Here is a 112,966-nt window from a genome sequence, read left to right as displayed (position 1 = left end):
GAGTAGAGAGGTAGGCTCGGCTCTTCTGGGCTCGACTCAGCTCTGAAGAGCCCAGAAAATCCAGTCCCTCCCGTATGTGTCTGGGTCCCCCAGATGCCAGACAATCCCGTTTCTCCCCATATGTGTGTCTGGGTCCCCCAGAGCCACCCAGTGCTGGAGCTCAGAAGAAGCGAGATGGTGTAAGTTTGTGCTCGGGCCCTTTAAGAGGAACACTGGGATTCCAGCAGCCTCCATGTCACTCAGACACATCCCTGCTGGTTTTTGAGCCCGAAGTTACAGGGACTTCTCTTCCCAGCTCTGGAACCCTGGGCTGGAGGGCTGGTGTGGGCCTGGGACCCCTTGTTCCTCACAGACGGCATTTGCAAGGACAGGGATGATCTCCCTTCTGATTTAAAAAAACACCACAGCCCTAGCCGGTTTGGCTCAGTGGATGAGCGTCGGCCTGCAGACTGAAGGGTCCCAGGTTTGATTCTGGCCAGGGGCACATGCCTGGGTTGCAGGCTTGACCCCAGTGGGGGGCATGCAGGAGGCAGCCGATCAGTGATTCTCTCTCATCATTGATGTTTCTGTCTCTCTATCCCTCTCTCTTCCTCTCTGAAATCAATAAAAATATTTTTAGAAAAAACAACAAAAAACGCCACACGCGGGTGCCAGACCAGCCCATTCCGCGCCTCCGCCCATCCTATCAGTCTCGCTGTGCTTTCTTCTTTACTTCTCTAGTTGTAGGACTTCCATTCGGCCAGCTTTCAGGCGGTTCTGAATGATGGCTCTGTATTTTAGTTGTAATTTTGATGTGGTTGTGGGAGGCATTTACCTTTGCCACCATCTTGGTTCTCCGATAGCTTATTTCTTTTTAGCAAAAAGAAATAATTCTGCCGAAACTGGTTTGGCTCAGTGGATAGAGTGTCAGCCTGCAGACTGAGAGGTCCCAGGTTCGATTCCGGTCAGGGGCATGTACCTGGGTTGCGGGCACATCCCCAGTAGGAGATGTGCAGGAGGCAGCTGATCGATGATTCTCTCTCATCGATGTTTCTAACTATCTCTCTCCCTTCCTCTCTGTAAAAAATCAATAAAATATATTTAAAAAAAAAGAAATAATTCCTATTCCATTGTCTTGATACCAGTTTACTATCCATTCACCTACTGAAGGACATCTTGGTTCCCTCCAGTGGGTTTTTTTAAAATATATTTTTACTGATTTCAGAGAGGAAGGGAGGGGGAGAGAGAGATAGAAACATCAATGATGAGAGAGAATCATTGATTGGCTACCTCCTGCACGCCCCCTACTGGGGGGTCGAGCCCGCAACTTTCGCATGTGCCCTTGACTGTAATTGAACCTGGGAGCCTTTGGTCCGCAGGTGATGCTCTAGCCATTGCGCCAAACCAGCCAGGGCTCCAGTGGTCTTTTTTGTTGTTTTTTTTAAAAAAATATATATTTTATTGATTTTTCACAGAGAGGAAGGGAGATAGAGAGTCAGAAACATAGATGAGAGAGAAACATCGATCAGCTGCCTCCTGCACATCTCCCACTGGGGATGTGCCCGCAACCCAGGTACATGCCCTTGACCGGAATCAAACCTGGGACCCCTCAGTCCGCAGGCCGACGCTCTATCCACTGAGCCAAACCGGCTTCGGCTCCAGTGGTTTTTGATTAATGGTCTGACATGCATTTTGAGAGGAGAGGTGCAAGCATAGGTCAAGAGACCTTACAATGGACATTCCTGATACATGTGCTGCCTTCTGTGGGCTGGCCTCCCGGAGTCTATTTAGAACAGCCAATAGGACTGCCTCCCAACACTGTAGAACCGGTTGCCCACCAGGTGGAAATGGAACAACGGTGCCATCTAGCGGTTGGCCGTGGCAGCACAGTGAAGAGCCCAAAGAAAAAAGCCTGGTGACAGGACCGCTGTGATACAGCTCTCCTGCTGTCAGAGGGGGCCCCCATCTGACATGGTGTAGTGTGGACCAGTTGCTATGTAAGCATCTCACTGAGGCACAGAGCCCTGTACCTCACCATAGCCCATCGCCTCTCCATGCTCTGTGCAGAAGTGACCGCTGAATCTCCCCAGGAATGTGCTACCTGTGGGCAGTCAGGTAATGAGTGTTGTGCCCCTTCTGGTCCCAGCATCACAAATGCATGTGGTCGGCCACCGGAGGGGAGGAAACTCAGCCACAGGCTACAACGTCAGTGAGCCCAGAGGCCCACACTAAGCTGGGAGCAGGGGTCACCTTTAGCAGAATCGCTGAACTTTGGTTCGTTTTTACGGTGATTCCCATCATCAGGCCCTTTAGGAAGGCCCCAAGGGAAAACACTTAGGTCAAAGTTGTTGTTGTGTGTGTTTTTTAAAAAATATAATTTATTTCTTTAGAGCAGTTTTAGATTCACAGAAAAGTTGAACAAGTAGAGGTTCCTATAGCCTCCCCCACTATCTCTACCTACAGAGTGAGACATTTGTTACAACTGATGAATCTACAGTGACACATCATTATCACTAAAGTACAGAGTTAACATTAGGGCTCACTTTTTTAAAAAATATATGTTTTTATTGGTTTCAGAGAGGAAGGGAGAGGGAGAGAGATAAAAACATCAATGATGAGAGAGAATCATTGATTGGCTGCCTCCTGCACGCCCCCTACTGGGGATCGAGCCCATAACCCCAGGCATGTGCCCTTGACCAGAACTGAACCCAGGACCCACGAGTCCACAGGCCGACGCTCTATCCACTGAGCCAAACTGTCCAGGGCAGGGCTCACTTTTGATGGTGTCCATTCTATGGGTTTGGACAAATGTATAATGACAAGCCCACCATTACAGTATCATACTATGTTGACCCTATCTTTTAACTGCCCTAAAAACCCTCTGTGCTTTTCCTACTCATCCCTTCCTCACCGCTAACCCCTGGCAACCACTGATCTTTTCACTTTCTTCATAGTTTTGCTTCATGCATTCACGTTTCCTCCATGTCTGTCTCTGGCTTGAGAGCCCATTTCTTTTTAGGGCTAAATACGATTGCAGGTCTGGGTAGCGGTGGTCACAGCTCTACCGCAATTCGTGTTTCTGGTGAGAGAGCAGTGATGTCTTTCTATCGTAGATTCCTTTCACTGCGATACCCCCTCACCAGACAGCACCTGGTGAAGGTTGGGGGAGTTGCGGGTTTATTTAAAAATTGGCCTGAAGGTAACAGGACCGCTCACCTGGAAATGTTACTGAGGGAAATGATAGCACTCTGCTGCTGAACTTTCCAGGGGGGACCGCCTCTCATTTCACTACACAACTTTCAGCTGTGACTCTCCACATACCACGTCCGTGGGCATTTGGAAATCACTAAAAAGCCAAAAGAAGAACACGACAATCTTTGTATTCCCTCCACCAAAAGTTTTTTTTTTTTTTCTTTTTGAAAGGAAGGTCTCCTGGTTATACCACCTGGGGCACATCATTTTATTATTTTTTATTATTTTAAATACATTTTTCTTGATTTCAGAGAGAAGAAGAGAGAGGGAGAGAGAGAGAAACATCATGATGAGAGAGAATCATCCATCAGCTGCCTCCTGCACGCCCCCCACTGGGGACCAAGCCTGCCACAGGGGCATGTGCCCCTGACCAGAATCAAACCTGGGACCCTTCAGTGTGCAGGCCAATGTCCTATTCACTGAGCCAAACTGGCTAGGGCCCAAAAGTTTTTTTAAAAAAAAGATTTTATGATCTCTTAATGGAAGGCAGCTGTAACAAAGCAGTCGCTAGCCCAGCTCTAGAGCAAGCTTCCTTTTGTGGAATAATGACGGAAGGTGTTTCAGTTTTTAAATACCTGGGTTTGCTATCTGTTGAAAAGTATGTTTCTGGCCCCAGCATCCAGATTTACAGTAATCAAGGTACTCAGTCTTTTCTGAAAATAAATGTGTAGTCTTGTATAAAAATAATAATAAAAATAAATAAATACTCCTGCATTGTCTGGATGTACCACAGTTTATCCATTCACCTACTGACAGGCCTCTGGGCAGCTTCCAAGTTTTTGCAATTATGAATAAAGCTGCTCTAAATATCCACATGCAGGTTTTTTTTATGGACATGAGTTTTCAACTCCTTTGGGTAAATACCAAGGAACAGGATTGTTGGGTTGTAGAGTAAGAAAGAATGTTTCGTTTTGTAAGAAACTGTCAAATTGTCTTCCAAAGTGGCTGAACAATTTTGCAAACAGCAATAAATGAGAATTCTTTTTTTCTTTTAATCCTCACCCAAAGATATGTTTATTGATTTCAGAGAGAGCAAGGGGGGAAGGAAGAGGGAGTGAGAGGGAGTGGGGGAGAGAAAAAGAGAGAGAGAGCCCTAACCGGTTTGGCTCAGTGGATAGAGCATCAGCCTGCAGACTCAAGGGTCCCAGGTTCGATTCCTGTCAAGGGCATGTACCTTGGTTGCGGGCACATCCCCAGTGGGGGGTGTGCAGGAGGCAGCTGATCGATGTTTCTAACTCTCTATCCCTCTCCCTTCCTCTCTGAAAAAATCAATAAAATATATTAAAAAGAGAGAGAGAGAGAGAGAGAGAGAGATTGTTTCCTTCCCACCTTATCACTTAGCAAATTGCAAATTTCAGGGGTTTTAGGAGCTCTTTGCCAGAAAGAGAGCAAAGACCAAATATATACTTCTTATTAAAAATCACAGTGTCACAATCAGGGGTGAAATGAAATAAAGTCAGATTTTGTTTTTTGTGTGTTTGCTGCAAAAAGCTGTATTGTTTCCATGCGGTCCAATGCATGGGAGTGGGCTTCAGGGCGGTTAAAAGAACGGCTAGGGGTTTTCAGGGTGAGGCTCAGGCAAAAGCCAGGCACCAGGGGATGCAGAGGGGCCCCTCAAAGGCCTCTGGGCTCCACAGGCTCCTGGTGGTGCTTGGGGGTGAAACTTTCGAAGAGACACTCGCCCAGCCCAGCCTGGGGGCCGCCTGCGGAGGTGAGCCAGGTGTTGCCCATCTTCTTGCTGAGCTTCACCTGCTCACCCAGGAAGTGGTTCTCCCGGAGTCACAGAGCTGAGGGTTGTGCGGGCAGAACCAGGGCCCGCAGCTCCACAAGGGCCTGGTTCAGGTTCCTCTGCGAGGCCACGGCGTCCTGAGTTTTGGCCACTCGTCCTGGGAAGGCCTCAGCACGTCCTGGAAGAGAATGCAGCCACCTCGCTGGTTTTGCAAATTCAAGAGACGCTCAGTGCCCTCACGCCTCTTCTCCGCCATCTCTCGGAAGCAGTGGCCCACGCCCTCGAGAGCTACATCTTTGCGGTGGAAATAGCAGCCCCCAGAGAGGTAGGTGTGGGGGCCGCAGAGGCAGGCTGGCCAGGCGGTTGACCGCAGCCTCCCCCTCGGTGGAATAACTCTGACAAATTTGGGAGCTCGTGGTTGTTGGGCAAGGAGTTAAGGTAGATAAAAACCCGGTGTGTTGGCTGGTCTTGAAGGTGGTTCTGAAGGTGGTGACTGGATGAGACGCTGGAGGGTGGTCGGAGGCTGGAAGGAGGGGTGTCCCTGGGTCTGTTCCGTCCAAACACTGTTGAAGAAGAGACAGAGCCGGGACCGCCGAGGGCACTGCCAGATTTTGTTTTTGATGTTTGACCGCTAACAGTGGTCAAGTCCTCCTTTCCTTCTGCCCCACAGGCACTCCCATGGCTCCTGTGGAGCTGCAGACCGGGGACCCCGGCCCCCACCCAGAACTTGCCCTCATCCCACCCAGGCCGGGCTGAAGGCTGACGCACACTTGGCAGGAGCCGCTTGTGCCCACCTGCTCTCCAATGAGTCCGTTGCGTGATTAAGAAGCTTCTTTCGGCCATAGCCCCGTGGTCAGCAAACCTCAGCTCGCGAGCCACATGCGGCTCTTTGGCCCCTTGACTGTGGCTCTTCCACAAAATACCGACTGAAACTTCATGGCCCATGCGCAGAAGTCAGTATTTTGTGGAAGAGCTACAGTCGAGGGGCCAAAGAGCCGCATGTGGCTCGCGAGCCGCGGTTTGCCGACCACTGCGCTAGCCAGTTTGGCTCAGTGGATAGAGTGTTGGCCTGAGAACTGAAAGGTCCCAGGTTCAATTCCGGTCAAGGGCACATGCCTGGGTTGTGGGCTTGATCCCCAGTGGGGGACTTGTAGGAGGCAGCTGATCCATGATTCTCTCTCATCATGGATGTTTCTATCTCTCCCTATTCCTCTCTGAAATAAATAAAAATATATTTTTTTAAAAAAGAAGCAGCAGCTTCTTACGCCCTAACCGGTTTGGCTCAGTGGATAGAGCGTCGGCCTGCAGACTGAAGGGTCCCAGGTTCGATTCCAGCCAAGGGCATGTACCTTGGTTGTGGCCTAATCCCCAGTGGGAGGTGTGCAGGAGGCAGCTGATCGATGTTTCTCTCTCATTGATGTTTCTATCCCTCTCCATTCCTCTCTGTAAAAAATCAATAAAACATATTAAAAAATAAAAATAATTAAAAGAAGCTTCTTTCAGATATTCCTGTTGTGTGAAATGTCATCAGCCTCGACAGCTGACCTATTAATTGGAAGCGAGTCCATCGCATTTTCATGGAGTGACCACAAAATAACTGCTGAACACTTGGCATGGTCCAGGCTGGGCCTGCCAACTTCTGAGATCTTTTTTTTTTTTTTTTTAATATATTTTTATTGATCTCCAAGAGGAATGGAGAGGGGGAGAGAGAGAGAAACATCAATGATGAGAGAGAATCATTGATCAGCTGCCTCCTGTATGCCTCTACTGCGGTTCGAGCCCACACCTGGGCATGTGCCCTGGTTCATAGGTCGATGCTCAACCACTGACCACACCATCCGGGTCTGAGGTCTTTCTTCTCTTGCTCTTGGTCACGGAGTTAATTGGTTCCCCACTTCCTGGATGAGCTTGTGGTGAGTGAATTGGTTCCCCACTTCCTGGATGAGCTTGCCTGTTGCACTGAGCTGTGTTCTACTTGCTGGTCCCTCCTGAGCCTGTTATGTATTTACTAGAGGCCCAGTGCACAAAATTTGTTCAAGATTAGGCCTTCCTTTCCCCAGCTTCCCTCTGGCGCCCGGGACCTGGGCTTCCCTCGCAGCCCTGGCTTCGTCCGGAAGGTCGTCTGGAAGGACATCCAGCCCAATTAGCATATTATGCTTTTATTATTATAGATGACCTGAGTCGCTCTGGGGTAAGAGTACAAGATTAGGGCCCCCTTCTCAGCATAAGGGGTCAGGGAAAGTCTCTTACTCTGTGTTGGTTGTGTGTCTCAACCAGGAGTGACCCCCATTCTATAGGGCACTCAGGAAAACTGGTACCCTGTGCAACTCGGGACCCCTGGGTGGTGGCTGTGTAGTGTGAAGACCACCAGTAACCAGGTGACATGCTGGTCCATACTCTTTTTAAAAATATATATTTTTTGCCGAAACCGGTTTGGCTCAGTGGATAGAGCATCGGCCTGCGGACTGAAGGGTCCCGGGTTCGATTCCGGTCGAGGGCATGTACCTTGGTTGCGGGCACATCCCCAGTGGGGAGTGTGCAGGAGGCAGCTGATTTTTTACAGAGAGGAAGGGAGAGAGATAGAGAGATAGAAACATCAATGATGAGAGAGAAACATCGATCAGCTGCCTCCTGCACATCTCCTACTGGGGATGTGCCCGCAACCAAGGTACACGCCCTTGACCGGAATCGAACCTGGGACCTCTCAGTCCACAGGCCGACGCTCTATCCACTGAGCCAAACTGGTCAGGGCCCATACTCTTTTTAAAAAAATATATTTCTATTGATTTCAGAGAGGAAGAGAGAGGGAGAGAGAGAGAAACATCAATGATGAGAGAGAATCATTCATCGGCCACCTCCTGCACACCCCCTATTGGGGACCAAGCCCACAACCCAGGCATGTGCCCTTGACCGGAATCAAACCCGGGACCCTTCAGTCTGCAGGCCGACGCTCTATCCACTGAGCCAAACGGACCAGGGCTCTGGTCCATACTCTTAAGAACAGATGGCTCATTGGGACCCTACTCGGCCTACATGCCTTTGCAGCTGCTGCCCCCGCCCATACCTCTGCTATTTCCAGGTCCTAATTCTCAGCATAAGTGAAAATGTGCGAGGTGTCCGGGGGCACCAATACTTATAAAATGGCCCAAATGTTTCCCACTGGGCCCTCCTAGAGGGCAGAGGACACGTGGGCAGGAAATGACTCCGCAGTCCTGGGTTGCTCAAACCCACACATTCCCTAGACTGGCCTGTTTTCAAGTTGCCACTGAGCCTCTGAACTATTTATTCTACAGCGTCTGTGTGCCTGAGGCCTTTGCAGATTGGAATCTGTATCCTTTCATGGTAACAAACTGTAGCTGTTTCCGAGTCCTGTGAGTCCTAGTGAATCATCAAGCCTGAGGTGGTTTGGGGACCCTGACACACTATAAGCGATGAGATCACTATAAAACATTCCAACGGTGACTATGGGTCCTCTTCGGTGCTGCTGCAGATAAACATGCTACAGGGAGTCTCTGCTCCCAGCTTCAGTCCAGGGCCCCTAAAGCCATCTCTAATAATAAAAGCGTAATATGCTAATTAGACTGAAAGTCCTTCCGGACAACGTTCCGGACGAAGCCGGGGCTGCCAGGGAAGCCGGGTCCTGGGTACCTGCCGGCGGCCAGAGGGAAGCCCGGGTCCCAGGTGCTGGAGGGATGCCTGGGTCCCGGGTGCCGGAGGGAAGTTGGTCCCGGCAGCCGGGGGAAGGAAGGCCTATTTTGCACGAATTTCGTGCATCGGGCCTCTAGTCTATATAATAAGAACCTAAGTGACCATTACGGCTATGATGAGCATGGACCACCAGGGGGCAGACGCTCAATGCAGGAGCTGCCCCCTAGTGGTCAGTGCGCTCCCACAGGAGGGAGTGCCGCTCAGCCAGAAGCTGGGCTCACAGCTGGCCAGTGCAGCCGCAGTGATGGGAGCAGCAAGCCAAGTGGTAAGGAGCAGTGAGCAGGCAGGCGGTAAGGAGCGAGGGGTCCCAGACTGCGAGAGGGATGTCCAACTGCCAGCTTATGCCCGCTCCCTGCAGGCAGACATCTGCGGAGGGCTCCCAGACTGTCAGAAGGCTCAGGCCGGGCTGAGGGATTCCCGCCCCCTCCCCCCCCCCCCAGTGCATGAATTTTGTGCACCAGACTTCTAGTAGTAGTAATAATCCCCATGAGGTGTGTGTGACCTAATCCCGATGGTATTGACCGGACTCCCTGCAGGAAGATGCGTGCTACTGTGAGCAGTGGGAGAGGACGCCCCGGAGCCAACTCCAAAACCACCTCCAAAAGAGTTCCACAAGGGGAGGAAACCAAACCAGAAACAGACTTCTCTGACTCAATTGGAAAGTCAAAATTTTATTGGGAGAACTGATGCAATTAGACCATGAAAAGGGTGCTAGTAGGTTTTGTGCCTAAGTGATCTTGGCTCTGAATTAGCTTGAACTTCTGTTGAGAGGTGCAGTTTGGTCTATATATCTGTGATCCTCAAGTAATCCCAGGGCCGCTGGACGTAGGGAAGTGGATGAGCAGTGTCCGCCTGCCCCCGCACTCACAGGAGTGATGCCTGTGTTTATTCTCGCTCCAGCAGGTGCTCAAGACATGAAAAGTAGCCCACCTGCCTGGCCAGCGTGGCTCAGTGGTTGATCCAATTCCCAGTCAGGGCACATGCCCGGGTTGCAGGCTCGATCCCCAGTGTGGGGTGTGCAGGAGGCAGCCGATCAATGATTCTCTCTCATCATTGATGTTTCTCGCTCTCTCCCTTCCTCTCTGAAACACATACAAATATATTTTAAAAAGCCCACCCTCTTCTAACCCTAACTCCTACCCCACCCACCCTCTAAACACCCTAGGCAGCGTCCTCTTTCCTATCCCCCCAAAACCCCACCCCCAACCCTAGCCCTCATCCTAACAAGCACACGGACGCTTTGACCTCCGGACAAGGCAAAGCGCCTCTGGTGCCAGGAAGGCCCCTGTGCTGCTTGGAGAAGGGAAGCCTGAGAGGCAGCCAGTGGCAGTCTGTCTGTGGCTGCCCCTGGCACCTGGAGGCAAACTGGCAAGAAACGTGGTTTGTTGCCAAACCCCAGAATCATGGGGGGCCTGGCTGGGACAGTACGTGTGCTCTCCCTCCTGCTTGTCAGGACAGGACAGCTTTGGTCAGGACAGGCAAGTGTCATTCTGGAGCAGATTCCTAGGGAGAGTGGTGGACCTGTATGTTACTGTTCAAAGTGGAAACTGTTCATTGTACTGATTGCAAGAGAGAAGTACAGTGGGGCCTTGACTTACGAGTTTAATTCGTTCTGAGACCGAGCTCGTTAAGGAGCTCATTAACTCAAATTACTCTGTCACCTCAATGCAAGAAATCGGCGGAGAGACAGCTGGTATATCAAAAAACTCGGTAGTCGAGACACTCGTAAGTCAAGGCCCCACTGTACTTACTTGTCGTTTCAATGATTCAGAGATGACAAGTCCGTTCTAACCCACCACCTAGAAAGCGACAGCGCCTGGTGCATCTCCTTGCTGATGCCCATATCAGGCAGTCTTCCCAGCCACCATGCCATGGTCTGGGGGAGGCCCCCACCCCACCCCCACATTTATTTTTATTTACCTATTTATTTATACTGTTTAATCCTCACCTGAGGATATATATATATATTAATATATTTTATTGATTTTATATAGAGAGGAAGGGAGAGGGATAGTTAGAAACATTGATCAGCTGCCTCCTGCACACCCCCTACTGGGGATATGGCCACAACCAAGGTACATGACCTTGACCAGAATCGAACCTGGGACCCTTCAGTCTGCAGGCCGATGCTCTATCCACTGAGCCAAACTAGTTAGGGCATGAGGCTATTTTTTCCACTTCTTTTTTGAGAGTGGAAGGGAGAGGGGAGGAGAGAGAAAAAGGGCAACATCTATGTGAGGGAAACACATCCATTGGTTGCCTCCTGCAAGCACCCCAACCAGGGGCAGGAAGCGAACCCACAACCCAGGTATGTGCCCTTGACCAGGAATCAAACGTGTGACCCTTTGGTCTGTTGGCCGACGCTCTAACCACTGAGAACACTGGCCTGGGCTATTTATTTTTTTAACAAGGGGGAGGACAAATCCCATGCATGAAGCCACTGAGGAGCTGGCGTGACCCCTCCTCCTGGGAACGGTCACAGGTGGTTTATTTCCAGGCCAAACGTGGAGTGAAATATTGGGCTCACTGTTGGGCAATTCTGCTTGTTGCACCCCAAGTTCTAGAAAAGCGAGTCCACACGTAGTGAACAATGCACCGTTGCTAAGTGGGGTTTATTCCAATAATACGAAGATGGTAAGTTAGAAAATCTCTATAAATTCAACTGTGTCTCCATAACAAGGAAGGAAACCCCTATCATCATTTCTGAGAAACGCCAAGAAAGTTTGGTCAAATTCAGCATCGAATGCTGATTTCTCAAAGGCTTAACAGCCCTGGCCAGGTAGCTCAGTGGGTTAGAGCATCGTCCTGATACGCCAAGGCTTGCAGGTTCAATGTCTGGTCAGGGAACCATGAAAGTATAAATGGAACAACAAATCAATGTTTCTCTTTCTCTCCCTCTCTTTCAAATCAATAATTAAAAATCATTTTAGCCCTAGCCGATTTGGCTCAGTGGATAGAGCGTCAGCCTGTGGACTGAAGGGTCTCAGGTTCAATTCTGGCCAAGGGCACATGCCCGGGTTGTGGGCTCAATCCCCAGTAGGGGGCGTGCAGGAGGCAGCCAATCAATGATTCTCTCTCATCATTGATGTTTCTATCTCTCCATCTCCCTTCCTCTCTGAAATCAATACAGAAATATATATATATATTTTAAAATATATTTTATTGATCTTTTAGAGAGGAAGGGAGAGGGATAGAGAGTTAGAAACATCGATGAGAGAGAAACATCGATCAGCTGCCTCCTGCACACCCCCCACTGGGGATGTGCCTGCAACCAAGGTACATGCCCTTGACCGGAACCGAACACGGGATCCCTCAGTCCACAGGCCGACGCTCTATTCACTGAGCCAAACCAGTCAGGGCTGGAAATATATATATATATATTTTAAAATGGTTTTAGCAAATGGGGTCTATAAAGGTAATTCACTAATGTAAACAGTCAGGGCCAGGGGCTGGCATTCTCTGAATAGTGAAATACTAGCTCTGTTTCCCTCAAGTCAGAATGAACACCCGGGTGCTGTGCCAGTGAGGAGGGCAGCAGCTGTGCGGACTGAGGCCGTTTTTTTGTGTGTTTTTTTATGCAGCAAGAACTCAGGGAGCTGAATGTCGGTGCTGAAACAGTTGCTCAAAAATTTTATCCAAGGCCTAGGATCCTGTGGTTTTCCATTTCACCAGGTGTGGCTTCTGTCAATCGTCTCATGGTTGCAAAATGACTACCACACCTCTGGGCGCTGCATCCAAGTTCCAGGCAGGAGGGAGGAAGGAATAATATTTCTATCAGGAAAGCAGAGGCTTTTTCTTCGTCTCTGGCCGACCTCCACTGGAGCCTCATGGGACAGAACGGGGCCATGCGACCACCCCAGCTACAACTGCGTCTTAGAGGCCAAATGTTCTGAGATGGACGCACATCTACCTCAGATGACCACTGTCCCCAACACAGTGGTGCTCTGGAAGTGCTGGCCAATGTGCGTGTGTTTTTTCTTAAAGTTTTTTAAAAATATATTTTATTGATTTTTTTACAGAGAGGAAGGGAGAGGGAAAGTTAGAAACATCGATGAGAGAGAAACATCGATCAGCTGCCTCCTGCACACCCCCTACTGGGGATGTGCCCGCAACCAAGGTACATGCCCTTGACCGGAATCGAACCCGGGACTCTTCAGTCTGCAGGCCGACGCTCTATCCACTGAGCCAAACCGGTTAGGGCAGTTTTTTTGGTGTGTGTGTGTGTGTTTTTAAATTGATCTGAGAGAGAAACAGCATTTGTTGTTCCACTTTTTTATGCATTTATTGTTCGATTCTTGTATGTGCCCTGACCAGGGATGGAACCCACAACCTTGGTGTGTAGGGACGATGCTCTGACCAACTGAGCCAGCCAGCCCCAGCCCAATGTGGGTTTTAAGAAAAAATGAAATAAAAGGCTGCCTATATGGAAAGGGGGGGCAAGCTTTTTATTTCCAACTGATACGACTGTTTACCTAGAAAACCTAATAAACTGAGAAGCTGTTAGAGACCTTAGAGCAGTGGTTCTCAACCTTCTGGCCCTTTAAATACAGTTCCTCATGTTGTGACCCAACAATAAAATTATTTTCGTTGCTACTTCATAACTGCATGTTGCTACTGTTATGGATCATAATGTAAATATCTGATATGCAGGATGGTCTTAGGCAACCCCTGTGAAAGGGTCGTTCGACTGCCAAAGGGGTCGCGACCCACAGGTTGAGAACCGCTGCCTTAGAGTAACTCAGTAAAGTTGTTAGGCATGAAATAAATACACAAGAAGATATATATATATATATATATATATATATATATATATATATATATATATATATATATATATATAAAATCAACAGTGGTCCTATATATCTTAAAACAAAAATACCTAATTTACAAACCCCACAAAATCAGAATGAACTTAAGAATAAATGTGAGAACACTTATGTAGAAAACTGTAAAATTTCTCTGATGGTTAGAGGTAGATTTGAATGACGTTATCTACCACATTCTTTTATGTGAAGACCGTATTACATGGAACTTCATTTTTCACAAACTAGTCAATTCTAATCAAAATCCCAATGACATATGCAGGGGCGTGAAGAAGTTAAGTTCTGAGAAAATGATACCTGGCTCACCTGGAGGAACAGATAAAACAAGATCTTTTCAAAGCTGCTGAAGATGTGGATGGTAAAGTGAAGTATGGAGCTTCAATCAAAGGAAAGACAGGCCTATGAACGGTGAGGAATGCAATTCAACAACGATGCAGGGACCTTAAATTTTATATACCAAATAGAGGGAGGGTGAAAAGATAAATATAAAATATTGAACCAAAAATAGACTTAAGAGGCTTTCTAAGCGCCAAAGAGAAACAGAAAGGAAAAAAATCTAATAGGCCTTATCACACAGAATTTTAAAACCTCTGTACATAGCCGAAACCGGTTTGGCTCAGTGGATGGAGCGTCGGCCTGCGGACTGAAGGGTCCCAGGTTCGATTCCGGTCAAGGGCATGTACCTGGGTTGCGGGCATATCCCCAGTGGGAGATGTGCAGGAGGCAGCTGATCGATTCTCTCTCATCGATGTTTCTAACTCTCTATCTCTCTCCCTTCCTCTCTGTAAAAAATCAATAAAATGTATAAAAAAAAAAACAAAAAAAAAACCTCTGTACATAAAAAATGCAGTAACAAAGGTAGAAAATGTATGTGCTAAGGCGATATATATGAGTGTGTATATATTTATATGTGTGTATATATATTAAAAAACAAAGAGCGGAATAGTGGACAAAAGATAGGAATAAACAATTTCATATGAAAGGGGGAGAAGGTAGAAAAAAATGAATAACATTGTAAGGTATCAAAATGCCAAATATGACAAGTGAAGCGATCGTGTGCTTGCTATGGTGCCCATATACTAAACAACTGGCACTTCAGGGCACCCAGCGGACAAAGGGCCCAGGACCCATGAAGAAGGTTTTGTTTCTTTTAAAAAGAAAGAGAAAAATTGGGATGATAACCATGAATCAAGCCTAGACTGTTATTTGTGTTTTCCCGGCGCAGATGTGATGTAGAACTTTTCTTATTTGTCACAGAGAAGGGCCTCTGACTGCCAGGTGTCCCCGGGGACCGCACGACACCAGGCCAGCTCACAGACATTCGGAGGCAGGCGATGGAGGTGCCCAGGCTCATCGCTGTGTCGTCACCGTGCCCTGAACAAAGACCGTCTGATGTCCACTCTGAACAGTGCCTGCGTCCAGATGACGTGCAAGGACGTTCCTACTGGTTGGTTCCTTGGTAAGGAAACGTATTACTTTGCAAACACACAACCAAAAACATCCTGAGATGATTCCTTAAGCTACTCATTTCCTTTATCTAAAAAATTTCATTTCTAGAAATCTACTCTACGAAAATGCTAAAGTATAACCCAAAAATGCTCCATGAAGAATGATTTATAATAGTGAAAAAAATAGAAATAACCTCAACAGCCAACAAAAGACTAATAGAATACTATGCTTCCACTTAGAATTATGACTCCACAGACAGTGCAGTCACTTGGAAAAAAATTCTATGCAGCTAAGCGGGGGTGGATTAAAATGACATATCTACTATGTTTAAAGTGATGAAAACAGAAATAATGTATCAAAGTGCGAAATGCAGCTTTATTAAGAATTATGGGTGTTTTCTCTCATTTATTCCACATTCTCTGAAATGTGGTTATCTTGCCTCCATAATTTAGAAAGTATAAGAAAAAGCATTTCATAAACTAGAGTGCTCTATACAAATGTCAAGTATTATCACGGAGAAGGCCTCTTATACTTGCTGAGAACTGAGTAGAAAGAACATTAATTCCAGATGAACACGGGTCCTCCTGTCCCTGCAGGGAACGTGGGGATGGTCTGGGGGCTTCTCCCTCGGGGTGGCACTGCTGAGCTGAGCCTCATGGTGTGAGGGGAGGCCCGGCAGGCAGCCCCAGCCTGGGGGGAAGGTGCACTTCTAGGCCCATCTATCCGGACACTGCACCCACCCTCCCCGACCCACCGGGCTCCGCCTGCCACCGTGGGGCCGGCACGTCTGATGCTGACTGTGCTTCGGGGACGTGGGTGCGGCCTCTAGCGAAGGACTCTGGGTGGAGCCACTTGTGAGGTGAGTCCAGGAAACCCGCTTGTCCCCAGACTCCCGCCTCTAACAGCATCCTCCTCGCCAGCAATAATGTTTGCTTGGAGGCACTACTGTTCATAATTCTGATTTAAAAAATTCTTCCTGTTATTCTAAATATCAGTCCACAGATGAAATTCTTGACCTAAGTCATGCCAGGAGCCTGAGGACATGATTGACAGACCTTTTATCTGCAGGAAAGACCTAATCCCCTGGTGGACTCCCAAACCCACCAGAGGAAGCAGGACCCTGGGACATCAACCCCACTCCCCACAGGGCATCCCTTCTCCGGGAGGGCGGGACGCTCCTGGGAGGGGTCTGCTGCGGCACATACAGGAGTCCCTGTGCTCCCCGTTCCCCAGGGAAGCGGCCAGGTGACAAGCACACCAGGCTACTTCCCAGGTTTGCTGCCCAGGGGCAAGTTCCTGCTGGCGGAGGGCTGAACCACACACAGGAGCTCTGCCACGTCCAGGGAGTTTACGGGGTCCAAGCCGCCGGCACCCAGCAGACCGCTGGGAACACAGTATGTGCTCAGCAGATGCTTGTTGAGCTGGATGGCAAAGGGCTTCTCTTCGCGGTGTGTCCTCTGGTGCTCAGCGAGGTGGGTGCTCCAGCTGAACGCTTCGCCACACTCGTTACATTTAAACGGCTTCTCCCCAGAGTGGGTTTTCTGATGTTTAATGAGACAGTGGTTCTGGCTGAACGCCCGGCCGCACTGGCCGCACTTATAGGGCTTCTCGCCCGTGTGGATCCGCTGGTGCACGATGAGGGACGACTGGCAGCTGAAGGCCTTCCAGCAGCGACTACAGTCGAACGGCTTCTCCCCCGTGTGTACCCGCTGGTGCACGATGAGGTAGGAGTGGGAGCTGAAGGCTTTCCCACACTCGTTGCACTTGAAGGGCTTCTCCCCGCTGTGGATCCGCTGGTGCACGACCAGGTAGGAGTGGCAGATGAAGCCCTTTCCGCAGTCCCCGCACGTGAAGGGCTTCTCGCCCGTGTGGATCCTCTGGTGGAGGGTGAGGCGCGACCGGTTGTTGAAGGCCTTCGCGCAGTCGCTGCATTTGAAGGGCTTGTCGCCGTTGTGGATCTTCTCGTGCACGGTCAGGGACGAGTGGCAGGTGAAGGCCTTCCCGCACTCGCCGCACTTGTAGGGCTTCTCCCCCGTGTGGATGCGGTGGTGCCGGGTCAGGTGCGTCCTCTGGTTGAAGGCCTTCCCGCACTCGCCGCACTTGTAGGGCTTCTCCCCGGTGTGCACCCTGCGGTGCATGCTGAGCAGCGAGCTGCAGCTGAAGGCCTTCTCGCAGCCCGTGCACTTGTAGGGCCGCTCGCCGGTGTGCGTCCGGTGGTGCACGTTCAGCGACGAGTGGCAGCTGAAGGCCTTCCCGCACTCGCCGCAGAGGAAGGGCTTCTCCCCGGTGTGGCTCCTCTGGTGCTCCAGGAGGTTGGTCCTCCAGGTGAAGGCCTTGCCGCACTCGCTACACCGGTAGGCCTTCTCCCGGGCGTGCCAGCGCTGGTGCAGGCTGAGGGCCGAGCGCTGGTGGAAGGCCTTCCCGCACTGGCCACACGCGAAGAGCCCCTCCCCGGCCCCCGCGCTCGGATGCCTGTGGGCGGGCGGCGTCCCGTGTTCACTGGCCTGGCAGCCGTTTCTCCCCGGGCCGGGGGACAGCCTCGGGTGCTGGGAGGCAGCCTCCGGGGACTGGCGGTTCTCGGTGCGTCCGTGAGGAGGCCCTCGCTCTGTCGGAATGAGAGTCCCTGTGCTCTGCTGGGTGGAGAGGGGGCACCCGAGGGGCAAAGCCTCCACAGACGCCCCGTGTCCCGGCCGCTGCTCCACTGTGGAACTCTCCCCACAGCCGGGGGGCCCGCACCTCCAGAGCACAGCCTCCCCTCTCGACAGAGCGGCCGCCGGGCCCTCCCAGGCCCACCCGGCGCCTGGACCGAGGCCGTGGAGACAGGACCTCGGCGGCCCCTCCACCACCGACTCCGGTGCTGGCTCTTCCTTGCGGCTGCCCTGCTGCTGACACAGCTCCTTCCCCTCAGGCCGGGGCTCCCGCTCTGCAAGAAGTGGAGATGCAGTTTTCTCTAAGCAGGCGAGGGGGGGCACGGGCACTGGCACTGGCACAGAGAAGAGAGCAGAGGCCGACAGAGGGCGCTCAAGAGCAGAGGTGGGAGGGGCACACGCAGGGCGAGACAGGCAAACAGGCTGGTAAGAAGGGCAGAGGAGAAACAGGGAAAGGAGACCCCGAAGGGTCTCCAAAAAGAGCCAGGGGGTCAAGGGTCATGGATATGATTCACTTTTTAAAAAATATATTTTTTTGTTGACTTCAGAGAGGAAGGGAGAGGGGGAGCGAGATAGAAACATCAGTGATGAGAGAGAATCATGGATCAGCTGCCCCCTGCACACCCACCACAGGGGATCAAGCCCGCAACCCGGGCATGTGCCCTTGACCGGAATCGAACCGGAGACCCTTCAGTCCACAGGCTGATGCTCCATCCACTGAGCCAACCAGCTAGGGCTACAATTCCCTTATTGAAACATCTACTGAGAGACTGTTGTGTGTCAGAACCAGGTCAGTGCTGGCTGGGGTAAATACAAGTCCAAAAACCATAAATTTAAAATGTCCGTCCCTGGCTGGTTGGTTAGAGTCTCGTCCCAATATGCCAAGGTTGTGGGTTTGATTCCGGTCAGGCACCTACAAGAAGCAACCAATGAATCCAATAAGTGGAACAACAGCCTGGCTGGTGTGGCTCAGTGGTTGAGTGTTGACCTATGAACCAGGGGTCATGGTTCAATTCCCGGTCAGGGCACATGCCCAGGTTGCAGGCTCAATCCCAAGTGTGGGGTGTACAGGGAGCAGCCGATCCATAATTCTCTCTCATCATTGATATTTCTCTCTCCCTCTCCCTTCCTCTCTGAAATCAATAAAAATACATATATTAAAAAAATTGGTGGAATAAATTGATGTTTCTCAAGTTAATAAATTAAAAAAAGAGACTCATTTACTTCATACCCTAAAAAAAAAGAAAAATTTAAATGTCCCTTGTTTCAGAGGGGAAAAAGAACTCCCCCACCACTCCCTCTCTGAAATCAATACAAATATATTTTTTTTTAAAAAAAGAAAAAAATTACTGCCTAACCGGTTTGGCTCAGTGGATAGAGCGTCGGCCTGAGGACTCAAGGATCCCAGGTTCGATTCCGGTCAAGGGCATGTACCTGGGTTGCGGGCACATCCCCAGTAGGGAGTGTGCAGGAGGCAGCTGATGGATGTTTCTCTCTCATCGATGTTTCTGACTCTCTGTCCCTCTCCCTTCCTCTCTGTAAGAAATCAATAAAATATATTAAAAAAAAAAATTACTGCTGTTTCCTGCCAACAGAAGGTAGACGTCTTTGCCCGTTTTCTTGCTATATTCCCAGCACCGTGTCTGGCACACAGCCAGTGCTCAAGGAATGAAGGAAGGGAAGGAAGAGGGAGGGTTCTAGAAGGGGCACTGAGCAGGTGCAGGTGGAGCTGGGGCAGTGGACTGTGGAAGGAAAAGGGCTGTGGAAGGAAAAGGGCTGTGATGGGAGGGCCACATCCCTCCATTGCACCCCCCTCTCACCTGGACGAGCCCCTCCCGGGACTTCTCTGGGCACCTGCCATGGCTCTTCGCCTCGTTCCAGATGGGAGATCACTTCTGGCTTACAGACCGGAGGCCCTGCTTGGGGGGGGGAGGGGGGAAGCGGCATGGCTGTGGGCTGCAGCTCTCTCTCCAGAACCAGCGATAGGACAGGAGAGCCCCCGAACAGCACGAGCTGGCACTGAGAGGTGTGGCCATCCCCGAGGATGGGGGTCGCAGAATGCGAACCCAAGTTGAGGCATGCATTCTGAGGAACCCATGGGTATCTCCACCCCCACCCCCGCCCCCATCTCCCTTGGAAAGCTCCAGGGCAGGTTGGGCTTCCAGGACCCTATCCTCCCTCTCCCTCTCGTTCTGGCTCGCCTGTGTCCAGCCACACCTCCAGGCACGGATGCCAGTCGCACCACAGAGCCCACCCCCCACGCCAGGCCGGTGTGGAAGGGGACTCAGTAGTACCTGAGGACTGTGCCCAGACCACAGGCTCCGAGCCTTGGGAGCCTCTTACCCAGGGAGAGAAGGTTCTGGTAGTTCTCCAGCATCACGTCCCGGTACAGGGCCCTCTGAGGAGAGTCCAGCTGCCCCCACTCCTCCTGGGTGAAGTCTACGGCCACATCCCTGAAAGTCACTGATTCCTGGGATGACACACATTCTCAGTCACCCAGGGCGGGAGGGATTCCGACTGGGTTCCTGCTTCCAAGGGAATTAAGGGTTAACCTTGGTGACCTTCTCCCAAGCCTGGAAGGTTGTGCTTAGACGCCATCTGTCATACAGTCCCACGTACACACCACAGCTGGGCCAGGAATCGCCATCTGGACCTGGCTTTCCGGACCCAAAGGGCCCGGCTAACTGGGCAGCCCCTGTGCCTGCCACGCGGACAGAAAGCTGCTGTGAGGAGTTCTGGGTAAGAATGTCAAACTTAGAGAACTTGAAAGAATAACACAAAGAACCCAGAAACCCCATGCAAATCTCACCACTGCCAAAGGCTGACCCCAAGGAAGCAAACCCTGTGCTTATCAGCAAGTTCCGAGCCTAAGAGACCAAAGGAGCCATTCCATGTCCTTCCTGCCTGCCCCTCCCTCCTTCCTACTGACCTCTGCTCCCTGCCCTCCCAGGCCTGAGTCCTGGCCCATCCCGCCTCCAAAGCCGGTCACTCTGGTTCCAAGTGTCACAAATGCCCCTAATGACTCCACCAGTACTCAGCCCTCAAATCCTAGGCTTCTACCACCCGGGGCTCCGCCCTGAGCCTCCAGCTGTGGCTCCTAACAGTCGCCACACTCATGCTCCCGCCCCCACCCCACCCTGTCAGATAATAAGCTCTCCGCCGCCACAGCTCTGCCCTCAGGCAGCAGACTAACTGCTCTTTTTCAAGATGCTGGTGCCACGGCCGCCTGGCTTTCCCGTAGCTGGGGTGTAGTTACGTAGCTGGGGTGCAGTGACGTAGCTGGGGTGTAGTGACGTAGCTGGGGTGTAGTGACGTAGCTGGGGTGCAGTGACGTAGCTGGGGTGTAGTGACGTAGCTGGGGTGTAGTGACGTAGCTGGGGTGCAGTGACGTAGCTGGGGTGCAGTGACGTAGCTGGGGTGCAGTGACGTAGCTGGGGTGCAGTGACGTAGCTGGGTGCAGTGACGTAGCTGGGGTGCAGTGACGTAGCTGGGGTGCAGTGACGTAGCTGGGGTGCAGTGACGTAGCTGGGGTGCAGTTACGTAGCTGGGGTGCAGTTACGTAGCTGGGGTGTAGTTACGTAGCTGGGGTGTAGTTACGTTAAACATAAGAGCGAAGAATAAACCAAGGAGGGAAGTCTGGTTCCCACCTTTAAGCATTTGCTGGGGAGTGTCTGGCGTGGGGCCAAGCTCCCGGGGCCACCAGGCTCCTCGAGAAGCTCTGGATCCACATCAGCACCCAAGTCAGGCGAGGGGCGCAGACTGTCAGCCTTGAGAAGAGGCCTCACGCCTACCAGGAGCTTACCAGGTAGTCAGCAAAAGTAGGGACCCCTCTGGGGTCACAGGGGTTTGACCTTTAGTTCCAAAAATGCTTAAAGCCCTGGCCTGTTTGGCTCAGCGGATAGAGTGTTGGCCTGTGGACTGAAGGGTCCCAGGTTCGATTCCCGGTCAGGGCACATGCCTGGGTTGCAGGCTCACTCCCATGTGGGGCGTGCAGGAGGCAGCTGATCCATGATTCTCTCTCATCATTGATGTTTCTCTCTCTCTCTCCCTCTCCCTTCCTCTCTGAAATCAATAAAAATATATTTAAAAAATAAAAGTAAAAAAATAAAAGTGGCTTATACTTTTTTATTTGTTGATTTTATTTTTTTGTTTATTTATTTATTTTTTAAAGGGAAGTTTTTTTTTGTTTGTTTTTTATATATATTTCATTGATTTTCTACAGAGAGGAAGGGAGAGAGACAGAGAGCTAGAAACATCGATGAGAGAGAAACATCGATCAGCTGCCTCCCGCACATCTCCCACTGGGGATATGCCCGCAACCCAGGTACATGCCCTTGACCGGAATCGAACCCGGGACCCTTCAGTCCGCAGGCCGACGCTCTATCCACTGAGCCAAACCGGTTTCGGCTATTTGTTGATTTTAGAGAGAGGTGATGCGGGGGGGGGGGGGGGGGGGGGGGGGGGGGGGGGAGGGGTAGAAATATTGGTTTGTTGTTCCAGTTATTTTCACATTCGTTGGTTGCTTTCTTGTAGGTGCCCTGACAGGGATTGAACCCACAACCTTGACAGATCAGGATGATGCTCTAACCAATGAGCTTCACGGCCAGGCCAGAATACATATTCAAGTGCACACAGAACATTTACCAAGATAAACCACATTCTGGGCAATAAAATAGGTCTTAGTACATTTGAAAGAATTCAAATTATGCAAAGTTCCTTTTCTGACTACCACAGAATGAAACGAGAAATCCATCACAGAAAGACATCGGAAAATCCCCCAAATGTTTGGAAACTAAACAACACGCTACTAAAAAATGCACCGCTGAAGAAGAAATCACAACTATTTTGAACTAAAAATAAAAATGCAACATAAAATTTGTGGGATGTACCTAAGGCAGTGCTTAGAGGGAAATTTCTAGCAATGAATGCTGTATGCAGAGAGAAGAGTGTCAAATCAATATCCAAGATTCAACCTTAAGAAATCAGCATACTGCCCTAACCAGTAACTTCTCTTAAAAAAAAAATTTCCCCCTTTATTGATTTTTAGAGAGGAAAAGAGAGGGATGGAGAGAGAGAGAAACATCAATGAGAGAGAAACATCATCAATTCGCCACCTCCTGTACAACCCCCCGCCCAATGGGACTGAGCCTGCAACCCAGGCATGTGCCCTGACCCAGAACTGAACCAGTGACCTCTTAGTTCATGGGTTAACGCTTAACCACTGAGCCACATCAGCCTGGCAACTCCTAAGGATATTCTATTACACAATCACAGTGCCAGCATCACACCCCACAAAATTAATATTAACCCTTTGCGGTCATTTGTCTACTCTCAGCCACCAAAGCTTTTTTACCGTTCCGGTCGGATGTCTGCTCTCAGCCACCACAGCAAGGAACCGTACGAATCTTAACTCTATTCATTCATGTATCAGTTCATAATTTCTCTGAAAGCTCTTAAGCGTCTAAGCGACCTTGTCACGAACCAAAACATTGCCCCGACAAATCGGAGATATCGAAACTCAATATAAACAAACGCGGTCGTTCCACACTCGCCATGCAAAACACCGTGGCGAGTCAGTCGCCTTTTTTTTTTTTTTTTTTTTAAATATATTTTATTGATTTTTTACAGAGAGGAAGGGAGAGAGATAGAGAGTTAGAAACATCGATGAGAGAGAAACATCAATCAGCTGCCTCCTGCACATCTCCCATTGGGGATGTGCCCACAACCCAGGTACATGCCCCTGACCGGAATTGAACCCGGGACCTTTCAGTCCGCAGGCCGAGGCTCTATTCACTGAGCCAAACCGGTTCCGGCGAGTCAGTCGCCTTTTGAGAGTGACGAAATCGACAAGCTTCGGAGATACTTCGCAGAATTTCAAATAAAGCTTTACAAATTACGTTTAACTGTAATTAGGCATTCTCGCTTGTTAAGATATTTCAAAATAATACTCCAAAATGGCAAAAAGAAAGTTACCAAAAGAAGTGTACTGTGGCCGAAACCGGTTTGGCTCAGTGGATAGAGCGTCGGCCTGCGGACTGAAGGGTCCCGGGTTCGATTCCGGTCAAGGGCATGTACTTGGGTTGCGGGCACATCCCCAGTAGGAGATGTGCAGGAGGCAGCTGATCGATGTTTCTCTCTCATCGATGTTTCTAACTCTCTATCTCTCTCCCTTCCTCTCTGTAAAAAATCAATAAAATATATATATAAAAAAAAAAAAAAAAAAGAAGAAGTGTACTGTGAATCTGAAAGTAACGATGAAGAGTTTTATTTTGGCACCTTGAACACTGACTCTGACGTAGAAAGTGATAACGTCTGTAGTGATTCTACTAGTAGTGACGTAGTTCCAAAAAAGAATTAATAAATCTTGTTTATCCTTCATAATCTTGTGTTATGTATCTCTGCTCTTTCAATGGAAATTAATTCTGACCAGTACGACACCCATGTCCAAATTTAATACGACCGCAAAGGGTTAATACAATATGACCTAAGATACAATCAATCCATTTTCAAATTTCCTCAACTGTCCCAAACTGCCTTTGATGGAATTTTTGGATCTGTGAGGCATTGAGAATCATGTATTGCATTTGATTGTCATGTCTCTTGAGTATTTTACAGAATTACAGAACATTCTAACACATTACAGAAGCTGGGCACATCTCACAATACGTGTTTGATAGCTATTTCTACCTGTCTGTAATCAGACCTCACCTCTTTCAAGTGGGAGGTTAACAGAATCACAAAATCCTAAAAAAGTCAATCCTCGCCCTGACCGGTTTGGCTCAGAGCGTCGGCCTGCGGACCGAAGGGTCCCGGGTTCGATTCCGGTCAAGGGCATGTACCTTGGTTGCGGGCACATCCCCAGTGGGGGGCGTGCAGGAGGCAGCTGGTCGATGTTTCTCTCTATCCCTCTCCCTTCCTCCCAGTAAAAAAATCAATAAAATATATTAAAAAAAAAAAAAAAAGTCAATCCTCTAGCCCAGTGGTCGGCAAACCGCGGCTCGCGAGCCACATGCGGCTCTTTGGCCCCTTGAGCGTGGCTCTTCCACAAAATACCGACTTCTGCACGTGGGCCACGAAGTTTCAATCGCACTGTACATGCGCGCCCGCACGTGGTATTTTGTGGAAGAGCCACACTCAAGGGGCCAAAGAGCCGCAGTTTGCTGACCACTGCTCTAGAGCAGCGGTTCTCAACCTTGGCTGCACATTAGAATCACCTGGGAATCTTTTTAAAATCCTGATTTCTGGGACTCATCCCAGGTGATTCTAATGTGCAGCCAAGGCTGAGAACCACTGCTCTAGACCTTTTCACTCCCCCACACTCTCCTTATCAACCGTATCCTTCTAAATACTATGATGGGTAGGGGTAGTGTAGGTGGTAGAACAAAACCCGAAGTCTCTAAAGAAGGATTTGGGTCTTGCTTACCTGCAGAAGTGGCCCCAGAGCCAAATCCTTGCTGAGCCCCCAGATCCTCTAAAACTCCAGGTTTTACATGAGGCCCCATGTCAAGGGCCCAGTACAGAGGAAAAGCACACAGGGACACACCCCCGACCATCACTCTTACCCCAGCACTGCAACACAGCCCTTCCTTTAGCTGTCCCACACCAGATTTCACACCAGAAAACTCCCCCAAGCAGGTCCAGCCGCCACCACCATCGCCTGGGTCTTCATGTGGAGATGAGCAAAGTGATCTCAATGTGACCTGCTTGCTGGAGCTCTGCTCAAACCACTCTTTGGAGCTCCTGGCACAGTGTGGGTCCTGGGCAACTGACCCCGCCCCCCCTCCCGCCCCCATTGGACACCCCCGGGGCATCACCTGGAACTGTTCCCAAGCCCAGAGCTTCCTGAAGAAGCCTGCCAACCCTCTCCATAAAGAACAAGACGTTAAAAAGCAAAAACAAAAACAAAACCACCAGCCTTAGTTTGGCTCAATGGATAGAGCATGGGCCTGCGGACTGAACGGTCCCGGGTTCAATTACAGTCAAGGGCACATGCCTGGATTGTGGGCTCGATCCCCAGTGTAGAGCATGCAGGAGGCAGCCAATCAATGATTCTCATCATTACTGTTTCTATCTCTCCTGCTCTCTTCCTCTCTGAGATCAATAAAAATATATTTAAAAACAAAAAAATATATTAAAAACCCAAGATGTTCAGAAATAAGAAAAGATAGCCACTCACCTCAGACCTGGCTTCCAGGAGACCCTGACCCCATTTATCCTCTGGATTATCTTTGAGAAGAGCAAGGTCCCGAGAGGACAGAGCTGGGAAGGAGAAATGAATAACGGGCTGGTCAGTCACAGCCCCCAGGTGCGCTGACGGAGCTGAAAACCACTCCACACCTGGCACCCAGGGCAATCAGAGGCGTCAGGAGCCACCCGCGCAGGTGGGGTGGGGATCGAGCCCCGGTACGTGGCATAACCTGATACAGAATCGGGGGTTAATTCTGCCACTCGGCGTCAGACACTGCAGTTTAGAAGGAAAACACTGCCATTTCCTTCCACTCATCAGCACGCTCGACAGTGGGAACAAATGGCTGGGCACGGTGGAGGCAGCACCCCGACTCGGCTGGTGCTCCGGGGAACCAGCCTGACTTGTCAGTCAGTCTCCTCAATGCAAACCCACAGGCCCACTGCCTGAAACAGCCGATTGTACCTGTCTCCGGGGGCTTCGGGGCAGGGGTCTCCATGGCGGCCCTTGGCAGCGTCCCCCGGAGGCGTGAGCAGCTCTGCAGCCACCTGGGCCCCCGGCCAGGCCCAGAGGAGCGGGTCCTGCTTCTGGGGCTCAGGGACAGCGGCCCGTGGGGGAGCCCCGCGGGGTCGCGCACGCACTCCCGGCTGCACGGTCACACAGGCCCTGCGCTCCGCCGCGGTCGGGGCCAGGCAGGCTTAGCAGGAGCCCCGCACCCCAGGCTGCGCTCACACCCCATCGCCGCGCCGCACTCCTCCCGGCACCGCGCGCGGGGCCAGGTAGGCCGGGGGCTCAGCCACCTGGAGACAGTGGGCGCGGAGCGGGGCCGGCAGACGGACCCCGGGGCAGATGGACAGACTAACCGACGGACGGACGGACACGGGAGAGAACCAACCGGCCTCCCACAAAAGGACAAGAACCATCACAAAGGAGCAGCCTGGCGTCCGCCGTGGGAAAGTGCGCCTGCGCGGACCCGACGCGAACTACAGTTCCCCGGAACCTTTGTACCACGCAGATAGCGCACTCCATTTCCCAGAGGGCGTCGGGGCACCAGAGTAGCCCTGACGTCCGCCCTCCGTGTGTAGCACAGCCTTCTGGGCAATGTAGTTCCGGGGCCTGAAACCATGCGCCCCAGCCCCGCCCCCGCCCCACTCACCGCCCTCCATTGCTGTGGCCTTTTTTTGTGTTCCCCGGAGGCATAGGCAGATCTGTAACCACCTGGGCCCCAGGCCAGACCCAGAGGAGCGGGTCCTGCTCCTGGGGCTCAGGAACAGCACCCTGCAGGGAAAGCCCGCGGGGTCGCACACGCACTCCCGGCTGCACAGTCACACTGGCCCTGAGCTCCGCCGAGGTGCGGGCCAGGCAGCTCGGCAGGAGCCCCGCACCCCACACACACTGTGCTCACATCCCGCCGCCACGCCCCACGCAGTTCGTCGCACACTCCTCTTGTGCACCAAGCGCCGGGCCTGTGGTTCAGCCACCTGGAGCCAGCGGGCGTGGAGAGCGGCCAGCAGCGAGGCCCCGGGGCAGATGAACAGACCAAATGACTGCTTCCCACAACAGCAACAGCCACAAAGGAGCAGGGCGGCGGTCGCCACGGGAAAATGTGCCGGCACAGACCCGACGCAAACTACTGCCCCCGGGAGCCTTTGCGCTTCGCTCTCGGCCGACTCCATTTCCCAGAGGGCGTTGGAGTACCGGAGCTGCTCTGACGTCTCGACCCCGTAGAGCCTTCTGGGAAATGTAGTTTCGGTATCGGAAACTGTGATCTCTGGTCCCGCCCCCAATTGGAGTCGTTCCTAGAGAAAGGTGCCCTGAACGTGGAATTGTCCTTTAGGTGTGTGGCTTTCCTATCCGTGTTGGCCCTGGCCCACCTCCATCTCTGCAGGAAAGTCTCAGGTCCCCGCTTAGGACACTAGAGGTGGTGATGAGTGGGGCCATCAGTGGTGTTTTCCAGGGGCCTGCCTAGGGACCCTGCCCATTCTGGAGAGGTATTTTGGGACCCCCTATAGGGGGAGGTGCAGGGGGAGGAGGAGTTAAAGCTCCAGCTCTTCTCTCAGACCAGGTGCCTCCGAGCTCTCTCTCTCTCTCTCAAATCAATACATAACCATTTAAAAGACAGGCCATCTGCAGCTCAGGGTCCAGACAGCAGAGCATTCCAGAATAGATAGACCTGCTCGTTAGGTCATAGGCCTCCCCCTGCCACTGCATGTCCTCTCAGGCTCTGTCACCTCTACTGCCCTTACCATCTCCTGGCCAGCAGTCTCATTCTGGGATCTGGGGGGGGGGGGGGGGGGGAACACAGTCGAGGCAACAGGGGTTGCAAGAGGTGAGATAGGAAGGGACTAACCCAGAACTATATCCTGAGTTATGGCTCAAGTCAAACCTTCTGGCTTAGTCAGCTGAGGCCCTGCTATATGGCCTGTACTTTGGGAACCCAAAGGACACAGTAGCCTTCCCTTCTTCTTTTTTTTTTTTTTTGTTCAAATATATTTTTATTGATTTCAGAGAGGAAAGGGAGGGAGAGAGAGATAGAAACATCCGTAATGAATCATTGATCAGTTGCCTCCTGCACACCCACTACTGGGGATCAAGCCCACAACCCGATCATGTGCCGTTGACCAGAATCGAACCCGGGACTCTTTAGTCCACAGGCAGAGGCTCTATCCACTAAGCAAAACCAGCTAGGGCGCCTTCCCTTCCTTAGAGTCCAATGCCCAGGGTCCAGACCCTAGCCACGCAGGCCTCATCCGCTCACCCTCCAAAGGCCCAGCCAGCCTAACACAACCTAACAGGTGTAATGGAGGAAATGGAGTTCTTTGGGTTCCTTGGGGAAATAAGTTTCTTGAGGCTCCCATGGAGGATGGGGTTTCATGGAAAGCTTTATTGATGATGTAACATTAAAGGGGTCTGCTGGAAGCCAATTCCAGCATGACAGCAGGGCTGAATCTGGGAATGGCTGATGGCATTTCCCCAAACCTGAACAGGATACATTAAATTGTTTGCTGCCAGACAGCTCAGGGCATCTTAATCTACATGTTATTGCCTCCTACTGGCCAAACACCTGAACAGCCATAGGCTAATTCTCCCCAGTCTGACAATGGACTCTGTATAGGAAACACTGACCCTTTGAAGTGTATATCTCTGCCTCACCTCAGGACAATTTGTGTTAATAAAAAGCATGGGGTCCTGAGCCGAGGAGATCTTAGTTTCCTTTAAACTAGGCTCTTCTGACCCCCAAATGCCTTTCAAAATTATATTTTGTCTCTGGACGAGTTAATCTACGCACAGCCTTCTCCAGACTGCTGAACCCTTCTAGATGCTGGAACAAGAGCCCCGGTAGAGCCGTAACCGGTTTGGCTCGGTGGATAGAGCGTCAGCCTGCGGACTGAAGGGTCCCGGGTTCGATCCCGGTCAAGGGCATGTACCTTGGTTGCGGGCACATCTCCAGTGGGGAGTGTGCAGGAGGCAGCTGATTGATGTTTCTCTCTCATCGATGTTTCTAACTCTCTCTCTCTCTCCCTTCCTCTCTGTAAAATCAATAAAATATATATATTAAAAAAAAAAAGAGCCCCGGTAGGGGTTCCCCTGCAAGGTCCCATCTATGTCCACCCTTGCCTCTCCTGGCTCTCAAAGCCACGCCTGTTGTCTCCCACAGCCACATCTGTCAGCAAATCCGGAGTCTCTACCGAGCCCTCTCCCCACACTCCTGGCCTCCTTGTCGGTCCCTCCTGGGGACCTGAGGGGTCTCCGTCATTTCACAGAACAGAACTTAATTTGAGCTCAGAGAGGGCAGAGCCTACAGGTCGCACAGCCTGGATCTCACAGGCTCAGGAGGGAATCCAGGACTTTTGTCAGCAGTATTTTAATTACTGGGACAGAGGGCAAGGGATGGTTAATGAGGCTCGAGGGATCAGCTGAGCCAGATGCTGGAGGGCCCAGCAGGCCAGGTGACTCGGGAGGAATGGGGCCACCTGAGGGGTTGACAGCCAAGTTCTCACCTCCTCTGCACCTTCCAGAGAGACAGGCTGCAATGAACAAATGAGTGAATGAATGAATTAATAAACAGGGGACGCAGGCATCTTGGTTGGGGCCAGGCAGGTCTGCCAATGAATAGGATCCACAGCACATCCCCCCACCCTACCGACACACACACACACACACACACACACACACACACACACAGAGCTGCATAGAGGCTAGGCCCCTGTAGGCGCTGAGATCCCAGTCCAGCCTGGATCTACGCCAGGCCCTTCCCATGGCACCCGAAGTCCTAACTAGCCCCTAGGGTGCAGTGAGAACAACATACTGGGTGGGGATACTGCCCACCAGGGGGGCCCACAGTGCACTGTCCATGGCCCTGCAATCGGCAGCATTGCACGTGTGAAGGCACCAGGCACCGGGGTGAGAAAGTGGTACAGGGTGCAGTGGTGAAGGGCTCCCATAGAAGATGCCAGAGACAGGAAGGGCAGCAGGGATGGCCATAAGGGCCTCAAGTGCCAGGTAGAGGAGGTACACTGGCTGCCCTGGGTGGGTGAGGGAAGGGGGGAAGAAGTCCATCCCATAGAGGACCCTCAGCCCTAGGCTCCTTCTCCCAGCTACTCCTCCATCCAACATTCAGCATGATTAGCATCACTGAGTACCACGTGATTCAGACCTGTGCTCAGGGACGCTTCTGTGGCTCCAGGTGGACCGAGAACAGAAAGCCAGTTAAACTGACTGTGAGAGATGCTGTGGGGGAGGGGCCTGAACTACCTGGTTGGTGTGAGGTGGTCAAGGAAGGCTGCTCAAGTGAGATGAATGAGATTGGCCAGGCACTTGGGGGTGGGGAGGACATTCCTGCCAGGAGAACTGGCCTAAGCAAAGGCCCAGAGGGGTGAAGGTTATTGGGTTAGAGGAGGTTTAAAAAGTGTGGCTGAGCCCTGACTGGTTTGGCTCAGTGGATAGATCTTTGGCCTGTGGACTGAAAGGTCCCAGGTTCGATTCCGGTCAAGGGCATGTACCTTGGTTGGGGGCACATCCCCAGTAGGGGGTGTGCAGGAGGCAGCTGATTGATGTTTCTCTCTCATCAGTGTTTCTAGCTCTCTATCCCTCTCCCTTCCTCTCTGTAAAAAATCAATAAAACATAAAAAAAAAAAAAATGTGGCCTAACATAAACAGTGTGAGATGGGCTGGGACCTCCAGCGCCTCCTGGAGTTGGACTGGAAGTGTCCATGACAAGGATGGATTGCTGCAGCTGTGTGTGGGCTGTGGGGGGCAGAGTAGGGAGACATAGTGGCCTGGACTATGCTATGGAAGGAGGTGGCTCGAGCCAGTGAGGAGGGCTGCTGGGTCCATGACCACACCTGCTCTCCCCTGACTGTGATGTAGAGGTTGTGAGCTCCGATCCTGACTCTGGTCTCAGCACCTGGGCTTCTGCAGCTCTTGCTCCAAGCCCTGTCACCCTGCCCAGAGGCTGGGCCAAGGCCTTGGTTGGGACCCAGGGACAGCGCGTGGGGGGGAGGGGGGGTTTGCACAATTACAACACCCGAAGCCGGCGCTCTGCGCCCCCCGCCCCCAAAGCCCCCTGGGGCTCTGCCACACCACACGGCCTTGCCGGGGTTCTCCCGGCCCCAGGCAGGATCCCTCGAGGCCTCGGATGTCCCCACAGCAGTCCCGGGGGTCCTCTCCACCGTGTGTTGCTCGGGCCCCACGGTTGCTAGGCTGCGCACTGGGGCTCCGGCGAAGCTGAGCGCTGGTGTCGCTGGCGCTGGCGGCTACAGTGCGGATGGCGGCGGAATCGGGGCGCTCGTGGGCCCAGGCTCGCAGAGCGTACGGTGCAAGCGAGGCCCTGCGGCGCGGCGTGGACCGCCGGCGGGCCCCCGGCCCCCAGCCCAATGGGCCGGTCCCTGAAGAAGCCCGCGCCCCAGGCCGCCTGGCTCGCCTGCGCGGCCAGCTCCGGGCTGAGACGGAGGCGCGGGCCAACGCCCCCCGGCTGCTGCGGCTGGTGGAGCGCGCGGGGGCGGCGGCAGGGGCCAGAGACGAGGCTGCCGGGGTGCAGGCGGACGCGCGCAGCCGAGGCTCTGTGTGCTCGGTGTGCGGGGAACCACGCGGCGGGGCCACCTACCCGGCCGGCGTCCTGGAGGTGAGCGAGCGGCGGCTGCAGGAGGGCCTGGCGGCCGTGCGTGCGGAGCTGGGAGCGGGGCTCGAGGCGCTGCGCGTGGAGCTCCGGGCGGAACTGGAAGCCCTGCGCGCGCTGCTGCCGCCACCGCCACCCGCCCGCCGCGAGCCCCGCATCGCGCCCCGCGGCCCGGCCCTGCTGCGGGCGCTCGGCACCGTGAACGCCCTGGCCGCGGCCACCAGGCCCACGGACGACGCCTCGGACGGCCCCGCGAACGGCCCCGCGAACCAGGCCCTTGCCCGGAAGAACCTCAAGAAGACGCCGGTGCCCCCCGGGGCCCCGCCGGGTGGTGGGGATTGAGGGTGGCCGCACGGAGGGGGAGCTAGGCGCAGTGCTGGAGGCCCCACTGGCAGAGGGGTGAATGGACAGATCTGTCCCCTCGTGGACCTGGCTCAGTGCAGCCAGCGATAACTTCTGGAGACCGAGTCCGGGCTGGAGGAGGCCTGGAGCCCCTTTTGGCCTCTGAGCTGGGGAATATTTGGTCCTGGGGCATGTCAGCCTCCAGGGAGAGCCGAGGGCTTGCGGCAGGTGGGACCCCTCGGGCTAGGAGAAGGGGGTTGCAGGGTTTTTTTCCTTTTCTTTAAGGGTTTGGGAAAAGGCCGGGCCTCCATGCACTGGGACATGGAGTGTGACCACACACCAAGCAGCAGACACTGGGGACACATGGGCTGCTGGAACAGTGTCCCCTGGACACAGTGCCACTCAGATCAGTGTCACCTAGATATACAGCCACATTCCACAGGCACCAACTGCACAGCAGCCTGACTGGCCAGCTTCGCTCTACTGACCACCAAACCCGCCTCCCACAGGACAGCGCGGCTCTCAGAGGCAGCTGGTCAGCAGCCACACGGCAGTCTCAGCTTTGCTTTGGACAGCGACACCTAGGACCCTTACCCCTTCATTAGCCTCCCACAGGCAGTCACCTGGACGCCGGTGTCTCTTCAGAAAGTGTCATGTACACGCAGACTCCACAGGCTAAGCTCCCAGTGTCCTCTGGGTGGAGCCGTCCCTGTCACCAGGACCCACCCACCCAGGGCAGCCCTGCAGTAGAACATGGAACCAGCGCTTCTCCCCTCCTGGCCTCCAGGGAACGTTACCTGGAGTCTTCCTTGAACCGCTCACAGTGGCCTGGGGTCAGTGCCTGCTCATTTTTGAAATAAAATGCATAATCTTAGGCTTTAGCAGGTGTTGGTGTTTTAATCTATTTTACTCATTCATTCATTCCTTACCTGAAGACATGTTTTTATTGATGTTTAGAGAAAGGAGGAGAGGGAGAGAGAAACATCGATCTGGCTGCTTTCTGTATGTGCCCCAACTGGGGATAGAACCCACAACCTAGGTATGTGCCCTGACAGGGAATTGAACCCACAACCTTTTGGTGCACAGGATGATGCTCCAGTCAGCCGAGCCACCTGGCTAGGGCAGCTGGTATGTTTGGAACCTGCTAACGTTTCTCCTTTCATCTGACCAGGGATTCAGACAGCGTGTAGGTTGGGAGTGGGGGTGCTTCTCCCTCTGGGAGATCTGGGGGTTCTGGATGGGGCTCTGAAGCTGGCTGTAGTGGGGTAGTGGAGGGTCGCTTAGGGGTCTCTCTTTCTGAATAGCATGAAGGGACGGTCAGCCCACATGTGAGCCGGTGGTGGAAGTCCCCACTGTAGGTATGTGGCCATGTGCCACGAGATCTTTCGCCCTCTTTCCCTGTGGGGCAGTCTGCCTGCAGGTGACTATGTGGGGATGTGTGGCCCAGGTCAGGGGGTGGGGATCGGGGATTCAGAGTCCTGGTGCCCACCCTCCGAGTTCGCACACACCACCTGCAACACCGTGAGGAAGGTGGGCGTGAAGACAGGGGCCATGGTGTGGCTGCTATAGCGACTTGGCAGGAGGCTGGTGCAGCCAGGCGGCCGGCCGTGTATGTGTTGGCCAGGTGGGCGTGGCTACATTCTGTAGGCTTCCGATGTGGGTCAGATGTGGGTCAGAGGGGCAGTGCCCGGGTGGGGCCAACAGCAGGGAAGAGGGAATCTGGGCTCACCAGGCTCTGATACTAGGGATGCATGCCAGTAACAGTTGCCATTTCCTGAAGCTAAAAGCTTTATGCAACTCTCCCTTGCCCCCCATTAACCCTCCTAGGCGTGAGAGCTATAAAGATGCCCATTTACAGGGACCAGGAGTGACAAGGCAAGGCCACCAAGATGGAAATCCAAGGGAGAAGGCACCTGGATCCTAGTGGCCTTGACTTGAGGGGCTGGGATGGGGAGGGCATAGGAGGGTCTCCTACACTGGAGCAGCCTAGGATACCCCAAGACCAGATGTCCTCTGACCAGCTCCCTCCACTGACCCATGTGATGGAGCTCAGCTTCACTCTGCCTCCTTCGGAGGACCACCCCCAAAACAGGTCTCCAGGAAGCCACAGCTGGCCCCCTTTGACCAGCCCAGGTCAATGAGGGGACTGGGTTTCCTCAGCGGTTGTGGAGAGAACCCCAGGCTGGGGCCCGAGCCAGTTCACTCTCCTGGAAAGGGAGGCTCTGATTTCTCCTTTCAGGGTGGCCAGGAGAGAAGGCAACACTTTCTGGAAAGGGCTCGGTGTGCCCACAGGTGTGACCATGACTGTGTGTGTGTGTGTGTGTGTGTGAGGTGGGGGATAGGTCTGTACCCTGCGCCTCTTTCCAATCCCCAGAGGGCTGGGCTCATCCCACTTTGGGGTACCCAGTGGAGCTGTCCTCGGCGCTGACAGCACCCAGGGTGCCCGGGACAGCCTGCCATCCCACTGATGTGTTCAGGAACGAGGGGCCACCTCCTTGAAGCTCCTATCCCCTCCAAGGGACTCACTGGTCTGTCCAGGAAGCTGGGTTAGGAAGATGAGCACGAAGACCTGCCAAAGGTTGAGTGCCCTGGGTGCCCTCTTGTCCCACGTCACGTACTAGGAAATTATTGAAAGGACCACTGAGAAAAGAAGGGACAGAGGGGTCTCAGAGCCCCAAGCCTGCCCCTTCCCCCATCTCCGCACCCGTGCCTTGGCTCCATCTTGGCCAGAGCCTCTCCCAACATGAGTCACACCAAGGACTGACTATGCCTCTTCCAGAACACAAATTTATTTGGCATTTGGATGAAATGGTTCTCACAGCATCTTAAGGATTAGTGCCAACATAACCAAAAATAAACCCAAACTAAAAACCCTTAGTGAAAGGAAAACATAAAAAACAGGCATTGAGACAATGTACAGATTCAACTCCCACCTCCATAGGCAGGTCAGGTCCTTGGGGAGGAGGCCCTCCCGAGACCTTAGCCTGTCCCTCTGGAGGCCCAGTGTGCATCAGGTGGGGAGTCCTCTCACAGGAACACAACAGTCTCAGCCAGGGTTGGACCTAGAGCACAATCAGATCTTACAAAGGGTGGTGACTGGACAGGAGGCCAAGGTCAGCCAGACAGACCACAGCTTTCCCCGATGCCCTCACAACCACCTTCAAGCAGAGCTCAGCTCTGGGAGACTCAGTGGGCAGCCTTCTGCCCAGACCAAGAATGCCAGTAGGCTGAACACTCTGGGCCCACCCTCTGCAGCCCCATGATCTGATTCAGGGCCCTCCCCTTAGTACCTCCTGCATGCCAGTCCCCAGCAATCTTTCAGTCCGCAAGTTCCCCAGTCCCACACATCTAGTGCCAGCCACTGCCCTGTACACACAGCTGAAGCCTGGGCCAGAGACACTGGAATAAGGGGACCGGTGTTGTGGGGGCCAGACCCTACAGGATTCCATTGGGGTGGTCATTTCAAAGTAGGCCCACTCAGGACCCTAACCCACAAGGCTGTGACTGCTGCTCTGGAAATTGGAAGCCCTGTGTCCAGCACACGTTGGAGGCACCACCCACTTCCTGCTTTGTTTTCAGGAGCCAGCATGGGCACATGTGCCCAGGATGCCCTTCTCCAAGTAGCAGCCCTCTGGCAAGGGGAGCACCCACTCTGGCTTCTGCGGGCCGAGCCCAAGGACAGGCAGTTCAGTGACAAAACTCACATCTCTGGTCAGCCCTGTGGGACAACTCAAGAACAAAACTGGTTTCCAACCAAAGTATGAAAATGTGCCTAGAACTGGGCTGAGCCTGTGAGGTCTGTCGTCAGACCACCATGGAAGCTCCCACTGAAAGCCAGCTCTCCCTGCTGCAGGCTGGTACAGAAAGGCTTAGGGGAGGACCAGGAGCTGGATGGCTGGGTTAGGAAGATGAGCATGAGAACCTGCCTCGGAAGAGGCACAGACCTGGCCATGCCTCAGTGCCACCCAAGGGGCCATGTTGGCCCAGGAAATTGAAGATGGAGTTCCTGTGTACCATCATCACCTGCAAACACTTGGACATATACGTACACACACACACACACACACACACACACACACACACACACACACAAAAGATCTAGACATTCAACGTAGAAAAGATATGGATGTGCTAAAAAATCGCACAGAACCCGCTTAATCTCCAAACCTCAGAAATGCTAAAAGCCTGGTGTCAGGAGACAAGACCACTGCTCAGGAGTAGGCAACAGGGTCCCTCAGTCAAAAGGCCCCTGAGCAGGGCACCCAGCACCCTGTGCTAAGGACAGGAAGGTGGCATGCAGCCACCAGGCACTCAGCTCTAGTGGTGGTGGTGATGTGCAAGAAGTGGACTGACTTTCAGGAGGTGGACACAGCCCAGGATGTTAATTTCAGCCACCCCTCCCCCCAAATAAACCTTTATGGCACAAAAGAGGGGAGTGGGGCAGGCCAGGTCCAGGGGCAAATTCAATAGGAGGGGGCTCCAAAGGGTAACAGGAGCTGGCTTAGCCCTCAAGCCCAGTGAAGGGTCCAGGGCCAGGACACTCATACATGGCTAAGGGCCTCAGCCCAGCTCCAGAGCTGCCTCCTGGGGGGCCATGCACGGTAATGTTAGGGAGAAATCCAACAGACTAGGGATAGGGATTTCTGGCACAGAACTGGGCTTTGCAGAGCCCTGCTGGAAAGACAGAGTGGAGTTCAACCTCCTTCCAAGCTCCCCTTCTTAGGGTTTGGGCACCAGAGCTAAGACAGGGTCACCCTCGATGTTCAAGCTAGACCTGTGAGGGGCCATCATCAGAGCAGCCATTGGAGCAACTCTCAAGGCTGTCTGCCCGGAAGCAGACTCACTGCCCAGACAATCCTGACAGTCCACAAACACTGGTGCCGGAAGTGCTTCCTGGGCAGCGGCCAGCGAGGCACACTGTGGCAGCTCTGGGGCTTGGTGGCTGGGCAGCATGCTCCTCTGAACAACGTGCTGCCACGAGCAAGCCCACCAGTCTGGTGTGGTCTGGCCTCCACCCAGGCCCGCAGTACCTTCTTTGTTCCCTACTTCTGAAACGTGTGGCATGAACAAACTGCCATTCTTCTGTCATTTGAAAAGAAAAAGACAGTGACCCAAAGCTATGCATGTGTTTGAAGCCCTCAAGGAGACTCGGTGCAGGTGCTCGCTCCCTTGGGAGGCTGGCGCAGTCTCTACAAGCACGGGCACACCTACAGGGGAGTGTGTGCAGCAGTGCAGCCGAGTCCAGGCTCACATAGGGCCCTTCAAGTCTCCACGGGAATCAGAGTTTCCTTGACAGCAAACAGGTGCTCCATGCCCCTTGGGGCCATGGGCTGGGCATCCGCTACACCACGGTATTGAGGGAACTGCGGCTGTGGCGGCCAACTCCTGGCAGTGCCTCTGTGGCTGGGGGCGTCCCACTCCGGGCAGGGTCGGGGGGTACGAGCAGAATGCTGCTGCTGTCAGCTGAGTCTTCCAGGTCTGCCAGGGTGACCCCTGCAGAGGGTAGAGGCTGCTCCAGGCACCGGGGTGACGCACCTTCACTGTCACCATCCCCTGGGGTTGGCGGGCTGGCCTCTGCTGGCTCGAAAGCATCGTCATCTATAGGAGGAGACAGAGGGGTGTCAGCAGGATGGTGGATGGGCCTGGCACGAGGCAAGAGGGGAGGGAGACAGAACTGGGGGACACTTCTCTTGCCTGAATGTTCCCACTGAAGCTGTGGCTCTGCTGTGCTCACCCCTCACCCCTGCCACAGTCGCAGCTGTCATGGTGCAAGGTGCAGGCGGACAGTTATGAGCAAGCCCCAGTGTGTGGCTGGTACACACTTTGACAGAGTTAGGAGAATAAAGGTAGGGGACGAGGAACCCCTTTCAGATTCAGTGGGGGTTGAACCAGGACCCACGTGACATTAGGGCATTACTGGGCTGTAGGTGGGCAGGTGGAACAGTGCTCACAGTCCCGACCAGAAGCTGCAGCTGGAATATGGGAACAAGAGCACGAGAGCATGAGATGGGGCCCGGGCAGGCAGCCCCGTAAACTGTGCGGGGGCCTGCAGACACCTCTGGTCTGACAGCGCTCTACAGCAGCCCATTCTTTTTGGCGTGCCTGCTCCTTATCACCAGACTCTCTCTTTCAGCTCAGGCATGGCACAGGGCCCAGTCTGTGTCCCTTGCCTGGCCAACTCCCCATGGGCCCAACAGTCCTGCTGCCCTGCCCTGGGACCATTTGCTCCCCTGCAGCCTGGTCCATGGAGGCGCTGGGTCCCCAGCAGCATTCCTGGTAGGAAGCTTGCTCTACCCTGGTCCCCTGACAGTAGATGGCGACAACCCGTCCCGAGGGGTTAAATCCAAGTTTCTCCTGCCCACACAGACCGGGTAGTAGCCGACCAAATGAACCAACAGCACACAGATCACAGCAGTGCTGGCCTCACGCCATCCTGCTGTGCTGTGTGGGTATGCAAAGAGCCAGCAGCCCTGGGGTGGGACACTGCTTGCAATGTATGGTGGGGGTATGTGTGTGTTACAGGGTAACACACAGGGAAAAGAGTGGGACATCTGCACTACACACCAGGGACAGGGGCAGGCCAGGCAATGGGCAAGGCTCCTGCAATCCCTTCTTTGTTGCACAGCCCTGGGAGGAACACACTCAGGTAACTGGCCCAACATCACCAAGCCAATGCTTGCGTCCCACGCCACAAAACTGCCTCAGAACATGAGAGAATGCCACGGCGGTGTCTCTTTGCTTACCACATGTGCACGTCTTTACAGCCCAGCCGTTGGCTCTGTGCCAGCCCCATCCCCACGACTGCCAATGCCCGGTCCCCAGCTCTCCACAGAGCTAGGACTGGGTGTCCGAGGGCTGCTTGCTGACGTGTGCTCCCAGGTGGAGGTAAGAGGCAGGGTGACCAGTGACCACTGTCAGCAGTCACCTGCACCTGCTCCCCTGGGAAGAGCCTGACAACCACTTAAAGGGAAAACCAGAGACAGCAGCAGAAGGCTGGGAGGGAGCAGAGTTCACGGCCCTGTGCGCTGGGGAGGACCCGAGACTCTGGCCCTGCAGGCCAGGTGGTTGGCGACAGGCTGCTCCCTCTCCCTGTGGGGAAGCACCTGCAGGGTCGTAGAACACGCTGTCAGGGTTGATGGAGGCCTCATAGGGTGGCGGTGGGTCATCAGGCTGGTCAATGTCTGGGTACTTGTACGCAGTGTAGGGGGGCGGAGGATCATGGAAGTGGAAAGTCCCTCCTTCTCCATCATCAGAAAGATGTAGCGGCGTGAGGCCTGTGCCGAACCCGTCTGGGCCATAATCAAAGCCGGGGATCCTCCGGCCAAGGTTGAAGTGGTGTACTGGGCAATGGAAGTGAGAAACAAGCAACAGGGTCATGTCACTGGAAGATGCACCACTCAGCTCCTGAGCCCTGCCTCCCCCAGGCCCAGGCCCTGCCCCCGCCCAGACCAGACATTCCGACTGTCACTTTTGTGCCTAACTGCCCACCAGTCCCGACACTCGCCCAGTGCCTCCTTCCCCAGCCGGTACATCCCTGCTCATCACTCACGTGCAAGAGGTTTGCCTGCTGTGCTCCAGCCCTCACCACACCCCTCCAGCTCTAAAATGTTTCTGGGTGTCTAACCCATGATTGCCTTGAAGTTTTGCCCACCCTGCAACTCAGTGAGAACTGAGGCAGGTGGAAAACTTGGTTGGTCCACACTTCAGACCTGACCTGGGCTCCCCAGGGACATCAAGGCCCCTAATGGAAGCTAGTGAGGGCCTTCAGCATTCTTGCCACCTTGATTCTGAATCCTCTCCTGCCTGCCTGCACCTGTCTTGTCCTGCCCCACCCAGGACTGGGGAGCCCTGGCTTGTTCGCTGACACAAGGGATGATTTCAGCTCTACTGGGGGCACAGGCCACTGCAGGCAAATTGGACTGAGGGTGAGCCGCACTCTCTAAGTTGCCTTATGTCCATGGGCATTTGCTGATTCCTTCTCCTCGCAGGAGGCCCGCACTCATGGTCTAGGCCAGACTGCTTCAGAGAGCAAGGGCAGGGAAGCGCAGAGTCAGCGGGCACTGGAGGTATGCCCTTCTTCCATGTGCCTATGGACTCTGATTTCGGGTCCTGCAAAGAGCTCCTCTAGTGCCCCAGGTGTGCACTAAGCCCAGGAGCGGGTGGGTGGGTGGGACAGGAATGCCTTTCGGCACCCTCCATCATGGCCTCCACTTCCTCCCTGCACCTTCCTGCTTCCTGTGTCCCCATTCTCCTTGGGGACACAGCCAAGGGCAGGCCTGCACTGTAGTCATCATAGGCAGGGGCTGGGGCACTCACGGTTTGCTCCAATCAGGGACTCAATGCGCTCCCGGCGCCTCTGGCGTAGCCGGTGGACCATGAAAAGCAGCAGGGACAGGATGAGAAAGGAGGAGATACAGCTAACAATGAGACGCATCCCACTGGCCATGGAGTCGAACAGGCTATTCCCATCTGTTAGAGGAGAAGGGAAAAACCCCGCTGCTTCAGAAAAGGAGGTGCTGATCCCCGGAGCTCAGTGCTATGAGAGGCCACGGCCCTCCACCACACAACTATGTGGACAAGGCAACTTACTTCCCGATACAGTCTTATGATGACAGAAACAAGAAAGCTGAAAATCAAGACTCTATATACATACTAGAAAAGGCTAATATGCTAAGTGTCCGACCATCCAACCCGTTGCTATGACACACAATGACCACCAGGGGGCAGACACTCAACACAGGAGCTGCCAAGCTGCAGTTACTTGGCAGCGACGGTTCTTGGGTGACGCACCCCGAAACCAGAAAGGAGGGAACCCGATTCCTCGCGGGGCCGTGTGATTCCACCTTCGGCCGTGGGTTATGTTGTTGCTGAGGCACTGTTGGCCCCGAATCTGGTTTACTGCACACTTGTGTTTGCGTTCGCGTTCCACACCCTGTACGACAGCAACTTTGCAGAGTGCCCTCTCGCACTCTGGAACCCCTTGGGGGATGTCGGAGAGCCGGTTTCAGCCCGATCCCCACAGACCAGGCCGAGGGAGCCCACCTGCCAGAGGGACCCCACTTACTCCGCAGACGCTGGGGACGGACCGCAGGAGGTTGGCTCCAGGGCGTGTCCAGCCTGTCTCACCCAGTCCCACCCCACCAGCCACCTTCTAATTAATAGCATTTCAATGTGCATGAATCCGTGCACTGGGTCACTAGTACTATAACACTACCACAGGAGAGAAGCAGCTCGTGGCCAAGAAAAGTTTTTTAATATGAGATGGGCGATGCAACCCCCCGGACCTCCCCCCCCCCCCCCCCCCGCCTGCTTGCATCAGGTGTCATGGGAGCCCATCTCCCTGGTCAGGAGAGGGGGCTTGTGCCTCCCTCAGTCTTCCACAGAGGCCCGCGTACCCACTCATCTGTACTTCTGGGTGTGAGCTCCTGGAAGCCACACAGAAGCTTGATAGGAGGTGCCAAACAGAACAGGACTGCAGGCAAATTGGACTGAGGGTGAGCCGCACTAAGTTGCCTTATGTCCACGGGCATTTGCTGATTCCTTCTCCTAGCAGGAGGCCCGCACTCATGGTCTGAGCCAGACTGCTTCAGAGAGCAAGGGCAGGAAACCGCGCATCCAGCACCTCCCTGATTTCTCACAACCCTACAGAGGAGGAGAAATGTCCCTATACAGAGGGAACTGAGGCTCAGTGGGGCAGTGTGCCTGGCCCCAGTTCAGACCTGGGCTCCAGCCCCATCAGGGTGCTCCCAGATTTCTTTGTTCCTCCCCAGTAACCAGCAGTGCTCGACGTGGAGGCTGGTGATCAGGGAGGAGAGTGAGGATGTGGCCTCTACTGGGCCCTCAGAGTCCCTGTTTACAGCCCCTCCCCTTCTCTTGTCCATCAGTAGCTGTTCTAATTCTTGACCTCCCCATGCCCTACTTCTACTAACCCTCTCTGTTGGTGGGGAACCCTGGATATATCGAAGTGTATTCAGCAGTGCCAAAGGCTCGATTTTGGCACTCATGATCTAGAGCAGCAGTCGCCAACCTTTCGGACCTCATGGACCACCAGTGGTCGGTGGACCATCAGTTGGCAACCGCTGCTCCAAAGGTTTCCTTAAAGCAGTGGTTGCCAATCTTTCGGACCTCACGGACCACCAGTTGGCGACCACTGATCTAGAGGACAGGGAGGGGAGACACACTGAGAGCAAGTCCTCACACAGGGATAAACCTGAGATGAGCGGCTGATCTGCTCACCCTGCTCATCTCTACCCTGGGCCATAGTCCCTGCTTAAACGAGGCTGAGGTCATGTCCCTGCTGTTCACCAGCTCCACGATGGAGGACCTGGTGTTCCACAACAGTTTCAGCAGAGCTGGAGTCTGGACTGTACCCAAAATCTTTGGGCAGAGGCAGTGGGGTCTCAGGGCACAGGCAGCATCTCAGTGGAAGGCGCTGGCCTCACCCTCCATCCTAGCATTCTTTTTTAAAAATTTGTTTTTACTAACTTCAGAGAGAGAGGGAAGGAGAGTGAGAGTGACACAGAAACATCATTTGGCTGTCTCCTGCACCTCCCTTATTGGGGATCGAGTCAGCAATCCAGGTATGTGCCCTGAATGGGAACTGAACCAGTGACTCCTGGGTGCATGGTACGACAATCAACTAAGCCACACTGACCAGGCCAGCCTAGCATCATCATCATCATCATCATCATTATTATTTTATGTATTTATTTTATTTAAAAATATATTTTTAAATTGTTTTTAGAGAGGAAGGGAGAGATAGAGAAAGAAACATCAGTGATGAGAGAGAATCACTGATCGGCTGCCTCCTACACATCCCCTACTAGGGATCAAGCGCGCAACTGGGCATGTGCCCTGATATCCTATACAACCCTGAACAGAGTAGTGAGAGCAGATACTCTTGCCTTGTTAAAAGGGACACTTTCCAAGCATCTCCAGTTTTGGTGGCAGTACCTCTATCCTTGGGGAAGTGTGGACACTTCCCAGGAGAAGGCACTTGACCTGGAAGGCTGTCAGGAGCCTGCAGAAGCAAGGCTGAGGCCAGGGGCAGGGAAAGGCCCTGGCGATGCTGTTCTGGCTACACAGGAGTGGCCTGCAGTAGCTCTGGGACTACCCAGATGTCCTGAGGGCCCTGGTCTCCTGAGAAGTCTTCAGGGCTGGGCGGGCTTCACAAGCCACTCAGCCCACAGACTGGTCATTCTTGTATACCTACATCTGGTCATACATGGTGTCTGCACTCTCCACAGCCAACTGTGCACCTTTGATGGGATACGGGCCACAGTAGCCCCTTTTGCTGAGCCTTAAGTAGCTTCTGACACTGATCTGCCCTCTTGCCAGCAGCCTTCCTGACAACTCTCTGGAACACTTGCTGTTGTGGCTCTCAGCTCCAGTTCCCACTAGCACTAGGCAAACCAGCCTTTCATCCATGGGGCCCTAGGGGTGGAGAGAGCTACCACGCCCACCAAGCTGCTTTCCTGCAGGGCCTCTGAGTCCAGGGCCTTTCACAAGTCTCTGCCCACATCACTCTCGTACTGTGGCAGCCAAGACAGAAAACAAATTTATGCTTTTTGTTTACATTTCTCTTGAGATTGTGAATTCATACAGAGATGTCAGATGCACTGGTGTGGTGAACCACCCAGTATATTATATGAACTTTAATGTATGTCTTCATGGTCTTACAGAGCAGGAGCCCCACCTGCTGGTCGTTTTTTTAAAGTGGAAGAAATATCACCCAGAGATCACATGGTTGCATAGTGTCCACCTGCAAAGCGCCACCTAGTGAGGAGTTTTATATTTAATCTTTTTCTTAAAGATTCTAACAGCAAAAATTGATTACTGTTACGTAATGAAAACTGTCACTACCCACCACATCACCTCAGAGAACAGGAAGAGCTCAAATTGGGATATAAGTTGGAAGTCTTGCTCTTAGTCTTAAAAGGAGAGAAGAAAGATAGTTCTGAAGTCATCAATTACAGTTGATTTGTGAACATACAGCCACACTCAAGTTCAAGTTCTTCAGTGAATACTTGTAACCCAAGAGCTAAAATGAGCCAACCTGAGAGACAGCAGTTAGAGGAGGCCAGGTTGTGTGAGACACACGTTTATTAGAGTATTTGCCAATCAAAGCCTGTGAGACAGCTCTGTGGGCAAATGCTGCCATCGCTGCTATGCCATGTGTTGTGGACTCTCACCTCTCACAAGCCCCTGCCACTGAGGAAGCAATGGGCCATGTAGCCTCTGGCCTTGAATGGGGAAGCTGACTTGTGACCCATCATCAGTCTTACCTGGGTCCAGACACATGAACTTGCAGCACTCCTTGGGGTCCTTGCGGTACTGCTGACAGCCCTGGGGCCGTTCGCAGAGGGCAGCCACGCACATCTCTGGCTCCCCTCCATGGCAGGTGCAGCTCAGGCACGGGTCATCTCCTTTGGGGGTGAAGTAGAGCCCTTCATCCACCACATTGTCCTTGATGTCAACACATGTCTGACCTGCAACAGACACACACAAACACAAATGTATGTTACCAGCAGAACCAGCTCCGAGTCTCCCCAAAAACAACAGAGGAGTTGGCAAGATCAACCTGAGAACCACCTCCTGTGAGTGCTGTTTAAGAGAGGTCACTACAGCTCTGACTGGTTTGGCTCAGTGGATAGAGCGTTGGCCTGCAGACTGAAGGGTCTCAGGTTCGATTCTGGTCAAGGGCATGTACCTTGGTTGAGGGCACATCCCCAGTAGGGGGTGTGCAGGAGGCAGCCGATCGATGTTTCTCTCTCATCGATGTTTCTAACTCTCTATCCCTCTCCCTTCCTCTCTGTAAAAAATCAATAAACTATATTAAAAAATAAAAAAAAGAGGTCACTACAGGACTCTGTTAGGACAAAGCACACCTGGCCAGGGCACACCTAGCTGCAAACCTAGACAGCTAGAACAGAGGAGAGTGCCAGATTCCAGGGGAAAGCCCATGGAAGTGTCTGCTTTTACGATACCTAAGCCCTAGCTGGTTTGGCTCAGTGGATAAAGCGTCACCCTGCGGATTGAAGGGTCCAAGGTTCGATTCTGGTCAAGGGCACATGCCAGGTTGCAGGCTCAATCCCCAGTAGGGGGTGTGCAGAAGGCAGCCAATCAATGACTCTCTTTCATCATTGATGTTTCTATCTTTCTCTCCCTCTCTGAAATCAATAATAATAATAAAAAGATGCCTAAACAGTTTAGTTTTCCTCAATTCTAAGATGTACCTGCTGCACGTATTAACCATTTTAAAATCAGAATGTGTTTTGAATGAGTCTCCCAAGAAGCTGCTGCTACTGCTTGGGAAGACAGTCCATTCAGTCCATTACTGAGGCACACACAGTAAACTCTGTGCAGAGATAACCTGGGATGAGAAGAAGAAGAATGCCCATGGTTAGAGTAAGGAGGAAGCTGAGAACTCAGAGCCTTAAGCTGGCAGATATTACGGATGCTTGGGAAAGGAACTAGGGATGAGGCAGAGGTGGTGTCCAAAGGGATGCATGCTCACTGAAAAACAAAGGGACATGAAAAGGAAGTTAGCATCTGTCTCTAAATAGGTAGGAATGTCTACAAAAACTTCAGAAATTCAACCACCATTGGTTGATGCCTCACTTAAGACTGGAGTCAAATCTACAATTCAAGTGCTCAAGAACTTTCAGGGCAAGAAACTCAGATAAAATTGTTTTCTGCTTGAATAGAAAAGAAAAGAATGAGGAGAAATGAGAGCACACTGACAGCAAAATGGGACACATCAAATGAACCACTATACACAAATCAGAAGGACCAACAGGAGAAGGTAGGAGAAGGAGCAGGAAAAAATATCTGAAGAGACAATGGCTGAAGATTTCTTAAATTCATTGAAAATCTAAATCCTGTACATCTGAGAAGAGCAACAAACTTCAATAGGATCATTGCAAAGAGCTAATAGAGCAAAACAAACCCAAATCAAGACCACAAAATAAATTCTAACAAAGAAAAAAACCACATAATGTTATCTGACCACAGTATGATTAAGCCACAACATTAGAGACTACTAGTAAATACAGTGTATAATCTGTGATTAACCTATGACAGCATGGCTTCCTAGAAGGGGGTAAACATAATGACTAGGTAGGGGCATCAGGAGGCTCCTTCTGGAGTGCCGACAACACTCCACATCCTGATCTGGGAAGTGGTTCCGTATGTGTACATAAAACTTGCACTTAATATTTATGCACTTTGTTTGTATATCTGCATGTATAGAAAAAACTGAGCCTCTTATTAGAGGAACTAAAAATTAAGAATCTAACTCTAGAACTCAGAAAAAGAAAATAATACCAAATGATAGTAACAGGATGAAAATTTGCAGCAGAGACGAATGGCACAGAAAACAGATGCAAAGCACCGAGAATCAATGACCATCCAAAGCTGGTTCTTTATCCTGTAGATGAATCAAAGAGGCAAGCAAGACTGAGCAATACGGCCCTAACCGGTTTGGCTCAGTGGATAGAGCATCAGCCTGTGGACTCAAGGGTCCCAGGTTCGACTCCGGTCAGGAGAATATGCCTTGGTTGCGGGCACATCCCCAGTAGGGAGTGTGCAGGAGGCAGCTGATCGATGTTCTCTCGCATCGATGTTTCTAACTCTCTATCCCTCATCCTTCCTCTCTGTAAAAATTCAATAAAATATATTAAAAAAAAAAAAAAGACTTAGCAATACAGAAGGAAGTATAAATAATATTATAAGTCAAAAGGAGGTCATAATGACATGCCTCAAAAATGCAAAGAGAATGCTAACAGAAGTTTGTAGCAATGAGTTAGAAATTTTATATTGCATGGGCAATACCCTAGATCAGCGGTTCTCAACCTGTGGGTCGCGATCCCTTTGGCGGTCCAACGACCCTTTCACAGGGGCCGCCTAAGACCATTCTGCATATCAGATATTTACATTACGATTCATAACAGTAGCAACATGACAGTTATGAAGTAGCAACGAAAATAATTTTATGGTTGGGTCACAACATGAGGAACTGTATTTAAAGGGCCAGAAGGTTGAGAACCACTGCCCTAGATGAATATGATTTACCAAAACAAACTAAAATATAACTAGAACACTTGAATACATTTAAATGATTTCTTTAATCATTAAAGGAACTAAATCAATATGAAAAATCTGTACCCAAGACATACGTATACACACACGTGCACACGCATGCATGCACACACACACATCTTAGCTCTGTCCACTGAGATGTTGTAAAAGCAATGAGCATAATTAGTGCATAGTCCTCCCTTGGAGAAAAGGCTAATTCCACAGAGTACAAAATTAACCTGAATGATAGGAACAAGTCAAAAGGACAGCTTGTGAAATAAAAACCAATAGAACTCAAAGGAGAAATAGACAATTTCACAATTCTACTTGTGGACTTCAACACCTCCCTCTCAACAACTGATAGAACGCCTAGACAGAACGTTGGCAAAGATATAGAATATTTGAACACCACAGTCAATCAATAGAATCTAATACACACACACACACACACACACACACACACACACACACTTGCTTTCACTCCCCACCCAACAGCGGAAGCCACATTTTTCTGAAGCATCCATGGAACATTCACCAAGACAGAGAGTCACCTGGAGGCATAAAATACATCTCAACAAATTTAAATAACTTATCACATAGAAGTTATTCTCTGACCATAATGGAATCAAACCAGAAATCAGTAACAGGAAAATCTCTAAGCAGACGGAAACTGAATGATGACCTGCCCTTGCCTCCCAGGTTGCATCTGGGCACGATTCCATCCTCCACTCATGGCGGAGGGGACTGGGTGAGGCAAGGGAGCCCTCCCTTCGGTCAGCACAACCACACTGCTAGCCCCCAAAGCTGGAAAAGACCTTGATGTGGAATGTGGGTGAGAGACCACAGGGACCAGCTGACGAGGGTAAGCGGTCCAGACAGGACAGAGAAGCAGAGTGAGGGGTCTCACAAAGACCCCAGGAGAGGAGGGGGAGGTGAGCAAAGGAGTCAGAGGCACCTAGACACCACAGTATCTGGCAAGTCCTGTCACCATTCTCATTTAGTTTACTAACATCCAGGTAGGGAGGGAAGGATTTATCACCTCTATCCTGGGAAAAGAGAAACGAGGGCCAGAAATGGCCATTGCTGTCTAGGTCACAGAACTAAGTAGCAGGCCAGTCAGGCTCATACCAGCCCTGGGTCCCAGGCTAGGCTCTAGCCCTCACCCCCAAGGCACCTGTGCACCTTCAGAGTAAGGTGTGAGCCAGGCACAGCGTGCCTGCTGCCTACTATAAAATGGGTAAGTCCACTCAAAGTTGACATCAATCAAGGTCCAGAAATTAGAAAGCCACATTCTCACAAGAAGCATCATTCCTTCCAGCTCACTAAAGGAGTCAAGTTCAAGGTGGCTTACTTCTTTTACAGAGAAACGAAGACTTCTCATAGCAGTTCTCCGCATGCCAGCTGTGCAGGTCATGGTTGCGGAGAGTGGGGAAGTGGAAGCATTGCAGCTGGGCGCAGAACACATTGTCACTTTCAGACATGGCCGAGGCGAAGATGGGGTCTGGGGGCAGGAAAACCTCTGAGGAACCTATAGGGGAGACAAAAGGGAGGGCTGGCCATTACAACATAATGTCAACAACGTCAACATCCCAACCATGTGCAGTCTTCACAGGGACCGAGGCCTGCCCTAAAGTGGACCATCAATCAAAGAGCTCATGGACCACCATGAGCTCAATTGTGCTGCAGTTATGGCATTAATTCACAACCTCCCTTAGCTCCATGGAGAGCAGGTTTCAGCACTGGGCGATGGGGGCCATGCTCCGCAGGCCAGGGAGGCAAGCGCACGAACAAACCCTACTGGGCTGAGAGCCAGAGGAGGACCATACTTAGATGGGGATGTTTAAAGGCAGAACAACAACATGAAGAGTGAAGCAATGGGTTATAACACAATAATGAAAATGTGTAAGTTCATATGGATAAATTGAACAAATAATAGGGGAGGGGAAAGTTCTCCTTTACAATAGAGTTTTAACTGATAAATAGAGGACTCAAGAAGGAGCCCATTGCTTCTGCCATGAATGCATAATTTAGGCAGAAACGTGGCCCCTACACCCACTAGGAGCACCAGTTGGCCTGGTGAACTCCTGGAAGGCTCCCTGGGACCCACTCCCAGCTCCAGAGAGACTGTCTGTAATCACTCAGCTATTACATTTCAAGTTGGAAATCAGGCGATCAAAAACCACGCTACCACTGCACCCCCGAGTGGGGGTGCAGGGGTGTTGGGGGAGGGGGCCATGAACCTCTAAGCCTCTTTTCTAAGTCCCATGAATCTAGCAGTCTCCTGATCATTCTCCCTCAGATATAACAAATATTAATTAGCAAGCCCTACTCCTGTAAACAGGCACTCAGGTGACACTGTGCAACAACTTGCCTTTTGGAGCTGACATTTGGGGGGGGGGGGGGGAGTAAACAGTGAAGACAGATTCTGAACAACAGAATAAGTGAAGTACACATGTCGAAGGTCATGGCTGCTATAGCAAAAAGAAAGCTGCAGCACAGGGGTGAAGGCAAGCCTCAGAACAGAGAATGGAGGAAGAGGGCTACACTGACATTTCTGACTGCTTGGGTTCAGTGGGTCTCTCGCCACCCACCGGCTCACTGTTTTGCTGGGACTCAAGGGACCCTGCATCTAGCCATAGTGATGGCTAAGATTTATTACAGCGATGCAACAATATACACCAGCAGCAAGGGAGGGACAGTTCAGGTGGAGTCTGGAATAATCCAGGCCAGGCTTCCTCATCCTCCAAGCAGGAAGGTGCCATGGAGTGGGCCACTGCCAGCAGCCCTGCAATACATTTCTGCTAAGAAAAGCCTGGGTGCTGACCTCCGGTCCACCGCAATTCCAGACTTGCCAGGGAAGCAGGTGTTCACCGTAAATCCCTGTTTGTGCCATCTAGGCAGCCTGGCACAGCAGGCTCCATTTAATCCCCAAGCCGGTCCCAGACACTAGCCAGGGCCAGCCTGGCTACACTGCCTTCTCCTGCCCCACACTGGCATAAGCCTGAGCCGGGAAGCAGTGGCCCAGGGAGGGCTTCAATGGGAACAAGGGTGACCCAAGGGAAGAGAAGGTGAGAAGAGCAGGCATCCCTGTGGCTGAAGAGGAGGGCCAGGAGAGTGGTGGAAGGGATGGCAGAGGGAAAGGGCACTCCAGGCCTCAGTGAGGACAGTGTCTTTGCGGGAGGAGAGCCATAAACAGGTGGGGCAGAGGAGTAGAGGACTCTCGCACAAACATGTGAGGAGACTGGGCTGGGTGGGAGTGGGAGCAAGGAGACCAGGCTGGCAGCGGTGGCTGCAGTAATTTAGGTGACTAATGGCAGATCTGGTGGCTGCAATCTGGCAACAAGTGATGAGATTTTGGACACGTTTGAAAGGGGGTGAAGTATGAGAGGAGTCAGAGAGGATCCCTATGTCTCTGGCTCCAGCAAACTCCTCTATTTTAATTCTATCTGCCTGACAGCTTTCCTTCAAGTTTTGGATTTCCGAACTTCTCTGTCCTAGAAAGCCTGAACTTCCCTCCCTGACTCATGCCAGCTGCACACTTTGTATGCTCATTTTTATGCCCTAATTAAAGTCCTTACCTGTAAAAGGAGGATGGTGAGTCTAAACATCTGGCCAAGTAAGAAGCAACCATGTGTTCCAGAAAAGACCCTAGCCTGGAAGAGGGCCTGCTGGTCACCAGAGCCCTCCTGGGCCCATTCCTCCCCATGTCCCCTGTATCAGGTACCCCTAACAGGCTAGGCACCATGGATGATAGGGGGTGGGGGAAGGAGAGGAGACCCTAGCAATATATCCTGTTCAGGATGGTATACCTCAATTTCATACTCAACAACTCTTTTCAGAAGAGGCTTACCCTTTTTCCTTTTTATTTAAATTTATTGATTTTTAGAGAGAAAAAGGGAGAGAAACATTGAATTATTCTACTTATTTATGCATTCACTGGTTGATACTTATGTCTTGATTGAGGACCAGACCTGCAACCTTGGCATTTCGGGACAACACTCTAACCAACTGAACTACCCGGCCAGGGCCCAGAAAGGCCTACCTTTGAATGCTACCTCCCAGTGGCCTTCTAAGGAGCTGTTCCGGCTGGTGACGACATACTGGTAGCCAACCCACAACCTGCGAGAGGGCAGAAATGCAAGGAACCTTAGCATGGCAGCAGGAAAGCAGCCACTGATTGTGCATGAGTGTATTTTAATAGTTACACTGACCATTAAAGTACTGAGCCTCTAAAATGCTAATGACTTTTTAAAGTTTTTAAATACTTACTTTTAATAAAATACATTAAAATTCTAAAGAATAAATTCACAGGTCAGAAAAAGTTTTATCTTGAGTGACTCCTGCCAAGACTGTCTTATCGATCCAAGAAAGCTTTCAGTCCGGCCAGTGTGGCTCAGTGGTTGAGCGTCGAACTATAAACCAGTGGACACAGTTTGATTCCCAGTCAGGGTCATGCCCTGGTGTTGGGTGGGTGCAGAAGGCAGCCAATCAATGATTCTCTCTCATCACTGATGCTTCTATCTCTCTCTCCCTCTCCCTTCCTCTCTGAAATCAATAAAAAATATATTAAAAACAAAACAAAAACACAAAAAGCCTTTCAAGTTCTAAGCAAGACCAACCTTATCTGCGATGGACATAGAGGCCCTGTGAATACACTAAAGCAGAGGTCGCCAACCTTCTGGACCTCACGGACCACCAGGCACAGAACAGTACCTTTAAAGGAGTGAATTTTATGGCATGTGAATTAATCTCAATAAAAACCAAACCCCAGTAAGTATACACTGCAGGGGTGGGTAAAAGCATGCTCACGGCCTCCAGCTTGGTCACGTGCTCAGAGCCAGCGTGCCCAGGCCTGCCCAGAACACAAGTCACAGCACGGAGGGGGCGGTGCACGTGAACCTGGTCGACTGCCACAGCCACCTGTTGTGTGTGCCCCTCATCCAAGCCTTCCAGTCCAGCCCTGGAGATGCCTTCCGCAAGTCCCACCACTGTGGGAGCCATGGCATTGTGCCACTCTGCCCCTTCAGCCTACTGCCATGCACACGCCCACCTGAAGGAGACAGGGTGCTTCCCTACCTACTGGGCTGAGCCCTCTTGCTTTTCCATGAACTTATAACCACCCTGTGAACTAGGAATTATTTTTCTCACTTGGTAGCTGCAGAAGAAAAAACAGCATGGTATCATGATTTGCCAGTGTCACAGGATATGATGGTGGAGCCCAAAACCCAGCTCAGGTCTTAAAATAAAGGCTCTCTGTCCACTTGACATGGTCCTCTTGTTAATACGGCAGCTTGTGCCTTTGCTGGGGAGTACTGGCAGTCTGGCAAGCTCTGCAATTCCCACTCCTGCCCCCAGCAGTGTGGATGGGGCAGCATGAGGCCACACATCACAGGTCATAGCACACGCCTGCCCCCACAACCCGGGGCCTGGGAGATGCTGGCAGTTGGCCAGTTCCCACACTTTCTCCTCAGTGCTACAGAGCCTGGGGTCAGGAGCCAGGTTCTGGAGTTAGACTGCATGGGCTGGAACCCAGACACATCCCAGCTAGTGTGTGCCTGTGGTCACATGCTTGTCCACCTGGGCCTCAGTCTTCTTGCCCACTGGTCTCCTGTGGTTTCTGGGAGGACTGAGTGATCGAGCCCATTGAAAGCACTAAGCAGTGGGCCTAGCAAAGCCTGTTTTCTTGGAAAGAACTACCACCCACCTGTGCACCCCTTGTGCTGGGCCTAGAAAAGCCCACACTGAGCAGCCCCTCCTGACACAGGCTAGGTCTCCTAACACGTCAGCAGTTGCAACTGAACCTACAGAGGACCAACAAAAGAGACTGGCCCAAGGTGGCAACCCATCTCTGCCCTTCCAAGATCCCCCACCCCATCTCAATGCCCACTCTAAACCACTGAATCTCCATTTCCAGTGGGTGGAGCTGCTCTTCCCAAAAATGCCGGCTGCTGGCTATGCCTTAGGACTACCATGGCGGCCAAGAGGCCATGTGCTTGGTGGGCACTGGTCTGAACTCTGGCCCCTGGGTTCCCACCCAGTACTCACTTGTGCTGGTCCTGCCAAGCGAAACTCCGCTCTGGCTGGTCCCATTCTTGGGCCAGGACAAAACGCAGCTCCTGGTCGGTGGAGAAGGTGGCAAGGGAGCCATTGACGCGTTGGCAGGTCTGTGCAGCGTCCCAGTAGTTCTCTCCACTCAGGTAGACCCTGTAGCAGCTGGCCGTGCCTTCATAGTGGTGCCACCCTGTCGGACACTTCCCTAGGAAACATGAAGGACAGAAGGGGAGTTGTCCCCCCAAATTAGGATCCTCACTCCAAAACAAAATTTTATGTTGCTCAGAAATCACCCTAGAGAAATGGGGAAACTGAAGCTCAAGAGGAAAATTTCTGCCCCTAAGAACCACATACTTTGTGGCATACTCAAGTTTCTCTACAATACAGATGCAACCTAAAGTACAAGTATATTCAGTGGTGAGTCTTCCCATTTGTAAAAGGTCTTTAATTTACTTGGCAGTAAAGACTCACTGCTGGATTCTTTGGATAAAGTGGATTCATTCTCTAAATAAGTCTGGTTGACCAGATGGCAGAACTGCCCACACCAGCTCACCGCAAGTCCTGGTAGGAGTGAGCAAGGAGGTTCCCTGCCCACTTTGCCCTCACTGCCCAAATGCTGGCTCTTTTGGTCACTCTGCCAGCAAGCCCACGGCTTCTTGAGCCTACTCCTTGGTTCTCTGTTCACATAGGGGCTGGCTAGCATTCCCCTAAAACAGAAGCTCAGGAGATCATAGCTGGAAGGGCACTGAGGTTGTGGGAGCAACTCCTGCCTTCTACAGATGAGAATATGACGCCCAGGTGGTTCCATAGTGGGCAAAAGCCAAGTAGCCAGTTGAAGTCATAGTCTCCGCTAGATGAGATGGGCCAGATATCTTCTTGCCAGGTGGACCCACCCTGAGAGTGGCAAGGCTCCATACCAAATGGCTGGCCTTGGGTAAGGGTAATGACCTGTTCTACAGGATGTATAACCTTCAAATGCCAGGGTACCTAACTCCTAACTAAAAGTACACTGATGGGCCCTGGCCAGTTTGGCTCAGTGGATAGAGTGTCGGCCTGCTGACTGAAGGGTTGCAGGTTCGATTCCTGCCAAGGGCACATGCCCGTGTTGTGGGCTCGATCCCCAGTAGGGGGCGTGCAAGAGGCAGCCAATCAATGATCCTCTCTCTTCATTGATATTTCTAACTCTCTTTCCTCTCCCTTTCTCTTTGAAATCAATAAAGATATATTTATAAAGAAAAAAAAAGTACACTGATGGGCCCTAGCTGGTTTGGTTCAGTGGACAGAGCATTAGCCTGCAGACCAAAGGGTCCCAGGTTCGATTCTGGTCAAGGGCACATGCCCGGGCTGCGGGCTCGATCCCCAGTAGGGGGCATGTAGGAGGCAGCTGGTTAATAATTCTCTCTTATCATTGATGTTTCTCTCTTCCTCTCCCTTCCTCTCTGAAATCAATTAAAAGAAATATACATACATACATACATACATATATATATATATATATAGAGAGAGAGAGAGAGAGAGAGAGAGAACACTGATGAAGAGTAACACTTTTTTTTACAAAGCCAGTTAACAAAATGCAATTTTTTAATGCTTCAACATCTTGTGGAACTAGTAAAACTTCTTAAAGACTGATGGCTTGTGTTTTTATTGTTTAAAATATATATATATATAAAGTATATATTTATATTTACTTTATATATATATAAATATAAATATATATATATAAAGTATATATTTTTATTGATTTCAGAGAAGAAGGGGGAGGGAGAGCTAGAAACATCAATGATGAGAGAGAATCATTTACCAGCTGCCTCCTGCATGCCCCTGACTGGGGTTTGAGAGCCCACAACCGAAGCATGTGCCCTTGACCGGAATCAAATCCAGGAACCTTGAGTCAACAGGCCGAGGCTCTATCCACTGAGCCAAACCAGCTAGGGCTTTTAAATATATTTTATTGATTTCAGAGAGTAAGTGAGAGGGAGTGAGAGATGACACATCCGTGATGAGAGAGAATGATTGGTTGGCCACCTCCTGCACGCCCCACATTGGGGATTGAGCCCACAACCCAGGCATGTGCCCAGACCGGGAACTGAACCATGATTCATGATTCACTGAACCCTGGCTCATAGGTCGATGCTCAACCACTGAGCCACGCTGGGTGGGCTGTTTTTATTATTTAGGACACGTGTGTGTGTGCGTACCTTATTATGAACAATGGGAATGAGATTACATGAGAGGAAAGGTACCCCTGGCCCCAGAGCCAACAAGGCATGCCGTAGCACTACTGCAACGCCGACAGTGGGACAGCACCATCTGCCACGGAGCTCATAGGAAGGCGTTCACTGTAGACAGGAGCCAGCCCTCAGGGACCACCAAGCAGGAGAAGGGGAGGTCTATGGAGTTCATGGAATGGGTGTGAGGATAGGGGGACTACCAGGTGGCCTTTTACTGTATGTTTTCTAAGCTCCCTACCACCATGATGTGTTTAACCTGCCAAAGCCCCCATATGTGGGTTCCATCTGTCCCAGGTTAGAGGTGGGAACACCAAGGTGTGCAGAGGCCAAGCATCTCGACTGGCAGGTGTCAGCTTGGGCTTCCATCTTGGCTCCTCACCCACATCTAGGAATGGGTCCAGAGGAAGCCCTCTGGGGACAGAAGCCAGTGAGTGGGGGCAACAGAGAGAGGGAACATCTTTTTCTACCCGTTGAACTTTGTGGAATTATTCCCTACATAGATTACCCATTCAAAGAAAGTAGATTAAAGATAAAAGGACAGTGCATGGAGCTGAGAGTCACGATTCCAGGGGCTGCCCCATTGGCTGTGTGAGCTCTCAGAGGCGCAGTTTCCTCACTCACCAAGCTTGCACTACATCCCTGTGACAATCCCTGGAGTCCACAGCTCAAAGCCGAAGGGACCTGAGTGTCTGTGTGGTGAGAAGACTTCTGCAGTCCAGCTCTGAAAGGCAGCCATCTTGTAAGCAGCCGATTCCATAGCCCAAGTTGGTGTCAAGGATTCACCACTCTCAACCTGGATGGCCTTGGCTGGGTCACCGTGCAGCCTCATACCAAAAGAGGATTATGCCAGTCTGCCCTGAAGGGCTGTTTTAAAAGACACACTGTACCCCTCACACAGCCAAGTGGCACCAGGAGAGCCAGGGAACATATAGGGTTATGAGGCTTTATCACACACAGGGCAGGTCTGCAACTTACTGCTGAAGCGAACAGGCTGCGCCACATTCACTGCGTGGAAATGCGTGGGGTCGCCACCTCGGGCCCGCCCCTGCCTCGGATCCACAGCTTCCTTCCCATGGTAAGATCGAGAATCCCCAGTCACTTCTGAAAGCAAAAAGAGAAGTGGACTGTAAACACTGCTCTCACAGCAGAGTGGGCAGACTACTTGAGGCTGGGAGACCAGATGTGGTTGAGCATAGATTACATTTATTCAGGTTTTCTTAAGAACTCTATAAAATGTTGCTATTGGTATCAAATGGGTTATACGCACATCTTACTAAAATTACTCCTTAGTAGTCTTCATTTTTTTACTACTATCATGAAATGAGGTTTTCCCTTCTTGTATTTTCTAACAGGCTATTGCTGGCAAAGCACTGGGTCAGCCATTCCTGCTGCAAATCCCTCAGTAGCTCTAGCCCAAGCATGCCAAACTCACAGCCAGCAAGCCGTATGCCTTGTTTAACCATGCTTGCTCTATCTAGCCCAGGGGTGGGCAAACTTTTTGACTCGAGGGCCACAATGGGTTCTTAAACTGGACCGGAGGGCCGGAACAAAAGCATGGATGGAGTGTTTGTGTGAACTAATATAAATTCAAAGTAAACATCATTACATAAAAGGGTACGGTCTTGTTTTTTTTTTAGTTTTATTCATTTCAAACGGGCCGGATCCAGCCCGCGGGCTGTAGTTTGCCCACGGCTGATCTAGCCCCTTGGGGTTTCTTCTAGAACATAGGCTGCCCTCCTGCCCTGACTACCTGGGAGCCTCCCCTGGGAGCATGAAGGGGGCATGGCATGGGGGGTGGAGGAACGTGGTGTGTCTAGGGCAGCCGTGGGCAAACTACGGCCCGCGGGCTGGATCCGGCCCGTTTGAAATGAATAAAACTAAAAAAAAAAGACCGTACCCTTTTATGTAATGATGTTTACTTTGAATTTATATTAGTTCACACAAACACTCCATCCATGCTTTTGTTCCGCCCTCCGGTCCAGTTTAAGAACCCATTGTGGCCCTCGAGTCAAAAAGTTTGCCCACCCCTGGTCTAGGGCAAGTGGTTGGAAGGTGAGGTGGTGTCCCACAAACCCACCTTCCCAGACTGGCTGGCAATTAGCCCCACTGACTAAAGTTTCTCCAGCCATCTGGCTCTGCTATTATTACAGACTCTGATACTCTTTTTATTTCATAAATAACCTATTTTTTCTCAGTATAAAATAAATATTCAATGCAAAATATTTGAAAAATACGTTTGAAAAGACAAAGCGTATTAGCCCATTACTATGTTAGGGCCCACCCTTCAGTGTCTTTTTTTTACATAAATCCTTAAAACTCTATTTTAGGATCTGCTTTGTAAGCTTAAGACTATATACAGCTTCCCATATTCTGAAATAAACTTAAGAAGACCATTTTTAATGGCTGCATGGTATTCTGTGAATGAATTTCTTTAATTACCACCATCTCCTATGGTGCAAAATTTAGGTTGTTTGCATCCTTCCAATACTCTAAGAAGGGTTGCACTGAACGACTTGGACATAAATCTGTTTGTGCCTCATTATTTTCTTTTGAGACCTGAGAAGTCATGAGCCCTACCAGATTTGGCTCTCCCCCACTAAGTATTGAGGAGAGTATTTCCAGCTCCTTCTCTGGCATATGATGGGGAGCGGGTGTCCTTTGATTGCCAATCATTCTAAAATATAAAATGTGCTACCAGTGTCTGAGATAAACTCAACATAAAGCAAAGACCTCAAAGGGAAAGCATCTTCGAGGCCTTGGAGTGATCTCATCATCAACACAACCACCTCATTTGCTGCTGCCCCTGTGGAAGGTGGCCTGAGGCTGCAGCTGCTCTCTTCCAACACCCAGCCCTAGGAGCCACTGGCACCATCTCTCTAGGACTGGAGTGCCCCATGCACACACCCTGAGCACCACTGCTCCCGGGAGGAGACGGACAGTTCTGGCACAGGGACAGCGCTACAAAGCCCTCCTCCTCCCTTCTCCAGGCAGGCAGAGGATGGGGAAGAGCCACAGTGCCTCCTGAGGGAGGGTGGACTTAGGATCGGGAGATGAGGGAAGGGAACGGAGGGGCTTCCCAGCAGAGGGCACACAGCTTGGGCAAAGGCAGGCATGTCTGGGACAGGCTTCAGGACAAGCTTGGGTGTGGTAGAAGCCACACCTAAATTTCATATCTCCCTTCTGTCTGCTCAAACGAGCAAGACCTGTGATTCCACTTGACGTCTTGGCCCCTTCCCCAGACCAAGAGCAGCATCTGGTCTATGACAGGCCACAATGCTCACAGACAGATGGATCCAGGACAGTGATTTTTCAATCCTTTTCATCTCATTAAAATTCTGTGGCATAACAAAAAATATATATAATTTTTTGCCCATCTGACAAAAAAAAAAGAAACAATTTTGATTCATTCACACTAGATGGCTTTTGTTGTATTGATTGCTGTCATTTTTAATTTGACAATCTAAGGTAAAAGAGGCCAGTGCCCCTGACTAAATATTGCATGCTTTAAAAATCTTGCAGCACACCGGTTGAAAATCGCTCATCTAGGACATGGGGGAAGAGAAAGAAAGGTAACAGTGTTCTGCTGGGTTACATAGGTGCTGACCATCACCAGGTGGCCTGGATGCTGACTGTGCAGAAGAGAAGCCATCTGCAGCATGGGGGTGAAATAGTTAAGGAAAGAAAGCCTGGTGGTGATGGAAAAAGCTACTTTGTGCAGAGCAGGCTTCTCCAAAGTTCAGAAGGCAATTTTGAGCCCTTCTCTTTTCTATCATTTCTCTTCCTACCCAAATGCCCACATCCATCCCATCACTCATTTATTCAGTGCCCATTACATGCTGCCAAGGAAACCTACCAACACAGACATGGGCCTTTGCCAGCAAGAAGGGGAAGGGCGTGGCTAAGGAGGTGAGGGTGGTGGGGGAAGATGCAGAGCACAGGATCAGCATCCTTACAAACCTATCAGGACCCCTCTGACAATAAAGAATTTGCTTCTGAGACCCAGTGTTTCCCCATTAGGGCCAGCTGGAGGGTGTGCAGCTCTCACAGCTGAGCCAATTTATGTGCAGCTATGCAGACACCCCTCCGTTCCCTCTCTACTTTAGTGTGCCAGGCACTGTCCGAGGCATGGGGAATACTGTAGTGGGCAGTGAACACAACAGAGAATGATCCTGTCCCCGCTTAGTGATAAGACATGCCCTCCTGAGCCTTCCTCTCCCATCCAGCAACTGGCCGGGACTGTGACTGTGACGGGGCCCAAGCCCAGTCCTGCAGTCCTGGAAAGAGTGCTCCCTGCAACACAAGCTGCCACTTATGCTCTTCTCTCCTCAGATGTTCTCACCAGGACTCCAGAGCAGCTCCGCCTACCAAAGACTGAATGGGAACCCACAGAAGATGTGAAGCCAACATGGTTGACTTGCTATTGAAAAAAACAAAACAAAAAACAAGGAAAAGGGAAATGTTATACAGATGGGAAAGCAGGCTCAGTAGTGTCATGAGACTTGCTTCAGAGCAGAAGTGGAACACAGAAGAGGTGGGCCCTCCTCCTCCAAGTTCACAAGACCTGAGTCACCCTGTCTCACAACCTGGCCACCTGAAGCCTGTCTCCACCTGACCCCCAGGGCAGCTGCCTCCTCTCCAGGCTTTCAGATCCACTGGGCACCAGGCTTTCTGCTTCCCCAGCACATGTCTCAAGGGAAAGCTGGGCAGCTGCTCGAGAGCCCAAGTCCAACATGGAAACTGAGTCAGGGCAGGTACTGGCATGCTTGCTTCCCAATAGCATTTGGCCAGAAATGAGTATTATATGTAAACTAGAGGCCTGATGCATGAAATTCATGCAAGAGTAATTCCTCCCCCACCCCCCCTCCCCACCCCGCTGCCAGCACAGGCTTCCCTCTGGCACCCGGGACTAGGGCTTCCCTCGCAGCCCCAGCTTCCTCTGGAAGGTCGTCTGGAAGGTCATCTGGTCTAATTAGCATATTATGCTTTTATTATTATGGATAAAATATAAAATATGAGTGATTCTAATTTGTGTTTCTAGAACTTAAACAAATATATTAGGTCCAGATGAGCTTATAACTTCTCTGAATGGAGAGGGCAAGAATGACTGGAGCCTCTTCAGCACACACATCACTTTCCTACTTTACACCAAAACAGGTTTAAATCATGGTAAAAAATCAGACGTTACTCAGTAAGTCAAATAACACTTACTTACCAAAATGGGATTTCTAACATGAGAACCTAAAACGTGTATTCTGCTGTTGTTGGGTGATCCTGTAAGTCCCCAAGGCTCTGTTCACTTTCTTTATTGCTACCTTTTGATAAAGTGAAGATCTTAAGTGTTCTATATTATCTTCTAGAAGTTTTTCTTTAACTTGAAACCAATTTTCCTGTATGTTGTACATTAGGGATCCAATTTCTTTCTTTTCCGACTGTCACAGCACTACATACTGAAGAATCTAACCTTTGCCCAGTGACATGTAATTCCACCTCTGCCATATATCATGTTTCTGGCAGCTCTTCTGTTCTACTGGCCAATTCATGCTACCCTGAGCCAACTGTAAAGTAAGCCTTGACATTGGTAAGGGAAATGCTCACTCCTGACTCTTTTTCAATATCAGGACATTATTCTTCCAAACCTTAGAACTGACTTGCCACATTTCCCAAAAACCCTTTGGAGATGCACTGAGTCCACAGATCAGTATAAGAACAGGCAGCTTTAACATATTAAGTCTTCCTAGCCAAGAACATCCTGCCTCAAGTCTTCTTTAATAACTCTTAATAAAGTTGTAAATTTTTCTCCATTAAAAATTTTACACATCTTTGCCGAAGCCGGTTTGGCTCAGTGGATAGAGCGTCGGCCTGCGGACTGAAGGGTCCCGGGTTCGATTCCGGTCAAGGGCATGTACCTGGGTTGCGGGCATATCCCCAGTAGGAGATGTGCAGGAGGCAGCTGATCGATGTTTCTCTCTCATCGATGTTTCTAACTCTCTACCTCTCTCCCTTCCTCTCTGTAAAAAATCAATAAAATATATTTTAAAAAAAAAATTTTACACATCTTCTGTTAGTTCCCATTTATATCAAATATGGTTCAGTTAGAAGAACAGAAACCATGCCAGCTATTTCAAACACAAAGGGGTTTAATATAGGGAAGTTGTGCTTTAGAAACAACTGAAAAGGCTGGAGGTTTGTGTCAAGTGGGCCACCTCTGTCTATTTCACCATTGCAGCTGCATCCAGAGAGTCAGGAAGCTGCTGTTGCCATCCACAGGTGAGGAAACTGCAGAAAAGCGCTGCCAGACCACAGCTGCCCTGCAGCCCTGAGACAGTTGGCCAGTGAGGGATGTGGAAGCCACTGCACTCACTCATCTAGGTCTAAACCACACATCCATGTCAGAGCCAGAGGAAGAAGGATTCTTCTACCTCTCTTCCACTTTCCAAATTTCAAGGGAAGGATCTCATGGGCAAATGATACCCAGAAGCCTACTGGCAGGGGATCTGAGCCTTCCAACCCCAAAAGGCAGGGAATGTACTACCGAATGCCCAGCCTATAGCATACCACCCATTTTCTATCTTACAAAACCACACTGATATTATGATCCACTGCTACATGTTTCATTTTATTTGACCCTGTGGCCTTATATCTTATTGTAATTTTAGCAGGCTTTTAGAAGGGCAAAGAAATAATCTCGCATGGTCACTCCAGAGTCCTGAAGTCCATGTTCAAAAGCAAACTAAGTTCTGGCCGGAGTGGCCCGGTGGTTAGTCCTTGTTGAGTTTGTGCATGCACAGTTGTCGTCATCATGCACTCAATGGTCTGGGTCTAGAACAAGCATTGTCAAACTCGCGTCCGGTCGTGAGTTTGACATGCTTGGCCTAGAATATGCCATCTACTCAGAACTCTGGGCTCTGTAGGATAGACTTTATTTTTCTATCTGGGAAGAAAATACAGGAACCTATGTAAATTCAAGTCAACACTTACACTGAGCAGACTTGTAACCCTTTGTGCCAACCAAGTAACCCAAAAGAGAAATCAGATCTAGTTCCTGCCTTCAGCAAGTCCACTGAGCATTGAAAGATGAAGCTGAACCATACAAGTGCCTATCATTGCTTCCAATATCTATAATAGGGCAGTTATTACACCTAACCTTCAAAGCTAAGCCAAAAGGTGCTTTGAAAACAGCAGATAAACCATGCTCCCATTTTAAAGCAAGCCAGGAATCATTTGGTTCTTTGTTCAGAAAACTCTCTAGGAGGCTACATATGAAGCCTCAACCTGTAAGTCACACCAGGGGAAGCTCACCAGGCCAACCCAGCATATAGGAAATTCTCAAACACTGGGAAGTTCACACTGTCTGGTCTGTGACCCAAGGAATGACCAGGTGGTCTCCCAGACACAGAACTATCCCAGAGGCTCCTAAACCAGCCACCACTATTCAAACTCTTATTTGGAAAGGTAGGCGCCTCAACCACAGACATGCTCATCTAATGAAGGAAGAACAGGCCTAAGGGATGATTAAAAAATAAGTCCCGCCCTAGCCAGTTTGGCTCAGTGGATAGAGTGTCGTCCTGTGGACTGAAGGGTCCTGGGTTCAATTCCTGTCAAGGGTACATGCCTGGGTTGTGGGCTCGATTCCAGTAGGGGCATGCAGGAGGCAGCCGATCCATGATTCTCTCTCATCATTGATGTTTCTCTCTCTCTGTCCCTCTCCCTTCCTCTCTGAAATCAATAAAAATATATTTTTTAAAAAAAAGAAATTATTTAAAAAAATGGGTTCCTTTACAGGGGTCATTTTTTTAAAAAAATATATTTTATTGATTTTTTACAGAGAGGAAGGGAGAGAGATAGTTAGAAACATCGATCAGCTGCCTCCTGCACGCCCTCTACTGGGGATGTGCCCGCAACCAAGGTACATGCCCTTGACCGGAATCGAACCCGGGACCTTTCAGTCGGCAGGCCGATGCTCTATCCACTGAGCCAAACCGGCTTCGGCTACAGGGGTCATTTTTAAAAATGTATATATTTTATTGATTTTTTACAGAGAGAAGGGAAAGGGATAGAGAGTTAGAAACATCGATGAGAGAGAAACATCGATCAGCTGCCTCCTGCACACTCCCCACTGGGGATGTACCTGCAACCAAGGTACATGCCCTTGACCGGAATCGAACCCGGGACCCTTGAGTCCGCAGGCCGATGCTCTATCCACTGAGCCAAACCAGTTAGGGCTACAGGGGTCATTTTCATAGACAAATACATTCCAAACAGACCACCTCCATTTCTTGTTTTGGAACCATCCCTCAATGAACTGTCCCAAGCTCAAATGTCAAATGCTAATTGATGTCCCACCTGATCCCCTAGTTGGAGTTTTTTCCAGCACCTGGCCTATAGGAATTACAAGACTCCTTTCATTTACTGAATGCTGAAAAGGACCTCATCCCACTGAGGAAGAAGACAGGTCTCCTGCCCTCAGGGAACTCAGTCTGGAAGGAGAGATCAAGCATGGGCACAAGTGATGAAGAATTACCAGTGGTTCTATGTGCTGCCAGAGAGGGATAGAGCAGGTTATTAGCAGAAGCCAACCTATAGCCATGGAGCCCACAGATGCCTTCATGTTGTGGAATCATCTAGCCAAGCCTTGAAGGATAGGCAGGATCTGCCCACATAGAAACAAACCAAGAGGATCCCAGGAAAAAAGAAAGGCATAAACAAAGCATGTGGCTAGGAAATTCTTTTTTTCTTTTTATAAAAAACATTTTTTAAAAATTTATTTCAGAGAAGAAGGGAGAGGGAGAGATAGAAACATCTATGATGAGAGAGAATCATTGATCGGCTGCCTCCTGCACACCCTACACTGAGGATCGAGCCCACACCCTGGGCATATAACCTGACTGGGAATTGAACCATGACCTTCTGATTCATAGGTTGATGGTCAACCACTGAGCCACGCTGGCCAAGCTAGAACATTCTTAATGGGGTGGGCACAGGAAATAGCCTAGCTGAGTCACAGAAGGGAAAATAATCATAAATTGGATTGGCAAAAAACAAGCCAGACTGTGAAGAAATTTGAGTGTGAGGCTGAAGAGTTTAGGTCTGAGATTCCTTCCTCTTAGGGCTTTTATCAGAACCACCCGGGTCTTAAACATATTCCATGTGTATGTGTGTATGTGTGTGTGTCTCTCTCACATACTTACTCATGCCGGAGTATACGCAAGACACTACACTGTCCATCCTAACCAAGTTGAGAACCCGGGGTGTGGTGAACACCATTACTCATGGGGTGTTATATTCTTTGAGCGTACTGGAACAGAAACCAGGTAGAGAAACAACAATTTAGACTCTCTGGCATTCTGTCTTTGTGAGCATACACATCATCAGGAGAAAGATTACTAGTGACTGAGTGAGCAGGGCAGATAGGCAGAGCCAAGGCCAGTAAAAGTGACCCTTGTCAGGATTCTAGCCAAGTTTCACAACACCTACTTCCAAAACCAGGCAAGAGGAAAGGGAAGAAGCTACCATACTTTAGGTGCTGCTCTCAGGGCCAGCAGCACCTCCCCAAATGTGGTATCATGGGCACCTCTCTTGCCTCACAACGCTCACACTGCCATCTTAAAACTTCTGAGATCTACCTGTGTTAGGCATTTAAAAAAAAAAAAAAACAAAAGACAGAGAAAGAAAGAGGACAGGAGGAGCTTAAAATAACCTTCCAGCACATGGATACAGCACTGGATACCAGTTGACAGCATCTCCCCTGATGGGAAGCATGGGCCACATGCATCTGCCTGCCCAACACTCACCTGGACAATTGGCTTCGTCGCTCTCATCCTCACAAGTCACCCAGCCGTCACACTGCCAGGGGAGAGGGATGCACTGGATGGTACCACTGCGACAGGCAAACTGCCCAGGGTTGCACCGCAGCTCTGTGAAACCAAAGGGCAAGAGGCCATTGAGGAAGTGGCAGTAGCAGCGGAGACCAGGAGTGGCCAGGCCTGCCACCGCCTGGCCCTGCCACCACCGGTCTCCATGTGCATGGGCCAGGCAGCCTACCTACAGCCCCACTCCTTGGAGGCTTGCATGTATGCCCCAAGGAAGAGCCAAGAGCTGTGCCCAAAACGCCACAAATATCCAGAGCATCATATCCCCCCAAGATTTTGACCTTTATGTGCGACCATTCAAACATACACTGTGGCATTTCTGTTCAGCATCAGGCTATGCAGTGCACTGCAGAGGGGACAGAAACAAGAGGGTACACCTCTCACCTCCTGAGGGATTCTGGGTCAATAGAGAAGACACACATACACTAGATACACATATATGGATAAACACACACACACACACGGTTTTCTGACAAAGCATAAATGGAGGTCACCACCACAGAAGCACTCGAACAACATGCTGAAACAACATGAAGGAGAAACTGCCTCCACCTGGGGGGCTCAGGAATGCTTCTTAAAGAAGGTGGGATGTAAACAGGGTTCCCAAGGCAGGCAATGGTTTCAGAGGTACATATAACATAATAGGAAGGGACGAGCGATCCAGAAAAAGCAGGGCTTAAGGAAATATTATAAGGCAGGAGAACATGCCAATTAGACTGTGTGAGCTGACAAATGCAGAATCACTGGAGATAAGATTGGAAATGTAAGAAGAATCAGACTGTGGTGGCTTTCAGGGTAAGATAATGCTGACCTTTATTTGGTATGTTGTAGGGGACCAACAAGTAATATGGTAAGATCCGTGTTTTAAGCAGGTATCACTAGCAATGATTTCTGGAAGCAATTAAAATAGAAGGCCAGACAAAAATATTAACTCAGCCAAGTAAGGTCTTGAACTGAGGCAGGGGTCGGCAAAATTTACAGCTCATGGGCCAACGCCTGTCCTTCCCACCGTTTTTTTAAAAATAAAGTTTTCTTGGAATTGTGAGCTGTGGGACAACTTCAAGCACCCTTAACATACTTGTACTTGGAGGGGGGGGGGATCAGACAAAATATTTGAAGAAACAATGGTAGAACAACTTCCCAATTTGATGGAAACTATAAACCTGCAGATCCACAAGCTCAATGAACCCCATACACAAGACATATAAAGAAAATTACTCCAAGGCACATCATAATCAAAGTGCTTAAAACCAGCAATAGAGAAAATTTTAAAAGCAGCCAGAGGAGAAAAGACATCACACAGAAAAACAGATAAAGACAACAGGTTTCTCATTATAAACAATACAAGCTGGAAGACAGTGGAGAAACATTTTTAAATTCTGAAAAAAAGAAATAGCTGTCGTCCTGGCCGGTTTGGCTCAGTGGATAGAGCGTCGGCCTGCGGACTGAAGGGTCCCGGGTTCGATTCCAGTCAAGAGCACATGCCCAGGTTGTGGGCTCAATCCCCAGTGTGGAGTGTGCAGGAGGCGGCCAATCCATGATTCTCTCTCATCATTGATGTCTCTCTCTCTCTCTCCCTCTCCTTTCCTCTCTGAAATCAATAAGCATATATTAAAAAAAGAAAAAGAAAAAGAAAAGAAATAGCTGTCAACCTAGAATTATTTAAAGCAAAAACATGTATACTACATTGTAGGGTTTAAAACACGTAGCAGTAAAACTGTGACAATAGCACAATAGCTGGAAAGAAGAAGGGAAGCATACTGTTTTAATGCTTTTATACGCCACAGGTAAAGTGGTCTGTCATGTGAAGGTAAACTATCATAAGTTAAAGAAAAATATCACTAAACTAACAAGAGTTATAGCAAGTAAGTCAACAAAGACAACAAAATGGAATAAAAAGTCAATTGAAAAGAAGGCAGAAAGAGAAAAAGAAATTAACAATAGATGGTACAAAAAGTAAAACAAATAATCAATTCTGCCTAATCAGTAAACATATGGGATGATCTAAACACCCGAAAAGACAAAATTTGGCACATAGGTAAAAAAAAAACACAAGACCCCACTCACTATGTATTGCCTAAAAAAACCTCTTTATATGAGGACACAAATTGGTGAAAATAGAAGAATGGAAAACATGCTAACACTGATCAAAAGAAAGCTGGAGTGGCTATATTAATGCCACACAAAGTAGACTCCAAAGCACTTAATATTACCAGAAATAAAGGTCATTTAATAATGATAAAGAACATAATAATCCTAAATGTTTATGAATCTATTGCAGAGCTTTAAAATATGGATGAAAAATTGCTATAGCTGCTAATAGACAAATTCACAATTACAGTCAGAGATTTCACTCTCCTCCAAACAACCTGAACAACACTATCAACCAACTGGTCTGAACCAACACTTATAGAACTCTCCACCCAAAAACAGTGGAATACACAACTATTTTCATATGCATACATATATAACATTGACCATAATAGAGAATGTTATGGCCATAAAACAAATCTCAAATTTATGACTGACATCATATGGAGTATGTTGTTTGACCACAATTTAATTAAAAAATTAAAAATCAACAACAGCCAGGCTAGTGTGGCTCTGTGGTTGAGCACTGGCCCATGAACCAGGAAGTTATGGTTTGATTCCTGGTCAGGACACGGACACATGCCTGGGTTGCAGGCTTGATCCCCAGTAGGGGTCATGCAGGAGGTGATGTTTGCCTCTCACTGGTGTTTCTCTCTCTCTATTCCTTCTACCTTCCTCTTTCTAAAATCAATAAAAAATATATTCTTAAAAAAATCAACAGCAGAAAGATACCTGGAAAATCTCCCCAACTATATGGCAACAACTCACACACTTTTAAAGAGCCTACGGATCAAAGAAAAAATATGGATCAAATAAACACATTAAAAAAATTCCTTGTAAGTCACAAACTACTAAAGCTCACTCAAAAAGGAATCAATAACCCGAGTAACCATGTGCTATAAAAGAAACTGAACTTTTAGTTTAAGAACTTCACACAAAGAAAACTCCAGGCCTAGATGGCTTCACTGGAAAGTTCTACTAAATATTTAAGGTAGAAATAACACCAATTCCATACAAACTCTTCCATAAATTTAAATATTTAAAATTACCATAACAATAGCATCAAGACCAAGAAACACTTAAGGATAAATGTAATGACAGATGTGCAAGTTCTATACACTGAAAATTACAGACTATTGCTAAGAGAACTTTTTTAAAAATCTAAACGTGTGGGGATACATGAAGTTCTATGGATCAGTAAGCTCAATACTGTTAAGATACCAATTCTACCCAAATTCATTACAGATTCAATGCAATCCCAACCAATATTCTAGCAGGCCTTTTTGTAGAAATTGACAAACTGATTCTAAAACTCATACAGAAATGCAAAAGACTTAGCATACTCAAAACAACTTTGAAAAGTAAGAACAAAGCTGGAGGATTCACACCACCTGATCTTGAGCACTTACTAAGTTACAGTAATCAAGACGGCATTAAAAAACAAAACAACAGCAAAAACAGCGTGGCATAAGCATCAAGACATACATTAGGGCCGAAACCGGTTTGGCTCAGTGGATAGAGCGTCGGCCTGCGGATTGAAAGGTCCCAGGTTCGATTCCGGTCAGGGGCACGTACCTGGGTTGCGGGCACATCCCCAGTAGGAGATGTGCAGGAGGCAGCTGATCGATGTTTCTCTCTCATCGATGTTTCTAACTCTCTATCTCTCTCCCTTCCTCTCTGTAAAAAATCAATAAAAAATCAATTTAAAAAAAAAAAGACATACATTAGGACCAACGGAACCAGAACAGTGTGTCCAAAAATAGGCCCACATATATGTGAGCAACTGATTTATGAGGAAGGTGCAAAGGCAATTTCCTGGAGAAAGAATCATCCTTTCAACAAATGGTACTGGGACAACTGGGTATCAAATTTTTAAATTGATTTTTATTTTTTTTTATAATATTTTATTGATTTTTTTTACAGAGAGGAAGGGAGAGAGAGAGAGAGAGCTAGAAACATCGATGAGAGAGAAACATCGATCAGCTGCCTCCTGCACATCCCCCACTGGGGATGTGCCCACAACCCAGGTACATGCCCTTGACCGGAATCGAACCTGGGACCCTTGAGTCCGCAGGCCGACGCTCTATCCACTGAGCCAAACTGGTTTCGGCTTTAAATTGATTTTTAGAGAGGAAAACCTAAAATTATAAAATATCTAGAAAACATAGGAGAAAATCTTTGTGGCCTTGGCCAAGATTTCTTAGATACATATACCAGAAGTTCAATCCCTAAAAGAAAAAGTTGATAAATTGGACTTCATTAAAACTGAGAATTTTTTTGCCCTGGCCGGTGTGGCTTTGTTAGGTCGTTCAGTGCACTGAAAAGTTGCCAGTTCGATTCCCTGTCAAGTCACATGCCAGGGTTGTGGGCTCAATCCCCTGTGTGGGGTGTGCAGGAGGCAGCAATTCAGCAATTCTCTCTTATCACTGATGTTCCTATCTCTCTCCCCCACTCTCCCTTCCTCTCTGAAATCAATAAAAAAAAATTTTTTAAAGGGAGGAAACTGACACATGCCACAAAATGGATGAACCTAAAGGACATTATGCTAGGTAAAATAAACTAGACAGAGGAGGACAAATGTTTCCACTTATAGGAGTTCCTTAGAGTAGTCAAATTCATAGAGATAGAAAGTAGAACATAGGTTACCAGGCGCTGGGGGAGAGGTGATGGGGAGTTCCCTTTAAGGGGTACAGTTTCAGTTTGGGAAAATGAAGAAGTTCTGGAAATAAACACTGGGTGATAGTTGCACAACACTGTCACTGCACTTAATGCCACTTAAATGTACAGTAAACAATGGTTAAAGCGGTAAGTTTTGTTATGTGTATTTTACCACAATTTTTTAAAAAATCCTATTTTTAAAAAAAGAGAAGAAATCCCAAGCACACATCCCATTAGCCGTCAATACATGTCAAGTAGCCCTTGGAAATGCCACTGTGCGTTTGTGAGAGAACAAGAGAGAGAGGCAGATGACACCTTGGTATTACTATGAAAATAGTTTTGACCTCCTGAGCCCCTTCCCCTAGACCCCTGGCCACAATGAAAGAACTACTGCTTTAAACTATGCATTGTGTGAGGTTTAAAGGACTCATGCCTGTAGAAATGTACAAGTCTCTGCAATAAAATATTTGTCTACATTCCATTTATTCTTTGTCAGCAAGCCTTGGCCTCACTTTCAATTATGTAAACTGAGCTGTCTCAAATTACTGTGTGAAATTTAATATGCTGCCTAAATTGTTTGGAATTGATTTTGCAACATTTGCCCACAAAGAAATAGAGGGAGACATAGTACAGCAGAAGCACACGCATCCAGTCACGTTGCTCAGGAAATAAAAAAATTTCCTGCCAACAAATGCAGGAGAGAATTCTACCCCATCTCTTCGCACTACCCACAACCCACTCCATGGCCTCCACCAGTGGACGGAGACCTTAAGGCAGCCCCTGCACCATGCTGGAGCGCCCACCCAGGACCAGGAGGCCCCAGCTTCCCAGTGGGCAGTATAGCCTCCATCAGATGGCTGCAACATTCTTCCTTGGAAAGCGCTAACAGCTGCTTCCCAGCAGGGCAGGATGTTCCCACGGGTTCTCCTTCTGCCCACTATACAAGGCAGTACTGGGACAGAGAGATTTATCCAGCACAACACTTAGACCAGAAGGGAGAGGATCAGAAAATAAGGGCAGGCTGGGCCCGCTGTTCAAATGCATGACAATTCTAGGGGAACAGCTCTCATGGGAACAGCAGCATAGAACTTGGGCCAGCTCTCTCTTTTCTGGACACCTTCAAGAGGGAACAGAGATCACTGATGATAACATAGACCACTAAAAATACACAACAGAGGGCCATCCCTGCTAAACAGGCCTTCTCAAGGAGAGTCACCTGTGTCCTGAGGTAAGACGGTGAGAATAAGGGGCTTGAATTCAAGTAGGATGGGCAGCACCTGAACCACCAACAAACATAACAAGGCCAAGGGCTCGGCCTGGACAAGTGCCACTGAGCAGGAAAGGAGCACTTTGCACGGCTAGAGCCCAGCAGGATTTAAAACCAAAAGGTACTGCAGGACCAGATGGCTTCACGGATGGGCTATGGCTCCGGGAGTGGATGCTGCTGGCAGTGGAGGAGAGCTTCGCCAGAACACCAGCAGCAGGACAGAGAATGGACTTGGGAGGGCAGAACTAGGTGAGGGAAAGCATTACCAGGCATTTGAAACAATTCATAGGAGATCATTCTAGAAAAAACTGTGATTATGTCACAAACTCCCCACCTTCTCTAAGTGTTCTAAATGCCATTTGTCCTTTCATGAGGTGAAGAACCACCTCCAGGCTTCCCCCAACACCCCCATCACTCAGGTTCTTGGGATTCCCTGGCTCAGCAACCTTTCAGTGCACAGAACGACACTCCAACCAACTGAGCCACCTTGCCAGAATGATGAAAAATTTTCATAAGAGATCTCTCTCAGAACCACACCCCAGAGACAAAACAAAAGAAGACTGAGGAAAATTTTCAGTCTTATTAAAGAAAAGATAAAGAGAAAATATTATGAATAAAGTTTTTACAGCCCCCCCCCCCAAAAAAAAGAAAAAGAATGAGGCAACTTACAAGATCCCCAAACACTGTCAAATGAAAACGTCAAAAAACTGTGTAAGCCAAAACCGGTTTGGCTCAGTGGATAGAGCGTCGGCCTGCGGACTGAAAGGTCCCAGGTTCGATTCCGGTCAAGGGCATGTACCTGGGTTGCGGGCACATCCCCAGTAGGAGATGTGCAGGAGGCAGCTGATCGATGTTTCTCTCTCATCGATGTTTCTAACTCTCTATCTCTCTCCCTTCCTCTCTGTAAAAAATCAATAAAATATATTTTAAAAAAAAACTGTGTAAAAAGTATTAATTCCATTTATGTAAAACTAGAGGCCCGGTGCACAAAAATTTGTGCACTCGGGGGGGAGGGGGGGTCCCTCAGCCCGGCCTGTGCCCTCTCGCAGTCTGGGACCCCTCGGGAGATAACGACCTGCTGGCTTAGGCTTGCTCCCGGGTGGCAGAGGGCAGGCCCAATCCCTAGGTGCAGCCCCTGGTCGGGCTCAGAGCAGGGCCGACTGGGGAGTTGGGGTGCTGCCCCGTCATGCACAGAGCAGGGCAGATTGGGAGGTTGTGATGCCACCCTCAGTCACGCTCAGGGTAGGGCCAATTGGGGGGCTGGGGCACCATCCCCTGTCACACTAAAGGCAGGGTCGATGGGGAGGTTGCGGCGCCACCAACTGTCACGCACAGAGCAGGGCCAATCAGGGGGTTGGGGCACCGCCCTCTATCACCCACAGAGCAGGGCCGATCAGGGGGTTGGGGCGCCGCCACTCTCACACTCAGGGCAGGGCCGATGGGGAGGTTATGGCTCTACCCCATCACACACAGAGCAGGGCCCGTGGGGGGGGGTTGGGGAGCTCCCCCCTATCAGGCACAGAGCAGGGCTGCTCAGGGGGTTGGGGCCCCGCTCCCTGTCACACACAGAGCTGCAGGGCGATCAGGGGGTTTGGGCGCTGCCCCCTGTCACGCTGATCCCGGTGCCGGGAGGCATATTACCCTTTTACTATATAGGGTAGAGGCCTGGTGCATGGGTGGGGCCGGCTGATTTGCCCTGAAGGGTGTCCTGGATCAGGGTGGGGGTCCCCACTGGGGTGCCTGGCCAGTCTGGGTGAGGGGCTGAGGGCTGTTTTCAGGCTGGGAATGACTGAAGTTCCCAACCGCTCCTTTTTTTCTTTTTCTTTTTTATTCTGTGCCAGCTTTACCTTGAGGCTTGGCTCCAGCTCGTAGGCCTCCGTGGCTGAAAGTAGGTTTCTGGCCTTTGCTTACAATGTTGTGAATCTGCTGCCTGAAGTCCGGAGGTATTTGTTACAGTGTTTCTTAAACTGCCCGCTCAGAGGCCTGCAGTCGCAGGCAGGGAACGTTGGTTTCCTCCATCACTGAGGCAAGCAAGACTCATGTTAGTTTCAAGCTGCCTGGCTGCCGGCCGCCATCTTGGCTGACAGTTAATTTGCATATCTCACTGATTAGCCAATGAAAAGAATAGCGGTCGTACGCCAATTACCATGTTTCTCTTTTATTAGTGTAGATACTGTGTATGAATGTTTTCCCAACTGTCCTGGGCTTTCACTGTGGGTCACCATACCGGTCTGCATCATCCACACCAACAGGGGTAGAGGGGAATTTGAACACTGTCTCTCCTCCCACAGGTGGCCAACAAACCACTAAGGGCTAAGCAAAAGCCCGCCTGGGCCACAAGCAAGCCTCATTCCTTTCAGGTACTTCTAATCCTCTTCAGTCTTCTAAGACCACAAGCTTTGTAGCTACTCTGACCAGGGACTCTAGAGATAGCCAGTGGCACTCAATAGGACTGTAACAGGAGGCCTGAAGTCAGTCTAAGTGTGTAGGTCCCGGAAGCTCACATCTCCAGTCTGGCCCTCTGGGATGCCTGCCCTCTGTGGTGGTTCCTAACCCTTGTTCAACACCCTGGGAAGCCCCGAGCTATTTCCTTCACAGAAATGAACTCCAAAGGAAAGTCCCCCAGGGAACAAGACTTCTGAGACAAAGGGGAGTGCAGGGTGGACCTGGAGGCCATGTTGGTCCAGCAAACTCCACAGAGCTCTACTCTCGCACTGTCCTGTCTAACATGGAGCAGTCAACAGCTGAAACCAGACAGACAAGAAGCTGATCAAACTGATGGTCGGCTGCCAGGGATCCAGAAGTCAGCCTACAGAGAGGGACTGGAAGGGATCAGAGACACTGACTAAGGATAACAACTAGCCCAGGTTCACTGAACCAATCCAGGTTCACTGAACCAATCCAGGTTCACTGAAGCGACAGCCATACCAGGCAAGAGGAGAGGATGAAGGCCAAGAGGTGAGTGTGTGCAGTCCCTGCATCATCACCTCTCAAGAAAGGCTTATACTGTGCAATGGCCTATGGAAGGGCAGGTCACTTCCTCCTGCAGGGGGCGGTCCAGTTTAAAGCCTCAGTGCCAAGCAAGTCCATCAGAGAGGCCTCCAGGCCCTGAGGCTCCAAACTGCAGGAGCCCTCAGTCCCTCTAAACCCCAGTCTGGGAGGCTGGTGAACTTCAGGTGAGGATCCATATTTGTGAGAAGCCCTCACCTGCCCTCACCTCTCAGTTGAGCCAATATCTGCAGAAGCGAGCTTCCCCCAGTGTGAGGCCAAGGCCAGCTGGCTCTGCAACAACCCCCCACAAGTCTTCCATAGGCAATCAGCCACAAGGTCCCTGTCCTCACCCCCACCCCCCCACCTAGGGACAGCTGCAAAGCCTGCTGGCTAAGGGAGCTGTTGCTCTTTATGTCAAAATATAAATAGCCATTTGTGCATTTATTCAATAACTGATTTCTGAGTGCCCACTCTGTGCCAGACCAGACTCAGGAGGCACAGCATGAACGTGACAAAGAGCAAAATATGTCAATGTGAACAATCCTAGCCCTGTCCAAAGTGCTGCGGCTGTTTGGTGGGCTTTCAAAAACTATACCCCCACCCCCTGACCATCAAAAATGGCTCCTCATTCAGCTGTATGTATCAGACACTGCTGAAAGCCACTGTGCTCTGCTGCCTGGTGGGGGGGAGGAAGGGAGGACATGAACAAGGCCCTCTCCTGATAATATTCCCGTGTGTGTGTGTGTGTGTGTGTGTGTGTGTGTGTGTGTAGTCCTGCTTACAGTTTAAGGTGATGTCCCTACACTCCCTGATGTCCATTCATGGATAACATTTACTGTTGGCCTTTATGAAGCATTTGCTTTTTATCCGACATTTCTTAGGACTTTACACTTAACCCATTTAATTCTCACAACATTTTTATGAAGTTCTGCTGTTATGTCCATGGCACAGATAAGGAAACTGAGGCACAGAGAAGTCACAAAGTGGGTAGCAGAGCAAGATCTGACACCAAGCAGTGCGGCTGTAGGGTCCAAGTTCCTTTTTGTTGTTGTTGTTGAATCATTGATCAACTGCCTCCTGCACACCTTACACTGGGGATAGAGCCTGCATCCCAGGCATGTGCCCTTACCAGGAATTGAACCATGACCTTCTGGTTCATAGGTGGATGCTCAACCACTGAGCAACACCAGCCGGGCTCTGGTGTTACTTTATTTTATTTTATTTTTGTAATATATTTTATTGATTTTTTATAGAGAGGAAGGGAGAGGGATAGAGAGCCAGGAACATCGATGAGAGAGAAACATCGATCAGCCGCCTCCTGCACACCCCCCACTGGGGATGTGCCCGCAACCAAGGTACATGCCCCCAACCGGAATCTAACCCGGGACCGCTCAGTCTGCAGGCTGACGCTCTATCCACTGAGCCAAACCGGCCACGGCTCTGGTGTTACTTTAAATGAGCTGTCTGTAGAGGAGCAGCTGCAGTTAGATCAAAGGGAGTCCAGTGTTGTGGTTTGAGAACTTGGACCTTATGCCCTTGCCACTGTTGCTCAAGGGTTATGGCAATGGCCCACACACCAAAGGGTTGTGTGTTTGATTCCTAGTCAAGGGCATGTACCTGGGTTGCAGGTTTGCTCCCCGTCCCCAGTCAGGGCATGTTCATGATGCAACCAGTCAACATCTCTCTCTCACATTGATGCTTCTCTTTCTCCTCCTCCCTCCCTTCCTCTCTAAAATCAATAAACAGCACTTGCTGGCTTGGCTCAGTGGATAGAGTGACGGCCTTTGGACTGAAGGATCCCAGGTTCAACTGAGGTCAAGGGCACATGCCGGGTTACAGGCTCAATCTCTAGTAGGGGGAGTGCAGAAGGCAGCTAGCTGGTCAATGATTCTCTCTCATCGTTGATGTTTCTATCTCTCTCCTTTCCTCTCTGAAATCAATAAAAATATATTTAAAAAACAAATAAGTAAAATAAAATCAATAAACATATCTTTGGGTAAGGATTAAAAATAATAATAAAGTAATGCCAGACCTGGGCTTTCCTGTAGGGCGCGGCTATAGGGTTAAGCCTCGGACTGACCTGTTGACAAAGCCATAAACAAGTCCCAGCTTAGAGGGCACAGTCCTCTTAGCATAATTAGGCTTGACCTGATGACACTCCAGAGATCCTTCCTAGGTAGCTAATGGGCTGTGCGAGGTGCAAGTCCTGCCAAAACAAGTGAAACTCACAAGAACATTGTAACTATGGTGACCACTACCTTGTTTACCTCTGGCTATAAAATAAAGGCTCAGCTGGTCCCCAGCCAGCTGCACTCTGCCCACTGCCCACATACCATTCACCCTCCCCTGGACTTGCCCTGGCCAGACTGTGGCCCATATTGGAGTGGCAGGACTGTCTTTTACTAAACATCCCAAGTCAATTGGTAAACCACACAGAAACAAATTTGTTACATAAAAACCACACTGTGATCCCACCCTTTCCTCTGGCAAAATGTTGGCCCAAAATTGGGCTCTTGGGACTACTGACCTGCTCAGCATACAGGAAGGAGAAAGGACTACTGCCAACTCTTCAGCAACCCAAACACAAAAGCACATGTGACAAGGGAACAATCTAGCAGCACACCAAGGAAAAGACATTTAATCAGTCTGTTGCTATCTACTAGGTTCTAAATGTTGTCACTGACACATTCCACTTAGGGCCAAGAATCTACTACGCTTTTCCCTATGCCAAGGAGAGGAAGAGGAACAGAGGTAAGATACCATGGGTACAGGGAGGGCCCACAACTAGGCCACCTCCCATGATGTATGCGTTAAGTGCTGCGGAACTGCCAGAGGAGGGCAGGGGGAAGACAGTGCCAAGGAGCTAGGTCTGGGAAGCAGGACCAGAGGGCCGCAGGCAAGAGCAATCTGGACAGGAAGAGGAACAGGGGAAAAAAATAGCCTAACAAGAGCGAGAATGTACATACCCATTGGCCAAAGTGTACAACAAATGCACATTATTCATTCCTAAGACTAGAACCACTAACTGAAATATTAGCCTTGCTAGCTGCCACCTGGGCAAACCGGAGCTTTAACCACAGCACATCCTGTGCCCGCAACACCATCTGTGGTGACACAGTGCCTGGCACACAGCAGGTGGCAGTGAGGGCTTGTTACAGGGTGAATGCAAGCAATGGGATGGGAAGCATCACCTTTCATCTTTCAGGGAAGCTAAGTACCAGGCGCCTCCTCCTGCTCTCTGAAGTGATCAAAGTGTTCAGGGGAAAGGGCCATGCCATACGCAACTTACTGTCAAATGGTTCAGAAAAAAAATTGTTAAAAATAATTACGTCCATGCATACATTTCTATGCATGAGTATAAACACACAGGGGAGATACAGCAAATAAAATAAAATGCTAACAATAGGTACATCTAGTACAGGATATGCAAGTGTTCTTGCACTAACTGTATTCTTGCAATTTTTCTGTAAGTTTGAAATTATTTTTTTAGGAATATATTTCTTTATGTCTTTTTATTGATTTCAGAGAGGAAGGGAGAGGGTAAGAGAGAGACAGAAACATCAATGATGAGAGAGAATCACCAATCGGCTGCTCCCCACATGCCAACCACCAACTGAGAACTCCTAGTTTATATAAACATTTCCTACCAAATGTTTACTTTAAAAGCAACAACAAAACAATTCATTAGCTAGTGAGGTTGGAAAAGTATCATCTAAAAAGAATGAAATTATAAAATCCAAAGCCCAGTGTGCTAGTTGGGCAAGTTCTATAGTGTTACAAGGTGGTAGGCCAGTGATGGCGAACCTTTTGAGCTCGGCATGTCAGCATTTTGAAAAACCCTAACTTAACTCTGGTGCGTGTCACATATAGAAATTTTTTGATATTTGCAACCATAGTAAAGCAAAGACTTATATTTTTTTTTAAAGACTTATATTTTTGATATTTATTTTATATATTTAAATGCCATTTAACAAAGAAAAATCAACCAAAAAAAAATGAGTTCGTGTGTCACCTCTGACACGCGTGTCATGGGTTCGCCATCGCAGTGGTAGGCTGTGGAGGAAAGAACTCCAAACTCAGTAGGCACCTGGCCAGCCTAAGTGCAGGCTCAACTTCCCCGCTACTTCTATAAGCTTCAGCCAGTTCTGCTTATAAAACATCCACACGCTTCCTATTCGTTAACCCACATGCTGCTCCAGTGCTGTGGCCACTTCTCGGCTCACTGAGGCTTTATCAGTTCAGCATACCCAGCGGTCCCTCAAGGCCATGGGGAAAGAACCCTGACCTAGGAGCCAGGTCCTAGTGGTCTGAATCCCAGCTGCTCTGCCCTCCAGCTATGTGACTTTATACAAATCACTTGCCTCTCCCAGCCAGCTTTCTTCATCCCAAGGAACACAGCTCCAGTCCTGCCACATCACCTATAGGCCGGGGAACTCAGCCAAGACCATGCTCACTCAGGAAAGGTTAAATGTTTTCTCAGCTAAGTATGGTGGAGTCACCCTGGACAGAGCTATGGTTAAACCCATGGCATGATTTTCTTTCATAATTAATGCTTAGAAAAAAACAGTATTAGAAATCAGCAATTGATGTTGCATTCCCTGTATAGATAAAGGGTCAGGGAGATGATACTTCAGTCAATGGCCCTAAATGCCCCTGTATGTTTGTCACCCCTCAGCAGAGATCCCCAACCTTTCTAACATCTCGGGGAGACAATGCACATCTTCATGGGTCATTATGGTTAACCACAGAAGGAATTTGGGGGGAGGGCTGGTTCTATCCCTCAAACCAGGGTATTCAGATGGAAAAGGCTTCAGAATCCTGGTGAGCCACTGGGTCCATCAGAAGAAAAGCAGCCTAGGTCTCCACAGCAGGGGTTAAAGATAGGACATACATAAGCCCCTGGGAAAGGTGCACAATGGAACCAGGCCAGACTTCTAGGACCGAATCTCATCTCAGCCACTTAGCTTGATGAGCTCTCTGTATTCCAATTTCCCTATCTGTAAATGGAGCTAGTAACAGTGTCTACCTCACAGGGACCACCTGAGAGTTAACTAACACGTGTTCTTACTACAAAAGCTCTGGCATGTAACACATCCTCGATCAAGCCACATCAGACATGCATTTAAAATAAACTTTGGCGAAAGGTCAAGTCCAGCACTCTTGTGTTGCCCATTGCCCCACTCTGTGAAAGGCCTGCATCAGAGAGGAGCCAAAAATGGCTTGGTCCCCGTCCTCAAGGGTTCCACCTGGTAGAAATCAGAAGACACCCTCCTGCCTACTTGCCTGCCTCCCTCCCATGTGGGAAACAGGTTCTGACAGGTGCCCTCCTCACACCCGAGTATGGATCTAAGTCAGGATTCCAATAGAAGGAATGCAGGCTACGACCAAAGAAGCACCCCCTCGAAAATGCCAGCCAGCAAACCTCTGCTGGGAAGGAGACACAGCACACAAGAACATATGACCCAGAGTGAGACTTGCCCTTGCTGCCCAAACAACGTCAGGGAGCCAGTTGGAGTCCCCCAAATGTCAGGCAAGTAAAGATACCACTGGGGCCGCTGCAAGTTCTAATATGGAGTGTCATGGAGTGAAAAAGGTAACTGCTCCCTCTGCCACAGGTGCCTCCCTGCCCCAACTCAGACCGAAGTGTGGTGTCTTCTGTGAAGCCCGCCCCTGCTTCACAAGTACAAAAGGTTGGCCATCTCTGACACCTGCCTAGGCCAACACACTTAGTGGACCGATTTACACCTTGACTCTTTCCACACCTAAAGGGCACTCCCAGAGGAAGGCGTTTATTCTCTCCATTTGAGCATCCCTAGGAGATGGGCAGGTATCAAGCACTCAGACGCCTGTTGAATTACTGCTGGCCACTTGGCAGGATATGTGAACAGACAGAAAAGGAGTTGGGGACATTGGTCACCTCTATCATCCAGGTAGGAGATGCTGGACCTGGAACCAGAGGCACCCCAAGGAAGACAGCATGCATAGTACACATGGCTTCAGTCCAGTGACCTAATGTGCAACACTGGGACCCACAAGCCAGAACAGGATGATGTCTCATCTTTCTACAGGTGTAGACTTGTGTTTTTGTTGTTGTTTTAATATATATTTTTACTGGTTTCAGAGAGGAAGGGAGAGTGAGAAAGAAACATCAATGATAAGAATCATTGATTGGCTGCCTCCTGCACACCCCCTACTAGGGATCGAGCCCACAACCAGGGAATGTGCCCTTGACCGGAATCAAACCCGGAACCTTTCAGTCCACAGGCCGAGGCTCTATCCACTGAGCCAAACCAGCTAGGGCTAGACTTGCTTTCTAAAGCACCTAATCACAACACACAATCCATTGGCTCTGCTTCTCAAGAGCCCATACAGTGCCCTCCTAGACAGGTGGCCCCTTTCCTGGCTTCATTTCCTACCAAGGCTATCCCAGAACCAGTCATCCTGCTGCCCATAGAACAGCAAAAGCAGTGAGCAACCAGCTCTACTCAGGGAGCCCAGAGAAGTATCACTGGAGAGACTCCAGGCTGAGCGTGGGCCTAGGGTCTTGGCCACTAGATAGACAGTCAAGAGGTTCAGTGTCTAGGGTGGGAGCCTGGCTAGGGCAGGGTGGAGGATCAGCTGCATACCACTGTGCTTTCCAGCCTGCCTTTACCCACTGAGGCCTGACAGTGCTCACAGAAGACAGCCCTGAGCACTTCCACCTTCACTGACCGCCCCCTTCCTGCTCCTGGCTACCTGGCCCCAGTTGGCGTGTGTGCGGGAAGCAACCAATCGATGTGTCTTTCTCACATTGATGTTTCCGTTTCTCTCTCTCAAATTAATGGAAAAAATAGCCTCGGGTGAGGATTAACAACAAAAAAAAGTTAAGAATCATACTTTTTGCCCTAGCTGGGTGGCTCAGTTGGTTGGAACATCCTCCCATACACCAAAAGGTTGCAGGTTTGATTCCTGGTCACAGCACATACCTAGATTGCAGGTTCAATCCCCAGTAGGGGCGAGGATGGGAGGCAACGGATCAGTTTCTTTCTCTCTCTCAAGTCAATAAAAACATATCCTCGGGTAAGGGTTAAAAATTAAAACACACACACACACACAACACACACAATTTTATAGTTAAAGGAAATCATACTTTTCAACTGCATTGTTGTAAAAAATGAATGCCTATAATGTGTATATTACATTCTCTTTTATCTAAAAGTTCGATTTCCTGCTGACTTGAGAAGAAATCAAATATTTTCACGGACTCCTAAAAGCACTTTGCGCCCCCAGCACTGCCTCTCCTCTTACTATTAGATAAACCAGCCCTGAGTTTGGGGATTTTAATTTCTTGCTGCAGTTCAGATGGGTACACCAGAAACAAAGATTAAAAAATTCTCTGGGACCTTCTAGCTGCCATGAATGATTCTGAACCCGCACCACAGGCTTTTTATAGAAACACAAGTTCCACGGGGAGTTCTAAAGGCACTTAATCATCACACACAAGGAGCAGTCCTGAGTACCTGCCACTGTCCGGGCTCCCTGGACTGCGACACACCTGCGGGGCGGCGCGTCCGTCTCGGCCCCAGGACAGACCCGCGCGATGCTGGGCGGCCTCCTAGCACCTCCTCGGGTCCAGTCTCTGGGCTGAGTCCTTCTCATTGTCACCGAGTGACCATGAGCGACACGGCTACTGCTCTCCAGCCGCGGGGTTTCCAGGACTGAGACGCTGGCATCAACCCACTGCTGGGAGGAAGCAACGGGAACTAGGTGCCTCCACGAGCTGCCCTCTCGACCTAACCCCAGCCTAGCTCCAGCCGCTGGACCAGAAACGAGGGCGCAGCTCCTCGGCGAAAGAACTCCATCTCTCGCTTCCAGCGACCTCAAAGCAGGTAGTGGCTCCACAGTCGTGGACCCAAAGGCCACCGCCCCGAGAACAAAGTTTCTTGATATACGAGGCGCTCGAGCCCACCAGGTCAACTCACGGCATGGTCCCGGAGGTGCACGGTCCCGGGAAGGAGGACGCGGCGGACCGCGGGTAGGCCTCGGCAGGCGTCCTCCCGGGACACGGCCCCACCGAGCGGAGGGAGGTCCGGGGCGACCCCGGCCCTGTTCGCCCCGCCCCCGGCCGCCCGCCCCGCCCCCCCCCCGCCCCGCGCACCTGGTCGCAGCGGCTCGGTGACGGTGAGCACGAGCAGGAAGAGCAGCAGGAAGGCACCGCTGTCTGCCTTGGGCACCATTTATCCTCCGTTCATCGTCCCCGGGGCGGCCGCGTGACCCCGCGGGGAGGCCGAACCGGGCCTGGCTGAGGGTCGGGGGGCCGGGCCGGGGCCGGGCGTGAAGAGGTGGCGGGAGGGGGCTCCGGCTGGGCCGCCGCTGCCCTGGGCCGTGGGTTCTCACGCACTCTCGGCTGCAGCCTGAGGTTCCGACCGCAACCTGAGGTTCCGACCGCGGGCTCGAGCGCACTCTCCGCCGCAACCTAGGGTTCTGACTTCGGCTCCGCGCAAGATGGCGGCCGTCCTGTTCGGCTCTGCGACGCCCTGCCTCCCGCCCCCGACGCCGGCGTCGGCCAATTAGCGCCGAGGAGGGGGCGGGGCCTGCGCGCTCCCAATGCTTGCGGACCTTGGCCGAGCTGGGGCGGGGCCTGGGCAGTAGTGCCCGAAAGGGGCGAGGCGTAAGGTCGGGATGGGCGGGGCAGGCCCGGTGGGAGGGCGGGGCTTAAGGGGTGAAGTGCCATTGGCTGAACAGAGAGGTGGGGCTCGGGGGTGTAACCTGAGCCGAAGGGCCGGCCCTAGGATCTTAGGGCGCCGGGAGGGACCGGCGATGGGACCAAGTGGACAGGACACAGAAAGGGCGGGGCCCAGTGAAGCCGGGAAAATGGGGAGTGGCCCCGGGGTGGGGGGCAGGGTGGGAGGGAGCCAAGGGGGACGGACACAAAGGGTCTCACCCCTTGCACATCTGCAGCCCGAGGTCCGGTCCATGGCCCAAGAGTGGGCCGGAAAGTGGCCTTTCCAGAAGGGCTGCGCCCTGGCTGAGTGCCTCCGTTTGTTAGAGCATCCTGCCGGGCACCAAAATGGTTAGGGTTCGATTCCAGGTCAGGGCCCAAGGATCAATGTTTCTCTCTTTCTCTCTCTCTTTCTTTCTTTCTCTCTCTCTCTCTCTCTCCCCTCTTTTCTAAAATCAATAAACATATCCTTGGGTGAAGATAAAAAGTAAAAATAATTTTTAAAAAAAAGGACTGCAAAAAAGGGATGAAGAAAACTGTCAGGACCCAACTTTGAGGAGGTGGAAAGGAGGATCGATGCTGTCAGGCACAGGTTGGTGTGGCTTCACTGGTAAAGGAAGTAGTAGCCTAAAGGAGTATCATGCATACCCCCCACCCTCCCCCCATAGATGTGGCTCTGGGATTGAGCTTCGAGCTATGAACCAGGTGGTCATGGTTTGATCCCTGGTCAGGGCACATGCCTGGTTGCAAGCTGGATCCCCCGTAGGGGATGTGCAGGAGGCAAGCAATCAATGATTCTCTATCATTAATGTTTCTATCTGCCTTCCTCTCTGGAATCAATCCTATCCTATATAATAAAAGGCTAATTAATATGCAACTTGTCCCCTCCACCAGGAGTTCGACTAACCAGAGGTGGGCCTGGCCCACTAACTCCCTGTGGCCCCTTCCCCATGCAAGACGGGGCCTCTAGTAAAAATTTATTTAAAAATAAAAATAAGGAGTCATTTTAGAAAGACCCTGTAGTAAAGTTGGCCTCTGGAGGAAGGGCCCTGCCTACATAATGGGGGAGTAGGAGAAGGAACGCTGGGCACATCAGACCAGATCTGCATAGAATAAAGCCACTGGGGACAGTGCTCTAAGTACTGACTTCATAGCTGTTATCTGGAACAAGGAGACTATGGGAGGGGACCCAGCGGATAAGGTGTTCTCAGTAGGAGAGAGGAGCAAGCTGTCCAAAGGACAACCAGCCAAGCACACAGGACCTGGCACAGGGTGTCAGGGCTGGAAAAGAGGGTGAAGGGCCAGTGTGACTCAGTTAAGCATTGGCTGTTGCAACAAAAAGTCCCTGGTTTGACTCCCAGTCAGGGCACATGCCTAATTTCGGGTTCAATCTCTGGTTGGGGTGCGTGCCAGAGGTGATCAATCAATGTTTCTCTCTCACATCAATGTTTATCTCCCTCTCCCTAACTCTCTCTCTAAAAAAAAAAAAAAAAAATCAACAAAAACATTTTTAAAAAATAAAAAGAGTCCCTAGCCGGTTTGGCTCAGTGGATAGGGCGTCAGCTTCTGGACTGAAGGACCCATCCACTTCCTCAGGGTGGATATAGCTACGGTTCAACCCAAGACTAGGCCAGACCTGCCTGCTCCTGCCCCTCAGGGTGTGGCCCCGAGCAGGTGCTAGACACACTCCACTGCTGGCAGAAATTGGTCCCTGTTCAATGCTGACCTCTCCACTTGCACCATCCTCAGGGAGCATTCCAGGAGCAGCTGATGGCACTCAAAGCAGGATCAAGGTCCAGCTTCTGTCCCAGCCCCAGATCTGCCCTAGGAGCCCAGACCCCCAAGAAGGAACACACAGCCAAGAGCAGAAATCCCTGCCAGTTGTCCCCACCAAAGCCACTATCAGAGAAGCAGGCTGGCAAAGCTTTGGAAGAGGAAAGTCAAGTCCAGGGAGGTGAAGAGTCCAGCTAAACCATTCAGGAGAGGGCAGAGTCCTGGCTTCCTAAAATCAGAGACCCTGGGCCTGGAGTCTTGGCCCCACCTGATTCATCTCTTCTTCACCCTGCTGCATGGCCCGCAGGCCACCTGTGTAGACAAAGGCAAGGACTTCCAAGACTGAAGGGGGAAAAATCAGGGACGTTTCTCCCCAGCTCCTTGCCTGTGGGTCACTGTGGCCTCTACCAAAGGTCACTGCCTCTCTCAAGGTCACCCTCTCTATGCTATCCTTCCCAGGCTCCGATGATCATCCCTCCCCTTCTCCAGGAGTGTGTGACTACTGTTGGTGTTTCCTACACTCTGCTCCCACCTTTGTAAGTTATGCCCTTATTACACCCTCAGACTGCCCCCAATTGGAGTATGTCCTGTTTTCTACTGGGACCTGGACTGATACAACACCTGCCCTGAATTTCCAGGATTGCAGTCACCAGCCCCACCACTGGTCAAGCAGTCCTAGCTCCACATCTGGAGGCATGGGTAGACCAGGGTGTCCCCATAGCCCCCTGCTACCTCCAGTCCCAGCCAAGTGTGAGGTCACTCTCTGTAGACATTTGGTCTGCAGCCTACTGGCCAGCCTTCCAGGATTCTGAGTCCAAGGGGCTCAAGTCAGGACCTCACTACCCCAGATACTCCTCCTTTATGACTTCACCCACTGAAGTCATCTGGGAGACAATGCTGAACGTTCCACCCCAGAGTCTGGGCCTCTAGGAGGCAGGGACAGCAGGCCAGGCCAGCCTAGAGGACTATCCGTCCACAGTGTAAATGAGGACACGGCTGGCCCATGTCTTGCAGGGATGTAGAGGGCAGCCTCAGAGGCACTGGGTGCTCCTGGCACCATGGATGATGCTGCCATCCTCAAGCGACGAGGCTATATCATGGGGATAAATTTAGGAGAGGGCTCATACGCAAAAGTCAAATCCGCTTACTCTGAGCGCCTCAAGTTCAATGTGGCGGTCAAGATCGTCGACCGCAAGAAAGCCCCCACAGACTTCTTGGAGAAATTCCTTCCCCGGGAAATTGAGATTCTAACCATGCTAAACCACCGCTCCATCGTCAAGACCTATGAGATCTTTGAGACATCGGACGGCAAGGTCTATATTGTCATGGAGCTTGGGGTTCAGGGTGACCTCCTTGAATTCATCAAAACCCGGGGAGCCCTGCACGAAGATGATGCTCGCAAGAAGTTCCACCAGCTCTCCTCCGCCATCAAGTACTGCCATGACCTGGACGTTGTCCACCGAGACCTCAAGTGCGAGAACCTTCTCCTTGACAAGGACTTCAACATCAAGCTGTCTGACTTTGGTTTCTCCAAGCGCTGCCTACGGGATGATAGTGGCCGACTGGCACTGAGCAAGACCTTCTGTGGGTCGGCGGCATATGCGGCCCCCGAGGTCCTGCAGGGCATCCCCTACCAGCCCAAGGTCTATGACATCTGGAGCCTGGGCGTGATCCTCTACATCATGGTCTGTGGCTCCATGCCCTACGACGACTCCAACATCAAGAAGATGCTGCGCATCCAGAAGGAGCACCGCATTAACTTCCCGCGCTTCAAGAGCCTGACCAGTGAGTGCAAGGACCTCATCTACCGCATCCTGCAGCCGGACGTCAACCGGCGGCTGCACATCGACGAGATCCTCAGCCACTGCTGGGTGCAGCCCAAGGTCCGGGGCCTGTTCTCTGCAGCCATCATCGACGAGGAGGGGGAGAGCTCAGGGGTCCGTGAGCCCTCAGGGGTCCATGAACCCCCATGGGTCCCTGAGCGGGGCTCTGACAAGAAGTCTGTCACCAAGCTGGAGCCCCAGGAGGCACAGCCTGAGGTGAACCCAGAGTCACAAGCCAAGGAGGAGATTCTGCAAGAGGTGTCGAGGCCGTTGGATACCAGAAGCCCAGCCCCTACAGAGGGGCAGCCGAGCAGGGACACCGTGGAAGGGGGGCTCCCTGAAGCCTCCAGACACACACACCTAGTGAGCCTCTTACATGGCCCAGGGGCGGGCAGGGAATGAGGCAGAGCTCATAGCTTCGAGCCTGAGCTCCAAAAAAAAGCCAAGGGACAAGCCACTGAAGGAAGACAGTCCTGGATGAGCCGTTATTTTCGTTTCTTTTCCCTCCCTTTGAACTTGGTAACCCACATGGTAAAAAAGCAATAAATAACTATATTAGTGCAGATTGTAAGGTGCTTGTCTTTCCCCAGCTGACTGCGGTCGTCTAAGAAGAGGATCCATCCCACCACACCCCAAGTTTGGAAAATATATCCCAGTGTGCCCAGCCATGACCATGACCTCAGGCCTTCAACCAGAGCAGAGAGCTGAGTGCGGAAGATGCTGCTTCAAGAGGGAGGCTATGAGTGTGGTGCTGGGGGAGGGGGGACATGGAGAGCACAGGCCCAAGAAGGGCTGCGTGTACAAGCCTACTGGTGGGGAGGGGCCTGCGGAGGGCAGATGCACCAGCTTCTCAGACTCTCTTCATCTCCCCACCTTAAAGGGCAACTTAGTTTTTCTGCTTGGTCCACCAGGGCTTCTCCGTGTCCAGCAGGCTCCCAGTTCTCAATGGCGCCGAGTCACCCCACCCTGTGGCCATTGCCCCAGCTCAGGTGAAGCAGGAGGCTCTGCTGGACAGCCCAGCCACACTCCAGCCCACATGTCCCACAGCTGTGTGGCCTGGATCTCACCCTGTTCCCCTCTAGTCCCAGTCTGTCCCAGGGGTGATACTCCCTGCCAGAGTAGATAAGCTTATACTGGTAAGAGACAAGACAGGTGTCCTCACAAGGCATGCCTGAACTCTGTGGTATCTTTGTCCCATAGCAGGAGCAGGCTTACACGTAACATCACCAACCACCGTGCTTTGCAGGGCCCTGCTTGGCCTTTTCTATGCAGTCCTCACCTCTGCTGTGATGGCCCTTTCTCTTCCCGCTCTGCACTCACTGACTTCTTGTGGACCTGCAGGGTTAACACACCAAAAGGGCAAGAGCCTCAGACTCACCCCACCCCGACACCTCCGTTTTAGGAAAACCTGAACCCCAGCCCGCTGGGAGAAGTGAGACCCCGTCAGTGTCCCAGACCTGCCCTCTGCAACCCTCCCCATAGTTAGTCCAATGCTCTGTCTGGCTCTGCCCTCCCCACAACCCCCTTTCCCACGGTATTCTCATATGCCCTGCCATTGCCTCCCACAGCACCCAGTCTGGCTCCCTCTGCTGAGGGAAGGATCCCAGTGTCTAGCCTTGGAGGTCCTCCCAGGTCTGACCTCTTCCTGGCCACCCAGCCTCTTCCCTCACCCCCACCCCACACATACATTTTATAATCATCCCTGCAAACCTTATCTCTCTCTCCAGGCTCAGCTGAGGGGCCATGGCCTCCACAAGGCCTCCTGGGGGCCCCTACAGCACTCAGCAGCCAGCCACTGAGCTCCACCAGGCAGGCCAGTGAGTGCCCAGGGTCCAGGCACAGAACAGGCCCTGAGTAAGACTGGAGCAGTCCCCCAATTTCTTAGTGAGGACTGCAGGCTCCAGGAGCCCAGCCATGCAGCTTGGCTGATGGTGGAGGGCAATTACAGTATACACTTGAGTGGAACTGACATAGGGACATCCCGAGGAGAGGCTCCTAAGCCGCCTCCTCTTGGTCCTCTCTGCAGCCTGCTGCATCCTCTAGGCAGCGGGCAGTGTGCGGCAAGAGGGCCTGGAGTCTCACTGCAGCCCAGCGAGGAGGTGAGCCTGGGTAGGAGGGGCTGCAGGAAGGAGCACCTACTGTGTGCTTTGCAAGTGGGGAAACAGCTCAGAGAGGGGAGACTTCTTGACTGAAGCCACACCTCCCCAGGTGGCCTCACGGGGCTCAACCCTGGCATAGACCTCCTCAGTGACTCTTTCACAAAGGTTTTAGGATCAAGACCCTCAACATGGATGCTGTGTTGCCCTGACCGGTTTGGCTCAGTGGATAGAGCGTCGGCCTGTGGACTGAAGGGTCCCAGGCTCGATTCCAGTCAAGGGCATGTACCTTCATTGCGGGCACATCCCCAGTAGGGGGTGTGCAGGAGGCAGCTGATCGATGTTTCTCTCTCATCGGTGTTTCTAACTCTCTATCCTTCTCCCTTCCTCTCTGTAAAAAAAATCAATAAAATATATTAAAAACAAAAATAAAGAACACGGATGTTGTGACCCACAGTGCTCGCTCCCGCCCCTGCACTCTCGCCACTTCATGTGCACTAGCGGTCCTTGTCCTCCTCCTCCTCCATCTGGCTAACTCCTAAGACCTCAGCCTTCCCAGCCTCCCCAAGTCCCGTCCCCAGTTCTGTCCTCACAACTCCATGTTCCCAGTATCAAAGCACAGTAACTACTGGGCATTCCCATTCATTGGTGGGACACTGAACCTCCTGGGCTTCAGGAAGGCCTAAGTCCTTTCTAGTTCACCAATGCATCCCAGCACCTGGAACGGACCCTCAAATGCCTATGGGGTGAATGGACAAATGGGGGCCCACATTTATGGAGAAAACCAAAGCTCAGAAGTGACCTTCCCAGAGTCTACAGGCCTCTGACCCACAGGACTGCCGGTTGAGACTTCCGCTGGAGGTCCTCTGGTCCAACCTAACACTCTGCCCCCAACACACCAGGAGTCCCTGCCTCCGCGTGCACATCTTGGGCAAAGCTGCCTGCTCCACATCCCTGCATGATGCTGAGACCTGCCTCCTCCATCACGTCTTCCAAGAACCAAAGAAGCCCCACTGTCCAGAAAAGAGCAGGGTAAGGGGCAGAGAATCCACAGCGTGGGTCCGTGGATCAGTCAAGAATGAAGACATCCAGGAGCACTCCGGATAGAACATTTGGGGCACAGGAGAAAGTGGGGCTGGGGTCATCCTCACTCAGCTGTGAGGACAAAACTGGGTCCTGGCCTGCAAATCCTCACAACCAGCCCCTGCTGGGACACAAAGGAGTGAGTACTGGTCAGTTAGGCCAAAAAGATCCCCCAGGAGAAAGGGAGCCCCAGGGAGGCCTGGCTGCTGGAAGGCAGTTACCACTGGGCTCCTCCTGCCGGGACCAGTCATTCCTGCCTGGCGCCGGGACTCTGGCTATCCTGCCACTGCCATCTTCCACATGGACCTCCAGGCACATGCTCCAAGTGCATCCACAGAGCTGTGCTCTGGGCAACATGTTACATCTGCCTGCCATGTCTTGCCCCTTGTCACCTGGTGGATGGAGCGGTGTTGATCCTCTGCATGCCGGCTCCACTGTCAGCCCCTGACCACCCACACAGAAGCAGGTCTTCCTTCGTCTCCCCTGATCACAGAGTACATGGCACACCTGTCCTGACAACTTGCTATGTGTGGGCACAGGATGCCTGTGACAGGAAACCAATGAACAGCAGGGCTTTCAAACTACCTAAGGCGTATACAGGAGGCCACATGTTCCAAAGCAGAACTCCATACACGTGCCCTGAAATAAGGTTTTCACATTGTTTCCAGGCACAAAGGACAGTTTCAGAGATGCAAACAATGCTTTCCCAGGGTTCCAACAGCTGTGACGTGCCAGTCCTCACAAAGGCCCACACTGACATAATCCACCCAGGTGCTTGCTCCTAACAGGGTGCTGGCTCTCAGCACCCCAGAACCGCCAGCACCCAGGCTCCGCCCAGGCCCTGCCCAATCACTGACCAGCACACTGGCCCGTTGTCTCCCTCTGTCGCCCAGAACCCCCAGGCCCACCCTAGTCCAGCCTCCTATTGCCTGGTCAAAGGTACTGGCCTCCACTCGCCCCAAAGCCTAGTCTCTATGCTGCCATCGCAAAATGTGACTTGGGCCACAGCTCTTCTTGCCCTGCACCCTGCAATGGCTGCCCATCCCTCAGGGAAGAGCCCCCACTCACCTTTTCCCCCCCACTCCCTCCTGTCTGTGGGACTCAGCCATTCCCAGAACAAGCCCTCTCCTCTCTCAGGCTCTTTCCTACCTGGATGTCTATCACCTCCTCTACCTGACTCTCAACCCATCCTCCAGGCCTGCCCCAGTCCTCAGAGCACATCTGCCAGTCTGGGGCCTGCAGCATCCCAGAGCCTGCCTGGCCTTCCACCCCACACACGTCCTGCTCACTACAGCACTCACCCACCCAGCCCTCTACCCCAAACAGAAGCTGCTCTTGTCCACTAAGCTTAGAACCACTGCCAGCCTGGCCAGACCAGAGCAGTCCCTCCCAGACACTGCCAGTTCTGAGGACACAAGCCATAGATGGAGTTTTCTTCACACACCCAAGAAGCTGCAGGAAACTAACCCTAATGAGACAGGAACTAACCCAGGAAAGGAAAACTAGCATAGGACTGGCATTCCTGGGCAGCCCCCACCTCCGGCCTGACTCGTGACAAGGAGCCCCGGCAGGGAGGAGCAGGGACGGTTACCACAGTCCTAGGTGCTGGCTCCCTTAAGTGGGTGGGGAGTAGGCACTCCTGCCACGCCAGCTGGCTTCCAGGGTTCCAGGGGCCCTGTTCCCCCCAGCCCAGTTCCCACTCCCGGCTGCCTGGCTTTATGACTTCACATGCTGAAGTCACGTGGAGATAATGCTGAGCATTCCACTAGTCCAGGGCAGCCCAGCCAGACGGCTCCCCACACTGTAAATGAGGACAATGCCTGCTGGCCCACGTGGGGAGGGGATGTAGAGGGCAGTGGCGCCCGCCACTCCTGGCACCATGGATGATGCTGCGGTCCTAAGGAAAAAGGGTTACATCGTGGGTATCAATCTTGGCAAGGGCTCCTACGCAAAAGTCAAATCAGCCTACTCTGAGCGCCTCAAGTTCAATGTGGCGGTCAAGATCATTGACCGCAAGAAAACGCCCTCCGACTTTGTGGAGAGATTCCTTCCTCGGGAGATGGACATCCTGGCGACTGTCAATCATCGCTCCATCATCAAGACCTACGAGATCTTCGAGACCTCAGATGGGCGAATCTACATTGTCATGGAGCTTGGGGTCCAGGGCGACCTCCTCGAGTTCATCAAGTGCCGGGGAGCCCTGCATGAGGATGTGGCACGCAAGATGTTCCGCCAGCTCTCCTCCGCCGTCAAGTACTGCCACGACCTGGACGTCGTCCACCGAGACCTCAAGTGCGAGAACCTTCTCCTTGACAAGGACTTCAACATCAAGCTGTCCGACTTCGGCTTCTCGAAGCGCTGCCTGAGAGACTGCAGCGGGCGCATCATCCTCAGCAAGACCTTCTGTGGGTCGGCGGCATACGCGGCCCCCGAGGTCCTGCAGGGCATCCCCTACCAGCCCAAGGTCTATGACATCTGGAGCCTGGGCGTGATCCTCTACATCATGGTCTGTGGCTCCATGCCCTACGACGACTCCGACATCAAGAAGATGCTGCGCATCCAGAAGGAGCACCGCGTGGACTTCCCGCGCTCCAAGAACCTGACGGGTGAGTGCAAGGACCTCATCTACCGCATCCTGCAGCCAGACGTCAACCGGCGGCTGCACATCGACGAGATCCTCAGCCACTCGTGGCTGCAGCCCCCCAAGCCCAAAGCCATGTCTTCCGCCTCCTTCAAGAAGGATGGTGAGGGCAAGTATCGGGCCGACTGCAAACTGGACACGCGACCAGGCTCATGCCCCGAGCACCGGCCTGAGCACCGGCCCGACCACCGACCCGATCACAAGCTGGGGGCCAAAACCCAGCACCGGCTGCATGTGGTGCCCGAGAATGAGGACAAAATGGAGGACAGGCTGGCCGAGACCTCCAAAGCAAAAGAACAGCATGTCTGCGGAGCCGGAGCCGAGGTGGGGAAGGCAGGTACCTAGGGTGCAGATGTTGGGGGGCGTGGTGCACAGTGGCGCCCACGTAAACTAAGTAGGCAGGTAGGAGCTGAAGAAGGCACAGGTGCAAGGAACAAGTAAAATCTGTCAATTAAACCACTATTTTGATTACGTTCTATTAGCTTTCTTCTACTTGGTAGCAAAGACGTTAATGACTAAGCAGCAAATAAACCACAAAGTGTAAACAAGCATTGAGAATGCCCCCTGAGGTGTCTTTCTCTCCAGGACTCGGCCAACCACCCTCCTTGCGGCGCAGCGTCTCCAGCATAGGGGTCCAGGGACCGGGGCTCAGGCACAGGTTCTCACGGGGAGGCCTGTGGACAAGGAGATTGCAGCCATGGACCATCTTGCCAGGCTCCCACTGGTCTCCCTGACTGGCCGGTGCCCAGAGCCTCCAGGGCTCGCCAGGTGCACTGTTTCCCCCACCTCGGGCGCAGCACAGCGCTCTCTGGCCCCATCCCACTTCCTCAGCCAGCCCTTCCTCCAAGTTTTCCTCCCCCTCCCTCCCCTCGCCCCTGGATGACCCCCTTCATCCTCCAGGCAGGCAACCCCAGCCAAGACCTCTGACCTGCACCCCCTCCGCTGCATCCTGGTCACCCCACACAGCAGCCCTATCTTGTCACCCAGGACACACTCCCAACAGGCCAGCCACGTGCTGGAAGTGGTCAGCACCTGGCCTTAGGTGGCCCTGACTGGACGTCTCTCTCTGCATCTCACTCACGCCCCCTCAGACCTCTGCTTTCCCATTTCCTGGGGGAACCCTCAGGCCCAAGGCCACTCTTCCCCATGCGGGAAAAGTATCAAAACCCACACTTTGCAGTCCCAGACCTTGGTCCAAGCTCACCCGCTAAGCCCACCCCAGTCCCCTTGGTGGGTCACAGGGCACAGCCAGGACTTGGCCCCTGGAGTTTGCAGGAACTCACCGTCGAGGAGTGCAGGCTGGCGGTGTCCAGAAGGCAGCAGGCCCTGCACCAGCCTCCGGAGGCTATTGGCACTCAGGAGGGCAGAAGAGGACCGATGCAGGAGGACTCAGGAAGATGGCCTAGTGCAAGGGCTGGGTGTGCTCGAAGCAGGACTCCAGTCTGAGGGGTTCCAGGTTGCCTCCCTGAGCAGCGAGCCCCCAAGGGCACAATCTGACCCCACTTGAGGCAGAAGAGACCCATTTGGCAAGCAGCCATGGTCTTGGGCCCCCCAACTCCATGTGAAGCAGCTGGTCCTAGACCTTCTGGGGGTTGGGCACCAATACACTCAGACTGCCAAGCCAGTGCTGGCCGGTGGTATAAATGGTGCTGCATGAGGCAGGCCCCATTGCTTGACACTGTGGCCCAGGTTACTGTTACCTGGGGCTACTACTGGTGGGAGTGACGAGGTGAGACTGGTGACTCAGCATCTTAAGACTGGCAGTGCTGGAGCATGGGGGAGCTGGGGAGGGGGCAGGAAGACGGAGATAGCCCTGCCCCATCTGAGCTAGAAACCAGGTGCTTAGAAGTCACGGTGAAGCCACTGGGAAGGAACCTCACACAGGAGTGTGGCCTGACACCTACGTAGGACCCATGCAGCCCTGGGCCCAGAGCTCCAGGTAAACCCTAGAGGCTGAATTCCCAAGGGCTCCGTCCTTCCCTCAGAGGAACAGAATTTGAGGTGGGGGTCACAGGGGACCAATATGCTGTGAGCTCAGCTCAGGTTGTAAGCCCAGGAGTGCCACAGAATGCAATTCAGGTGGCAACAGGAAAGGTGAGACACCTAGCCCTCCACGCGTATCTTCTCCCATAATCCTGAGACCTCGATGCAAGCAAAGGGACGGCCCTGCAGACTGTGCTATGTGTTCTTTAATTCCTGTTAAATAGAAATGGGCAGGGGTTCCATAGAAAAAAGTACCAGCAAAGCCCTGGGATGTATCCAAGGGCCATGGGGTGGGTCCTGTGCCAGCCTGGCTGTGACATGGCACCTTTCTTCTGTGGCTCCTGGGACAGTCACTGCTTTTGGCCCGGGCCTGGGTCCCCAAAAGGCCGGAGTCCTCTGCTGAATGGACAGCTGCCCTGCAGGCTCCACAAATATCCCGTGAGCCCAGCCCGGGCCTGGCTCTAGAAGAAGTCTGAGGCTTTGCGCCGGGCAGGGAGCTGCAGCAGGTTGTCTGTGATGGAGGCCGGGTCCTGGCTGAGGGGGGTGCGTGTGGCCGAGCCAGGAGCTGGTGTGCTCGTCGGGGTCTGGGGCCCGCCGGCCGGGGTCTTGAGGTGGGCTGAGCGTGCTGGGGACGGTGTGTAGCTGGCCCGCAGGGCCCGGTCTGTGTACTTGCTGGCTGTTCTACTCACAAGGCGCTGCAGGGCTGGGGACATGGCGGGGCTCAGGCCTTTGGGGGTGAGGCTAGGATAGAGGGAGTGAGCAAGAGAGGTAGATTAGGCCTGATGGAGCACTGCCAACAATAGGGTCTATCACAGCTCCATAGGAAGACAGATGGGAGACTCATGGTCATTCTGGGCTGAGGACCTCAGTGACCTGGCATACAAGTGTGGCCAAACTTGAGGTGGAGTGCTGGTGTTGCCCTTGGCCATGGGGCTCGGGTAGACCCCAATTTTCTCTAAGGGGAAGGATGACATCCATGATCACAGGTGTAACAAGAGCTCATAGTGGGACAACAGGCCTTACGGTACTTTTAGGGATGTGCCTGAGAGGTTGAAGAAAATAACGATGGGGGCCCCCACATCCCGGTTCATACAGGGCCTCACTCCGGGCCAGGGAAGCTGCCACAGGACCCATCGAAGGACACCTGGGACTTCCCTGAAGACCGAATGTCCACACTGTTGGGGGTGGGGTTGAGTGGGAGCAGGGAGAAACCCCACGAGGGTCAGACAGCCCTCACCTGGCCAGGTTCTCCGTCACTCTCCGCAAGGCCTCCTGCTTCTTGGCCCGGTTCTTGGCAGCAGCCTCGTTGGCCATCTTCAGCCCCAGCCGCTCCCTGCGGCCCGGCTCCAAGATCTACGAAGTAGGTGTGCGGGTGCTCACAGAGCTGGACAGTCCCTCACTGCTGGAAGGGCTGACTCTTCCCATGGCCCCCACCATCTCAACAACCCAACATCACCTCTCCTGAAAGCCCCTGAAGGCCTCCAACCGGCTAGCCCAGTGGTCGGCAAACTGCGGCTCGCGAGCCACATGTAGCTCTTTGGCCCCTTGAGTGTGGCTCTTCCACAAAATACCGACTTCTGCGCACGGGCCACGAAGTTTCAATCGCACTGTGCGTGTGCGCGCCCACGTGCTATTTTGTGGAAGAGCCACACTTAAGGAACCAAAGAGCCGCACGTGGCTCGTGAGCCGCAGTTTGCCGACCACTGGCCTAGGCCAAGCGGCTCCCCTGCCATCACGGTGCTCTCAAAGCTAGCACTGCTGAGTTAGGAACCTCACAATCTTTTAGAAAAGAGGGCCTTGTTTTAACCTGCTTCCCTCTGATTATCTTTCTGTCTTACCAACTTTCTGTATTCCTTTGGAGAACCCAAAATGTGTCCTTGGCCTATTTTTCTAACAAGGTGCTTACCTTGGTTTTTTGTTTGTTTCGCTTTATTTACTTATTAGAGGCCTGGTGCACAAATTTGTGCACTGGCGGGGTCCCTCAGCCTTACCAGCAATCAGGGCTAATCGGGGCCATCTCACCCAGTCCTTTGTACCTTAAAATCATATTAAATATTGACCGCTATTTTCTTCTCATTGTTTTATACTTATTGTTTTCCTACTTAACTTTTCCAAGTTTCTGGAATGCAATCTGCTATACAGATTAAGGACCTAGTTTACTTCATTTCCAAATTACTACTCAGCACAATTTGAGTTACCATCTCTAACACACCCTAAATTCTGACTTGAACTGAGGTTTGTTTCAAAATTTTTCTTCTTTTCTATTGACCTGTAGGTTCTAGGACCAGTGACACTCTTCTGACAGATCTATTGCTTTAGTATTGGACAGCACAGGTTCCTATCTTTCCTCTCTCAAATTTTCCTTGCAACCCAGAAAAATGTCAGAACCGAGGTATGTCAACTGTCCTAATAAGAATATTACTTTGCTGTGATCCCTCCCAAATGAGGGTTGTTTAAACTCTAAAAAAAACAAACAAACAAAAAAAAAAAAAAAAAAAAAACAAAAACAAAAAACGAGGTATGAAAAACCTCTGTGTACGTACTGTCTAGACAGGCTACCTCTCTGAACTATCAAGGCAACATGTACTACACTGGGGAGGCCACCCGGCAGAGCCCACACCCTCAGGGGCGTGGAGGGGGGGATAGGACAGTCAGTGTTCTCCTGTGGTTTCCTTGAAAACTAAGTTGCTCCTGGTTATTCTAAATTTCTGCTGCTACAGTGAGTGATACCAATTTTTTTTGTTGCATTTCAAACTGATCATTGCCAGCATTTAAGGGACTGGTTCAAGATGACTGACCCAGCCTTTTACGCAGGCCTTCTGCATCAATCCCAGACTCCAGGCCCAATTCTTTGGGGTGTCAGAGCAGACGGGGTAATCCTGCACTCTTTGTCTCTGTGACACCACCAACCTCTGTCTCCCTCGACCTCCCGGCACCCCACAGTTGGTACAGGCAGCAGCCCAGCACCCAGATAGCAGGACTGCATGCTTCCTCCTTTCACACCATGCCAGTCGCTCAGTTTCCCCAACAAACTGCGTGTAACCAGAGAACCTCATCTTCCCAATACCTCTCGGGGACCCCACCTGCTTGCCCAATTGCCCACACCATCCTGGGCCACCCCCATCTCTGCAAGAGGCCTCTCTGTGGAAGTGCACAGCCCTTCTGAGGACATACACCCCATCCCACAGAATGCTGGGGTTCCGAGACCCTTCCCAGCCCTCAGCCTACAGCATAGCCCGAGCTCCGGGTCTGCCTCTGGAACCACCGGTCATCTCTGGGCAGCCCCATCCTCTGGGACTGCAGGCTCAGAGGAGCCACAGCCATTCCCTGCCTCGATGCCTCGGCCCCACCCCACCAGTTCCTCCTTGGCAAAACCATCCATCCACCCACACCTGTCTTCACTGCCCTGGCACCATTTAGAAGTGCAGTGCCTGAGCAGGTGTGCGGCCTGGCACGTGGCTCGGCCCACTGGTCAGTTCTGCTTTGACAGTGGCAGCTGGGCCATCCTCTGTGCACTGAGCTATGGGTGCTCAGAAGACCACACATCCACCTGAGGTCCCACCTGTGCTCCCCTCACCACAACTCACCTTGAAGGCTGGCCCTGGTGTCCTGTCCACGTAGGGGGTTTCTGACCCTTCAACTCTCACTGGTGTGTTCTCAACCTCTCCCCAGGTCATCAACGGAGACTCGTTCACACCTACAGATGGAGAGCCCACAGACACCTCAGGCTAGGGGACCCAGGTGGGAACACAGCCTGGGCCCTCCCCCGCCATGAAGTCCCCCCATCCACCCCAGCTAACAAACACCAAGGCTGGCATCCTTCCACAGGACTCTGGAAGCCTGGCTCTCTGCCCTCTGAGAGGGAAACAAGGCCACCATGGGCCCAAGGCAGACCCAAGCCCCTACAGCCAGGCTTAGGGGAGCTCCCTAGAGAAGCTGGGCTGGGTCAGTGAGGTCCCCTTCCTAGCACAGGGCCACCCCAAGCGAAGAGACACTCAGGGGCTTCCAGAGATGCCATATCTCCCAAGACCCTGGGCAAACCCCCACATGCCCTTGCCTAGAGCACAAGGGCCAGTGCATGGGAGGGCAGAGGGACAGTGTGTGCACTGCGAGACCGTCCCCACGGCTCATACACCTCTGTGTGAGGAGATGCAGGGCCCAGAGTATCCTCCTTACAGTGCTCTCTGGATTTAGGTTTGTAAGCACGGTGCTAACATGAGACCCAAAAACATTACCCTAGGACTGAGGGGGCGTCCAGCCCCAGCCAGGCCAGTGGCAGGATGTAGGCAGCCTGAGAGAGGAACACAGGCTCCTGCAGCTCCCCAAGACCTACCTTGCCCACCCCACACAGGCCAAGCACGGCCCTTCAGGCCCCAGGTGTAACCAGCCTCCTGCAGACAACAACTTGCCTTCCATGCACATCTACATAGGAAGATGTCTGCCTGGCAGCCCACTGGACTACATTGCCCTCACTGCAAATCAGGCCCCAGGCATCCCCCTGCACCCCTCAGCATGCTCACCACACCAGTCTGTCCAGCAGAGCCCCAACACCCCTGGTTCTGACAAACTCAGTCTGTCCTGCCCAGCTTAGGGCAAGGGACAGACCACCCGGCTAAACAAACCAGGTCTCACACATCTCAGGTCGGGTCTCCTTACAGACCAGCCCTGTCTCTGTGGATGGGACACTGGGTCCCTGAGTCACACATGGTGAGGGGCAGTCCCTAGGGGAGCGCCAAGAGTGGCCAGGACCAGCCGAGCAGCCCACCTCCCCCCAGGCCGTCCACAGGTGGGCCAGCTTGGCAGCGGGCGCATTTCTCACCAGGGGCAGGAGAAGGGGTGGCAACAAATCCAAATCCGCCCACTCGAGGGGATTCCTGGGGGATCAGCTCCTTGCCATCGGGGCCCACCTTGCCCTGTTTGTGCTGGAACAAGCAGAGAGACTGTGTCAGGGGGCTCACAACCACCCTCCCCACTGGCAGATGGGCAGGTGCACAGGAACAAGTGGAAACACTTCCCAAGCCCCCACGAGCAGAGCCGGGTCTCTGTGGCTGGTAGCCCCATTGGGGAAAAGTAGGGAGGCCCCTGGCCCGTGCAAAGACCTTGAGGACCTGTCAGAGCAGGCCTCCAAAGAAGGACGCGCCCCCCTGTCTCCCCCTCCATGCAGGGTGGGGCTCGGCCACACCCCACCTGGGATATTTCCAGGGGCTACACTAACTATGGGTGCCTGCGCTCCGATTTCTTCCCATAAGGCCCCTGTAAGAGCCTCCAGAGCAGTCTCCCCACCTCCTGTCTCCACCCTTCAACTCCATGATCACCAGAACCGCCGTCACACGGGACTCCCATGCTTGGAAATCTGTGCTGTTTGCCACACCAAGCCCCCCTCCACAGCCTACCCACTCCCTGCTTACCCCCTCCTATGCCCAGCCCTGCCTGGTGCGGGGAAGCAGATTCGGCCAGATTGGCCTGGCTCTCAGCAGCTGACTTTGTCTCATGCCCTTGCCTCCCAAGGGAGCTGGCACCGATCTGGACCCACAGAATATGTCTGACAAAACAGAGCCCCAATGGGAGACCACATGGGTCAAGAACACACAGGACCCTGCCACACAGGGGCCCCAAATACTTCTGCACTGCTGAGTGCTGCCAAGTCCAAGAACTCAATTAAGAGGAATAGTCAAGATCAAAGAAGTCATTTCTGCCCACAGCCAGCCTGCTGCTGGCTCCCGCCACTCACCTGGGCATTGAGGGCAGCAGCCTGCTGCAGCTGAGACCTGCTCAGGGCCTGGCTGAAGGGGTCCCTGAGGAAGCGAGTATTCTTGTGCACCACCTGCCGGGGCTTCTTAAACAGCTGCTCCTCATCAGGGACGCCTGGCAGACGGAGGAGAGATGGCAGCAGGTGTCAGAGGGGTGCTCAGGGCCTGAGAGAGGCCACATCATTCCCCGCTGAACAGACACATGGAGCCTACTTCAGTCTCCACATCACAAAACCCGACAAAGCTGGGGAGAGCCTCACTCCCTCGCTGACTTCCCACACAAACCCACCTGCCCCAGACAGACCAGGACCCTCGGAGGCCCAGAATACTAGCGAACAGAGACACACGCCTTGGAGGCCGGACCCAAACGCCCAGCCCTGCCCACGCCGCCTGCTCACCCTCTGGGTAGTACATGAGCGAGTTCTTGGCCTTGTATTTCCAGGTCTCCACGCCGGCCTGGCTGCTCTCAATGGCTTGGTGCTCTGCCGACGGGAGTGCAAGATTGTCTTTCTGCCTCTGCGTCACGTAAGGAAAAGCGAGGGTCAGAGCGCCCTAGGCACTGTGCCCTGGCCCCGGGCCACCCCAACAGAGGGTGCTGCTGCCCCTGCACCCAGGCATACCTTCTCAAACTCCTCCTCGGCCTGGTAGAGCCAGGCATGGCGTGCCCGGCTCTTCTCCTTGGCCACCTCCATGATCTCCTGGAAGGAGGCGTTGTCCTCGCTTGTGTACCGGCTCAGGAAGACATCCAGGCTGGGCAGGGGCTCCTTCTCCTCCTCCTCTCCAGCCTCTCCTGCCCAGGGGTAAAGGGAGGAGGGGGGTGACACAGAACCATAAATGGTACAAACACCACTTGGCAGTCTGTGGGTCCCGGGAATCGCACTTACCTACAAGCAGGGCTAGAACTCTCACACCTGATCCTGGGTCTGGTTCTGAGAGCCCACAATGCCAGACAACTCCCCACCGGGGGCAGAATCAACCACCCCAAGTGCCCAGGGAGCCTTCAGTGGCTCTCCTCATCTGCTGGATGCCAAGTGAAGAGTGCGATCTGACTCAGACTGGAAGGGGAGCACCCACAAACAGGTTTGCCCAGGGTCCTGGGAGACATGGCAGCTCTGGAAGCCCCGGAGTGTCCCTTCCCTTGGGGTGGGGTGCCATCAGTGACCCAGGTGGGGGTGAGCCCGGAGCCCTGCCACCCACTGCAGCCATCCCCCCAAACCAGGGTACATTCCAGCTAACAAACACCAAGGCTAACAGCTGGCCCTCTATCCTTCCCCAGGATTCTGGAACCCTGGCATCTCTGCCTTCTGGGAGGGAAACAAGGCCACTATGTGCCCAAGGCAGGCCCAGGCCCCTACAGCCATGGGCTTAGCTTGGAGGAGGGGCGCTCCCTAGAGAAGCTGGGCTGGGTCAGCGAGGGCCCCTTCCTAGCGCAGGGCCAGGAGAGTCTCCTAGGGGTCACTGACCATGTGGCAGAAAGAGGGCACTCACCATCACCATCCTCCAGGCCCTGGCCTCGGCCCTGGGGCTTCTGGCCCCCCACTCCAGTCCCTGTGTGCACCTCAGGGGTTTCAAACGTGGCTGGAGTGACATCTGGGGAAAGGGAGGAAATGGGGATTAGAGCGAACCCGAGGCAACAGTTCAGAGATCGATCCCGGCTGTGCCGCCCACAGGAGTCCTCTTACAGGGCGGCGGGGGCTCTCGGGACATCTTGCCCAGAGCAGAGCCAAACTTGATGGCAATCTGGCGCATCCGCTCCAGGTCTCCATTCTCCTCGGCCTCCAGATATTCCTTCTGTGCCTGCAGCTTCTCCACGTCAGGAAAGAAGTCCCTCTGGATGACTGTCTGGAGGCCCTGTCAGGAGAGACCAGAGCAAGAGTCAGAGCTGCCATCCAGGCTCACCTGCCTCTGTCAACTGATGCACACGCTAAGGCCATTGCTGACCATCCGCCCCCCACCTCTGTCCAGCCCAACGCTCCCGAGTTTAGGGGCATCTTCTGATGAGGACAACATCCCTGCCATGGTCGGGTAGCTCAGCTGGAGCATCCTCCCAATGTGCCAGGGTTGTGGGTTTGATCCCCGGTTAGGGAGTCAACCAATGAATGTATAAGTGGGTGGAACAATAAGTCCATGTTTTCTTCACTCTCCCAAGTCAATAAATAAAAAAAAAATAGCATTTTAAAAAAACATCCCCTGTGGCTGTAACATCTAACATTGCTAAATGCTCCTGATTTCCACGAAGCCGTTCTCCCTCCCTTATTAACTGGTCATTCTCATTCGCATCTGCTGGTCCCACTTCCACACCTGCTGGACCAAGGTTTTCATCAGGTTGGTGCAACTGAAGCTGGGGAGAAGGCGGACTGCCACCTTCACTCCAACAGTGAGCTCCTGTTTCCAGTATAAGACCTCAGTGACGTCTGGGTCCTCCTTTACCTGGATGACTTCAGCCACTCCCCCCCCCCACACACACACACACCCGCCACCAGCACGAATTGTGATCCCCAGCCCTGCACCTCCAGCCAGACCTTGCTCCTCAGCTGTACATTTGTGCACCCAGCTGTCCACTAACGCCCCCTGTCTGTACAGCCTAGAACCCTCCCAAACTTAACCGGTCCCACACCAAACGCATCCTCCAATCGCCTCCTCTTGCCTGTTTGCGGTAGATTTCAAGATGCCGCCACAATCGCAGGACTCCCAGCCTTTGCACTCGCCATCACCGCTCTCTAGAAGGTCCTCTTTGCCACTGGCCTTCCAAACTCACTCACGCGTTCATAGAAACCCTTGTTTCCCTAATCCCCCACACATACGAGCAGCGCTGCCTCCTCTCTCGCCTACAACACTGCTTCCTCCATCACGGACACCCACCCGCTTCTGCACTGTGCTTATTTGGCTCTCGGACCGTCCAAACCCCAAGGGCAGGGACTGGGGCTGCTTCACCTCGGCGAGAGGAGGAGAGTGCCTCAACCAGTGGGGGGCGGGGGGGTGCCCCAGAGGAGCGCGAGGGGGGTGGGGTGGGAGGGGAGGACCCAGAAGTCGCTGGCGTCCGCGCCGAGGTCTTACCTCGATGTACTCTTCCTCGTCCAAGACCTTTTGCTTCCTCGTCACAGCCCCGGCCTCCCCAGCCGCCCGCTTTCTCCCGGGCCCGGACGTGGTGGGAAGCAGCAGGGCCCGGGGAGACGCGCTGGGCGTCTCCATCGCTATCCCAGGACTGCTCAGAAGGCGCGTCACAGCGTCAGAGGGGCGGGACTGTGCCGGCTGCACCAGCGCTTCCAACTGTTGGCCAATGGGAGAACTGCGCGTTTCGGAGGCCGACCCGCGCGCCGCAATGACGTCACCACAAGCCCTCGCCTTTATGGGAATTGTAGTCTTCTCCCCACCCCTCGCTATTCTTATGTACCTGAGCTGTGGGCACTAGGCGGCGCTGTGGTGGTGGAGGGGTTAAGGGGCGTGTCATTCACTCTAATCGTGAAAAGTTCCTGTATTAAGTAAGGCTTTGGCATCCCGATTTTTGGCAAATAATCACTGCATATGCTTCCATATTATCAACAAAAACACACACTTCAAGAATTTTGGTTATATACACGTTTCAAAGCTTTTATTAAAATTTTATGCAAAAAAAGAACTCTAAGACAATTTTTGATAGTTATTTAACAAAAGAAAAAAGAAAGCAAAATATAATGGTTCAATAAAGAAATATCTGGTTAAAAATTTTCAGGTCCCTGGGAGCGGTGGGGGGAGGGGAGAAAGAGGGCAATGGGGTACGAAACCAAGAAAATTTGAAAAAAAATTTCAGGTCCCTAAATGCCAGAGTGGGCTCCCAGGAAAGGGTTCATTCTCATTGAAGTGGACCAGAAAATTGCCTAAGCATTTTTCAGGATTGATAATTTATTCTCAAAAGGAGGTTGAGAATTAATGTCAAAAAAGTAATGTTATCCCAACATGATTTAGTACAATAAGCAGTCATTCCTTTATTCACTGGGGATTCCATGGTAATGGTTCCTGCCCTCACAGAGCTAACAGTCCAATGAGGAAGACAGACCCTGGTTAGGTCATCCCACGAACAAGCTTACAACTGCAGTTGACAGGAGCAAGAACAGAGTTTGTGCTTGAGGAATCTCCAGTCAGGGGAAGTTTTCCTGGGCAGGGGGTGACTGCAGATCCAAATGATGAACAGGCATTGATCAGGTGGAGAGGGAAAAGCATGGGCAAAGAGCAGCATGAGGGAGAAGACCTTGGGAAATACAGAGTGCAAGGAGCAGTGAGGTGTGAGATAATGCCAGAGGGGCAGGCCAGGCTGCAATCGATGGAACCTGTGGGTCATGGGGCAATGGGAAGCCCTTGGAGTGCTGTAGTCAGGGGAGAGGCAGGTTCAGACTTGCAGAGGTTATGCAGAATGAATTAAAAAGGAACCAGAGAGGATAGAGGTGGCAAGACTGAAGGTGGCTGCAACGGTCAAGGTGAGAGATGATGGAGGTTTTCATCAGGCTGGTGCAACTGAAGCTGAAGAGAAGGTAGATTCTGGGATTGTTTTTGGAAATTGAAATCAACTTGCTGTTGGCTTCTGTCTGGTTGGTGAGGGAGAGGCGGGGCCAGGGTAATTGCCTGCCCTTTGGTTCATGTACCTGGTATGTACGGGGGAAGAGCTTGCCTTCCCAGGACAAGGTGACTTAGAGGGCCTGTGGGCTTCCAGGTAAAATAATCAAAGGGACAGTTGGCCATAAATATCTAGTTCTGGGGAGAGGCCTGAGCTGGATATGTAAATGTGGCAGCTGAGAATGGAGGAGATAGACCAGGGTGAAAATGGAGACGAGAGGGGAGTTCCTGAGACTCAGCCTCAAGGATACCTACTAGTATAAGTTAACAGCCAGCTGTGGAGGTGAGCCTGCCCAAGAGCAGCTAGAGAGAAAGGAGAAGAATCAAAAAGGCAACATAGCCACCGGTCCCTTGAAGATGGAACTTTAATCCTGGCTGCCTCACACACAAAGACAAATAAACACTCAGCCAAGGAGGGCAAAGGTCCAGTAACCCAGCGAGATGAGTGTCCCAGCCAAGGCGGAGCTCCACAGGCCGACTGTGCCGTGGCCAAGGATAAGGCCGGGATTCAGGGAAAAGAGCTCGGTGACAGCCAGAAGTGTGCATGCTGGGAGGCGAGGCAACAGCTGCCGTCTTGGCGGCACCCGGCAGTTTTAGGGCGGCCCTGGCTGGGAACACCATGCCTGCTGGGTGTTGTCTGAGCTGGCCAGCCTTGGACAGTCCCAAGAGCTGCAGCCCTGACTTCTGTGACTTTTATGGAAGAACTGTGTCTCCTGCCAGATACTCCTCCCAAACTCCCTCCAGGACCTGTGAGGGGGGCAGAGCAAGGTCCTCGAGCCAGAGGAGGGGGTGTTAGGTTCCTTGGGCCCACTGTCTGGGTCTACTTGGGGAGCTGAAGTCACATTTCCACCCTATCCTCCAGCCAGGGGGCAGGATGATGGAAGGGAAAGCAGGCGTTTTCAAGGCAGTGTGTGTGTGTGGGTAGGTCTCCCCAGCTGAGCCTCCTCTTGTCCTACAGGGTGGCAGAGATTGACTGCTGTGAGGGAGGCAGACACCACATCATGGAAATCTGCCCCCCAGGGAGGAAGCAAAGGACCCCCCCACCATGAAGCAGCACATAGAAGCCAGTGCAGGCCTCCAGGGTGCCAGACCAGTACTGGTAGGGCAGTCTGCTCTGCTGAGGGGCACCCTGGTGCAGGGATTGAGTACTTACTGGACTGTGCTCCCCAAGGCAAGCTGCCCGCCCCCCTCCCTGGGAAGGAGAGAGAAGGGACAGGTCCCGGCTGGGTGTGGGAGTGGAGCCAGGGCAGACTTCGGACTCAACTTCTTTTTGTTTGTTTTGTTATCCTCACCGGAGGATTTTTAGAGAGTGGAAGGGAGGGGGGAGAGAGAGAGAGAGAGAGAGAGAAATATCGATGTGAGAGAGACACATCAATTGGTTGCCTCCCAACCAGGGCCGGGTCTCGAGCCTGCAACCGAGGTACCGACATGACAGGAATCAAACCTCTTCAGTCCAAGGGCTAATGCTCTATCTACTGAGCTGAACTAGCTAGGGCTAGACTCCACTGCTTTTGTGGTGTTTTAGCGGCTTGTTTGTTTTCCGTTGTTGCAATAGGCTCACAGGAAAGGTCTGAACATGGAGCTGGCAGCAACCCCAGGATGCACAGACGTGACCACGCACCCTGCCTCGGGGGGCTGGAGGCCAGGTCCGGGGTCACATGCAGGGTGCAGAGAGGAGGGAGGCCCGCAGGCCCAGGAAAGAAAGGATTCTAGGTCCCCTCTGGACAGCGGGCGGTTCCTGTCCCCTGGGCGGGTTAGTGCCTGGAAGGAGGGGCGTGGAAGCCGACCTGCTCTGTGCCCACCCTGCCCCCAGGCCTCTAGCCCGCAGGCCATTGGGCAGCAGAGCGCACCTGGGTCCTCGGAGTTCGCTCCTTTCACGAGCTGGCGGCGCACGGACACTCACAGGATCCTCACGCCAGGGCAGAGGAGGGCAGAGGAGGGCAGGACAGCCGCCTCTCGGAGCCGGCCGGAGGCGGCCAGGCCGAGGAGCAGCTCGCGAGGATCAGCATCTGTCCTTGGGGGGCTTCTTGGCTCCGGGCAGGAGCCTCGCAGCCACAGACGCCCGCTTCTGGTGTCGCCATTTGGCCCGGCGGTTCTTGAACCAAACCTGAGGAGGAGGAGCTGCTCAGGCAGGACCCGCGTGCGCCGGGCTCCCAGAGGTGCGGGTCCCGCCGGGCTCCCAGAGGTGCGGGGGTCCCGCCGGGCTCCCAGAGGTGCGGGGGTCCCGCCGGGCTCCCAGAGGTGCGGGGGTCCCGCCGGGCTCCCAGAGGTGCGGGGGTCCCGCCGGGCTCCCAGAGGTGCGGGGGTCCCGCCGGGCTCCCAGAGGTGCGGGGGTCCCGCCGGGCTCCCAGAGGTGCGGGTCCCGCCGGGTTCCCAGAGGTGCGGGTCCCGGCGGGCGTGAGGGCGGACGAGCGCTACGGAGCCGGCGTGGGGTAGCAGCTGCGGCCACGGTCCCGTCCGGGTCGCGGGACGGGAACCCCTTTCCCACGCGGACCAGCCATCCCTCTCCAACCCCCTCCCACCCCCGTCTCCGCCCCGCGGCGCCCAGGGCGCCCCTCCTGCCGCTCGGTGGTCTTCTGAGCTTCCCGAATTCTGGAACTGGACCGCGCGCCTCATTTACCGTCAGGGCGAAATAAAGTTTAAAACAAAGGAAAGGGAAACTAGCCTTACCTCCCCTCTGGTTCCCAGGAGATTTCCTTCCCCACCGGTGCCTGTCCCCGCCGGCCCCTCGCCCCATGGCTGTCCCGGGGCCTCCCGCCCCTCCCGCCGCCGCCCCCGCCCCAGCCCCAGAGCGGACGTTCCGAGAAGAGGAGCCGCCCGGACCCCGGGGACCCTCGGGCAGCCCCGCAGGCGGGCCCCACCTCCACGCGCTCCTCGCGCAGGCGGATGCGGCCGGCCAGGCGCTCCCGCGTGCCCACGTCGGGGTACTGGTTCTGCACGAAGAGCGCCTCCAGCGCCTGCAGCTGCTCCTCGCTGAAGATGGTGCGGTGGCGCCGCGTGCGCCGCTGCGGGCCGGGGCCGCCCGTGCCGGGCAGTGCCCCGGAGCTTCCGGGCGGCACGGCCAAGGGCAAGGGCGCCGAGGGCCCCAGCCTCAGCGGCCACGGCAGCCGCGCGCCTGCGGGGCGAGGGCGTGGTGAGGCGCGGGGCGGGGAGCGGGGGGCGGGGGGCGCGCTCTGCACCGACCTCGCCGTGACCCCGCACCTCCCGCGCCCGCGCCCCGCGGCCACTCACCCAGCCTGGCGGCCGGCTCCGGGGGCCTCCGGGGGCCGCAGCAGCAGCAGCAGGCGCAGGGCGCAGCCTCGGGCGCCCCGGGGTCCCCGGGCTCCGCAGGGCTCTGGCGGCCGGCTGGCTGCGGCGGGCGGGCAGCCCGGCCCTGGGGGCGTCTTTCGGGCAAACTGGAGAGGATGTGCTCGATGGAGAAGGGGCAGGGCTGCCCGGGGCCCCTGCGGCTCGTCGCACCCCCCGCCGCTGCCATTCCGGCCCGGCCCGGCCGCCACCGCCTCTGGAATATATACGTCGGGGGTGGGGGGAGCGCGCGATAATCCCCGGGCCGGGCGCCTGGTCCACGCGGGCTAATCCCGCCGCGTGGCCGGGAGCTCGCTAATCCCCAACAGCGGCGGCGGCAAATGCTGTCCCGCCACGGCGCGCGGGGGCCAGCCGAGCCTCGGGGACTGGACCCGCAGGAAGCGCGGGGAGCCTCCCACCGCCCGCGGAGCCTGGCCGCCTCGCCGTGCTGCTAGGGTAGCGGCCCCGAGGACGCCCTCACCCTGGCAGCCCTCGAAGCGCAGCGGGCGCCTCTGGGCCAGACGCTGGCCCCCTCCTCCTGTAGCCAAGGAGCCCGGGGCTGCTCCTGGTCCCCATCGGGACCCTATCGAGGCGGGTGAACTGGTCAGAAGAAACCCACCCAAACTGCGCAGCCTCCTAGCCCCGTCACTACTGGGCCCCAACCTCAAACGGGGCAAAGCCAGGATCCCAACCAAACTCTTGGGCCCCAAACTTCCCACCTGCTTCAGAGCCCAGTCTTAGCCTCCTGGAGGAAATAGGGGTGAGGGCAGGAGCTGTGTCCCCAGTTCCCGGCCTTCTCTCCTGGGTCAGGGGAGCCTGTACAAGCCCTAACTCACATGCCATTGGTTTGGGGGCTGGGCAGTGAGTGGGAAGAACCTGCTGAGACTGACAGTGTGTCATTGAGGCAAGTGAGGGAAATGCTTTTGGAACATGGAGCGAAGGAGACCCTGGTCAGAGCGGCAAGCATTTAGCAACATTGTGACCTGCAGTAGAGCAGGACATAGGGAATGGACAATGGACCTAATGAATGAGAGGATCTAGCTAAGGAGCTGCCCAGCGGGGATGCTGAAGGAGCTGCCTGGCTTCTAGTTACCCTCAATGAATGGAGAGGAGAGAACTGAGCTGCAGAGGGAAATGCTAAATACAAAGAAGCCAGCCTACTGCATTAAACACAGCCAGCTGCATGAACCAGCAGTTCCCTTCCTGGGGATGTACCCTAGAGAAGTGAAAACTTCCGTTCATACAGACGCTGCCGACGAGTGTTTACAGCAACTTTATTCATCATCGCCAAAGCCCACCAGCAGGTGAGTGCATGCATGCACTGAGGTCCACCATGCCAGGGAGGAACCCAGAGTGACAGTGACACACAACACAATGGACCTTAGAGACATGGTCCTGAGTGAAAGCCAGTCCCAAAAGGCTGCATCCTTGTGATTCTATTTATGTGACGCTTTGGAAAAGGCAACGTCAGAGTGACAGAGACAGATCATTGGTTGGGGTGGAGGAGGACCAAAGTGAGTTGTTTAGGGTGAGGGAGCACCCCAAGGGAGACAGAAGAGGAGAAAGGAAGATGCTGAGAGGGAGGCCAGCTCCACTCCAGCTTGGGGTGTCTGGGGTCACCTTGACTGAGGTTCGGGGTGCACAGCTTCCCCTGCCAGGGTGCCTCCCATCTGGCCGACGCTCCAGTGAGTCACCAGCTCACATCTTGGGGGTGGAGGGGTCCTGGGTGGGGCAGGGGGCACTTACCCCAGCCCTGCTGTGCCCAGCCCACTGCTTCTCAAATTAGGTCCGCTGCATTCAGGCTCCCCAGGATTCTGGTTGGGCACAATCTCTGGGCAGAGATAGGAGAGGAAGGGTGATGGATAGGTTTTGGCCTCTGATGCTTGAGTTGTGAGGCTGTACCAGGCTCCCCTTCTCCCAGGAGTGGTGAGTGGTGTTTACTGAGTTAAACACAGCCAGCTGCATGAACCAGCAGTTCCCTTCCTGGGGATGTACCCTAGAGAAGTGAAAACTTCCGTTCATACAGACGCTGCCTACGAGTGTTTAGAGCAACTTTATTCATCATCGCCAAAGCATACAAACCCAGAAGCCCACCAGTGGCTCCCCTGGGTTGATCCAGATTCTCATCTTCGAGGTCATCCAGTGGACGGGGAGATCTAACATCCGCCTCCCAGGATCTCTGAGCTTGGTACCCCTGCCAGTGCAGGGACCCCGCTGCTGTCATGAGAGCTGAGTGGCCCAGCAGCTACAACAGTTTCTGTTTTGTGCCACTTTTGCTGTGTTCCTGGGGAAAGCAGCCCCTCCAAGACCCAGAACCTAAAGTCACAAGGATGTGAACACAGATTCCCCGGCTGGGTCCCTGTGAATACTGGCGAGTGGGGCTCCCCATCTCCACCCCCAGGTCCAGACCCATGTTTTCCAGGAATTGGAAACGCAGCACCATGTCACAGCAGTTCTCTACGTGCCTCTTCCCTCTACTTCCTTGTCTCTGAAATGCTGGCCTGGATGTCCAGGCCCCAGAACCAATCAACTCAACTGTTTGCTGTGGCCCTCGGGTCCCTGTCTTCTGTTCCTCAGCACTGTCCCTTCCACACCATGTGGATGACTGACGTGCTGCTCCACGGAAGCCCTGCCCTTTGGGGACTTTCCCCTCATCGCTCCTGTTCAGGGCCACCCGAGGTGTCAGCAAAGGAGGCCACATGGGTGTGTCAGTCACTCGCTCAGGCAGCTTGCTTGTGTCTGGGTTTGCTGGGAGCGGGTCCCGGCAGTGCCTCTTCCACGGTGTGACAGCACCTCAAGCTTTGGTGGTTCAGACAGTCTCCAGCTCTGATGAGCCATTTGGGCCACATGGTCACTTGACAGCCCAAGGTCAGATGCTCAGTTTCTGCCAGGGGCCAGCAACATGCAAGGGGCCGGTTTATGAATGGCACGTGGTACAGCCTCGCTCCAGAACCCTAGGAGCTTACACTGTAACTTTCCCACCAAAAACCACCCCAAGACCCCACGTGACACCTTTCTCTGCTGTAGCATTTGCCAGGGGTTCTGCCAGGTCATAGGGCTGCTTGTGCCAAAGCCTGGGCCTCCTGTAGACTGCTTTTCTGCTCTGGGCTCTACTCAGAGCAGGCATGCTCTGTCTCGTGCAACAAATGGCTGGGGCAGTATTCCTAAATTCAGAACATGCTGCCTCCAAAATCCAGAGAAACCTGGATAGGACTGACGCTCTATTTACTGAGCCAAACTGGCCAGGTCAATAAGGATGAAAAAAAAAAAAAAAGATTATTATTGCCCTAACCGGTTTGGCTCAGTGGATAGAGCGTTAGCCCTTGGACTGAAGAGTCCTGGGTTTGATGCTGGTCAAGGGCATGTACCTTGGTTGTGGGCTCAATCCCCAATAGGGGGCGTGCAGGAGACAGCTGATCAATGTTTCTCTCTTATCAATGTTTCTAACTCTCTATCCCTCTCCCCTCCTCTCTGTAAAATCAATAAAATATATTCCTGTATAATAAAAGCCTAGTATGCTATGTGTCTGGTTGTCCAGTTGGACGTTCAACCAATCAAAGAATAATATGCTAATGATATGCTAAGGCCGCTCAACCGCTTGCTATGATGTGCACTGACCACCAGGGGGCAGACAGTAGACCACTTGCTCAGTTGCTATGATGTACATTGACCACCAGGGGGAAGATGCTCCAACCTGTAGGTGAGCTTGCTGCTGCGGTCCACTGATCAGGACTGAGCTAGATGGGATGGACATGCCCTGGAGCCCTCCCACAGTCCCTCCCTGGCTGGCCAACCTCCCGTCTTCCTTCCTGGTCCCTATCATGCATCGGTGGGGTCCCTAGCCTGGCCTGTGCCCTCTTGCAATCCAGGACCCCTTGGGGGGATATCAGAGAACCAGTTTTGCCTGATCCCGCAGGCCAGGCCAAGGGACCCCACTGGTGCACCAGGCCTCTAGTTAAAAAAAAAGATTAGCCCGGCTGGTGTAGTTCAGTGGATTGAGCATCATCCCATGGACCAAGAGGTCCCAGGTTCAATTCCCAGTCAGGGCACATGCCCAGGTTGTAGGCTTGATTCCCAGTAGTGGGTGCACAGCAGGCAGCTAGCTGATTGATGTGCCTCTCATTGATGTTTCTATCTTTCTCTCCTTCTCCCTTCCTCTCTGAAATCAATAAAAATATTTTAAAAAAGATTATTCTTTTCCCTGTTGTATTGTTTTTGTGCTCCATAAATGAATTGAAAATCAATTGACCATAAATGAGAGGGACTTCTTTATTCTGAATTATTGATCTATATGCCTTCCCTTATGGAAGAACTACACTGTCTTGATCACTGTAGCCTTGCAGTCAGTTTTGAGACAGGGAAGTGTGAGCTCTCCAACTTTGCTATTTTTCAACATTGGTTTTACTGTTCTTGTTCTCTCGAATTTCCATATGAATTTTAAAATATATTTTTATTGATTCCAGAGAGAAAGAGAGAGGGAGAAATAGAAACATCAATGATGAGAATCATTGATCAGCTGCCTCCTGCACACCCCCAAATGGGGATCAAGCCCTCAACCTGGGCATGTGCTTTGACTGGGAATTGAACCTGGGACCCTTTGGTCCTTGGGCCTCTATCCACTGAGCCAAACTGGCTAGAGCCTTTTATGCCCCATGCTCCTCTGTCCTTGTCTGAGCTCTGCCTCCAGCTTTGGAGGGTTCCTGTGTGAGTGGCTCCATCACCCAGGACAACGCTCCAAGATGGGAGCTGCTGTGTGCCATCAGCTACCTACA

The 112,966-nt window shown here is 52.2% G+C and overlaps 7 protein-coding genes across 18 annotated transcripts; 3 read left to right on the top strand and 4 right to left on the bottom strand.

Annotated features, from left to right (window-relative positions):
• Positions 1-15,295: 15,295 nt before the first annotated feature.
• Positions 15,296-27,974, bottom strand: ZNF74 (zinc finger protein 74). Of its 7 annotated transcripts, XM_036354031.1 has the most exons (6): positions 27,255-27,377; positions 25,765-25,847; positions 20,141-21,151; positions 19,932-20,058; positions 19,409-19,507; positions 15,296-17,863 (listed from the first exon to the last, which is right to left on the bottom strand). In XM_036354031.1, the coding sequence occupies exons 3-6, from the start codon at positions 20,384-20,386 to the stop codon at positions 16,203-16,205; spliced, it is 2,133 nt and encodes a 710-aa protein (XP_036209924.1). In that variant the 5' UTR covers positions 20,387-21,151; positions 25,765-25,847; positions 27,255-27,377; the 3' UTR covers positions 15,296-16,202. The 7 variants fall into 7 exon arrangements, with proteins under 7 accessions (XP_036209924.1, XP_036209923.1, XP_036209922.1 ...); XM_036354030.1 differs by lacking the exon at positions 20,141-21,151 and having other exon boundaries at positions 19,409-19,504; positions 27,179-27,974; XM_036354029.1 differs by lacking the exon at positions 20,141-21,151 and having other exon boundaries at positions 27,179-27,973.
• A 3,566-nt stretch (positions 27,975-31,540) lies between these two features.
• LOC118678591 (protein FAM246A-like) lies at positions 31,541-32,233 on the top strand. Its single transcript, XM_036354405.1, has one exon. The coding sequence runs from the start codon at positions 31,541-31,543 to the stop codon at positions 32,231-32,233; it is 693 nt and encodes a 230-aa protein (XP_036210298.1).
• A 2,767-nt stretch (positions 32,234-35,000) lies between these two features.
• On the bottom strand, positions 35,001-82,991 carry DGCR2 (DiGeorge syndrome critical region gene 2). 6 transcript variants are annotated; one of them, XM_036353333.1, is made up of 10 exons: positions 82,607-82,991; positions 65,385-65,507; positions 56,569-56,694; positions 53,357-53,567; positions 51,354-51,430; positions 48,663-48,839; positions 44,518-44,721; positions 40,550-40,702; positions 39,337-39,573; positions 35,001-37,831 (listed from the first exon to the last, which is right to left on the bottom strand). In XM_036353333.1, exons 1-10 carry the CDS (start codon positions 82,683-82,685, stop codon positions 37,575-37,577), a joined length of 1,644 nt encoding a protein of 547 aa, XP_036209226.1. In that variant the 5' UTR covers positions 82,686-82,991; the 3' UTR covers positions 35,001-37,574. The 6 variants fall into 6 exon arrangements, with proteins under 6 accessions (XP_036209226.1, XP_036209225.1, XP_036209224.1 ...); XM_036353332.1 differs by having other exon boundaries at positions 53,357-53,576; positions 82,607-82,990; XM_036353331.1 differs by lacking the exon at positions 82,607-82,991 and adding an exon at positions 81,969-82,374 and having other exon boundaries at positions 53,357-53,576.
• A 1,684-nt stretch (positions 82,992-84,675) lies between these two features.
• On the top strand, positions 84,676-89,103 carry LOC118678627 (testis-specific serine/threonine-protein kinase 1-like). The gene has a single exon (XM_036354447.1). It carries the CDS (start codon positions 86,002-86,004, stop codon positions 87,166-87,168), a length of 1,167 nt encoding a protein of 388 aa, XP_036210340.1. The 5' UTR covers positions 84,676-86,001; the 3' UTR covers positions 87,169-89,103.
• Positions 89,104-91,824: 2,721 nt separating this feature from the next.
• Positions 91,825-92,931, top strand: LOC118678460 (testis-specific serine/threonine-protein kinase 2). Its single transcript, XM_036354187.1, has one exon. It carries the CDS (start codon positions 91,825-91,827, stop codon positions 92,929-92,931), a length of 1,107 nt encoding a protein of 368 aa, XP_036210080.1.
• A 1,826-nt stretch (positions 92,932-94,757) lies between these two features.
• On the bottom strand, positions 94,758-103,557 carry ESS2 (ess-2 splicing factor homolog). Its single transcript, XM_036354186.1, has 10 exons — positions 103,377-103,557; positions 102,002-102,170; positions 101,808-101,909; positions 100,940-101,109; positions 100,718-100,835; positions 100,301-100,434; positions 99,389-99,491; positions 98,157-98,266; positions 95,807-95,922; positions 94,758-95,310 (listed from the first exon to the last, which is right to left on the bottom strand). The coding sequence occupies exons 1-10, from the start codon at positions 103,509-103,511 to the stop codon at positions 95,031-95,033; spliced, it is 1,437 nt and encodes a 478-aa protein (XP_036210079.1). The 5' UTR covers positions 103,512-103,557; the 3' UTR covers positions 94,758-95,030.
• A 445-nt stretch (positions 103,558-104,002) lies between these two features.
• Positions 104,003-108,384, bottom strand: GSC2 (goosecoid homeobox 2). The gene is made up of 3 exons (XM_036354403.1): positions 108,141-108,384; positions 107,771-108,024; positions 104,003-107,016 (listed from the first exon to the last, which is right to left on the bottom strand). The coding sequence occupies exons 1-3, from the start codon at positions 108,382-108,384 to the stop codon at positions 106,912-106,914; spliced, it is 603 nt and encodes a 200-aa protein (XP_036210296.1). The 3' UTR covers positions 104,003-106,911.
• Between the last annotated feature and the right edge of the window lie 4,582 nt (positions 108,385-112,966).

Source organism: Myotis myotis, unplaced genomic scaffold, assembly GCF_014108235.1.
Source record: "Myotis myotis isolate mMyoMyo1 unplaced genomic scaffold, mMyoMyo1.p scaffold_m19_p_20, whole genome shotgun sequence".
Taxonomy (NCBI): domain Eukaryota; kingdom Metazoa; phylum Chordata; class Mammalia; order Chiroptera; family Vespertilionidae; genus Myotis; species Myotis myotis.
The sequence above is the reverse complement of the archived record's forward strand: the minus strand, read 5'-3'. Positions and strand labels throughout refer to the sequence as shown.

Coding starts and splice junctions, on each gene's coding strand:
- GSC2 (XM_036354403.1), bottom strand. CDS start 108,384: ATGGCAGCGGCGGGGGGTGCGACGAGCCGCAGGGGCCCCGGGCAGCCC. Junction 108,025..108,140: donor GGAGCCGGCCGCCAGGCTGG/GTGAGTGGCCGC, acceptor CTCGCCCCGCAG/GCGCGCGGCTGCCGTGGCCG. Junction 107,017..107,770: donor TGCGCGAGGAGCGCGTGGAG/GTGGGGCCCGCC, acceptor CCTCCTCCTCAG/GTTTGGTTCAAGAACCGCCG.
- LOC118678627 (XM_036354447.1), top strand. CDS start 86,002: ATGGATGATGCTGCCATCCTCAAGCGACGAGGCTATATCATGGGGATA.
- LOC118678460 (XM_036354187.1), top strand. CDS start 91,825: ATGGATGATGCTGCGGTCCTAAGGAAAAAGGGTTACATCGTGGGTATC.
- ZNF74 (XM_036354029.1), bottom strand. CDS start 27,449: ATGGAGTCGGCCGAGAGCGAAGCGCAAAGGCTCCCGGGGGCAGTAGTT. Junction 19,508..19,931: donor CCAGAACCTTCTCTCCCTGG/GTAAGAGGCTCC, acceptor CCCCCCCCCAAG/CAGGGCCTCCGGTCTGTAAG. Junction 17,864..19,408: donor CCCGGGAGGGGCTCGTCCAG/GTGAGAGGGGGG, acceptor CACTTCTTGCAG/AGCGGGAGCCCCGGCCTGAG.
- LOC118678591 (XM_036354405.1), top strand. CDS start 31,541: ATGGCGGCGGAATCGGGGCGCTCGTGGGCCCAGGCTCGCAGAGCGTAC.
- ESS2 (XM_036354186.1), bottom strand. CDS start 103,511: ATGGAGACGCCCAGCGCGTCTCCCCGGGCCCTGCTGCTTCCCACCACG. Junction 102,171..103,376: donor ACGAGGAAGAGTACATCGAG/GTAAGACCTCGG, acceptor CTCTCCTGACAG/GGCCTCCAGACAGTCATCCA. Junction 95,923..98,156: donor CACCAGGGCCAGCCTTCAAG/GTGAGTTGTGGT, acceptor CCTACTTCGTAG/ATCTTGGAGCCGGGCCGCAG.
- DGCR2 (XM_036353331.1), bottom strand. CDS start 82,107: ATGAGAAGGACTCAGCCCAGAGACTGGACCCGAGGAGGTGCTAGGAGG. Junction 51,431..53,356: donor GCTTGGCAGGACCAGCACAA/GTGAGTACTGGG, acceptor GCCCTCTCGCAG/GTTGTGGGTTGGCTACCAGT. Junction 39,574..40,549: donor GTCCCTGATTGGAGCAAACC/GTGAGTGCCCCA, acceptor TCCATTGCCCAG/TACACCACTTCAACCTTGGC.